At 37.1% G+C, this 144179-nt stretch overlaps 1 long non-coding RNA gene across 1 annotated transcript; it reads left to right on the forward strand.

Annotated features, from left to right (window-relative positions):
* Positions 1-106747: 106747 nt before the first annotated feature.
* LOC117064472 lies at positions 106748-107740 on the forward strand. Its single transcript, XR_004429479.1, has 2 exons — positions 106748-106876; positions 107362-107740. It is a non-coding gene; the product is annotated as an uncharacterized LOC117064472 (long non-coding RNA).
* The last annotated feature ends 36439 nt before the right edge of the window (positions 107741-144179 follow it).

Here is a 144179-nt window from a genome sequence, read left to right on the forward strand (position 1 = left end):
GTCTGATTTTGTAACTTTCTTATGTTTTTGTGTGTTTATTCGAGTCAACAAACCACTAAGGCAAATTCACAGGTATATTTCATGTGAGAAAGATTTATTATCACAGACCTAATGTCTTACAGAAAAATTTCTGGCTGAAAAATTGTATAACATTGGGGAGAAACACGAAAGGAATAACATATACAGACCTGATACAGGTTACCAACGAAAATCTTCCTAAAAATGAAAGTGAGTCATTCCCTATCTCATTTTACAGATACCTCATTTCACAGATAAGGAATCTGAGGCAAAAAAATAAAGAAAAGAATTAAGTTTACCAACGTCATGCAGGTAGTAAATACTCAGGCAACATGGTCCAATTTTTATGCTCTTGACTTAGCCTTTATAGTATTCTGTCTCAGAAATACATATTCTATGCTCACCTAGTACACACACACACACACACACGCACACAGACACTCCATACATACACATATAAATGGAACAAGGTTTTATAAAAGAATATTTATTTTTATTATGTCTGATAAAGTAAAAGCATAAAGTAAATATCAAATATAATTTTGTTACTATATATAGATATGGAAAAAGATCATAAAATGAACAACACAAATGCAAACAAACAGAAAATACTAGGTAAGGCCCCCAAAACTAGTTTTACTACTCACTAATGGGTAGCAAGATACAGTTTGAAAAGTATCATTGAATTTGAGCTTATTGGCTCCCAACTTTATTTTTTTTCTGCTGTCACTGTCATTGTTGTTTTCACATAAATTATTATTGATTGTTAAATAAACTATCAACTGTGAGCCTACCTCTTCATTTTTCCATGCCTCTCAAAATGCACACTTTCATTATGTGATTCCCTGCTGTAGAATCCTTCATTGTTTGGACCAAGATGGCCGACTAGAAACAACTCTGGTCAAAGGCTCCCATCGAGAAGAATAAAAACAGCAAGTGAATCCTGCACCAGCAACTAAGATATCCAAGTTCCCACAACGAGACTGATAGGCAGTTGGCACAACCACGGAGAGCAAGGAAAGCTGGGTGGTGTAATGGCCCACCTGGGAGCCACACAGGGCAAGAGAAGCTCCCACCCCCAGCCAAGGGAGGCACCTTCACTGGTGACACCTCCAGGTACAGGAGGAACCCAGAACAGGATCTGGAGTGGACCCCCAGCAAACTGCATCAGTCTTATGAAAAAGGGGCCTGACTGCTAAAAGAAAAACAAACAAACAGAAAGCAATATAACAACATCAACTAAAAAGACCCCACAAAAACCTCACCAAAGATCAGCAGCCTCAAAGATCAAAGCTAGACAAACTCATGAAGATGAGGAAAGAGTCAATGATAAAAATGCTGACAATGAAAAAAAAAAGCCAGAGTGCCTCTTCTCCTGTAAATGATTATAACAACTCTTCAGCAAGGATACAGGACTAGGCAAAGGCTGAGATGGATGAATTGACAAATGTAGGCTTCAGAAGGTGGATAATAATAAACTTTGCTGAACTAAAGGAGCATGTTCTAACCCAATGCAAAGAAGCAAAGAAACATGATAGAACATTACAGAAGCGTTAACCAGAATAACCAGTTTAGAGAGGAATATAAATTATTTGATGGAACTGAAAAATACAACATGAGAACTTCACAATGCATCTTCACAAGTATCAATAACCAAATAGACCAAGTGGAGGAAAGAATTCCAGAGCTTGACAACTATCTTGCTGAAATAAGACAGGCATACAAGATTAGAGAAAAAAAGAATTAAAAGGAACAAACAAAACTTCTAAGAACTATGGGATTATTTAAAAAGACCAAACCTATGACTGACTGGGGTATCAGAAAGAGATGGGGAGCACGGAATCAAGTTGGAAAATATACTTCAGGATATCATCAAGGAGAACTTCTCCAACCTAGCAAGACAGGCCAACATTCAAATTCAGGAAATCCAGAGAACCCCAGTAAGATACTCTGTGAGAAGATCAACTCCACGACACATAATTATCAAATTTTCCAAGATCAAAATGAAGAAAAAAATGTTAAGGGTAGCCAGAAAGAAAGGCAAAGAAAGGCCAGGCCACTTACAAAGGGAAGCCCATTGACTAACAGCAGTCCTCTCAGCAGAAATCCTACAATCCAGAAGAGACTGGGGGCCAATATTCAATATTATTAAAGAAAAGAATTTCCAACTCAGAATTTCATATTCAGTCAAACTAAGCTTCATAAGTGAGGGAGAAATAAAATCCTTCTTAGACAAGCAAATGCTGAGGGAATTCGTGACCACCAGGCCTGCCTTGCAAGAGCTCCTGAAAGAAGCACTAAATATGGAAAGGAAAAACCATTACTAGCCACTACAAAAACATACTGAAGTACAAAGATTAATGACACTATGAAGCAACGACATCAAGTCTGCAAAATAACCAGCTAGCGTCATGAGGCCATGATCAAATTCACACATAACAATATTAACCTTATATATAAATGGGCTAAATGCCCCAATTAAAAGACACAGAATGGCAAGCTCAATAGAGTCAAGACCCACTGGTGTGCTGTATTCAAGAGACCCATCTCATGTGCAAAGACACATATGGACTCAAAATAAAGGGTTGGAGGAAAATTTACCAAGCAAATGGAAAGCAGAAAAAAGCAAGGGCTGCAGTTCTAGTTTCTGACAAAAACAGACTTTAAACCAACAAAGATAAAAAAAGACAAAGAAGGGCATTACAAAATTGTACAGGGTTTAATTTAACAAGAAGAACTAACTATCCTAAATATATATTCATTTAGTACAGGAGCACCAAGATTCATAAAACAAGTTCTTAGAGATGTACAAAGAGACTTAGACCCCCCCTACAATAGTAGTGGGAGATATTAACACCCACTGTCAATATTAGAAAGATCATAGAGACAGAAAATTAACAAAGATATTCAAGATTGAACTCACCTCTGGATCAAGTGGACCTGATAGGTAACTACAGAACTCTTTACCCAAAAACAAGAGAACATACATTCTTCTTGGTACCACATGACACTTACTCTAAAATTGATCACATAACTCAAAGTAAATCACTCCTCAGCAAATGCAAAAGAACTGAATTTATAACAAACAGTCTCTTGGAACACAGTGCAATCAAATTAGAATTCAAGATTAAGAAACTCACTCAAATCCACACACCTACATAGAAATTGAACAACTTGCTGCTGCCTGACTCCTGGGTAAATAATGAAATTAAGGCAGAAGTCAAGAAGTTCTTTGAAACCAGTGAGAACAAAGACGCAGTGTACCAGAATGTCTTGGATGCAGCTAAAGCAGTGTGAAGAGGGAAATGTATAGCACTGAATGTTCATATTGAAAAGCTGGAAAGGTTTCAAATTGACACCCTAACATTGGAACTGAAAGAACTAGAGTACCAAGAACAAACAAACCCTAAAGCTAGCGGAAGATGAGAATTAAGTAAGGTCAGAGTGAAACTGAAAGAGATAGAGACATGAAAGACGCTTCAAAAAATCAATGAATCCAGGAGCTGGTTTTTTGGAAAAAAAAAATTAATAAAATAGACTGCTAGCTACGCAATAAAAAAGAAAAGAGAGAATAGTCAAATAGATACAATAAAAAATGATAAAGGGGATATTACCACTGACCTCACAGAAACACAAATGACCATTAAAGAATATTATACACACCTCTTTAAAAATAAACTAGAAAGTCTAGAATAAATGGATAAATTCCCTGATGTATATACCTTCCCAAGACTGAACCAGGAAGAAGTTGAATCCGTGAAAAGACCAGTAAGAAGTTCTGAAGTTGACGCAGTAATAGGTAACCTGCCAACCAAATAAAGTCCAGGGTCAGACAGATTTGCAGCTGAATTCTACCAGAGGTACAAAGAAGAGCTGGCATCATTTCTTTTGAAACTATTCCAAATAATTGAAAAGGAAGGACTCATCTTTAACTCATTTTATGAGGCCAGCATCATCCTGATACCAAAACCTGGCAGAGATACAACAAAAAAGGAAACTTTAGGCCAATATCCTTGATGAACATCAATGCAAAAATTCTCAAAAAAAAAAAAAAAAATACTGGCAAACTGAATCCAGCAGCATATCAAAAAGCTTGTCCACCACGATCAACTTGGCTTCATCCCCAGGACGCAAAGTTGGTTCAGCATACACAAATTAATAAATGTAATACATTACATCAACAGAGCTAAGGACAAAAACCACATGATTATCTCAGTAGATGCAGAAAAGGCTTTCGATATAATTCAACATTGTTTCATGTTAAAAACTCTCAGTAAACTAGGTATTGATGGAACATACTTCAAAATAATAAGAGGCAGTTATGACAAACCCACAGCCAATATGATACTGAATGGGCATATGCTGGAAGCATTCCCCTTGAAAACTGGCACAAGACAAGGATGCCCTCTCTCACCATTCTATTCAACATAGTATTGGGACTTCTGGCTATGGCAATCAGGCAAGAGAAAGAAATAAAGGATATTCAAGTAGAAAATGAGAAGTCAAACTATCTCTCTTTCCAAATGACACATGATCCTATATCTAGAAAACCACATTGTCTCAGCCCAAAAGCTTCTTAAACTGATAAGCAACTTCAGCAAAGTCTCAGGACACAAAATCAATGTACAAAAGTCACAAGCATTCCTATAGACCAACAATAGAAAAACAGAGAACCAAATTATGAATGAACTCCCATTCACAATCGCTACAAAGAGAATAAAATATCAAGGAATACAGGTAACAAGGGAAGTGAAGTACCTCTTCAAGGAGAACTACAAACCACTGCTCAAGCAAATCAAAGAGGACACAAACAAATGGAAAATGTTCCATGTTCATGGATAGGAAGAATCAATATCATGAAAATGGCCATACTTCCCAAAGTAATTTATAGATTCTGTGTTATTTCTATTAAACTACTATTAATATTCTTAACAGAATTACTTTAAAATTCATACGGAACCAAAAATAGAGCCCATATAGCCAAGACAATTTTAAGCAAAAGAACAAAGCTGGAGGCATCACGCTACTTAACTTCACACTATACTACAAGTTTACAGCAACCAAAACAGCATGGTAGTGGTATGAAAACAGACACAGAGACCAATGAAACAGAAATGAGAGCTAAGAAATAAGACCACATGTCTACAACCATCTGATCTTTGACAAACTTGACAAAAACAAGCAATGGGTAAAGGATTCCCTATTTAACAAACAGTGCTGGAAGAACTTGCTAGCCATATGCAGCAAATTGAAGCTGGAACACTTCCTTACTCCTTATACAAAAATTAACTCAAGATGGATTAAAGACTTAAATGTAAAACTCCAAACTATAAAAACCCTAGAAGAAAATCTAGGCAATACCATTCAGGACATAGGCATGGGCAAAGTCTTCATGATGAAAATGGCAAAAGCAATTGCTACAAAAACAAAAATTGACAAGTGGGATCTAATGAAACTAAAAAGCTTCTGCACAGCAAAGGAAATGATCATCAGAGTGAACAGACAACCTACAGAATAGGGGAAATTTTTCTGCAATCTGTTTATCTGACAATCTACAAGGAACTTAAACAAATTTACAAGAAATAAACAGCCCCATTAAAAAGTAGGCAAAAAACATGAATGAACATTTTCACAAGAAGACATTTATGCAGCCAACAAACATATGAAAAAAAACTGAACATTACTGATCATTAGAGAAATGCAAATCAAAACCACAATGAGATATTATGACTTCAGTCAAAATGACAATTATTAAAAAGTTGAGAAACACTAGATGCTGGCAAGGCTGTGGAGAAATAGGAATGCTTTTACACTGTTGATGGGGATGTAAATTAGTTCAAACATTGTGGAAGACAGTGTGGCTATTCCTGAAAGACCTAGGACCAGCAACACCATTTGACCCAGCAATCCCATTACTGGGTATATACTCAGAAGAATATAAATTATTCCATTATAAAGATACATGCACACATATGTTCATTGCAGCACTATTCACAATAGCGAAGACATGGAATCCACCCAAATGCCCATCAATCATAGACTGGATAAAGAAAATGTGGTACATATGCACCATGGAATACTATGCACCCATAAAAAGGAACAAGGTCATGTCCTTTGCAGAGATGTGAATGGAACTGGAAGTCATTATCCTCAGAAAACTAACACAGGAACAGAAAACCAAACACCACATGTTCTCACTTATAAGTAGGAGCTGAACAATGAGAACACATGGACATAGGGAGGGGAACATCACATACTGAGGTCTTGGGGGTGGGTGAATGGGGAGGGACAACATCAGGATAAATAGCTAATGCATAAGAGGCTTAATACCTAGGTGATGGATTAACAGGTGCAGCAAACCACCATGACACATGTTTACCTATGTAACAAACCTGCACGTCCTGTACATGTATCCTAGAACTTAAAATAAAATAAAATTTTAAAAAAAGAGGCCAGGTGCAGTGGTTAATGCCTGTAATCCCAGCACTTTGGGAGGCCGAGGCAGGCAGATCACTAGGTCAGGATATTGATACCATCCTGGCTAACACAGTGAAACCCCATCTCTACTAAAAATACAAAAAAAAATTAGCTGGGCATGGTGGCAGGTGTCTGTAGTCCCAGTTACTTGAGAGGCTGAGGCAGGAGAATGGCGTGAACCTGGGAGGTGGAGCTTGCAGTGAGCCGAAATCGTGCCACTACACTCCAGGCTGGGCGACACAGTAAGACTCTGTCTCAGGAAAAAAAAAAAAAAAAATCCTTCATTGTCCCAAAATAATTTTTATTCTCAGGAAGCCAAGCCCTAAACTAGAAGTTTATAGTTAAGAAAGTTGCCCATACAATACCTCATGTTCTGGCTCCCCTCTCTGTATCCTCCTCTCCAAATACTCATGCCTGCCTCATCACCTACCTCCCTTCATTCCAGCCATATGTGAGGGTCATAGGGAAAGAAAAGGAGGTAGGATGAGATAGAAGGATAATAAGACATTTCAAGACACACTAAAGTCTCCCTGGAGAGGTTAAAGCAGTGCACATATTCATATAATATAAGTGAAAATGCCTAAGAGATAAAAGAAGTAATACGTAAGTGTAAAGATAACAGTTTCTTCAAGTCAAAGGCTGATAAATGTGGGAACTTTGAAAAAGGCCACTGAGACACCTGTTAGAAGTTTTAATGTAGAGCATGATAAGCTAAGACATATTTTTAGATACTTTTATTCAGAGTCAGAGTTAATAAGAGACACAGCAAAATAGTCACAAAATTATTAGGAATTTCACCAAGGGAATGAGAATCAATGATACGGTTTGACTGGGTCCTCATCCAAATCTCTTGAATTGCAGCTCCCATAATCCCCAAGTGTTGTGGGAGGGACCTGGTGGGAGGTAATTGAATCACGGGGGCAGGTCTTTCCTGTGCTATTCTCATGATAGTGAATACGTCTCACGAGATCTGATGGTTTTATAAAGGGTAGTTCCCCTGCACATGCTCTCTTGTCTGCCACCAGTTAAGACTTATGTTTGCTTCTCCTTCACCTTCTGCCATGATTGTGAGGCCTTCCCAGCTATGTGGAACTGTGAGTCCATTAAACCTCTTTTTCTTTATAAATTGCCCAGTCTGAGGTATTTCTTCACGGTGATATGAAAATGGACTAATACAATCATAATTTTTTTTTTTTTTGCAACAGCAGCAGGTAGAAAAAGAAAAGACACACACATGCACACACACACATACAATATAAGATAGAAAGTAATATTTGATAGGAAAATGGAAAAGGATATGACGAAAGTAGGAACAATATAAAGAAAATTTAAAATTTCCACTTTAGTTTAAATAGTGGGGGGTGAGAGCAAGAGAAAGAGTATTGTTTCTTAAAATTATTGATTTGAATTTATATGTAGGTAGTAATGCAACCTCTGGCCTATCTTCAAGAAGATAACACTTTTCTCTGGATTTGCAGAGAGCTGTGCTATTGATAAAACAGTTTCAACTGGTAAAATATTTAGTAAAATATTTAGTTATTCCAGCTGAGCAACTTTTAGACAGTGTATTGGCAGTTGGCATTAGATTAACTGTATATTTGGGTTGAATTCAAATACACTGTGTACTGGTTAATATAAAACTACTGCAAATTTTAGTATCACATGAAAGTACTGAGCAAAATGGTGAAGGCATTCTGTATTTGATATCTAAGCTACTAGAGATAAAAGAAATGTGAAGTTCACTCAGTTTGGTTCCTCAATTTACAAGTTAAAAACAAGCTAATTGCAACTCTGAAATTTTACAAGTAAGATATATTCTATTATACCAAGTAAGAATAGAACACAGGCCTCCTGAATTCTCATCAAGTATTCATTCTGTCATTGCTTCCCTATTTCTTGTCTAAAGTAATCAGAATCTCTAACAAAAATCATTATGACTAAACTTAGTTCCCTGGAAGTGCATAATTTATCTCTACTCCACTTAAATGAAAATACAAATGTTCATGAATATGTAAGATATTTTTACTTTTCAAAAATAACTCATTTTGATATAGGAACAAAGTAAGGTTAAGTGATGATTAAACATTTATTATATTTCATTTGAGTCCAAAATGAAAGTTCATGTAAAAATGTTTAAACATATTCAACAATGATGAAAAAATCATAGAGATTGATCACCTTTTTAGAAAATAATATATTTTAGAATAGGATGAAAATTATTTTCTAAATTTGCATTGCTTTTAAAAAGTTATAATTACATTTATTGAAAAGATGTTTTTATGCAAAGAGGAACTAATTGAAAGACAATATAGAATTGGAGTTTATTTGTATTTATGTACAAGCACATGTTTATTTATATTTGTATTTATTTATTGACTTGACTGCCCATGATCTCAGACATAGAATAGTGTCAGGGAAAGCTATATAAAAGTTCAGGATAATGATCATAATGGACAAGCACAGTTCAATACATTTTGCTATTTTATATGTGTGTATGTATACACATACACATATATACACACACACAATAGTAATATATACATATACTACAGATATATATGTGTATGCATACACACACACTACCAAAATATATAGTATATATTTTGCTATTGCCACTTGTTCTAATAAATATTAGACTCAGGTATATAACGAAAGCCATTATATTCTTTTCAAGGGATTTTTCTATATATTACATTAAAATTTTATACATGTTCTGAAATAAAAGTAAGAAAGTTGTCCCAAATTAATCTTCATGTCTGTGATTTAACCCTCTCCCAATCAACTGTCAGTCCCTGTAGACTGTATCTTGACTCATGGGTCTGTTCTGTAGAGCAGGGTAATTGGTGGGGATAAGAATCAGATCAATGAGCTAGGTAGGCCTAGTCTGGAAAGAACTAGCAAGGGTCTGATGGGAGAAAATAAATTGATATTCAGAAGAACAGGGTACTAAAATGAGATAACAGTGCCTGAGACAGAGAATTTGGCGAGAACTGGTGTGTTCTGCATTTTGTAATGTAGCAAGGAAGGAAAGTAATTTTGAGAAAAGTTGCTTTATGTGTTGAGAGAAATGAAAAGGAGGATTTAAAATTTTTTTGACTGTGCGTTATCCCCTGTGAGATTTTTCTTGAGTGATTGCAGGAAATAAATTGATTTTTATTCAAATCGGAGGCCAGATTGTTTTGTCTAACTTATTCTATGTAATCTACATATTTTAGCATGTTCTACCATTTTCCAGATGACACATGTGCCTAAACACTTTCCTTTCATATAGATCTCAGTTATTATGTACTACAGCACTCTATTTTTTGGTAAGGAGTATTTCAAAACTTTTTTAAAAGGAGCTGTCAAACTGACATGAAATAAATATTTTTTTTTAAGGAATTACTTAGGAAATCCTTAAGGGAAGAGGTATAATAGGTTTTTGTATGAATAACACATTTTGATTGTGGAAGGGCTGCTTACCTATTCAAGTTGTCTATATGTATGACTGCAGAAGCAAATGTGTGACCAGGAACTGTTAAAACTTGAAGGCAAGTCATTTTGGAAAGTCATTATATTAGGCACTCAGCACTTTGAGATTTGTTAATCTTGAGCTATCTCCTTTTGGGTAAATAAATAACTAATACTTGTATGTTGTCAGAATGAGAAAAAAAGAGCTCCACCTAAATGAACTCTCTGAAGAAATCATTGCCTTAGATATAATTCTCCAGAGAAGATAATACCTTTTTAAAATTAAGTTTTAAAAGCTGTTGCTAGAAAATATAAAGCAACTACTACATACGTTTAAAAATACATAGTAAATTGTGTGCGCGTGTATGTGTGTGTTAAAACTCATCTAATATTTCAATTCTTGAGTCTAATCCAATGACATTATACAAAGAAATTTTAGGGACAGAAATGAGTACCTGTGGACTAATACAGGCAATACATTGATGTTGTAATAAGAAGGAAGCAGTGTATTTTGTGTGCATGTTTTAATACAGATTTCATTTACTTAGAAGCAAAGGTTTTCTGAAAAATAAGTAAAAAGAATGTAAGTTTCCTAATTTCTGATGGGAGTTCGTTTTTACTGAACACCGTTCCCCCTTGCTATCTAACTTTATATTGATCACTTGGCTTTTCTTGTAGTTTACCTCCCTAATTTTTCTCTGCAGGCATCGTGAAAAGTTAAATGTTCTCATTAGACTTCCACCCACAATCTTGCATCTCTTTCTCTGTAACCATAGCACTCAGCAGTTATACTTATTTTGTAGTTAACCCCAATAGTTACACTTCTTATTTTATAGTTAGCCCTATCTTTTTTGGGGGGAGAACAGAGATTCGCTGTGTCACCCAGACTGGTGAGCAGTGGCATGATTTTGGCTCACTGCAACCTCCACCTCCCAGGTTCAAGCAATTCTCCTGCCTCAGCCTCCAGAGTAGCTGGGACTACAGGCACGTGCCACCACGCCCGGCTATTTTTTTTTTTTTTTTTTTTTTTGTATTTTTAGTAGAGATGGAGTTTCACCATGTTGGCCAGGTTGGTCTCGAGCTCCTGACCTCAGGTGATCCACCCACCTTGGCCTCCCAAAGTGCTGGGATAACAAGTGTAAGCCACTGCGCCCGGCCATTAACCCCATCTTTTATGTGGCTGCAATGACTTTTGTGTTGCTGTTGTTTCTATTTCTTGTCTCCTAAACCAAACTGTACATTTATCAAAGATGAAAACTTTCCTTTTGGTACCTCCCAAAGCATCTAACACAAAACTTTATATTATTACCTGCAGTAATTTTGTTAATGTTTTTGAAAAAAAAATTAGAGAAGTTGCACTGAAAAATACGTGATATATAGTCCTTCACCAATAAGCTACCTATATCCTAATTTTTAAAAAACTTGATGAACAAAATTTTTATCAAGTGAGTCTTGTTTCTTTCTGGAATCATCTGGTAGTCTTAACTTGGATAATTAATTATAATAGCTATAGCAAGCAATTTCAAAATCTTAGTTATTCAACGCAAGAAACTGTTTATTTCCCACTCACTTTACAGTTTAATATAGATTATGCTATGATCTAGTGTGGTTCTTCTCCCATGACGCCTCAGAATTCCAGGTTACTCTCATAGTGTGGCCCCAGACATGTGAGGGAAGAGAGATCAAACTGCAGGTCTCCAAGGAGATTCGAAGTCGTGGGTTGGAGATAGTATTTATCACTTTCATTCACCTACCACTCATATGGTTCGGCTCTGTGTCCCTACCGAAAAATCATGTTGAATTGGAATCCCAAGTATTAGAGGTGGGGCCTGGTGGGAGGTAATTGGACCATGGAGGCAGTTTCTGAGGTTTTAGCACCATCCCCCTAGTGTTGTCTCAAGGCAAAATTCTCACATGATTTGCATGCCCCTGACTCTCCCGCCACCATGGGAAGAGGGACTTGCTTCCCCGTCATCCTTCTGCCATGATTGTAAGTTTCCTGAGGCCTCCCCAACGATGTTTCCTGTATAACCTGTGATTCTAATTCAATTAAACCTCTTTTCTTTATAAATTACCCAGTCTCAGGTAGTTCTTTCTAGCAGTGTGAGAATGAACTAATACAACCACTAGACAGCTTGCATCTCCTTAACCCAACCTAATTGCATCAGAAGCTGGGAAATATAGCCTTTCTCAGGTCCCAGAAGAAGGAAATTTGATTATTTATAAGATGTAGACAGTCTGTAACATATCTTGACATTGATTCTAGAAAGGGAGGATTAATCCTGAAGGGACAAGCTATAGAAGTCACTGAGAGCTGGAAGAATTCACAAGTGGGAATCAAGCTAAGGAAGAACACCTGGGCATCAGCAAAGCCGATAATCACCAGAAAATCTTCTGTTAATATGTTGGCAAATGCTTGATGGGAAAAGGTGTAAAAAGGAGTGCTCTGAAAGTCCTCAGAGAACACAGACTTACCAAATGGAAGCCTTCAAAAGTTGTTAGAGAAGCAAAATATTAAACCTTCTTATGATTAAATTTACTTTTATTCACCTGGACCTGGGCAATATGTGAAGGTCTCAATAATATTAACTATATGTTTAAAATTTTCTAACTTGATGTCCTATAACCTCCTTACTACTGAAATGTAATTATAAATATTTGTTTCTATTTACCCCCAATTCCATCCTAGTCCAAGCCAACTTCTATTGAGTAGTCTCCAATTTGTAGCCCTGGTTATTTCTCTGTACTTCTATAATCCATTGTTGACAGTAAAAACAGAATAATTTTTTACAAACAAACTTCAGACTATCTGTGTTCCTAACTAAACATACCCTTTTGTACTCTGTCTACCTGCCAAACTCCATACTGTGTGCACTACAAATTTTAACTTGTCTAATTCTTACAACAACCCTGTGAGGCAGATGCTATCGTCACGTACATTTTACAAGGAGGAAATTGAGGCGCAGAGCAGTTAAATAGCTTTTCTGTAACACATAGCTAGAAAACAGCAGAGCTGGGATCTGAACCCAGGTAGGCTGGCTCCAGAGGCCTTGAATTTAACACTAGCTCTATGCTTCCACATTCCCAGTTAAAGCCTTCAACAGCTTCTCTTAATGCCCAGAATTAATTTCTTACTGTGATCCTACATAATCTGACCTGTGAGGATCTTCTCAAGATCATCTCTGACCATATCCCTCTGCCTACAATGTTGTAACCACACTGGCCTTTCTTTTCCTGCTACAAGCTAAATACTTCCAGCCAGAAGGTTGTTGCATTGGCTATTTCTTCTGTTGTAATACCTACACTCTCAATACTGCATAAATGGCTTCTCCTTGGCCTTCAGAGCCCAGTTGAAATGTTACCTCCTAACAGAAGCCTTCCTGATCACCAATTGAAGGAAGCCACACTGCTACTGCTTAATAGAACAACTCATTTTACATTTCTCTGGAAAGTGCAACTCTCCCTGATATTTTACATATTTATAAATTAATTTACTATTTTCTTTCTCTCCTATGAGAATGAGAGCTACATGAGAACAGGGACTTTGTCTCATTTACTGCTATAGTACCAAGAATATTGCTTTTCTACCTTTCATATATCATAAAAAACATATGAATTATACTATTTATTTGGCACTTTGGGGTAAATTGGAGATTTAGTGCATTTATTTGGGACTTAACTGATAAAATTATATTTATTATATTATGTAATTTTAAGAAAATAGAATAAAAAGACTAATTTTCACATTAAATATTAAGCTTATATGAAGTTTTTAAATACAATCCTTATCAACTTTTAACATAAAATATGAGCTGGCTGTCCCAAACATAGTTTCTTATATTAGACTTTGTGCTTGAAATAGCTGAAAAATTTCTGATGACTTTTTAATGATTATATCTTTATATTCTTGATAATATCAATGAGAAACTTTCCCAAAAATAGATGCTAAAAAATTATCAACAGAGGAATATATTCATAGTAACTAACAGATATTTCTTATTTTCATGGATAGACATAGTGTGGGAATTTCTTGGTATAATGCAAATGTACTTAAGATTCAAATTTTTTCATTTCCAGTGTTTCAGAACAATGAAGAAGCTCTAGTTTACAAAACTTTTATGCATCATCATCCTCCTAAGCTAGCCAGGATGCTACTGGCAAGGCCATATATGCCTCAAACGAACATAAGCAGCAGATATATGTGAAGACAGACATTCAATGGGGCCACTTGGTGCTCTACTCTTCAGGAAGCCTCACCTACTTATTTTGCTTCCCTTTCCTTGATAAGCCTCAGGTAGGGCTGCACATTTTTCAACATGGCTCCCAGAAACACATATTCTTTATCATTTCAATGGGTCTTATCTTCATGATGAGTAGAGAAGAGTTTGGCAATGGAACATCCACATGGTAGATTCTGTCCTTGGCCATGCTCAGTAAGCAGAAAAAATTAATGAGTGCTGGATGCTACTGCTCATTCAGTCTTTATGAAATGACCATGGGATGCACCTCTGAGGAGTCACTGAGCAGGGTACTCAGCAACGACTACTGGCTACAGTGAGCTGTGACCTCTCAGAGGGCTAAGAGGAGGATTATTTTTGAGGCAGGCCATTTGCAACATGACAAACTATGTTTAGAAACTTGTACCTCAAAGTGTGCTCCACACCAGCATCATCCACATCACTTTGGAGTTTGTAAGAAATGCAGGATCTCAGTCCCTGTCCCAGCGGATCTGAATCTGCATTTTAATAAAATCCCCTCATGATAATATACACCTTAAAATTTGAGAAGCTCTGTTTTGGAGCACTACATAGACTAGAGTTCAGTTGGCAATTAATGTTTGTAGAATAAGAGTGTATGAATTATATAATGAAAGTACAGATAACTAAATGGATATTGCAATGTTTTATGTTATTTTTAAGAAATTTCACCATGATTCACACTTATATACATATATAAAGTTTATTTGAAAATGACATGCAAAATGCAAATGACTGAGTAGGGCAAATCTTGTCATGATAGTGCTACTTATAGTTTTTATGTGAGTTATGTAAATAACCAAGTCATTACAGTTTGCTTTGTCTACTCTTCTTTCTGAAAAAACACATGGCAGGCTGCCTCCTGTGCTTTTTGACATGTTTCTGCATATAACATGTATATGTATTAAATGAAGATAATACATATAACTGTAATATATAAATGCATCTCAGATTGGCTCAAAGTAATATCAATAATTTTTAAAAATCCCTGTTCAATTTGCTTACTTCCACAATTTGCTTATTTTATAAAACATCCATTTTTTTCAGCTTTTCCTGTCTTACCGCCTCCCCATTTACAAACTGGCATTAGAAATGAATATTCCAGTAACTGAGCTATCAAAAATTTGCAACTTCAGGCTGTTCCGGGACTTTCACAGTACTTCAAAGGTCAACCAGAGTTAAAGGAAATTGTTAAGCTTCGTTTTGGGTAAATCAGCACAAAAATCATCTTTTCACTGTTTTTACTTTCTCACTGGTATTCCAGATTATGTTTATTAGTTATCACTGGGGCTTTTCCAAAATGAATTATAAGTTTTAGTGTCTAGTTAATTCTGTTAACTTTTCGCAAGTATTTACTGGCCATCCACTGCAGGTACAACATTTATCTAGGATGCTTAACTTGGCAGGACGTTATAGGTTATGTTACAGAAACAAAGAATACTCAAATCTTACTAGTATATCAAAGAGATGGTTGATTTCTCACTAAGAGTACATATATGCATTACAGATTGACAGTAAAGTCTACCATTGTAGTCATTCAAGGAACCAAGCTGATAGAGGCTCTATCTTAATACTTGTATCTCATGTCAGGAGATGGGAATGAAGTGATCCATAAATTAGCTCTGAAAACTTATGCCTTTAAATGATGTATGTATATATCACTTCTTTTACATTTTATTGTCTAAAGCAAGTCATAAAGCTGTGCCTGATTTAAAAAGAAAACTGAGAAAGTGCAATCCTACCATGTGTCCAACAAAATAGAACCATGTATGCAAAGCCTTAAAGAGAAACTAAATTACACAAACACCAACTTGTTTTCCAAGACCTTAGAAGCCAGTTGCAGAATAGAACACATATATAAGAATTTATTTAAACAGAGTCGAATGTCAAGTAAAGTATGTTCTAAGACTCATCATATGGTACTGCAAAAAAAAAGTATTTAAGAAGTTCAGAGATAAAAGAGAGAGATGTGGATGGGTGAGTAAAGAAAGTAGGTGAGCAAGGTGAGATTATATATAAATTATTAGATTCAGAGAGGGAAGTGGAAGGAATAAGAATATTCATGATTGTATCCAATCATGGATGAAGCAGTGTTGGGGTGCAAGGCTACTAGAAAGTGGATCTGAGTTGACCTGAAAAAAACATTAAAAATACTTGTTCCACTAGGAGCAAAGTGTTCCTTTTACCTGACATAATGTAAACGTGGATTAACTGAGCAGGAACAGGTTATGAAGAGCCTTGAATGCCAGACTAAGATGTATGCACATGGCCTTTTATATGGCCTTCTTTGGACCTCTCACTTTTACCTCCTTTTTAGCCTTTTGGCGTGGGGCCACCACATTGCAATTTATTGATGATAAATATTACATACTTATTGAGAAATAGAGACCAGGGAACCATGTGTGGCTTTATTAGAGATGTGGGTTATATAAGCATTTGCAATGCTTTTCATGGAATGTAGGTGCTATAATGGAATTTAAGAAGAAAAAAGTGGCCACAAACTCAGTCTGACTTTGAACATGTTGGGGTCACTAGAAACAATGCAAAGGCCAAACAAAGCAAAAACTCTAGTGGTTTCAATGAAATATTTTACTGGCAGTGTTTCATCAGAGCTGCAGGGAATAGGCTTCTTGCACCAAATAACGGGGAGAAACAGGAATTCTGGGAAAAGTCAAGCTCTAGGTGGCAGAAGTCCTATAGTCTAGTGGCAGAGAGTCTATATTCGCAATGCGATTGTTGAAAATTCCTGTTTTTATGAATGTCAGTTTCCCTATTTGCGAAAATCAGACATGCTGGATTGATAATTCTCAAGGTTATAAGTTTAAAAAATTTTCATTTGGGTTCACCAATAAACAGGTATTAAAAATAAAATGGCATAAATTGGCTGGGCGTGGTGGCTCACGCCTGTAATCCCAGCACTTTGGGAGGCTGAGGCGGGCGGATTACAAGGTTAGGAAATCGACACCATCCTGGCTAACACGGTGAAACCCCGTCTCTACTAAAAATAGAAAAATTAGCTGGGCGTGATGGCGGGTGTTGGTAGTCCCAGCTAGTCGGGAGGCTGAGGCAGGAGAATGGCGTGAACCTGGGAGATGGAGCTTGCAGTGAGCCGAGATCACACCACTGCACTCCAGCCTGGGCGACAGAGCCAGACTCCATCTCATCATCATCATCATCATCATCATCATCATCATCAAACTGGCATAAATCAGTATCAGTACATTAAAAGATAAAGCTTTGGGGATTGGGAAACTTATTTACCAGTGAAGAAAATACACAACAAGATAACTACCTATGCCAGGTAACTAATCATGTCAAACTGCTATATATCACCGTTTAAAGCAGTATTAATGATAGTTTAGAGGATAGAACCTTGCTACGGGGCTTAAAACTGTCTGTGCCCATCATCACCAACGTCTTGCTTTGTGACTGGGTAAGTTACCAAAGGCAAACCACCTGTCTCATATATAGTTGGATAAGAGTCAGTTTTTAATTAGCTGCCCTTCAGAAAGACAGCATAAAATAAGCACACATTGAAGAATGCTGGATTTTCTCTTTTGCTGTTATTTTTGCCAGCTTCACCTTATTGTTACATATACCCCATGATTTTGTCTTCAGCTTCTTCAGTTAGATTTCCATGTGGTCCTTATACTTTTTATAACTTCTGGCTAGAGTTTACTGCTCTGTAGTTTTCTATGAATGTGACACTGAATATGACACTGAATGTGACATTGAAGTCCATTTTGGAGACAAAGACAAACTCAAATGAGATAAAAGATGGGGGAGCCTTCCTCTGTCATTTAAAAATAAACTCAGTGATCTTTCATGCATCCTGCTGCTTTGATAAGTGCATTCAGAGAAGGAATTTTACCAAATCTTGGCTTAAAATCTGCCCAGAATAGACCAAGCAATTCCCTAGTGAGATGTACTGATCTTAGATGTTCTGTTGGTTGCTGACAATTCTAACTTTAACCCTTTATCGTCTCAGTGAAAACTGAAGTCCCCTCTGGCAAAGATTAGCAAATTACGAAATTCTTTATTCCTGGTGTTCTAGGTAAGCCCAGATAGAAAAACTTCAATCAGGATTTTAATGTTATGCAAATCATTCCATCAACCATATTTTTTGCAACAGGAATTGTAAACTTCAAGGCCAGAAAAGACGTTGTTTTTTCTGGGCTTTCTATAATTAGCTAAATTTAAAAATTAACTTTGTTTCACCATCACCTTAGATACATTAACTTTGTACTATCTCTATGCCCCATCTCCCTGTGTCGTTTTTAAACAGATACAGAATTGTATCACTGTATAGACTGAATTTGTTTAATTCATTGTGTATATATTGAATTTGTTTAATTCATTGTAAGTAGGACTCTCTAAGGAACTTAGAGCCCTGACTGAGCTCAGCATTCTTGGGTCTATTTTTGGGAGCCAAAATGAAGGAATGCTTTCAATAGAGTTTGGAGTCATGTTCTGTCCATGCTACTCAGAAGTCTATATGGGAAACCTGACAGTCACCTTGCAACCTTCTAGATGATTCAGCCTCCCATTTCATGTCCCAGTGACCAAAGACTTCTCAATGGAATCCCACTTTTCTGCCCCTCGTCCAGTCAGTCCATACTCATTGATCTCCTAGATTCCTGCAGCACCCTCCTAACCATTCTGCCTTTCTCCCAACTTGCTTCTCTCCCTTTCACCTTTCTCTCACAACCACTCCTCCCAGCTTGCTTGAGATCATCTTCACCTATCCTGAGAAGTCTTTTCTGTACCCTCCAGCCTAAGTTTTGTTAGCTGCTGAGCATAACTCCTGGGAATCTTGTGCTTTCCATAGTCATAGCACTTTTAACATAGTACAGTAACCAAGATCTCTCTGTTCCTCACTGGGCCAGAAGCTACTGGAGGTCAGAGGTGTTATCTCCTTTGGATCTTTAGGATTGTTGGATGGATATCATAATAAATAAGTGATTAATAAATTAAGTAAACAAAGAAATGGAAATACAGGAAGTTGGTCATCTAAGTAATACTCTAAATCAAGAACTTTTAATAAATTTCTGTCAAATGCTTATCCAAGTTTCAATTATTTAAGATGCAGTTCCACATCATGGTTGGATAACATCAAATACACTATTATGAAGCATACCTACTACTATGATGTTTGACTCAGCTATTTTATGTACAATAGTAGCCAACAGTGCATTTGGTGATGTAGAAAACCCTGCAATAGGCATTGAATGGAAATCTCAAATGTGCAGATGTTGGGAAACAGGATAAGAAAGATCCCATACTCTATTACAAAATCCTAAGTCAATTTTTAGAATAGAAAAAAATATAAATTTCCTTCTTTACTGCACCACAATAGCAATAATTTTTTGGTTCATTCTCTTTCTTGACCATGAAATTTTGATGGATATGCTAACTCTGAAACTGGTGACCCAGGTAATTGGTAAAACTTTTCCTCTGGTGAAAACTCTGGTGAAATGTTTTTGGATCTTTCCTCTTAGAAACAAAAGAAAAACATCTTTCTTCTAGTGGACTTAAAAGTCTTGGTTCCAACTTCACTTTTGGCAGATCTCCAATACGCAAGCATATTTACAGGGTCTAAAATAGTAGTCATGTTGCTTATCTTTAAGGATGTACGCATACTAATATATACAGTCATAATTACGTGGATTCTGTTGTGAGTAAAGAAAGAGAATGACTATTGCAAATGAAAAACACCCTTATCTTTTTCCTAGTTATGCTCAAATAATACTCAGAATCCTTCGGAGCGGCAGGTTTACATATAGCATGTTTTGTATACAAAATGACCTTTGTCTTTGTCTTAATTTTTTTTTCTAAAGAGTTAGAGATGGGTGTAAGTTTAGTTCCCTTTAGGACATACTAGTCCTCCTCTTAATGATCAAATCGGCCCACTTATATTAATGTAGGATGTGGGCATATACATTAAGAGTAACTAAGTTTTATTTCCTAAAAGCCACACCAAAATCATGGTCAAAAAGTAAGAATGTATCAAAAGACATATGGCCCTCCAACTACATTAATGAATATTTGAGTCCTAGTATATCTCTTTTGAAACTACTGCTCTAAATATAATAGCTGACTCTAATCATACTTCCTGTGTATACAAAAGGATTTCTGTGAAAGAACATTATTCTAATCATTGCATTTTCAACAAATGGAAAGCAGGCAGGCAGTGTTTATGAAATCAGGTTCTCATTCATATTGAGGACAATATGAATGGGTTCTTATTGATAACAGCCATAAATGTGCAAATTCACATAGTTAGGTACCCTGTGCTACCAAATTAAACAAGATACCACCTCCTCAGGGTAATATCCCTACCCTGCTATTTGAACATTAGGCATAGGCTGGAACACTTCCATGTGTCAGTTCAAAAAATACAGCAGTAGAATGAATTTTAAACAAATTAAGTTATACAGAGTGATGGAAGGGTGATGAAAGCTAAGAGTAGAGTGATTCTATTTCCACATTTAAATCACAACATACAGCAGCTGATCCATGACTAAATACTTCTTACCTATAAGGACAACAGGCAAATGGAGAAAAGGTCAGCTGGTAATTCTCATTTCCCACTTATTACAGCAGAACATGATTTAAAAGATGTGCTCTGGGAAGTGTTCATAGATGTAACTGAAACAAAAAAAGAAAATGGGTGTGTTTGATGGATTAAAAAAAATTAAAAGCAATTCTTCTCTAAAAGGAACTCTTTAATTTTTCTTGAATACAAAAATATACATTATGTCTCTATAAATAGAAGATGCAAAATGATTTGTAACTACTTGATCACAGAGCTTTCTCTTTGTGAAAAATTTACATTTTGGAAATTTTGGAAATGGAAACATTGTAATGGAATTAGAAAACACTGATCTGTGTAGCTGTAAATTAAGAATAAAAGTTCAAGATTTTCCTGTAATCCCAGCACTTTGGGAGGCCGAGACGGGCGGATCACGAGGTCAGGAGATCGAGACCATCCTGGCTAACCCAGTGAAACCCCGTCTCTACTAAAAAATACAAAAAACTAGCCAGACGAGGTGGTGGGCGCCTGTAGTCCCAGCTACTCGGGAGGCTGAGCCAGGAGAACGGCGTGAACCTGGGAGGCGGAGCTTGCAGTGAGCTGAGATCCGGCCACTGCACTCCAGCCTGGGCGACAGAGGGAGACTCCGTCTCAAAAAAAAAAAAAAAAAAGTTCAAGATTTTCTTCCTGCCTTAGAGACTGATTTACCAGATTGTCACAAAAAAGTCTCAGATTTCTCTTTATGTTAACTCTAGATCTTAAAATTTTCCCTTCTTTTTTTCAAAATACAAAAGGAAAGATTAATAAAACAGTCCAGATAGAATCACTACAAGGGGCAATACAACCGCATTTTGTTTTCTTAAGAGAGTTCTTATTCTTAGAGAGTATCATTTTGTTACAGGTAGTTAGGCATGAGCAGGGCAGAAGAGGGCTCTCCCCCTACCCACTAGAAATGTCCAGTGATGGTTCAGCAATGATCACATTGACTCTCTAAAAATGATAATTGAGAAGCCAGGGAGAGGCAATCTCCTGATGGTCCATACCTGTTAACACTAAAAGTGTTAGTTGAAAGCAGACCCCAGGGAGAAGCAGCTTCTTGGGCATGCATGTTAATAGACAAAATGGCGAAGTATGACATTCCAGGGCACAGTCCACTGGAAAAAGGGGAAAAAAAGTATCAGATGGGCATGTGCGTCATTCCCTAAACACACCGCGCATGATCAATTCCAAAAGGTAAGGGAAGCACTGCGCATGCAGAAATCCCACACTAGGGGAAGTATCATGGAAAACGGGCCATCCTGTAAAGTCCCAGAATCAGGGTGAAAGGGGCTCTTTTCTCTCTTTGGCCTTCAGGTGCCCAGTTGGATCTCTTCCAAAGGTTCTGTCCTTTCTTTCCTGATCTATCGACTTTTTGGTAAACTTCCACTCCTGTTCTGAAACTTAACTCTGTCTCTTTATCTGCTTTATGCCCCTAAGTCGAATTATTGCTTCTGAGGAGGCAAGGAGTGCTATGGACTCATACGAATAGGCAACCAGTAACTAGGGGTAACTTGAATTTGAGCCACTGGTAACAGTTTCAAATTTATACTCTATATTTTTCCAATTTTAGATTGCTGGTAGTGCCTAGGCAAGTACTCTTAATGGGCCATTCTTCAATTTCCTTCATTATTTGAAGTGGATTATGAATAATCACTTCATTCAAGGAGAATTGGACACATACCGCAATCAGTACCATTAACCTCTACAATATTAATCTCATTTTTAGCTCAAAATAAACACTTGGTCCATTTCAATTATGACAGTAAATTGCTCATGAAGTTAAAGTTAACACTGTTCCAAACTACTCTTTTATTTTTAAATTATTGCTGCTACTAATTGACAAAATTTATGTGAATTACAACCAGTGAATAACTAAGCAACAGAAACAATATTTATCAAAGTCTTTGGCAACTGCTACTTTCAGTTTGCATCATTCTTTGAAACTTAGTCCATTGTGCTTGTATTGACCAGTCACTTAATCAGTAAGATGTGAGTGAAATCTTAAACAGGATGATTGCACCTGCCTCAGCTCCCAGGAACTGTTATATTTTAACAAGGAAGCGGTTAAGTATATTTTATTTAAAATCAGTTTTGATAACTAAAGAGCCCAACCTACCAAAACACCTATAAGGTTAAACTACTGAATATGTGTTACAAGAGATAACAAATAATCAAGCATTTTGAGGAAATGTATGCCAAGTCTGTAGAAAATTGCCATTATTTCTATTGGCCTTTTCAAGCATACTACACATAGGAATTAGCAAGGCCAAGTACATTTGTAAGAACACCAACGTCCTCTTATGGACAGAATGAATGTGCTTGGCATATACGCCACTGCATGAAGATATACAAATAAACACACACACACACAACTAGGACGATCCAACTTAATTTGAACCAAAAAGAAAAGATGTTGAACTGATTAAAAAGTGACAGATTTTATTAACCCAGTCAGTTTTAAATGAATGAAAAATAACCGGAAAAATAAATATTTACACTATTTTGTTTACTTATCTGATCATCCTTTGTAGATAAAATATATTAAAAGAGTTTCTAATTGAGTCTGTTCTGATTAGTTGATTGCCAAGTTTTCAACTTACTACGCCTTGTACATAAACAAAATAGTCATTCGGTCTCAAGAATGATGGCTTCAAATAGATATGTGGGATCAATTTCAGAGAAATAATTTAAATGCCACACACAAGGTCCTGTTGGTAGAGAAATTTACCCTTTGCCAAATATTCATGTGCTTCTCCTCACTTTCCGCCTTTAAGAGGTTAAGCAGTGTGTGTGATAAGTTCTGGTTTATGAATTATGGTATAAAAGTGGAATTGGTCTTTTTTTACTAAAACATTCAAGAGAAGCTCTCTAAGGAGTCTTGATACTTCATATTGAGATGTCCAAGCATCTGTCTGCCTGGGTTTTGGGTGGCAAAGCCCTCATATTTGTGTAATATGAGCAAAAAATAAACTTTTATTGTGATAAGCCATTGAAATTTGGGAGTTACTTTGGCATGGTCTAGTCTACCTCAACTAAAGTATGGCCTGTATACCTTTGCCTAAAGTACTCTACTGCACAAAGGTAGAAGGCAAGAGGACCCAACTTACAAACCAATTGTTTTCAATTTCACTTGATTTAGTGAGTGCCATTTAGTGAGTACCTGCCAGGTGAGTACCTGCCAGTACCTACTCACTCATTTAGTGAGTACCTGCCAGGCCCTGTGCTAGATGCCATTGACTTAAACATCCAAGAAATAGCCTCTAATGACCAAGATCTCATAGGCTAGGGTAGAAGCCAAAGACTTAAACAGACCAGATATTTCAAGATCAGTAGAAGCATGCACCCGATGCTATGAGAAGAAAGGCACCTAACCCAAATGAGACTAATCAGGAAATATACCCTGATGGAGGTACATATTAGTCACTGTTCTCTAGAGGGACATAATTAATTATATATAAATAATATATAAAAATTATATATATTTATATAATATATAAAAATATATATTATTTAATAATATAATATAATAATATATTATTATATATTTGCATTATATATTTATATTATATAAATATATATTTATTAAATAAAAATATTTATATATATATAATATAATATTTATTTATATATTATATATTTTATATTTATATATATATAATATATAATTATATTATATATTATATATTATATATATAATATATAATTATAATTATATATTATATATATATATATAATTATAATTATATATTTATATAATATATAAAAATTATATATATTTATATATATATATAATTATAATTATATATTATATTATATATTATATATTATATATATATATAATATATAAAAATATATATTTTAATATAATATAAAATATATATTTTAATATAATATAAAATATATTTTATATTTAATATAAAATATATTTTATATTTAATATAAAATATGTATAGGAGTTTATTATTAACTTACCCAGTCACAAGGTCCCACAATATGCTGTCTGCAAGCTTGTGGAACAAGGAGAGCCATGTTTCAAAACTGAACAACTTAGAGTCCAAAGTTTGAGGGCAGGAAGCGTCCAGCATGGGAGAAAGATGTAGGCTGGGAGGCTAGGCCAGTCTCATCTTTTCACGTTTTTCTGCCTGCTTTATATTCTCTATCAGCTGATTAGATGGTGCCCATCAGATTAAGGGTGGGTCTGCCTTCCTCAGGCCATGGACTCAAATGTTAATCTCCTTTGGCAACACTCTTATAGACACACCCAGGATCAATACTCTGTATCCTTCAATCCAATCAAGTTGACACTTGATATTAACCATCACAAGTCCACCCCTTGTCAACTTGAACCTACACATATCTTGTGAGATCATACATAATCTTCAAATAAAGACAATAACAAGGTCATAATTATACCTAACATAATACAACTATCCTTCAGACAACCAGAAACACACCAATACCCAACCCAAATCCTATCACATAAAGTTAACAGTATTTAAGTGCTGATATGAAGTCAATAAATCTTAAGTCACATACCAGAAAAAGAAATAAAATGAAGATATTTTCTTAGTACAAGTGTATACATGCACAAAACGTTATTAACAAAAGAAAGAGCAAATTCTCATAACAGTTACAGTCCTCATTTATGCAGCTGGTCATGTGGTCGTAGTTGGTATTGATGACTACCTTCTTCTACTACCCATTCTGTATTCCATTGCCTTCAGCAAGCACCTCAGCAGGTTGTGATTTTTTTTTTTTTTTTTCCTGGTGGAGTGATCCAAACCTTCATTCCTTAGGGGTCTGGGCCATTTGTAGTCCTGCCTGGATTAGGCTGTTGTAGTTTCTCATTGACCTTAATCACAGGGCATGGCAATACTAAGAGACGTCCTAATGGATCTCCTGTATTCCGTGCATACTCTTCCTTACTTCCACTGTGGAGTAGTAGACTGATTTCATCATGATAGTCCATATCAGTCACCCCAACCAACACTGTAACTCCCTTCTTAGCCTGTTGACATAAGGTAGGAGGAACCCAAGGGGTCCGGGGGCAATCTTAACTTCCAGTTTAATGGAATCACTGTTGTGTCCCCTGGTGGCTGCGTTCCTCACTCTGGACCTAAGACTTCTAGGCCAGCAGAACATAATGTTCCAGGAACAGGAAGCAAAAATTTTGCTAGTGGATCACTAGGGGTGATGGTGAGTGGTTCCACTCCCACTCTCACCCCTTGAATCCTGGACCCATGATTCCTGGCTATGGGAGAAACAATACCATATATTGGATGCTGATTCAGAGCATACATGGCCTTCTGTAGAACTTTGCTCCAGTCCTGAAAAATATTGTCACCTAGTTGGCATTGCAATTGTGACTTCAAAAGGCCATTCTGCTGTTCTATCAATCCGGCTGCTTCAGGATGAGGTGAAACATGGTAAAACCAATGAATTCCATGAGCATGAGCCCACTTCTGCACTTTTTAGCTGTAAGTTGAGTGCCTTTGTCAGAGACAATGCTGTGTGGAATACCATGACAGTGGATAAAGCATTCCATGAGTCCATGGATGGTAGTCTTGGCAGAAGCATTGCATGCGGGATAGGCAAACCCATATCCAGAGTGTCTGTTCCAGAGAGGACAAACCTCTGCCCTTTCCATGATGAAATAAGTCCAACCTAATCAACCTGCCACCAGGTAGCTTGCTGATCACCCTGAGGAATGATGCCATATCAAGGGCTCCGTGTTGGTCTTTGCTACTCAGCAGTGGCCGTAGCCAGGTCAGCCTTGGTGAGTGGAAGTTCATGTTGCTGAGCCAATGCATAACCTCCCTCCCTGCCACCATGGCCACTTTATTCATGGGCCCATTGGGTGATGACAGGTGTGGCTGGGGAAAGAGGCTGAATGGTGTTCACAGAATGGGTCATCCTATCCACTCGATTATTAAAATCTGCCTCTGCTGAGGTCACCTGTTGGTGAGCACTCATATGGGATATAAATATCTTCACAGTTTTTGACCATTCAGAGAGTTCCATCCACATACCTCTTCCCCAAATTTCTTTGTCATTAATTTTCCAATCATACTTCTTCCAAGTCCCTGACCATTCAGTCAAACCATTGGCTACAGCCCATGAATCAGTATATAATCATACATCTGGTCATTTCTCTTTCCATGCGAAGTGCATAACCAGGTGCACTACTCAAAGTTCTGCACACTGGGAAGATTTCCTTTCACTGCTGTCCTTCAGGGATGTCCTAGAAAGGGGCTGTAGTGATGCATCTGTCCAATTCTGGGTGGTGCCTTCATATCGTGCAGAACCATCTGTGAATCAGGCCCTAGTCTTCTCTTCCTCTGTCAACTGGTCATAGGAACCTCCCCATGATGCCATCAGTGCAGACTGGGGGAAAGAATGCAGGGTAGCAGGAGTGGAGACCATGGGCATTTGAGTCACTTTCTCATGTCATTTCCTTTTCCATTCAGGACCTGCTCAAGCCCGATCATGTATATACCACTTCCATTTGATGATGCAAAGCTTCTATGCATGGCCCACTTTCTGGCTAGATGGATCAGAAAGCACCCAGTTCATGATAGCCAGTTCAGGTTGCATGATGACTTGATGATCCATAGTCAGATATTCAGTTTCCACCAAAGCCCAGTTACAGGCCAAGAGCTGTCTCGAAAGGAGAGTAGTTATCTGAAGAAGATGGCAGGGCCTTGCTCCAAAATTCTAGAGACCCCCACTGTGATTCACCTATTGGGGCCTGTCAAAGGCTTCAAACAGCATCCCTATCTGGCACTGACACCTCAAGCACCATTGGATCTGCTGGGTCATATGGCCAAAGTTCCAGAGCAGCTTGCACAGCAGCCTGGGCCTGTTGCAGAGCCTTCTTATGTTCATGTGAGGACTGTGTTGCCTCCAAAATCCAAGTAGGCCCACTAGGCACTGTGCCTCTTTCCTGGCTGTAGGAGGGTCCAAATGCAGCAACTCATCCTTCACCTTAGAAGGAATATCTCACCAGGCCTCACACCACGAGACTCCTAGAAATTTTACTTAGGTAGAAGGTCCCTGAATTTTAGTCAGATTTACTTCCCATCTTCTGGCACACAAATGTCTCACCAATAAGTCCAGTGTCTTTGCTACTTCTTGTTCACTGGATCCAATCAGCATAATGTCATCAATGTAGTGGATTAGTATGATATATTGCGGAAGGAAAAAGTGATCAAAGTCTCTCTGAATAAGATTATGACAGGAAGCGGATATACCCCTGAGAGAGTGTATATACCCCTGAGGTATGATAGTAAAGGTATGTTGCTCGCCTTGCCAGCTGAAGACAAATTGCTTCTGGTGGGCTTTATGGACAGGAAAGAGAAAAAGGCATTTGCCAAGTCAATGGCTGCATACCAGCTACCAGGAGATGTGTTAATTTGCTCAAGCAATGAAACTACATTTGGTACAGCAGCTGCAATTGGAGTCACCACTTGGCTAAGGTAATGATAATCCACTGTCATTCTCCAAGATCCATCTGTCTTCCACACAGGCCAAATGGGAGATTTAAATGGGGATGTGGTGGGAATCACTACTCCTATGTCTTTCAAATCCTTGATAGTGGCACTAATCTCTGCAATCCCTCCAGGAAAGTGATACTGTTTTTGATTTACGATTTTTCTAGGTAGAGGCAGCTCTAACAGCTTCCATTTGGCCTTTTCTATCATAATTTCCCTCACCCTACCAGTCAGGGAGCCAATGTGGGGGTTCTGCAAACTGCTAAGTATGTCTATGCCAATGATGCATTCTGGCACTGGGGAAATGACCACAGAAGGAATCCAGGGACCCACTGGACCTACTGTCAGTCAGATCTGAACTAAAACTCCATTATTTACCTGACCTCCATAAGCCCCTACTTCAACTGGAGGACCACAATGATGTTTTGAGTCCCCTAGAATCAACATCAGCTCAGAGTCAGGGTCCAGTAGTCTCCAATATGTCTAACCATCCCTGTCCCCAGTGCACAGTTACCCTGGTAAAAGGCCAGAAGTCTCCTTGGAGTTATATATATATATATATAATTAATTTACATGATCACAAGGTCCCAAAATAGACTCTCTGCAAGTTTGAGAAGCAAGGAGAGGCAGTCTGAGTCTCAAAACTGAAGAACTTGAAGTCTGATGTTCAAGAACAGGAATCATCCAGCATGGGAGAAAGATGTACACTGGGAGCCTAGGCCAGTCTCACCTCTTCACATTTTTCTGCCTGCTTTATATTTACTGGTAGCTGATTAGACGTTGTCCACAAGATTAAGGGTGTGTCTGTCTTCCTTAGCCCACTGACTCAAATGTTAATCTCCTCTGGCAAAACCCTCACAGACACACCCAGGATCAATACTTTGTATCCTTCCATCCAATCATGTTGACACTCAGCATTAACCATCACAACGTAGTGCCCAATCTGAGCATTGAAGGAGGAGAAGGTGCTAGCCAGATTGAAAATATATAAATAAGAACACTATCTGTATTGAGAAACAAAAGTGGGCCTGGAAATATGGCAAAAGCTGCAGCAGAGAACCTTGAGCACCATGGTGAGAAGACAGACATTTATTCTGACTGCAATGAATTATTTTAGGCCAAAAGAATCAAATAAATGTTTTGGGATAAATGTAGTTATTCTTTGAACAAGAAATTCAATATTTCACAAAGTGGGGGTTAAAATCACTGGGGGAGCATCTCAAAAGATAAGAAACAAAGAGATTCCCAAGCCTCACCCAAAATGAACTGAATCACCATCAAACTGGTAGATGGAGCCCAGAAATCTATGTTTTAAAAATGTACTTCAAATTTTATTTATACACAGTAAAGTACTAGAACTCTGAGACTAGAAGCCTGGAGTCCAGCCCGGAGTTAAGAAAAATGAGTCCCTAAGGAGGACAGGGAGGATCGAGGGAAGGAGTAATATTCTGACGAAACTTGGAGGCAACGTTTTCTTGTTCAGCGACCAGACTGCCGGTGGGGCTGTTTTGGTGCTATGTTGGTGAACAGCGAGGAGGAAAGTTTTGAAGGAAGAAGTTGAGAATTGTTTGAATATTTGGGGTTTGAGTGCTATTTATCAATATGTGACTGTATTAGTCCTTTCTCATGCTGCTAATAAAGACATATCCCAGACTGGGTAATTTATAAAGGAAAGGGGCTTAACTGACTTACAATTCCACAGGGCTGAGGAGTCCTCAGGAAACTTACAATCATGGCAGAAGGGGAAACAAACACATCTTTCTTCACATGGGGACAGCAAGGAGAAGTCCTAAGCAAAAGAGGGAAACGCTCCTTAGAAAACCATCAGATTTCATGAGAACTCACTCACTATCATGAGAACAACATAGGGTAACCACTCCCATGATTAAATTACCTCCTGGATACCTCCCATGACAATTGGGGATCATAGGTACTACAATTTAAGATGAAATTTGTGTGGGGATGCAGACAAACCATATCAGTGACAGTCTCACCTTTTTGGAAATTATATTACACATTATAACAAAAGTCTAAAATGCACTCACTGTATAATAATCAGTTTGTGGCTATTGAAATAATGGACATCATTACCATATATTGTTTGGATTTTGAAGTTTTCTTTTTTGTACTTTTGTGACATGTTTTTCCAGTCTCAAACCTTCCCAAAGTTTGAGAAAAGCTGGGAGATTCTAGCCCTATGCCTAATGGACAAAAGTATGTTGCACATTCAAGTGAAGATGTAGAGGGTAAGTGGAATATGTGGTGCAAATTGGAGAGCACACAGATGGTTATGTGGATCAGAAGAGGCTGACACTTCTCAGAAGAGCAGTGCTCTCATTTTTGTGGCTATCAAATCTCTGCACAGTAAAATATACACTAAATTTATATGGCACTAGACCTTTCTCTAATTGGTCAATGTTCTTTCACATGAGTTAATCTAAATTATGAAATTAATATTTTTATATAGCAAGAAACTCATAAGCATATTAAAAGTTCAATCTCTCATTATATTAATTTTCCAATTCTGTTGGAAAATAGTGGAAACAGAGTACAAATGCAGCCTTCCTGAAATTGTCATTCATACTTCTGCCTGCCACATTATATTCTCTGTAGGTACATTTAGTCATATGTATGCACAATTAATTTCAGTAGCTACTTTCCATGAATATATTATTCAAACTTTGCACATATAAAGTCATAATACATAAAGAATTTTTAAGTAAGTGATTTTTGGCAAATTAAGCAACATTTTCATATTCTTAACCAAATTTTGAATAAATGAGATAATTCTTTAAATCATTTTTCTACATTTTTTATTATAGCTAAACCTAAATTGGTAACTCTGGGAGTACAATTTAATGAAGACATTCTGCCCTGCAATTTAAATCTTAATCTCAAAGGGTGATTCTGTGAGCTCAGATAACCACTATCAAGATATCACGACGTTTTCTATGACATTTCTAGCTTGATTTGTAACAACTAATGAGATTGTTTTAGTGCTAGTTCCTGAAAGCAGGACAATTCAATTCCTATCTGACTGAGCCATATGATACTTTTTCTTCAGCACCTAAAATGGTTTATTAACCTTTATTAATGTTCACAGTCTCCAAGTACTTGCTGGAATGGTTATTCTGTTATTCTCTGAGCACCAAGAAGGAAAGTGAAATACAGTCTGATTCCACTGACAGAGGAGTAAATTCTTCATGGAAGCAAAACTTTAACTATCTCAGCTCATTGCTTCCTTGCAGCAGCTGAGATATCAGGACGAATGGAAAGACACAGGTGTTGAGGCCGAAAGGCAGGCTTCTGGTCTCTGTACTCCTATTGTGTGGCCTGGTTTTCTTGGACCCAACTTCTTAGAAACTTGCAATAGATTTGTAACTACCTGGGTAGAGAGGGGTAAAGAAACTAGTTTTCATTCATTTTAATGTATATATGGGAAAACTTTTCTGTCTTAGGGAAAAGGTTTATCATTAGGTAGTTAGATAAATTGTATTGAATATAGATAAATAGAAAGATACTAAAAATCTGTAGAAAAATACTACATGTCCAACTTTAAGCAAAAATAAAAGCCTAACCCTTTATTACTGTTTTAAAAAGCATTTACATATAATATGGTTTGGATGTTTGTCCCTGCCAAATCTCACGTTGAATGTAATCCTCAGTGTTAGAGATGGGGCCTGGTAGGAGGTGTTTCGATCATGTGTGAGGATTCCTCATGAATGGCTTGGGCCATCCCTCTGGTGATGAGTGAGCTGTCGCTCTGGAGTTCATGCGAGATCTGGTTGTTTAAGAGAGTGTGATATTTTCCCCTTCATCCTCTCGGTACCTTTCTTGCCATGTGATGTACCTGCTCCCCCTTCATCTTCTGCTGTGATTGTAAGGTTCCTGAGGCCTCACCAGAAGCAGATAGAGCCATGCTAGTATAGCCTACAGAACCACGAGCCAATTAAACTCCTTTTCTTTATAAATTACCCAGCCTCAAGTATTTCTTTATAGCAATGGACAAATGGCCTAACACTGAAAATTGATAATGAGAAGTGGAGTATTGCTATAAAGATACCTGAAAATGTGGAAGAAGCTTTGGAACTGGATAATGGTCAGAGGTTGGAAGAGTTTGGAGGGCTCAGAAGACAAGAAGATGGGAGAAAGTTTGGAACTTCTTAGAGACTGGTTAAGTGATTGTGACCAAAATGCTGACAGAAATATGGACAGTGAAGTCCAGGCTGAGGATGATTCAGACGAAAATGAGAAAGTTATCGGGAAGTGGAGTAATGGTCACCTGTATTGCAACCTAGCAAAGAGCTTGACCACATTATGTTAATATCCTAGGAAGTCTATGGAAGGCTGAACTTAAGATCAATGACTCAGTGATGTCCAAGGGAGAGAATACAGTCATGGGTTCTTTGTTTCTGTTTCTGGTTGGGCCAGTAAAGTTCCCTTCTCATCCCTCTTTACCACTTATGACTAGAGACAGTAACTTAAAACCAGGGCTTCAGGCTGCTGAAAGCCTAAAACAAAACAAAACAAAACAGAACAACAACAACAAAATAAGGCGCATTGGAAAAGCTTAATAGGGCATCTGGTGGAAGAAATTTCTAAGCAGGAAAGCATTTAAAATGTGACCTGGCTCATGCTTGTAATTCTAGCACTTTGAGAGGCTGAGGAGGGTGGATCACCTGAGGTTAGCAGTTTAAGACCAGCCTGACCAACATGGTGAAACTCCATCTCTACTAAAAATACAAAACATTAACTGGACATGATGGCAGGCAACTGTAATCCCAGCTACTTAAGGGGCTGGGGCAGGAGAATCGCTTGAACCTGGGAGGCAGAGGTTGCAGTGAACCGAGATCATGCCATTACGCTCCACCATGGGCAACAAGAGTGAAACTTCATCTAAAAAAAAAAAAAAAAAAGATGTGACCTAGTTGCTTCTAACAGCCTATGAACAGATACAGAAGCAAAGAAGTGACTTAAAGTTGGAACTCATGTTTAAAAGAGAAGAAGAACATACAAATTTGGAAAATTTACAACCTAACCATGTGGCAGAAAACAAACAGAAAAACATTTTTAGGAGACTAATATAAGCAGGCTTCAAGCAACCTCTTGCTAGAGGGATTTGGATGACTAAAAGGGAGCCAAGTGCTAATATCTGAGACAATGGGAAAAAGGTTTAGAAGGCATTTCAGAAATTTTCTAAGCGGCCTCTCCCATCACAGGCCCAGAAGCCTAGGAGGAAAGTATGTTTTCAGGGGCCAGCCACACGGCACCGCTGCCATGCTCCACGTTGGGACACTGCTACTTGCATCCTGGCTGCTCTGGCTCCAACCTTGGCTCAAAGGGGCCCAGATACTGTTCGGCCTGCTGCTCCAGGATGCTCAAGTGATAAACCTTGGTGGCTTATACATGGCATTAAACCTACAGGTGCTCAGAATACAAGAGTGAAGGAGGCTTGACAGCCTTCACCTACATTTCAGATATTGTATGATGTAGTTCAGAAGCCTGCTACAAGGTGGAGCCCCCATAGACAGCGTATACTAGGGAAATGCTGAGGGCAATTGTGGGATTGCAGCCTCCACAAAGAATCCCTGCTAGAGCACTACCTAGTTGAGCTGTGGGAATAGGACTGCCACCCTCCAGACACCAGAATGGTACAGCCACCAGCTGCTTGCATCCTGAGCCTGAAAAAACCATAGGCACTCAATTCCAGCCTGTGAAAGCAGCCGCGGTGACCTTGCAAAGTCACAGAGTTAGAGCTGCCCAATGCTTTGGGAGCCCGTCCCTGGCACTAGTGTGCCCTGGATGCTAGATATGGAGTTTAAAAAGATTATTTTGTAGCTTTAAGATTTAATCACTGCCCTGCTGGGTTTCAGGCTTGCAAAGGGCCTATAGCCCTTTCCTTTTGGCTGATTTCTCCCTTTTGGAATAGAAATTTTTACCCAGTTCCTATGCCACCATTGTATCTTGGAAGTAAATAACTCATTGTTGATTTTATAGGCTCATAGGCAGAAGGAGATGAGTCTCAGATGATATTTTAGGCTTTGGACTTTTGATTGATTTGATGCTGGAATGAGTTAAGACTTTGGGGTACTATTGGGAAGGGATGATTGTATTTTGTAGTGTGAGAAGGACATGAGATTTAAAGGGCCAGGATTGAAATGATATAATTTGCATGTTTTTCTTCTTCAAATCTCATGTTGAAATGTGATCCCCAGTGTTGGAAGTGGGGCCTGATTGGAGGCATTTGGATCATGGATGTGGATTCCTCACGAATGGCCTAGCACCATCCCCTTGGCGATAAGTGAGTTCTTGCTCTGGTAGTTCACGTGAGATCAAGTTGTTTAAAAGGGCATGAAGCCTACCCTCTCACTTTTGCTCTCTCTCTTGCCATATGATATGCTGGCTCCCCCTTCACCTTCTGCAACGATTGTAATATTCCTGAGACGCTCACTGGAAGCAGATACCAGCACTATGCTTCATGTACAGCCTGCGGTACCATGAGACAAAATAGAAATTATTTTACTTATGAATTACCCAATTTCAGGTATTTCTTTACAGTAATGCAAAAAACAGCCTGATACAATATATGTATGGGAAATATAGTGGAGAAAAATCAATGGAATTCAATGCTATGTAGACACAGCATTAAAAAGAAAATATAACATAGATTGGACTAGGCGTGTGTGTGTTGAATGGAATAAGAAAATCTGCTGTAGATAGAATAGGCTAGAAAAAAGGGTTCAGGCTAAAAACAAAACAATGTTTTTCAGTAGAATAAGTAAGTTAGGTTGCAAGTGACTTTTCATAGCTGTTTTTTTATTTTCTTCAAAAACAAACCATGATTGTATTAGGTTTTACTCGATTTGTTTTTAGCTTACTTAAATTTCTGCCGGTTTATTGGTTTAGTCAATAAGCCTATAAGTAATGTTTAATTTTAGTGATAAACAGCATGTTTGATTTAGGAGAACAAAGGCCAAACAGCTAAATAGAGTTCTTTTGATTCACTGATGAGAGGGGAAACAAACTATTTTGATTCTTTCCATGGAAAAGAAATGATTTGTGTTCATTTAGATCCAAGGGGAGAGGAAGTGCAAGTGTTTAAAACTGCCAAGGTAATTTATTCTGAATTTGGATAAAACCCAATGAAAAACTGAACAAGAAAAGGGTAATGGAGGAGTGTTTTGGGGCCATGCCAGGATGTTAAAAAATGCAGGGACATTCAGATTACATGATACAAAAGTTTATCTGTGGAGATCTCTCCATTTTTGTGCTCTAGTTAATAATTTAGAAGAGTGAGTCTGAGTCACGTTTCAGATTCCTTGAAGACAACTGGGAAAAAAACTTCAATTGCATTTCCACTCAGAAAAAACACTGCTGACTTAGAAAGTAAAATGACTGTAGCCATTCTCCAGGAAAACTTATGCAGCAGGACACACATTTAGGTATTGTAAGCATAAAGAAAAGAGAGGCGTGATTTGAGAGACCATTTCTTTAGTTCGACTATTAATGATTAGATCTAAATATTCTGATGTCTTCCCTGTTCATTTTCAAAAACATTTTTTCTATCTTTCGATAGAAAATTCAGAATCTCCAAGTAAAGTAGATATGCAGGTTACGTGATGTCAAATCCCACTTCAATTTTCTGGGCTTTCACACTTTTCATTCTCATTCTGTTATATTGTACAGTTGACCCTTGAGAAACATGGATTTGAACTTCACTAGTCCAATTATATGTACATTTTTTAGTAAATATATTGAAAACTTTTCTGAAGATTTGTGACAATTTACAGAAATTTGCAGATGAACCACGTAGCCTGGAAATACTGGAAAAAATAAGAAAAAGTTAGATGTGCTATGAATGCATAAAATATATGTAAATACTAGTCTATTTTATTATTTACTACCACAAAATATACACAAATCTATTATAAAAATTTAAAATTTACCAAAACACACATAAACACTTACAGGCCACATATGGTACCATTGCATTCTAGAAAAATTTAAACAAATGCAAAGATGCAGTATGAAATCATAACTGCCTAAAATTAACTGTAGTATATACTGTACTACTGTTATAATTTTTTATTGACCTCTTGTTGCTATTGCAGTGATCTCAAGAGTTGCAAGCATTTGCTCAGAACACTGTGTGACACCAGTCATCTCCTTATGAGCAGTTTGTCTCTCCAGTACAACTTTTGCATATTGTAGCAAAAATGATCTCTTTCAGTTCTTGCATATTTTTATTGTGTTTAGTATAACACATTAAACCTTGAGTAATATTATGGTACCCATATGAAGTGCCACTAGTGATGCTGAAAATATTCCCAAGAAGCAAAGTAATGACACAAAAATGGTTTAATTGCTTGATGTGTACCATAGACTGACATCTGCAAGTGTGGATGCCCACCATTACCAGATAAATAAAGCTAGCGTAAGAACCATTATTTTAAAAGAAAATAAAATTTATGAAGCTTTCACTACAGCTACACCAGCAGGCATGAAGCCTTGCATTTTTTTTGTAAAATACAGTTTCTTTTAATTTCATATTGAAAACACAGCTTTTATGTGGGTGCAGAATTGCTGTAGAAAAAGCGTACCCATAGTCTCTAATATGATTTAAGGAAAAGTGAAGTCATTATATAATGACTCAAAGCAAAAACCACGTGAAGGATCTAAGGCTAGAGAATGTAATACTAGCAAAGGATGGTTTGATAATTTCAGAAAGAGATGTGGTTTTAAAATGTCAAGATAGTAGGAGTAGCATCTTCTGATAACCAAGAGACAGCAGTTGAGTTCTCAGATACCATTAGGAAAATCATTGAGAAGAAAGATTATCTGCCTCAACAGGTTTTTATTACACACAAAAGTACCCTATTCTTGGGAAAAAAAACACAACAAACTTCCACAAAGGACATTTATTAGGTTGATAATTGAACAACAAGATTTAAGGCAGAAAGGGATAAGCTAACTATACTGTCTTGTGCAAATGCAGTTGTGTTTATGACCAGGACGGCCCTTATCTGTAATGCCGCCGGCCCCTGAGATTTAAAAGGAAACGATAAACACAAACATCCAGTCTTTTAGTTTTACAATAAATAAATAAATAAATAAATAAAAGCCTGGAAAATAAGAATCCTTTTCTGGATTGGTTCCGTCAATGCTTTGTCCCTAAAGTCTGGAAGTACTTTGCCTGTAAATAACTGCTTTTTATTGGACAATGCCCCCAGCTACCAAAAACTCTATAAGTTTAACACCAAGGGTGTTAAAGTGGTCTACTTGCCTCCAAACACACCATTTCTAATTCAACCTCTAAATAAGGAGTCAGAAGGATCATTAAGGCTCATTACACACAGTATTCTATGGAAAGAAGCGTCAAGGCTGTGGCAAAGAATCCTAATAGAACATCATGAAAGAATAGAAATTCTTCATCTGGAAGAATTACACCATTGAGGATGACATTGTTATGAAAAAAGCCACAAAAGCCATCAAACAAGAAACAATGAATTCCTCCCGAAGAAACTGTCTAGATGTTGTGCATAACTTCAGAGGATTTATAACAGAGCCAATCAAGGAAATCATGAAAGAGATTGTGGATATGGCAAAAAGGGTAGAAGATGAAGCATTTCAAGATATGTATCTTGGAGAAATTCAAGAATTAATAGGCACCACACCAGAGGAATTAACAGAAGATGATGAGTTGATGAAGTTCAGTGATTCCAAACCAGTGTCAGATGGTAAGGAAGTCACAAAAGCAGTACCAAAATATAAACAAATAAATAAATTGACATTAGGTGATCAGGGAGAATGTTTCAGGTTATTCAAGAGTGCTTTTGGCTTATCTTATTACATGCACCCTTCTATATATGATACAGGTACTGAAATGATAGAAGAAGGATTGATATTAACATAGAAACATTTTTTAATGAAAAAGCAAAAAATATCAGGCAGAAATTATCATGTATTTCCATAAAGTTACACCAAGTATGCCTGCCTTTCCTGCTCCCTCTTCCATCTCCTCCACCTCTTTAGCTTCTGCCATCTCTGAAACAACACCAGTCCCTCCTCTTTCTCTGCCTTCTCAGCCACCACTCAACATGAAGACAATGAGGATGAAGACCTTTATAATGATCCACTTCCACTTAATAAATAGCAAATATATGTTCAGAGACTACAGCAATAGACCAAAGCTTCACTCATCGTTTGTTTGTTTCTAGCTTCTTAGTTTTGGCCTCAAGTTTACACACAAAAATATGTCATCATTATGGAAAATTTTAATGATTCCGGCAGTCATTCCCCCATTCATTTATTTTGAAGTTGAATCCAGTGAAATTCTAATGATCTGACTGCGCTTATAAACCTTGACAATTCTTCCTGCCTCGAGCCCAGTTTAAGCTCTTATTCATTGGTCCTCATTTTCATGTCACTATTTTTGCAGTTCTGATTTTTATGACTTTAATTTTTTTTTCAAGCATAGCGTTTGGGAATTCAGAAGCATTTGTATTAAGATACTCTCATATCTTTAAAGAGTCTCATGTACTTGAATATAATTCCAGAATGTCTTTACAAATACATCTCTCTGGAAATATGCCCTCTTGTAAACTCTTTCTGGATGGGTCTGTGAAAAGAGTGAAGAAGTAGTCACCAGCTTCTGTAACATTCACGTTTTTTGTTTTCCCAACACTTGCTCACAAATAGAATTTTGTTATGGCTTTCCCTAGTCCCACTTGTCCAGCAGAGATAGAAAGATACATGCACAATTTTAAAGTTGAAAAAGAGCAAAGGACATGAAAATCACATTCAAATGTTCGTTTTAGAACTTGTCTTAGTGCATAAGGGCTGCAATCATATACAGTGGGAAGTGATTGGTGGTGACCAACTTAGATGGAATTAGACTTTAAAAATAGTCTAAAGTAGAGCCCTGGAATAGATTTTTCAAAAACAGGGACAATCATCTCTAAATTTTATGCCTGACTGTCCGTGCCTCTAGAGGGAGTCATTCACAATTCATTAATTCTTGTCTTGAAGTGGTTTATTTTTACGGCCAAATTTTGAAACTGATGTTTTAAATGCCTTCAAATTTTTAATTGCATCAAATGTTATTGTCAAGCACAGAGATTCAACTTAGAGTGAAAAGCATTCTAACCACTTCAACAATCATTTTACTACGAAACCACATTTCATGGAATTGAAAATAGGCCATGTGTGAAAAATATTCCATTTTAATGTTTGAAAGATCAACCTTACACTGACTTTATTTCAAGAATGTGGCTACTGTTTTCTTAAGAATATATATATATATATTATATATATATATATATATATATATATAGTGTACTTGGATTTATTTCCTAAGAATCCAGAGTACTTACAGAATGAGGTGACACTGTGAAGTGCACAACCACAAAGCATTCTCAGGTTCCTGGTGTCGCTCTCAAATGTTTATTCCCAGATGCAGAGAGATGGCCTTCCTTCTCAGCCTGGGGCAAAGTAGCAATGCAGAAGCTTTGGCCTAACTGGAGCCAAAAATGATAGTGGCAGTGTATGGGTATGGGTCTAGCAAGGAAAGCAAAAAGTACCCCAAGTATTTAAAACAGAATGAATTTAACACAGGGAATTATCTACATAAGTTTTGGAAGGACAAGAAGAACAAAGAGAAGTAGGTGAAGTGGAGGGAGCTAAAGAAACAGAAAAGAATAAGAGGTGGCACTTCTTTGATACAAAGCAGTTAAAACCACTCATCTGGAGACCATTTGCCTGCACCTGCCACTGTGCTGTTGGTGACACTCATAATCAGTCCTAGATTGCTGAAGATGCATCAGGTCTGTCAAAGTTGGAACCTATCAGAAAGGGGTGGCCGTTACCCATTTTCTTAAAGTCAAGAATTTCCCCACTCCCAGTGCAACTACCTCAGTACTGAAGTCAGAAGCAGAAAGTTTTGCTCTCCCACTAACTTCTGTCTCAAGTGCCTCCTATTGGCAGAACCTAACAAGAATCCAGCAGACATGAGAGGCTGATAAATGCAATTTGTAGACTCCTGTTCCATAAATATAAACAACAGATTCCAGAAGAGAGAATATCCAGACACAGGAAGAAATATGCTATTCTACCTACAATGGCTTTCTTTTCTAGAGTTAGAAGTGACTGCTCCACGCATATATTTTCAATGTTTCCTTTTTGGTTCCTGCAGCACATAGGGACAAGTTAAATGGATAATCTGTCCCATCAGATTGACATGATCTAGTAGATCTACAGGGAAGAGAAAAGTAGTATGGGAATTTCACCAATTCCATCTTACTACCAACTTGTGTAAAGGAAAGGAAAAGCAGAGGTTAACATTAGGCAGGAAGCATTTGCTGCGGGACATTTCTTTGAAACCTAAAACACTTTATCAAGGAATTTGTCATCTCAGTGGAGGACAATCCAATTGTCATTCTTCTGATTTCTTGCCAGGGTAGCAAAACATCACCCTGGAGAATGGAAATGCAGAAAGGGAAAGAGACCACAATATCCACTAGGAAAATGTTCATTTATTTTTGGGAATATTTAGCTCAGGTTGGAAGCACCACATGCCCCAAATGGAGAAACTTGCATAAGGCTCAATGTAACATAAACGTGAATGTATAAGGCTACTTTTGAAGTGGCTTCCCTGCCTCACATTCTCTTCTTAGAAAATCTGTCCAGACCTAAGCCTCTATTGAGTATTCACTTTTGTGCTAGCCATACCTAATTGAATGAATGGCAGACAGTTGACTGATAGTCAGTACAAATGATGGCTGTGCAGTAACTAATCAGATTCTGTTTCCTGAGAATTATACTAAAAATACAAGAAAGATTGTTGACAACTGAAGGAGGTACATTTAAGAAAGGACATGTAATGATGGGACCTGAGTCAGTATACTCAGAAAGGAAACTGTAGATGAGCAGAGGAAGATGATCTGCAGGGGGTATAGCAGAAGAGGCAACCCAAGAGTGTGCACAGAAGACATGCAGGAGGGAGAAAAGGAGATAGAAGAGGAAGAAAGAGAAGGATATCTGCCGCATTCATAATGTGTTATGTCTCAGTTCTAGGCGCCATAAAGCCTGGCTGGACATAATTTGCCGGAGGCATCAGTATTTTTAGAATGTATCCTACCTCCTTTTGAGTTTGCTCAGTTGATTTCCAAAGGAGTCCTAACTAAAGCAACAAAATTACACAGCCAAGATGTACATTGAAAACAAGATTTTTTTTTCCCCAATAGTTAGTTCCTAAAATGTTGGGCAACTGAAAATTTATTTTTGTTAAATACTAAATAGACACAAAGTAAGATTTACAAATCATAGCCAAGGTATATAGTAAAAATACAATACACACCTGAATATCCACAACCACTTTTCTTTGTTCCACTCTTTCACTTCTTCCACTATTCCAAATTTTGTGTTTTATCTTCCTCTTGTTTATTGTTACAGTTTCACCAAGTACATTTATATCCCTAAACAGAATGCTTCTTGACTTGAATATTTTTAATATTTATACAAATGGAATCCTATTTCATGTAATCTTATAAAATCAGCACTTTAGTTCTACATCATGTCCTGATTTTTATTTTTAATGTTGCATGTAGGTATGTCACATTGATTTTCATTACTAGGTATTATTTCTACTTCTATATTGACTATATTGAAGCAAAAATTTTCTTTATTCTTTCAACTCTTTATGGACTTCACTTTTGGTTAATTTTTTTTATATTCAAACAATGGCTGTGAAATTTCTTACCTCATATGCTAGTGAAAATACACAGTTGTGGGTGAATCCCATGGATAGAATTTCTGAATAACAAGAAATGATGTACATCTTCAACTTTGTTTAATAATGAAAAACTATTTTCTAAAGTGGATGAACAATTTTTAAGTTCTTATACTTGCTTCACTGACTCATCAACATTTAAATTTTCTGTATTTCTTAAATTTTTTCCAGTGTTGTTTGTGATGTAGTTGTCTTCAAAGCTGTAAAATTTTCACTGGAATATCAATCACTATAGGCTTACAACCAAGTGTTTGTCCAGGGAAACCTTTTGAAAATTGTCACTAATTGTCATTACTTTTCAAATTTTAATATATGTTCTTCTGAGAGTGCTTTGGGATTTTGATATGGTTCCATCATAGAAAATAAAACGTGCAATGTCCTTCAAAAAGAAATTTTGAAAAGATTGTATAATCTTATTGAGACAAATATTATCATTTATTAAACAACTTTCAAGACTGATTTTGCACAATGAAATTTTTTATATATAAAAGATGATGAAATTGTGATGTTTAATTTGTTTTAAAAGGTTGTTTTCAGCTATCATGTCCAATATGTGACCAAACAAGTAAACAGTCAAATTTATTAGATGTCTTTAAAAGGTTGTTTCAACTATCATTTGCAATTATCCAACCAAACAAGTAAATAGTTGAATTTATTAGATGTGAAAAATGGATTACAAACTCCACAGATGCTACCATCAGCTGTTCAGATGGCTAAGCAAAGTTTCATGTTTTTATTAAGTTAATGTCTTTCAGGGTTATTAAAAAAATTTATCAAACACACTAACTGGGCCCAAGTAATCTGTGGGCTGACAGATACAATTGCTAATTATGTTTTGAAGCACAACAAACTAAAATATAAATTTGGTAAACCAATTTTGTATTTTAGCTTCTTGAGGAATTATAATATCAAATATACTTACAAGCTCATTAGCATTCATGCTACTGGATGAAGATGAATTAGTTATTCTTGTTGAATAAAGTAATTTACACTTTTCTAAAGCTATAACCTTAGGGCATATGCTGAAATATACAGGTTGCTAAGGATCTGAACATATGTAGGCAATCTTCCTTGGGTTGTGCTATTATTTTCAGAAATGGATAAAAGAAAAACACACATTCTTTGTAATTGTTTCTCAAGTATAAAAAATATTGTAATTATTGTCATTGTTTCTCAAGTATAAAAGAATAAAATTTGAAGTAAATCAAGGTATTTTAATGTAAAACTTAATTTAATTCCTATTAAAACTCTTTTTAAAACTATAATACATAATCACAGAACTTTTACCACACTACAAGAGAATAGATTTTTTATTAAGTCTTTCAACACATCAAGAATGTAGTGGAAATAAGACTTTTTGGTGAGAATATGCATTAATATCATCTTCATGAAAGTCAGGCTTGCAAAATTTATTAACGTTTAAACTCTGTATGTTTGACTCAACTATCCTAGTTACAAATTGAAGCCATAAAATAAAGAATGAAAGGTGCAAATTACAAAAGCTACTGAAGACATCTCTTCCAAGAAGTTTTCTGTTATGGGTTGCATAGATGCTGGCTTTAGCTGGGGACGTCATGAGAACAGAGGAGAGGAGATTATTGAGGATATTTTTCACGGAACTGATTCGATAGAAAAAGAGAAATTGACCCTGCAGAAGAGATGGGGTGGTGAAGAGGAGGAAGGAGTAATTGCTGGAGTAAAATCATTGAGTAGATGAAGGGATGAGATTCTGATCCCTGGTAGATCAAGGTCTTTATGGGAAGCAGGGATTCTTTGTCATATATAGAGAGAGCACAGAGGCAACATAGTTGCAAGGAGGTTATAGATTTTGTGGAAAGAAGATGAACCATTTGTATCCAATATGTCACGATGACTGAGATATCTGCTGAGATAATCAGCTCATAATGAGCAGAGAGGAGATGCTGAGACAAAGATTGGGAAATAAAATAATGAATTTTTACTTTTGGGAAGTAAAATAATGATTTTACCTCTCTTCCCAAGATTTGGGAAGGGAAATACAAATTCAGTGGGTTTTCCAGACATTGCTGAATGGTCAACTGAAATTTGAAGTCCATCTTTTTAAAGTGTAGCTGCTCAGAAGGGTAGTAAGATTATGTGCAGAAGTATCAACTACTCAGATGCAAGCATAGAGCTCGTGTCTATTAGGTTGAAAAAGGGTTGACAGTTTTTCTGATTAGTATAATAGAGGTCGAAGGGCAAGAGAGTGATGACAGCTTGAAAGGAGGAGATTTGATGATGTTCCATGAAATCTAATCTGGGAAGGAAGGAATGTGAATATATGAATATAAGTTGATGATAATTAGCAAAGAACCAATGGAAGTGCCAGTGGATAGGGTATTTCCATGGGATGGAACAGTCATTGCTGTGAGAGTTTCAGTAAGCAAGTTCAGAGATAGAAACAATCTTTTATTTATGTCAATGGAACAAGGACCATATAGCAAATTGTGGAATGATAAGAAAAAATAAACACTCACTAAAATGTGTCCTTTTATTTTTCAATTCTTTTTAGAGATGCAAAGGATGAAATGAACTTAGCTACAATAGGTTCAGTGAAGGAAGGCATTTTCCAAAAGAGTGCAGTCCTTGTGGTTTACCAGAAAAAGAAATGAATTCTCTATTTAGGCAAATTTAGGAGCAAGAAAGACCTGTTGTTGAGAGTCAGTGTATATCTGCCATGGTAAGTTAACTGACCTAGCTGAAAACCTTTAATTTCGTATCCAAGCAGTACTATATATATTTCCCTTTACAGACTCTGAAAATAAGAAAGCCAATTACTCAGCATGACTCATTATTCATCTTGTCCTGAATGTGGCATAGTTCTCAAAATTCAGAGCTCCTGTTGAAATCCCAAGGGCACTTCACTTTTGGCTCAGAGCATGAGCAAGGCTGTACATGGCCCATCATCTTTGATCATACAAATCCAAGTTAATAATGTCATTCCGAAACAGGGTGGATGTGTAAATTTCAAAAGGAAGATGACAGTATGCCTAGATAAATGCCATTTCAGCATTTGTCCTATTTCTCCTAAGTGGGAAGAATGGTGAATCCATGTAGACTTCTACTCAGTACAGGTCATAGTCTTCCCATGCAACCATTTTCCTTTCTAATGTATAAGAAAGGATTGAAGGTGAGCTCTTGGAGAGAAATTTTAGTAATGGTGAGTTCACTGTAAACTACCAGGACCAGAAAGGCATGTGGAGCTACTTATTTTAGGGTGAAGATTTTTGAAACTCACTTTTATTTTTCTAAAGTTGTATGAAATTAGTTCTAAGCACATATTCCTCCCTCTGCTGTTGATCCTCACCCTATCTCCCTACCATCTATTACATGCTTTGTTAGATTTATATTTTTTACTCTCTTATTTGGCTACCACTTCTTAACCCTACATGCACTTAAAAACTTTTAGTGGCTCTCATTGCTGCAGAAAATAAAATACAGTTCTTTCAGCCTGGTATTCAGTGTTCATTCATTGATTCATAATTTATGAAACACTCACAATATGCCAAGTTCTGTTCTGAGAAATGCAATGGTGAAAAAAATAAAATGTCTCTGTGTATAGAGTTTACTTTCTAATGGGGGATGGAAGGAGTGAAGTAGAGGCCGTTCAAACACATGAAAGTCACATAGAGCCATTAAAACAGTGTGATACACATGATTTCACTTCATCCTTTAAACAATCTTATGAAGAAGATAAATTATTATTTTACTTTGCAGTTAAGAATATTGGGCCTGGAGCAATGGCTCACTCCTTTAATCCAAGCACTCTGAGAGGTAGGGCCAGGAGGATCGCTTCAGGTCAGGAATTCAAGACCAGCCTGGACAACATAGCAAGACCTTGTCTTTATCTAAAATAAAAGTATTAGCTGCCATGGTGGCCCATACCTGTAGTTTCAGCTATTCAGGAGACTGAGGCAGGAGGATCGCTTGAGCCCAGAGCTGTGACCACATCACTGCACTTCACCCTGGGCAATAGCTTCTTTCCGAAAAAAAAATAGAAAAAGAAAAAAGAAAAGAAAGAAAAGAAAAAAGAAAATTTACATTCAGATTAAGTAATTTGTCCTTTGTCCTCTTTCAGAAACCGAGTCAGCAAGAGCTAGAGTCAACAATTGAATCCATCTCTGTCAGACTCCACAGAGATGGATTCAAACCTTAGTGTCTTAGCCACTAAGTTTATACCTTCCAAACACTGATTGTATCCAGATGTTTGCAAAATGTTACCTTTGCCACTCTGCAAAGCCAAGTACATCATGTTCAGAATAAAAAAAGTTAACGTACCATATGGCTTATTTTTGTACTTGAAATTAGAATAATTAAATATTAAAGAGTTTTTAGAAATAGTTTTCATTTTTTGTTGATTTTTATAATCTGATTCGTATTGTTTATTCCTCAAAAAAATGTGATTTTTCTTGCTTTGTTTTGTTTCTTCACTGACTGTTTTAAATCCTGGGAATCCTGAGGAACCAAGTGCATTTTCCACTTGAAATAAAACCACAGTGTGCTAAACTTACTAAAACAGTTGCTGGAAACCTGTACTAAATATAACTTTTGAAATTCATACATAATTCGGTCACTGTAGTTGTTTATGATATTTATTCAAGAGTCAAACATCATATCAAAGTTGCAACTAACTTTAGATTTAGAGAGAGGATTAGACTTTAGTCTACCAAAGAAATAACCAAATAAGAACTTGATATGGGTTGTTTAAAAGTGGTTCAATTTGAAAATTCCCAAGTTGGAAAAATGATTCATAGCTGGATGCTTTGGAGATCTAAATAAACGCACATTGTTATTTTGTTAAGTAATGAAGAAAACATAAGTTTACGTGTAAGGCATGTAAACTCAAAATCCTCTAGAAAGTCTTTCCAACCTGACAGGTACAGTTATTATTTGTAACATTTGTAACTAAAAGAATGCATAAGGACAGATTAATCAGGCCTGAAAACAAAATACAAAAGCGCTTCTCAGTACTTTTCCTTGCACATTAAACATACATACATAGCACAGCCGGAATGTATATCTCCATAGTACAAACTGTCACAAATACTTTCAGATAGTTTTATCAGAAATGCTCTTAAGGCAACATAAATATCCACGTGAAAAAAAGCAATTTTCCTTTGTCATAGAAAAGAAAAAAATGTTTTGTTTTGGTGGTTTTATTTTGTTTGGCTTGACTAGCTTTTAATTTAGATATATGAAGATAGATTTTACCTTAAGAAATAATTTATAGAAAGAGGCACATTATCCAACTGGCCAAGCTACAAAGACTTACATTAACATGATTGTATAGTTTGCGTTAGGATTTTATGTACTAATTCAAGGTAAGTGATTTTAGCAAGACAGGAATAGGCAAGAGTTTCCTCTACTCTTTTTGTGTCTGTTTTCCTATTCCTTGATTTTATGTCTGTTAATATGTGTAGATTGCTAGGAAGGACCTTGTAGATCATCTACCTCTGAGATGTTTATTTTGGCATTCATGAACAGACGTCAGAAAGGATACAGAGACACTTCTAAAGTTGTGCGGCATTCATTGACACATAGGTATGATTGTTTCTCTAGATAATCCAGGTCATCATTATTTTTACCTGGATGGATTACAGCAACAACATCCTTATTGATTATGTTTGTGCATTTGTTTTGTTTTTCACCTCTAGCCACGCTCCTCTTATCTTAATTAATATTCTCAAAGAGTTCTGTGCACCCCAATAATTAAGAACAAAATTCTAAACCAACATATACTCATTTTACAAATGAAGAAACTGAAGTCCAGAGAAGTAAACTAAGATTAAGCTGAAGTATTACATTATGCCAATCTGAAAGTTTGTACCTACATCTTTTAAATTCAGTGCTTAGTATCCAAAAAAATTAGATTTTACCGCAAACATCACATTTTGTTTGGGTGTTCTTTATGTTGAAAGAATGATGGAATTGAATTTTAAAGCAGAAGGAAAATCACTAATATGTCTGGGAGTAGATAGATGAAGTAAAGTGTCACTCAGATTTCTGAATGTGATATCTAATGATACATGTTTTCTTGGAAACTGCCTTAAGACACAATACTTTTTTTTTTTTTTTTCAAATTTTAGACACCAAACCAATTATGGAGTTACATAAATTAGAAAAAACCTAAAAGGTATTAAGGAACAGGTTGTGTCTTGAGTTGCCCAAGCCAGAAATCTGTGAGTCATCTTTTATCCAGTATACTTCCTCACATGCCAGTTGTAATTTCTCTCTACTTCCGCCCCTTGTTTGTATCCCATCTGCTACCACTTTAGTCCATGCCATCATCACTTTTTTTTACCTGGATTACGGTGGAAACATCCTTATTGCTTTTGTTTATTTTTTTCATTTATTTGTTTTGTTTTTCACCTCTGGCTATGCCTCTCTTATCTTTATTCATTCACTATCAGAATTATCTTGCCAAAGATCTGCCTTCAAAACAGAACCCATATCCTTTTATGTATTTCTTTACCTGGATGGTCCATTTTCTTACCACATCCAGAAAGCATCGCTGCCTACCAGTCATTCTGACACATACTCACTCCTGAATTTGCCAGACTTTTTCAGGTCTTTACACCTTGATTTCCCAGTTTCTTTGCATGGAAATCTTCCCCACTCCTTTCAACCACCGAGACTCAGCTCAAGCATCCTCTAATTTATGAGTATTTCTAACATATTAGTATTATGAGGATGGGACCCTTTCCCAACCCTATGATGACACTGATTCAAGTGTCTCTTCTCTGAAATTCTGTGACAGCACCATCGGAACAGTGGGTGCACTGGAAAGACATTGATTCTCATTCTATGTCCCCAACACACTGAACTTCATACAGTGACCATGTGCTACTCACCTTTGTAACCTGAAAGCATAGTGTTAAGTAGAAAGGATAAACAGAATAGGTAAACCTTAAATTTAAATACATACGTATCAAGTCTCTTTGTCTTTTGCACCAAAGCTATCATGCTGATTATATATATTTATGTTTTTATATTTTTTATTATACTTTAAGTTCTAGGGTACATGTGTACAACGTGCAGGTTTGTTACATATGTATACATGTGCCATGTTGGTGTGCTGTACCCATTAACTCGTCATTTACATTAGGTATATCTCCTAATGCAATCCCTCCCCTCTCTCCCCACCTCATGACTGCATATTTGGAAAGAATTTATCCGAATTATTTTAGGAATGGAAGTTATAAAATATGTCTGTTAGCCAGAATTGAATGTATTGAGCATTGAATGCTCTTCTAAAAATGTATTTGTAAGAAAATTTTAATATAACAGTAACTTAGTAGAGGGGCAAAATAATTAAAAGCAGGCTAGTCTGAGCCAGGCTACTGGGGGTTCAAATCCTAGCTCTGCCACTAACTTTGTGGCTTACATTAAATGTACTTAAACGTCCTGCCTTAGTTGCTCATCAGACTTATAAGTAATAAGCAATATTAACAGCTGACATTCTTGGTGTGCTTTCTATAAGCTGGGAACTATACTAAATATTTTCTATGCATCACGTCTTTTTAACTTCAAAACATACCCCTATTTCACAGATATGCAGACTGAGGTACAGAGTTCTTAATTACTTTCTCAATGTCACCCAACCACAAAATGCAAAACCAGAATTTAACCCTGATTTAGTTGATGTCCTAAAATCCTATACCCTATATGAAATAATCAGTGCATGATGTTCTGAGGAAGACTTTCCTTTACAAATATTGAACCTCTTTTTAATACAAAAAAATTCCATTTGAAATGTTTATTCTGTTATTTCCATGTATGAAAAATCAGGCCAGATAGAGTGCCTCAGCCCAGAACTTTGGGAGGCCAAGGGGGAGTGGATTGCTTGAGTCTAGAAGTTCCAGGTCAGTCTAGGAGTTCAAGACCAAGCCCTGTCTCTACAAAAAAATACAAAAATTAGCCAGGCATGGTAGCATGAACCTGTAGTCTGTGCTACTCAGGAGGCTGAGGCAGGAGGATCACTTGAGTCCTGGAGGTCAAGGCTGCAGTGAGCTGTGATCAGGCCACTGCACTCCAGCTGGGCAACAGAGTAAGACCTTGTCTCAAAGAAAGAAAGAAAAGCAAAAGGTAAAACAAAGCACAGGATGCATATACTCAAATTCAGTGATGATCTCAAACATTATCCCATCTTAGTAAAAATTTAAAATCAAAAGACAATTTAAGTAATATTTCAAAACATATATAACAATGGAATCAAGTAGATATTTATAGAGAATACAACTGCATCCCTGAAATATTCCAGAGGACCTTCAGAGTGACAAAACTTTCACAGTTTTATCTCATTCGTTTAATCATTAAAACTTTTGTGCTATAGGTAGGATAAGAATTACTACATTCATTTTGCATGTGGTAACACTGAGACCCAGAATGGTGAGTAAAAGCAAAGTCTACAACTCATGTTTCATAGCTCCCAACTCCCTACTGCTTAACATTGAAAGAATAGGAGATAAACCCTTCTTATTTAATAAAAATGATCCGTTAGGATGCCAAAGTCTTTTTTTTTTTTTTTTAGTAAAACAGAAGTGCTACCTCTTTGCACTACAACCTCTTTGCACTACAACCTCTTTGCCTTACATAGAGCAGGTCCATTCCTGTCAAATCACATCCCCACCTCCGTCCTTAGCTCTCTTTCCACTCTCCCACTCCGGAGTCCCAGGAATTCATTACTTAAACCTCATGTGTGAAGCTTTGGAAAGCAAAATAAGTAGAACACAGAGTTTCCAATGCAGCACATTAATATTTTCAAGTTTGACCAGATTTATTTGAAACCTGGCGCATGTTTATAAATCCAGCCTGGCATCTGGCATTTGTTACAAGGGTAACTCAGCTTTAAAAATGCCTCCCAACCCTGTGGCAAGCCAAGTCATATCCAGTTAATGAGAAGTCTAGCTGCTAGCTTCTCTCAAAGCCAACCAGATGAGGCACGCTGCTGGTTCATCTACCCCCAGAATATTAACAAAGTGTTGACACTGCCATGATTTCTATTTGGATCCAGATGACAAAATAGTGATGTAATACCAACAAGTTAAATGATGATCCCTAAGCCAGAACATCTGTTTTTGTGGGCCCCCTGACCTTCTGAGTAACATTTATTTTTAACATTGTGTGTATATCCAGTATCGGTGGTTTTATAGAGGGCATAGGATTCTGTTACAATGCCACATGGAAAGCTAACACACAGACCACACCATTTAGGCTCCAAAACAATTTTCATCCATGCTTGAATAGTAAAGCAGGAAGCATGAAATAAAAGTTATGTGAATGAAAACTGTATATTTAATTCTTGCTGCATGCTTGCAGTTGTTTGGGTTAGAAAAAATATTCTAACAGCTAGTCTAGATTGGCAGAGAAGGTCTATGCATGCGTACTTCAATTCTTCTCAATATGGGATGTTGATGCACTGTGTCTCTGCATATTTTGTGAGATCTCAGACTCTACCAAGGTGTTTTCAAACCTGATAATTACCTTCATATATCTTAATATTCCCCTAGACATAAACACTGTAACAGCTGCAATGTCCCCTAAGAAGAAGCATGATACATCCTTGGGGTGAGAAGTCTAATGAAATATTCAAGTCTTTTTATAGCAGAGATAGGAAACTAACACAACACAAAAGTCATATTTTTCATTTGCAATTACATTTTCCTTAAGATAGCAGAAGTTTCCCTAGGGATGGAAGTTTAATTTTAAGCTGACACTCTTTGGCCAGTAACATGGGGTTTGAAAGAAGGACAGAAATAAATATCAAAATTATCTCATCTCTCTAGCATTACACTTCATTTTTTCCCTTCCGGACTGGTGTTACATAATAAAATATAGATTTTGTCTCTGCTGTCACCTTCTTTTGTTCCATAGCAAAAACTAGTTGCCAGCTGACCCAAGCAAATGATTAAATGATTAGAACTTTCCCTCTCCCCACATCTCTTCACCCTGACCTCCAGAAAGGGGTGAGGGACTAGAGGTTGAGTTAATTATTAATGGCCAGTGACTTAATCAACCACAGCTAGTAATGAGCCCTCCATGAAAATCCTAACCAAAAGTGTTTGGTGAGCTTCCGGTTGCTGAACACATGGAGATGCTGGGAAGGTGGCCATCTGGAAGGGGCATGGAAGCTCCAAACTTTGCCCTCTGCTTCTGTTCCATCTGGCTGTTTTTGAGTTGTATTCTTTAATAATCAACTGATAGTCTGGTAAGTAAATTGTTTTCCTGAGTTCTGTGAGCCATTCTGACAAATTATTTTACATGAGAGGGAGATGAGAACCTTCCATTTCTAGCCAGAATCACAGGTAAGAACCTGGACTTGCAGTTGGTATCTGAAATGGAGGAAGTCTTGCAGGGCTGAATCTTTAGCCTGAAGGATCTGGCACTAACTCCAGGTGGACAGTGTCAGAACTGAGTTATATTCTATTAGGACACCTAGTCAGTGTTAGAGGAGAAGTGGAGAAATGCTTGGTATGGAGGAAAAAAAACCCCACATATTTACTATCAGAAGTGAAGTGATGAGAGTAGTAATAAAGTAGAAAAAAATCGTAAATTTTCTTTCAACCAGAATGTTTTAATTTTGTGATAATCTTGTAAATATCCTATTCCACAATTCTGTATGATTCCAGAAATTTCAGATTAAGTACATTTACATTCTTTAAAAAACTCTTTCAAAATAAGTATATCCTTTTCCAGTTCGAGTATTTACTTAACATAATTCATCTTATTTTATTTATAAGTATGAAGCACAAATGAGACCACAGTCCAATACAGAGATGCCATAAATAAGTTGTGTAAAAATTGCCTCTCTTATTCTTTAAGAGAAGAAGTGATGTTCCATGAAAAGAGTGCCTTAATCTGGTAGTCTTAGTCTGGTAGTCTGCTCTAACTACAACTGATCGGTAGGATCAGTCTTTCTGCCTCCTCACGAGGCCACAGACATTATTTTTTATACTATATGACACTTGCTTCTATTTAATTCAGGATTTTCTCCTTTATATATGGCTCTTTGTGATATGGGCATAAATCTTGACTCTTCCCAAATATTATAGAGGGACCACACCACATATTGCTTTTGCTTCCGTATTAAGGGATACCCAAGGGAATATTAGGGACATTGAGAATAAATTATGGTTAAGCCCAATTTTCCCTTAGTGCTCCTAAGTTCCTTTATGTACAGAGCAGTTTTCCTTTCTTCAAGGAAAGCAGGCAAGAGGAAAAAAAGAATGAGAGAAAAGAGAAGAAAGTGATTAGGAGGGAAATAGGAAGGAAGGAGGGAAAGGGAAGATCACATGCCAAGCCACTAGGCTGCGTACTTAGGTATCCAATCATCTCAGTAAACCTCATGATTGTATCTGTGCTTTGAAGAGAAGGCAGCTGAATTTCCAAGAGGTTAAGTAACCAACTGGGCCAGAATTTTATTTCAAATGCCATACTCTTTATCCAGTGGGGCCTCGGCTTTTATTGAAAGGCATAAAACCAAGAAAGTAACTTAATACTGCTTTGCATTTCATATGGCAGACACGTTCATGTAGAAAACACAAAAATTTTCATATATTAAAAGAAAAAACTCTGAGAAATTCTTCTTTTTAGAACTCTAAATGTGTTTCTTTCTATATCTTCAGTTTTCAGTACTTTTCATTGTTTATTTGCAAATACCTTGTTTCAGAAATCTCCTATAATTCTTCTATTGCTAACATTAGTTTTTCCTGTCCACATATGTTCTATCTCCTTCAGAAATTCCTTGCTATCTGTGGCCTACAGAGTAAATTTTTGCTCTTTTTCATTATAAAATTTGGATTTTCATATTTCTTTCTCACATGCCTCTTCCCACTCCATCTTCCACTTCTTTAGACATCAACAAAGAAAATCTCATGAAAGAACTGTTTTTCTACGCATCCCCCAATATCATTTATGAAATTGTCGATCCACAACATATTTGAGTCTATCAACCGTATTTTTTCTTTAGTACACAGAAGAGACTTTTAGTAACAATAACTTGTTCCAATTAACATCATAAAAACCAGACTTTATTTAATTAACAAGTATTCATTGAATCTTATTATCTGCTACATGATGGTCTAAGCTCTGCAGAATTCATGGCAAAGAAAGTTGAGAGACTGTTTTCTAGTTAAACAAAATAAACAAAAAGAAAACTTTTTGAAGATTGCACAAAATCATAAAATCATAGCAAAAGCATTTGCCATATTTTATCCAGACCTGACATCACTTTGCTATATTCAGGGAGTCTGGGGAATTAGTGTTTATGCCTGCAACTAAAAATTGCCCATGTTCCTTAAAATTCATTCCTCTAGTAGCCACAAGTGGACAACTGGCAGTAATCATGGTATGAAAGACGTATTTAATCACTGAAAAATGATAGATTTTTAACTTACTTTATACATAAACAGTGGAGATTGATGTAGGGGCAAGACTAAAATATAGTATAAAGAATATTCAAAAGACTTATGAAATATTATTCTAAAATTTTCCATTTCCAAGAGTTGGTTTGGGTGGGAACAGGTGGCATTTGGTCACATGAATAAGTTCTTTAGTGGTGATTTTCAAGATTTTAGTGCATCCATCATCTGAGCAGTGTACACTGTACCCAGTGTATATTCTCTTATCCTTGAGTCCCAAAAGTCCATTGTATCATTTTTATGCCTTCACATCCTCAGAGCTTAGCTCCCACTTAATGAGGGAAAACATACAATGTCTGGTTTTCCATTCCTGAGTTACTTCACTTAAAATAATGGTCTCCAAATTCCATCCAGGTTGCTGCAAATGCCATTCTTTCATTCCTTTTTATGGCTGAGTAGTATTTCATGGTATATACACACTGCATTTTCTTCATTCACTTGTTGATGAATGGGCATTTGGTTCCATATTTTTGCAATTGTACTTGTACTGCTATAAACATTGTACAAATTGTACTGCTTTGTACTTGTACTGCTATAAGCATGCATGTGCAAGTATCTTTTTCATATAGTGACTTCTTTTTCTCTGGGTAGATAGCCAGAAGTGGGATTGCTAGATCAAAATGTAGATCTACTTTTAGTTCTTTAAGGAATCTCCACAGTTTTCCATAGTGGTTGTATGAGTTTACATTTCCACTAATGGTTCCTTTGAATTAATACCCAGAAGTGGGGTTCCTGGATCATATGGTAGTTCTTTTTTAATTTTTTGAAGAATGTCCATACAGATATCCATAATATCTGTAACATATTCCCACCAAAAGGTATAATGGTACTCTTTTCTCCACATTCTCACCAAAAATTGTTACCTTGTTACTTTTTGAAAATAGCCATTCTAACAAGTGTAACATAATATCTCATTGTGTTTTTAATATGCATTTCTTATATTAGTGATGTTGAGCACTTTTTAATATACCTGCTGGCATTTATATCTCTTCTTCGTAAAATTTTTTTTAGGTCCTTTGCTCACTTCTAATCAGATGGTTTGTCTTCTGCTATTGAGTTATATGAGCTCCTTCTATATTTTGGATATTAACCAGGTATAGGATAATATATTAAATCTTTATAGGTTTGCAAATATTTTCTACATTCCATAGGTTCCCTTCTTATTTTGTTGATTGTTTCCTTTCCTGTGCAGAAACTTTTTACTTTTGATGACGTTTCCCTGGTTTATTTTTGATTTTGTTGCGTGTGCTTTTAGTGCCATATCTAAAAAATCATTGCCAAGTTCAATATCATGAACTTTTTCCACATATTTTCTTCTACGAATATAGAGTCAGATATAATGTTTTAATCTTTGATTCACAATGAGTTGATTTTTGCATGTCATATAAGACATGCATCCAATTTCATGATTTTTTTTGCATATGAATATCTAATCTTGCCAACATCATTTGTTCAATGATAGTGTTCAACACACTATCATTTTCTGATTATGCATTCTTGCCAGCTCGTTGAAGATTCACGGACTGTATATATAAACTCATATATATATATGAATTTATTTCTGGGCATTCGATTTTGATCCATTTGCCTTTCTATTTGCTTTTAGCTCAGTATCACATGTTTTCATTATTGTAGCTTTGTAATATAATTTTAAATCAGAAAGTTTGATACTTTCAGTTTTGTTCTTCTTATTCAAGATTGCTTTAGCTATTAGGGTTCTTCGTGGGTCCATATGAATTTCAGAAGTTTTTTCTATTTCTATAAGAAATGCCATTTGTATAGACATTTTGAAAATATTAATTTTTCCGAACCATGAACATGAGATATCTTTTCACTTATTTGCATTGTTTTCAATTTCATTCACCAATGTATTATAGTTTCAAGGGTAGACATCTTTTACCTCCTTGGTTAAATGCAATCCTGTGTGTTTTATTCCCATTGATGCTATTATAAACAAGATGATTTTCTTAATTTCTTTTTTGGACATTTTGTTATTTGTGTAGATAAATACAATTGGTTTTTGTATGTTGATTTAGATCCTGAAACTTCACTCATTTTATTTATTAGTTCTACCAGGTTTTTCAGGACAGGGGAGAGGGAGTCTTTAGGCTTTCTATAGACAAGATTGTGTCATCTGCAAACAGATAATTTTACTTCTTTTCTTATAGCGATGCTTTTATTTTTAACTAATTGCTCTGTCTAAGGTTTCTAGTACCATGTTGAATAGAAGTTGGTAAAGTGGGCATCCTTGTCTAGTTTCTGATATTAGAGGAAAATCTTTGCTTTCATTTGAGTATGATGTTAGCTATAGTCTTCCCATGTATAGCCTTTATTATAATGAGGTATATTCCCTGATACTTAATCTGTTGAAAATGAATTTTTATCATTAAAGGATGGTAAATTTTACAAAATGCCTTTTCTGTATCTATTGACAGGATCATATGATTTTGGTCCTTCATTCTGTTTATGCAAAGTATCATCTTTATTAATTTATGTATGTTGAACCATCCTTATAACCCAGATATAAATCTTGCTGGATGGTGGAGAATGATCTTTTTAATTTGCTGTTAAATATGGCTTGTTAGTATTTGGTTGAGGATTTTTGCACCTATATGAATAACAGCTGTTGGCTGTAATATTTTTTCTTATAGTATTTTTGTCTGGTTTTTGTATAAGCATAGTGATGGCCTCATAAAATGAGTTTGGAAGTGTTCCCTCCTCTTTAATTTTTTGTAAGAATTTAAGAAGGATTGGTATTATTATTATTATTATTATTATTATTATTATTATTATTTTGAGATGGAGTCTGGTTCTGTCACCCAGGCTGGAGTGCTGTGGTATTATCTCGGCTCACTGCAAGCTCTGCCTGCCGGGTTCATGCCATTCTCTTGCCTCAGCCTCCAGAGTAGCTGGGACTACAGGTGCCTGCCACCATGCCCGGCTAATTTTTTGTATTTTTTAGTAGAGACGGGGTTTCACCGTGTTAGCCAGGATGATCTCGATCTCCTGACCTCGTGATCCACTCACCTCAGCCTCCTAAAGTGCTGGGATTACAGGCAACAATTGGTATTCTTATTTAAATGTTTAGTAGAATTCATCAGTGAAATCATCAGGTACTGTTTTTCTTTATTGAGAGCTTTGTATTTACTGATTACTTCCTTGCTTCTTATTAGTCTGCATATTTTCTGTTTCTTGATTCAATTTTGGTAGGTTGTATATTTTTAGGTATTTATTGCTTTTAGGTTATCCACTTTTTTGGTTTTTAATTATTCATAGTCATCTCTTATGGCCCTTTGAATTTCTGTGTTATTTGGATTGTAATGTCTCCTCTTTCATTTTTAATTTTATTTGAGTCTTCTCTTTTTCTCTTAGTCTAGGTAAAGATTTTCAGCTTTGTTTACCATCTCAAAATGCAAATTATTACTTTCATCGATCATTTTTATTGCTTTTCTAGTCTTTATTTCACTTATTTCTACGCTGATCTTTGCTGTTTCTTTCCTTTTGCTAACTTTGAGTTTAGTTTGTTCTTGTCTTTCCAGTTTATTGAAGTATAATGTTAGGTTGTTTGAAATCTTTGCTTTTTCTCTTTATGTAAGACATTATTATCAAAAAAGACTCTTTATAACTGCTTTTGCCATATTTGACAAGTTTTGGTATACTATGTTCCTATTTAAATTTGTCTCAAGACATTTTTTATTTCCTTTATAATTTTTTGACCCAATGGATATTCAGGAGTATATTTTTAAATTTCTACATATTTATACATTTTTCAAATTTCCTCCTGTTATTTCTTTCTAGTTCCATATTATTGTAGCCAGAAAAAAATACCTGACATAATTTCAATCTTTAACTTGTAATGTGGCTTAACATATAATCTGTTCTAGAGAATGTTTTGTGTATGCTTGAGAAAAATATGCAACCACTTGCATAGAATGTTCTGTGCATGTTCATTAGTTCCATTTGGTCTAAAGTGTAATTTGTGTCTGGCTGGGAACAGTGGCTCATGCCTGTAATCCCAGCACTTTGGGAGGCCGAGGCAGGCAGATCATCTGAGGTCAGGAGTTTGAGACCAACCTGGCCAACATGGTGAAACTTCACCTCTACTGAAAATACAAAATTAGCTGGGCGCACTTGTAATCCCAGCTACTCAGGAGGATGAGGCAGGAAAATCACTTGAATCTGGAAGGTGGAGGCTGAAGTGAGCCGAGATCATGCCATAGCACTCCAGCCTGGGCAAAAAGAACAAAACTATGTTTCAAATAATAAATAAATAAATAAATATGTAGTTTGTGGCCAATATTTCCTTACTGATTTTCAGTCAGGATGATATATCCGTTGTTGAAAGTGAGTTATTCAAGTCATATTATAATTGTATTGCTGTCGATTTCTTTCATTAGGTCATTTAATAATTGCTCTATATATTTAGATGCTACAATGTAGATACACATATACTTACAATTGTTATATTCCCTCCTTTATCACTATGCAATGACCTTCTTTATCTCTTATTACACCTTTTGCCTGAAAGTCTTTCTTTGATAAAAATACAACGACCTCTGCTCTCCTGCAGTTTTCATTTGTATAGAATATCTTTTTTCTTTTATTCTTCATTTCTGGTCTATGTGTGTTCTTAAAGCTGAAGTGAATCTCTTGTAGGCATCAGATACTTGGCACTTGTTTTTTTTTCTTTTATGTGTTTCCTCATTCTGTGTCTTTGGTTGGAGAATGTAATTGATCTACATTTAAAGTAATTATTGATAGGTAGAGAATTAATATTGCCATTTTGTTATTTGTTGCTGGCCGTTTTGTAGATTCTTTGTTATTTTCTTCTTTTGTTGCTGACTTCCTTTGTTATTTGATGATTTTAGGTATTGGTATGCTTTGATTCCTTTCTCTTTATATTTTATATGTCTACTATAGGTTTTTGCTTCATGGTTACCATAGGGTCTGCATAAAACACCTTATAGCTATGATAGTCTATTTTAAGCTGGTAACAACTTAATTTTCATCACCTACAAAAACTCTACACTTTTATCCTTCACTCACATTTTATGATTTCGAAGTCACAATTTGTACCTTTTTGTATTATGTGTACACAACAAATTCTTAGAGCCATAGTTATTTTTAACACTTTGTCCTTTACCTCTATACTAGAATTATAAGTGACTTAAACACCACCATTATAGTAGGAATATTCTGAATTTGACTGTGTGCTTACCTTACCAGTGAGTTTTATGCTTTCATAAGATTTTATGTTACTAATTAGTATCCTTTTAGGTCAGCTTGAAGAATTCCCTTTGGTATTTCTTGTAAGTTAGCTTTAGTGGTAATGAACTCTCAGCTTTTGTTTGTTTGGAAAAGTCTTTATTGTACCTTCATTTCTGAAGGATAGTTTTACTGGCTGAAGCATTCTTGGTTGACAGTTGTTATCTCTTTCAGCATTTTAATTATATTATCCCACTCTCTTCTGGTCTACAAGGTCTCTGCTGAGAAATTACTGATATCCTTATGGGAGTTCACTTGTATATGATCACCCTCTTTACTTTTGCTGTTTTCAAACTTCTTTCTCTTTGATGTTTAGCAGTTTGATTATAATGTGGCTCAGTGAAGTCTTTTTTGGGTTGAATCTATTTGAAAATGTTTAAGCTTTATGTACGTGAATGTCAATATAGTTCTCAAGATTTAGAAAGATTTCAGCTATTATTAGTTACAGTAAGCTTTCTGGACCTCTCTATCTCCTCCTTGGTAAAATTCCTTAATTCAAAAGTTACCTCTCTTAATGCTGTTCCACACATTCCGTAGGCTTTCTTCATTACTTTTTGGGTTTTCTGTTCCATTTTATTCTCTGACTAGATATTTTCAAATTATCCATTTTTGAGTTCACAGATTTTTTCTGCTGTTGTTAATTGTGCTATTGATGCTCTCGAATGCATTTTTGTTTAATTTCATTGTTTTCTTCAGCTCCTGAATTTCCATTTGGTTCTTTTTTGATTATTTCTATCCCTTTGTTGAAATTCTCTTATTGATCATGTTGTGCTGTCTAATATTTTTGAATTGTCTATTTGTTCCCTTATAGATTGTTGAGCTTCCTTAATAACATTATTTTGAATCCCTTGCCAGGCAATTTGTAGATCTCCTTTTCTCTGGGGTTGGTACTGTAACATTGCTGTGTTCCTTTGGTGGTATCATGGTTCTTTGGTTTTTGTTTTATCATGTTTTGTATCTTTGTGTAGGTGTTTGAATATTTGAAGATGCAGTCACCTTTTCCAGTGCTTGTTAAGTGCTTTGGAAGCAAAATTCCTTCATTAGTTTTCCTAGCTAGGGATTGTGAGACTCTTTCAGACCTTTTCTATATATGTGCTCATTCCACACCTTTTGTTTTCTCCTGGAGGGAATTCTAAAAATTGTATGCCTTTTCTCAATTATTTGAAGCAAAGCTGTGTTGCAATAGCCTTAACCAGTTTTTCTCTTTAGAGATGTTCTCAGAAATGCTCAAGTTTGTGTGCCTTCTCCCAATCCCTCATAGTTGAGTTGTCTGCTTGTGTGAGATACTTGTATTTGTTGTCTACAGCAGTACACGCAGGGAGCTAGCGTGGGGAGAAAGGCTGAGGTACATAGGGCACTTGAAATGCTTCTGGTCCCGTTTTTGGGAATCCATAGATGAGACATCTCAAGCAGCTTATGAGTGAGCTTTCTAATGGATTCCATAGACAGTTAGGAGGGTCTATGACCCATCATCCCTGCTTTCAGCCTCTTCCAACCACATAGCTGTGCCAATCACCCAAGTATTCTGGGTGACATGCAAAAAAAGTGGGCCTCTTGGGCAATGTTCCACATGGCTAGTGGGAGCTGAATGGGCTGCTCTTAGCACAGAGTTGTGCCATCTTGGAAGAATGGTCATGTGAGTAAAGTAAAACTGTTGTTACTCTCTTATTGTGTCTATTGTTAAATTTTTGCTGCAACACTGTGCTGGAAAATTTCTGCTAAAACTCCAAATTCCCACAATGGTACTTTTATCCATGAGTAGTTGTCAAAATTGATGATTCTCATTGAGGATGATGGTAGAAATGTTCTATTCTGCCATTTTTTCTCACATTTTTTTTTTTCCTTGGATGACTAAAAAATAAAAGCTTTTGTTTCCTCATCCATAAAGAGAAAATTTGGAATAGATAATAACAACCCAAATCTATAGAATACTTCACTAATTACAGAATATTTTTTATGCCCATTATCTTCTTTGATTCTCACAATAACTGCTGAGTTTAGTAAGACAGTTATTGAATTTTCATTGAATACATGCAGAAAATGAAGCTTAAAGAAATTATTCTTAAGATCATATTGATTGGGAATTGGTGAAACCCCAGGACATGGATCTAAGTCTTCTGACTCTTTATTCAGTGTTTATTTCACTACTACAATGAGCTCCACCTTTGAGATATAAAACATTAATATTTGCAAGTTTCATGCTTTTATAGTTTTTAGAAATATGCCATTTTAACATAAAAGTTGATGAGTGAAATATCAAATATAAAACTCCCAGGTAATCCTCTTGTCACATTTTATTCACACTTGTAAGGATTACAGTTTGATGCACCTCAATGTAGAAAGGCTTTAGGGAGTCTAAAAACATATTACTTTGCATGAGGGGGTGAAGGAATGGGAAATGATAGAAAGTACTATTTTTATTACAGACATTGCAAATGATACAGTAAAAAATGGAATTGATTAAACGGACATTAATATTTTGAACTCATTCTGTGATACATTTCATAATGACACTGAAGCCTAAAATATCAATGCATTGGTATTTTATTGATATCTATTGTATCAATACCTTTTTATAATAGAGAAGTTAATTGCTCAGTTGCAATTCCTAATTTTCACTCAGATGTGAAAAGATTGCCACAGGAGAAAAAATTGGTAATTGGTTGCTTGTTCATTGGCCAGTTCAAGCACATGAATTAATGTCTGCAATTGTTGAAGTTGTAAACCATAAACTCGTATATTAATGAAATTCCCATTTCTTTACCTAAATCACTTTAAATCTGACACATAGTTCTCATTACAGTAGGCCAATAAAGGTTTTAATTATGTAAGAGGACTATTTGTTCTCCCCTTCATACCTATCCAAGACCTCATAGTCCACATAAACCGATGACTACTGCTTCCATATCACAGTAACAGGACTTGACATGAAATATATTTCACAAATATTTTCAAATATTTTGGAATATTTGACAATCAGACTAAGTTTCGGAGTTCCTAAGTGAACTTCAAAGCCATAGGCTCTGAAGAAAATACCTCTTTTTTAATCCCTGCTGCGTCAAATAATTCCATCCTCCTTTATTCTAGCTCATTCTCTTCAACTATATAGCTCAGGCTTTCACAAAACTTTGGGAAGTAGTTTTACTTCCAACAATTTCTATTTTCTTCCCTAAGGAATTTCTGAGGCCAAAAAATATAAAAGTACAAAAAGAGAGGGAGATAGGATGGAAACAGGATAAATACAAATGTGTTTTTCCATCACACAAGCAAAGAGAAGACAATTTTAAAAATTGATCTTTTCCTTTTGATCACTTCCTCTTCACTCCATTGATAAGAAAGAGATTTCTACCCTAGGGTTATAAACACACAACATCTAACATTGAACAGATGAGCCAAACTGCAGTTTATTAGTCACATATGCTGACAGCCTGGGGAAGAGAATATAGCATGTGAGGTAGAACCACCATGGAAATTTCATCTGGGAACAGGGTGAACAAACAAGGTCTATGGAAGGCAAACTTTGTAGCAACTAGATGGTGAGGTTGGTGAGGTAAGCACTCATTCTCATGGGAGGGTATTATTGGTTTGTTTGAATAATTCAAGGGGCAGGCAGAGAGCTGAAGCCTACTACTGAGGGATAAGCAGGCACTTTGCCTAGTCCCTTTGATAAAGAGTGTATTTTGACCAAAAGACCTCATCTGTGGGAGCATAAAGAGTGGAACTTGAGACGATTAGATCATCACAGTTTTTCCCAAACGTCAAGGCACACATAATATTGAACCTTTATTTAAAACCATATATTTCTGTCAACAGAGAAAATCTGAGATTCTCTGCTGTAATTTGCAACATTGTTTTGCTACCTAAATGAACACAGCACATAGGTAACTAAATTTCTAAAGGCCTAAGAAAAATAATAATTTTATTTTATAATTTTTTTGAAGAAGCGTTTTATAAAAATCTCTTTGGGCTGAGATCCCGAGCCATTTCCCAGGCAAAAAGTCTTATTGTTAAAAATAGTGTCCCATTCTAAAAGATGGAGTACCAACTTGAGATCTTCCCAGGAACTCAAAATAGTAAACATGAATCACTTTTTCTGACTGTGAATGTGTAAATTAAGCATATGAAAGACCTTACAGTAATTGATATAAATCAATATTTATTATTTCATTCAAATTATCTTTGCCTATAAAAGATATCAAACAATTACTGTATATTGATCAGGTGAAGGTGACTTTATTTATCCTTGAGCATGGAATTAATGATTGTATAATTTGCAAGGAGTAGGATTATTAAGATTATAACTAACAAATTTTATAAAAGATTGAAGGCCTTGAATAAAAGGTAAGATTAAAGTACGTCTTCTTTTTTGAAGAAATTAAACAGATAATTAAAATGTAAACACCCTGTTGTTTATATTATCAGAGAACTAAAATTGGGTTTGTGAAGAAAAACAATATAAAATGTATGATTTATCTGACAGTATAATTTTCTATATTTGCTAGAAAACTATTCTGAATTTCCTAGTTCGAGCTTGAGGTAGATAAAATTTAAATCAAATTGGCTCTGATCAATTACTTATTGAGATATTCCTGTGTCAGGATTAGCTTTAAGTTTAACTGTATATTTAAATTCGAATCTGTCATGGCACGCTTTCTCCTCATCTCTCACCTAATTATTAATTGTGTAGGTTGCCTTTACTCTTACCTTATGATTATATGTTTTCCAAATTTGATAAAAATTATGAACTCACTGATCAAAAACCGCTACAAACACCAAGCAGAAGACTTCACATGTGTGCATGCACACACACACACACACACACACACACAATTACTAAAAACCAAAAGTGATAAAGAGAATACCTTAAAATTACCAGAGGAAAAAAATGTCACATTACATACAGAAGAACAAAAATAAGAATAGCAGCTGGCTTCTTGTGAAATTTTATGTAATACAGAAGAAGAGAATACCACCTTTAAAGTACTGAAAGTATTAAAAAGATCACCCTAAATTTCTATAAACAGAAAAGTCATTTTTCAAAAATGGAAAAAAAATGAAAACTTTTTGCAAAAGCTTATTTGTGGCCAGGAGAGCTGAATTACAAGAAATATCAAAGAGAATTCTTCAGGAAAAAGGAAAATGATAACAGATGTTGGATCAATAGAAAGGAATAAAAACATTCTTCACAATGGAACTGTATAAGAAAATATATTTTTTTGGCCGGGCGCGGTGGCTCAAGCCTGTAATCCCAGCACTTTGGGAGCCGAGACGGGCGGATCACGAGGTCAGAGATCGAGACCATCCTGGCTAACATGGTGAAACCCCGTCTCTACTAAAAATACAAAAAACTAGCCGGGCGACATGGCGGGCGCCTGTAGTCCCAGCTGCTTGGGAGGCTGAGGCAGGAGAATGGCGTAAACCCGGGAGGCGGAGCTTGCAGTGAGCTGAGACCCGGCCACTGCACTCCAGCCTGGGCGGCAGAGCGAGACTCCGTCTCAAAAAAAAAAAAAAAAAAAAAAAAAAAAAAAAAAAGAAAATATATTTTTTCTACTTATTCTCTTTAAAAAATAATAACAACGCACTGGGAAGTTTATGGCATCTACAGAAGTAAAATATATGACAATGATTTCCCAAAGGACAGGGAAACAAAGTCTATTTTTATAAGTTTCTTACACCTTAAATGAAACAGGAGACTGCCATGAGTTAAATATCAATATTGTAAAAACCAGACTCATCTCCAAAATAAAAAAAAAAAAAAAACAAAGAATTATAGCTATAAGCCAATATTGGAAGTAAAATTGGATCATAAAAATATTCTATCTAAATGATGACAAGATGAGAGGGAAAAAAAGGAAAAGTTATGTCAAATACATAATGAAGAGCAATAGGGCAGATTTAAACCAAATGTACCAATAATTATGTTAAAAGTAAATGGTCCAATCAAATAGTTAAGTCAGCCGGGCATGGTGGCTCACGCCTGTAATCCCAGCACCTTGGGAGGCCAAGGCAGGTGGGTCATGAGGTCAAGAGATCGAGACCATCTGGCCAACATGGTGAAATCCCGTCTCTACTAAAAATACAAAAATTAGCTGGGTGTGGTGGCGCATGCCTGTAGTCCCAGTTACTTGGCAGGCTGAGGCAGGAGAATTGCTTGAACCGAGGAGGCAGAGGTTGTGGTGAGACAAGATTGCACCACTGCACTCCAGTCTGGGGTACAAGAGCAAGAATCTGCCTCAAAAAAAAAAAAAAAAAAGTTAAGTGAAATGATCCATTTTGTCAGAGGATTAAAAAAATAATAACACTAAACTCTAGGCTATCTACAAGAAACCTATTTCAAATATAGAGGATATAAAAGATACACCACGAAAATACTAATGAAATGAAAGAGTTGTTTCTTAGAATCAAACAAAATAGCCTTCAGAACAGGAAATGTTACTAGAGATGCAGAGTGGCGTTTCATAATTATAAAGAGGTCAATGAATTTTTAAAAACCTAAATGTATACGTACCCCAAAAACCAGAAGTCCAAAATACATGAAGCAAAACGTAATAGAAGTAAAACACATGCACACACACACACACACACACACACACACACAATTACAGTTGGAGATGTCATCAGTTTCCTCAGTAATCGATAGAAGAAGTAGACATAGAATCAATAAGTATATAAAAGACATAAACAACAAACGCTATCAACTTACCAGGCTGAATTGATGTTTGTAGAATGCTCTAACTGAAAACAGCAAAATATACATCCTTTCCAACTAAACATGGAACATTTACCAAGAAAGACTATATTCTAGATAATAAAAAAGAAGCTCAATAAATTTAAAAAGTTCAAATCATTTAAATATGCTCTATAGTAACAATGTAATTAACCAGAATTAAATGATTAAAGATACTGCAAATATTCTCACTATTTAAAATTAAACAAACACAGTTTTAAATAACATACAAATTAAGAAAGTTCACTAGAAAAACTAGAAATTATGTCAAACCGAATGAAAATAAAAACACACCAAAATATGTGAGGTACAGCTAAATCAATGTTTAAAAGAAAATATATAGCATTAAATGCTTATTTAAGGAAAAATAATTCAAATCAATGTCCCTAGTTTTTGCATAAGAAAGAAATAAAACAATGAGTAAATCAAACCCAAAGTAAGTTGAAGAAAGAAAATAACAAAATGATCAGAATAAAAATCAGTGGGATAGAAAACATAAAATCAATAAAGAAAAATCAATAAAATAAAAATCTGTTAATTTAAAACAAAAGGTAGAAATGATACAAATTAATATCAAAAATGAAAGGCCATCACTAAGGATTCTACTAACATTAAAAGGCTAATAAGGAATATAATAAGGAATATTAGGAACAACTGTATTCCTTCAAAATTAAAATATATACAAAAGCTGTATACTGAAAACTTTAAATCACTGATGAAAGAAATTAATGAATATCCACCAACTAGAAATGTAAATCATTGTTATGGATTGAATTGCATTCCCCTAGGATTCATATGTTTAAGTTCTAACCCCTAGCAAGACTGTATTTGAAGACAAGGACTTTAAGGTGGTAAATAAGGTTAAATTAGGTTATAAGGATGGAACTCTAATGCAATAGAACTGGTGCTGTCTAGGAAAAGAAAGAGACACCAGAGAGCTCCCTCATTTCCCATGCTTGCATGGAAAGGCCATGTGAGAACACAGCAAGAAGGTAATCATCTTCAAGCCAGGAAAATATTTCTCACCAGAAGCCCACTCTGATGGCACTGTGATCTTGGATATTGAGACTCCAGAACTAAGAGAAAATAAATTGTTTAAGCAACTTAGTCTTTGATATTGTGATGCCAGCCTGAGCTAACTAATACAGATTTTAGTACCAGGAAATAGAATGGTATTGTAACAAATACCTACAAATGTGGAAGTGGCGTTGCAACTGAGTGATGAGTAGAGGCTGGAAGAATTTTGAGGTGCATGTTAGAGAAAGCTTAGATTGCCTTGAAGGGACTCTTCAAGAAATGTGATCATAAAGGTGATTCTGGTGAGAACTCAGAAGGAAAATAGGACAGCTATAGAGAAAATGTATGTTATTTAGAGAATACATATATCAGCATGAACAGAATGGTGGTAGAAGTATGAACAATAAAGTAGATCTGGTGATGTCTCAGACAGAAATGAGGAAGATGTTATTGAAAATTGGAGGAAATGGTGGCAAAGACCTTGACTGAATGGTGTTCTAATATTTTGTGGAAGGTAGAATTTATTTGTGATGAACTTGGATATTTAGTTGAGGATATTTCTAGGCAAAGTGTTGGAGGAAAAGCCTGAGTTATCCTTACTGCTTATAGTAAAATTTGTGAGGATATGAATTAAAGAAGGAATTGTTACGTAAAAAGGAACCAGATTAGAAGATTTGGAAAATTTTCAGTATATCTATATTGAAAAAAAGAAGAAGAAGAAGAAGAGAAGAAAAAGAAGAAGAAGAAGAGAGAAGAAGAAGAAAGAAGAAGAAGAAGAAGAAGAAGAAGAAGAAGAAGAAGAAGAAAGAAGAAGAAAGAAGAAGAAGAGAAGAAGAAGAAGAAAGAAGAAGAAAGAAGAAGAAGAAGAGAAGAAGAAGAGAAGAAGAGAAGAAAAAGAAGAAGAAGAAGAAGAAGGAAGAAAAAGAAGAAGAAGAAGAAGAAGAAGAAGAAGAAGAAGAAAGAAGAAGAAGAAGAAGAAGAAGAAGAAGAAGAAGAAAGTGTGAGAGACCATCATGGGTTGTTCCTGGATAATTATTCCAAGAAGAAATTACCATGTATTTAATTAGCTACCTCTGCAAAAGCCAGGACTGAACAGTAGTGTTACCTGGCTGTGAACATACTTTATCCTTTAAAAAGTAAGAAAAGGTAACGCTAAGGACAATTCAGACATTGATAGGGCTGCCACTGCCACCAAAGGTTCATGACACACAGTCTCAGTGGTCAAGTCTGCCAACCCACCAGTTTCAGAAATCTGACCACCTCCTTGGTTTCAGAGGGTGTAGCGAATTCTTCAGTCAATCCAGTTGCACCAGCCCAGATCCTCAGGAGCAATGTTTCTGCCTGTGGTCAGGAAGGCAGGAGCACTGTGTAGTGACAAGAAGGTGCAATTACTGCTCCAGTGGGCCCAGAAGGTGGGACCATTGTCCCAACGGGCCCAGATGGCAGAACAGCCTGCCAAAGAAAAATTTTCTCGAGCCTTAGATCCAGTAAAATTTGCCTTGCTAGGTTTTAGATTTATTTAAGACCTGCTGCTCATTCTTCTTTCCCACTCGTCCCTTTTGGAATGGGAATATCCATCCTATGCCAGCCCCACCATTATGTTTTGGAAGCACAAAATCTTGGTTTTACCAGCTCACAGCCGGAGAGGAATTTTGCCTCAGGATAAATTTATTTCAGGTCTCTCTATAACTAATTTACTAGTGGGGCTGTTGAGATGGGGTGAATGTATTCTGCATATGAGAAGGAAATGATTTTGGGGAGGGCAGAAAGTGGAATGTTATGGACTGAATAGTGCCTCTTCTCAAATCATATGTTGAAGCCCTAACCCCCAATGTGTCTGTATTTTGAGATACAGCATTTAAGGAGGTAATTAGGTTAAATGAGGTCATAAGGGTGGGGGTTTAATTCAATAGGAAAGGTGTTTTTATAGAAAGAAGACAAGACACGAGAGAGTTATTTCTCTTCCCACGTGCACACAGATAAAAAAGCCACGTAAGGCCAAAGTGAGAAGCAGCTATCTGCAAGCTGTCTGCAAGTCAAGAGAAACCTTACCAAAATCCAATTCTACTAACGCCTTGTTCTTGGTGTTTCGCCTCCAAAAATGTGAGAAAATAAATCTCTGTTACTTAAACCACCTAGTCTGTTTCAGCAGCCCAGGATGACTAATACAATCGTATTTAAGAATAGAATGATTCAGTTGTGTGAAGATGTCAGTTTTCTCCAAACTGATCTAAAGATTCGACACTATCTCAATCAGCATCTCAACAGGACTTTTATGTTTTTAGAAACTGATAAGCTGATTCTAAACTTTGTATAAAAATACAAAATATCAAGAAGTACCAAAATAATTTTGAAAAGAAAAACAAAGCTGGAACAATCATGGTAAATGATTATATGATTTCAAGACAGTCAAAATTGGTAAAGATCAAGACAACTGTAATATTGGGGTCTTAATCCATTTGAGATGCCATAATAAAATACCTTATACTTGAGGTAATTTATAAACAACAGAAATCTATTGCTTATAGTTCTCGGGCCTGCAAAGTCCCAGATCAAGGTACCAATAGATTAGATGTCTGGTGAAGACTAAGTCGTCATAGACGGCACTTCCTAGGTGTGTCCTCAACATAGTGGAAGGGGCAAATTGCTCATTCAAGACTCTTTTATAAGGGCATTAATACCATTTATGAGGGCTCTGTCTCATGACCTAATTACCTCCCAAAGTCCCAGTTCTTAATACCTTAACCTTTGGGGTAAAGATTTTAACATAAGAATTTTGAGGGAACATAAACAGAAGATACAAAATGGCATAGTGATAATCACATATAGATAAATAGATCAGGAAAGAGAGTCCACAACTAGATGAACACATATATGGTCAAATAATTTTCAACAAAATGTCGGTAATTTTGTGGAGAAAAGATAATCTTTTAAACAAATGATGCTGAGACATTTGGATATCCATGTACAAAAAAATTAAAACAACAACAACAACAACAACAAAAGACAACAAGTCAAAAAAAATACTCAAAGCTAACTTTACATATAGAAACTGTGTCTAAGAATTTGTTATAGACCTACTATATGAGCTGAACCTGTATAACATAGAGAAGAAAAGTTGAAGAATATCCTTGTGACTGTGGGCTTGGCAAAGATTTCTTAGGGTACGCAAAAATCAACCATATAGTGAACAAATTGATAAATTAGGCTTTATCAAAGTGAAAAAAACTTTTGCTCTCTGAAATACATACCAAGAAATGAAAAAGAAAGAGTGCTGAGAGAAGATATTTGAAAAATGTATATCTTGTAAGTACTTGCTTGTACCCAGAATTTGTGTGGAATACATACAAACCACTTCTAAGACAAACAGCCCAAAGATGAACAAAAGACTTGAACCAATATTTTACATAAAGATCCCAAATAACAAACAAGCACATGAAAATATAATGAACACTATTAATCATTGGTAACAAGGAGATAACACTGCATACACACAAGAACATCTAACATTAAAATGAGTGACAATATGAAGTGTTAGCTTTAATATGGAGCAACTGAAGTGCTCACATATCACTTATGCAAATTCAAAATAAGAATTTGGAAAGCAGTTGGCAGGTTCTTAAAAAGTTAAACATCCAGTTCCCATAAAAACCATTAATTTAATTTCTAGGTTTTTACCTGAGAGAAATAAGAGCATCTCTACACACAAAGATCTGTACTTGTATATTCATAGTAGTTTTATTTATAATGGGATTGTAAATGCACCAATCAGCACCCTGTGTCTAGCTCAAGGTTTGTAAATACACCAATCAGTACTCTGTATCTAGCTAATCTATTGGGGGCTTGGAGAACTTTTCTGTCTAGTACTCTGTGTCTAGCTAAAGGGTAAATGCACCAATCAGCACTCTGTCAAAATGGACCAATCAGCTCTCTGTAAAATAGACCAATCAGGTCTCTGTAAACTGGACCAATCAGCAGGATGTGAATGGGGTCAGATAAGGGAATAAAAGCAGGCTGCCCAAGCCAACAGTGGTAACCCAGGTACCCTTCCACACTGTGGAAGCATTGTTCTTTCACTTTTTGCAATAAATCATGCTGCTGCTTACTCTTTGGGTCTGTACTGCCTTTATGAGCTGTAACACTTACTGCAAAGGTCTGCAACTTCACTCCTGAGGCCAGCCCTTGAGACTACGAACCTCCAGGGAGAAATGAACAACTTCCCACAGGAGGAAGGAACAACTCCAGACGCGCGGCCTTAACAGCTGTAACACTTACCACAAAGGTCTGCGGCTTCACTCCTGAGGCCAGTGAGACCATGAACCCATCAGAAGGAAGAAACTCCGAACAGGTCCAAACATCAGAAGGAACAATCTCCAGACACACCATCTTTAGGAACTGTAAGACTCACCACAAGGGTCCGTGGCTTCATTCTTGAAGTCAGTGAGACCAAGAACCCACCAATTCTGGATGCATTAAGACTTTTTATCATGAAAGGATCTTGGATTTATCAAAACCTTTTTTCATTTCAATTAAGATGTTCATATGGTTTTTTGAGATGGAGTCTCACTCTGTCGCCCAGGTTGGAGTGCAGTGCCCTGATCTCAGCTCACTGCAAGCTCTGCCTCTTGGGTTTACCCCATTCTCCTGCTTCAGCCTCCTGAGTAGCTGGGTCTACAGGCGCCTGCCACCATGCCCAGCTAATTTTTTGTATTTTTAGTAGAGACAGGGTTTCACCATGTTAGCCAGGATGGTCTCAATCTCCTGACCTGGTGATCTGCCCTCCTCGGCCTCCCAAAGTGCTGGGCTTACAGGTGTGAGCCACCATGCCCGGCCTTTTATTTTATGAAATACTTTCTGTAGAATCGGTAGCAGTTCTTCTTTGTATGTCTGGTAGAATTTCCTGAGGATCTATGTGGTCCAAGGCTTTTTGTGATTGATAGGTTTTTGTTATGCATTCAATTTTAGGACTTATTGGTTTGTGTTTTGGTTATCATGTTCTTCCTGATTCTATCTTGGGAGGCTGTGTGTTTCCAGGAATTTATCTGTTTCCTCTAGACTTTTTAATTTGTGTGCATAGAGTTGTTCGTAATAATCTGAGAATCTTTTGCATTTATGTGGGTTTGGTTGTAGTGTCATCTTTGTCATTTCTGATTGTATTTATTTAGACTTCTCTTTTTTGTTTCTTTGTTAATCTAGCTAGCCAATACCAATATTAATTCTTTCAAATAAGCAATTATTGGTTTCACTGATCCTTTGTATGAATCTTTGCATGCAATTTCTTTCAGTTCTTCTCCAATTTTATTCACTCAATAATTTGTTCTCTCTCAGTGAGCGCAGTCTTCCTGGCTTGTCTAGTTGGATATCTTGTGCCCCTTCCGTTCTTTCCATTTTTTTGCACCAACCTTCTCTAAGTACAGGCATTCGTTTGCTGAAAGGATGATAAATGTTGCTATGATAGAAATTCACAGATAAAGAGCTAATATTCACATTTGAGTTTTAAACCACACATTTTACATTTAAAGCAAAACAATAGGTTGGAAACGTTGATATTACTAAAACCAAAAATAAAACAGGTTTTCTAGATTTCACATACTATAACTTTTCAGGGTGCAGGCTTGATTGACTTGAAACCATAAGTAGAAAGAACTAGGGATATAGTATAGAGGAAGATATACAGAACCCTAAGGGAAGAAAATGGAAAAGATGAGGTACGGTGGAAAGCAAGAATGACCCTGAGAGAATCAGGAAAAGTAAGGAAAGTTAGAGGAAGAAGACAAACGCTAACATTCTTACTTTCCCCTTTTTGAAATCTGTTTGGGTGTGAGACACATAGTGGAAAATTCCCAGTAGGAATGGGGCACTCGAGAACACTGGGCTCACATTGTGACATAGTAGTCCCCTATTTAGTTTGGTGTCTTGTAAAACAGTACAATAGCATAGTGTATCAGTAGAAGAGGGAAATGTTTAGCTAGTGTGGTGATTTGAATGTGTCCCTCATGTATTGGAAACTTAGTCCCCAGTGCAAAAGTGTTGAGAGGTGAGATCTTTAAGAGGTGGTTATGAGGACTCTGCCCTCATTCATGGATTAATGTCCTTTTCACAGGAGTGGGTTCATTATTAAGAGTGGGTTATGGGCCGGGCATGGTGGCTCACACCTGTAATCCGAGCACTTTGGGAGGCCGATGTGGGTGGATCACAAGTTCAGGAGTTCAAGACCAGCCTGGGCAAGATGGTGAAACCCCGTTTCTACTATAAATAAAAAAATTAGCCGGGCGTGGTGGCAGGCACCTGTAATCCCACCTACTCAGGAGGCTGATGCAGGGAATTGCTTAAATCCTGGAGACGGAGATTGCAGTGAGCCAAGATCATGCCACTGTACTCCAGCCTGGGCAACAGAGGCAGACTCCACCTCAACAACAACAACAAAAAGAAACAAAAAAAAAGAAAGAAAGAAAGAAAAGAATGGGTTAAAAAGGCGACTTTGGCCTTCCTTCTCCTTCTCACCATGTGATGCCTTCTGCCATGTTATGACACAGTGCATAGGCCCATGCCCAACTATAGCCCCTTGATCTTGGACTTCCTAGCCTATAGAACTGTGAACCAAACAAATTTCTATTGTTTATAAATTACCCAGTCTTTGTTTGGTATTCTGTCATAACAGTATGGAAATGAACACAGACAGATGGTTAAAGATGTGGCAATACATTTATTTCCCTAAAGCCCATCAAAGAAATGCAAAAGTTCTAGAAGATGTCCTGGTTTTGGAGACTTAGAGGCTCAGAGAAGAATGAAGGACCTACAGAGACCCAAAACTGAGAAAACAAGGCTACAGGATGTAAGAGGTTTGACACTAGAAGGAATATTATAAGGCTAGAGTATCCACTTTAAAATGAGAAACTCTAGATGAAAGACATAAAATAAATTTTGTAGGTAGTAAAATAAAAACTTCATGTCCAGTATTGTCCACAAGCTCATACATCTTAATGCTACATTTTTATAACAATCTTCTTGGTTAGATAATCAGTCATGAAGATGGCACAAAATACCAGGTCACTTTTATCTCACACAATTTTTGTTTTGTTTTGTTTTGAATTTTTTTCAGCCTCCCACCACAGCAAGAATCTAAGAAGGCCTGAAAATAATTTTGGGCCTTATCTGAGAATGAAGTCAAATGCTCAGTAGCAAAAAGGCTAGGTTTAGCATATTAACCAAAACTTCTCAGCAAGTTTATCAGAGCAGCAGCCTGTTGAAAAGGTGATATAATCATCCAAGGTAAACCTTTGGTCCGTCCAAAATACAGTGTAATATAAGTGATACTGCAAATCTCTTGGCCTCACCAAGTCTTTTAATTACATTCCATTTTGCCTCATCTACTCAGGAGGTACTTCGGGTTAAGCACTGCTAATATGAAAATCTGAAATCTGAAATGCTCCCAAATTTGGAATTTTTGAGTTCTGGAATGATGCTCAAAGGAAATGCTCACTAGAACATTCTGGATTTCAGATTTTCACACCATGGATGCTCAATGCAAATATTCAAAAATCTAAGAAAATATTAAATTTGAAACACTTCTGGTCCCAAACATTTTTAGTAAGAAATATTCAATCTGTGAAGAAAGCATTACTCAGCCTCAAAAGCCAAAGGCATTCATACTTAGCTATGTTATATGAAAGTATAACTGTGCCAGGAAGTTTTAACTGTACATAGAAAAGAGCCAAAGCCATAAGCTTTTATTATGGCTAAGGATGTGATCCACCAAAGCTTCTCTAGGTTCAACAACCATTTGGGCTTAAAGTATGGAGTCAGAAACATTTCTCCCCAAAAGATGGGTTTTTCTTTTCTATCATATCATCAGGCTGCAAATTTTCCAAGCTTTTATGTTGTGCTTTCTCTTGAATACCTTGCTGCATAGAAATTTCTTCCACTGGATACCCTAAATTATCTCTCTCAAGTTCAAAGTTCCACAGATCTCTAGGGCACAGACAAAATGCTGCCAGTCTCTTTGCTAAAGCATAGCAAGAGTCACCTTTACTCCAGTTCTCAACAAATTCCTCACCTCCATCTGAGACCACCTCAACCTGGACTTATTGTCCATATCACTATCAGCATTTTAGTCAAAACCATTCAACAGGTGTCTAGGAAATTCCAAACTTTCCCACATACTCCTGTCTTCTGAGCCCTCCAAGCCTCTAGGAAGTTCCAAACTTTCCAACATTTTCCTGTCTTCTTCTGAGCCCTCCTAACTGTTCCAACCTTTGCCTGTTACCTAGTTCCAAAGTCACTTCTACATTTTCAGGTATCTGTATAGCAGCACCTCTACGAGTACAAATTTACTGTATTAGTCTGTTCTCATGCTGCTAACAAAGACAGACCCAAGACAGGGTAATTTATTTTTAACAAAGAGGTTTAATTGACTCACAGTGCCACATGGCTGGGGAGGCCTCACAATCATGGCAGAAGGTGAAGGAGAAGCAAGGCATGTCTTACATGGTGGCAGGCAAGAGAACATGTGCAGGAAAACTCCCCTTTATAACCATCAGATCTTGTGAGACTTACTCAGTATCACGAAAACAGCACAGGAATGACCTGCCTCCATGATTTAATTACTTCCCTCCCAGGTTCCTTTCATGACACATGAGGATTGTGGAAGCTACAATACAAAATGAGATTTAGGTGGGGACAGAGCCAAATCATATCAGTGTATCTAAAAGAAAAAGAGTTACTAACTCAGCTTTTGATTTCAGTTCTTTCTATTCAAGGAGAATTAGTATTAAAGTTTGCACAACAAAGGAAGTTGAGAGCTATAAATGGTGAACTAATTTAAGAATAATGTATAATTAACACACCTCATATATTTATTATTTGGTTGTGAGAATACTTAAAATCTACTCTCAGCAAGTTTTGATGCATATGTTAATTACTTGGATTTAGACATTCCACAATGTATAAACATCATCTTGTACACCATAAATATATAAAATTACTGTCCATTTAAAATAAGTCAATAAAATAAATAAAGAAAAAGAGCAGTAAGAGATAAATTTTTTTGCAAATATTTTAAATGTCTGATATAATTGAAAATATTTATATTCTCATACCAGATTCTATAGTTCATCTGTTGTGAGATTTTTTGGTAGGAGTGTATCACACTGATATGTGATGAGAAAAGGGAAAATAATTTTAATAGCCTTTTGAGATAATTATGATGTTCTTGGGTATTATACCAATACTGGACAGGTTTTAACTTCTTAAAGGTTTTTTGCAATACAGAGTCTGAAACCCCATCAATGAACAGTTTGTTCTCTAGTATGTTAAAATCCTTGGTCCAATTCTGCGAAACATACAGACACACACACACACAAAGAAAGAATAATAAATATATTTTGGGTGAAAAGTCTCCCACTTTAAAGTGTTTATGTGTATGTATGTTTATATAACATATATGTTATATATGTGTATGTATGTTTATAAGGACATAGAATAATGCAAAATATATTTCATACATGAAGTTATGGTTTCAAAATGTTCAATATCCACTGCACTAGGAAAATATTTGCCCATGTACATTGGGAGACAAAAGAATGTCCACAGCATCTCAATTTTAAAAAATTAAAAAATAATTTAAATTTTAATTGAAGTATTAAGGTATAGCAGAGACTATATCATGCATTTTCCAAACCATTTGCTTTTCATACTAGGCACATGTCATCTTCTCCATCTAGGTGGAGCCATGTAATTGTGTTCTGTTTAAAATGTGGGAAAACACAATGGTCAGAAATGCCTTATACAGTAATCTCCTTCACCTCCTCCTTCTCTTGTCTCCTTCTTCTTTCTCCTCTCCCCTCTCCTTCTCCTTTTCTCCTCTCTCCTCTCCAACTCTCTCTCATCTCTCTCTATCTTTCTGTCTCTCTGTTTCTCACTCTCCCTCTCCATTTCTGTCTCTCCTTCTCACTCACATGCAAACACATCACACCTCTGCCCTCATCCCTATTTCCATTTTGCAATCAAAGACTGCAAAATGTTGAACACACACAATGGAAAGAGCCTGCATCCCTAGGTTCTCTGCTTTGAGGATGGACAAGCAGGACAGTTGTCTAACAAGATTTTGTCTGCATCAGACATTGTGTGGGCAAAAAATAAGCCACTGAATGTTTTAGGATTATTTGTTACTGCGGTTAATCTATCTAGTTATACAAATAGATAAACTGTAGTTTAGTCCTACTATAGAATGCTACATAACAGTAAAAATCAATTATTTACAGCTACAATGAAAATAAATCTCAGATGAATCTAACCCTAAAAAGCAAGTTGAAGAATACATAGAATATAACTTCATTCATATATGGGTCAAAATATGCAAAACTAAGCTATGTGTTATTTAATAGTCTAAATATTGTGTTAGAACTATAAGGAAAAGCAAGAGAATCACAAATATGAAATTACGTATAGTGGCTACTTTTGAGTAGTAGTAATGGAAGAGGTTAGGATGCAAGGGCATACTCACAGGGAATTTGGGTTTAATAAAACATGTTCTTTTTTCTAAAATAATTGTGAGTTCATGGGCATTTTTTGGTATCTTCTGTCTTTAAACCTTAGCTATATTTGTAATTTTTAAAATTTGTCTACTTTTTATTTTATATTTTTAGATAAGAGTGACTGAAAAACAGTTCAATTATTGCAAAATAGAGAAAAACAAAGTAGTTTCCAGTTAGCAGTTTCTCCAAAAGTATTTGGCAAGAAGAAAGATCACTAGGCGGATGTTCAAAAAACTAGACTATGTAGCCAATAGAAATTGCAACAGAGTTATTCAGGAAAAAGAAAAACATATTAATCAAAGGCCAATTGAAATAATTAATTTAACTTACAGTTTGGCTAAAATTGAAAAATCCATAATCATCTGCGGAACTGATACATAATATTCAAATGGAAGAATTTAGAAGTGTAAGTTCATGGAGTTGGAAGTTCTGAACAATATCTGGCTAAAAAGACAATGGAGAATATTTTTCCATAGGCATTTTTAAAACTATAGATGAAATCATAATATGGTATAAGTGAATAAGCCCTTACAGATTCTACAGCAGTGACTCTCAATCTTTCCTGCACATTAGAATCATCTAGTGAGTTTGTTTTTGACAAAAAGTCCCATTGTTCAGTTTGCACCAGACATAAAATAAATCAGAATATCTGGGGACAGGCCCTAGGCAATGGTATTTTTAAAGATTTTATGTTCAACCAACATTAAGGACCACTGAGCTAGAGTGACTCCTTTATTTCACAGTTGAAAGGTCTGAAGTTGCAAGTTGTAGATTGTATCGCATAAGGTCACGCAGTTGGTTAATGATTTTCTGCTCGTTTCCCTGTCTTCTGTCTTCAACTTTTAAATGTTGCTGCTTCCTCTATATTTTGTACATTTATTCACAGCACTTCAGATTCTTTTGGTCTCAGCTCTCTCTTATTCTAACCACCCAGTTTAGCAGATATGAAATCTGACACCTCAGATCTAAACCATGTAGTGCCTACCCTCTTCCCAGGAGCTTCTTTAACGATATGGGGTAGCAGACCCTTTGGGAACGCCCTTGGCACTCGTAACTATGCAGCTTGAAAACGCTGAAGAATTATAATGCCATGGGGTGAACCTATGACTAATGAGTAATGAAAGCCAATGAATTTGCTTTTCACTTTCATTCCCATATACTGGTAGTCTTGAGATGCATTTCATATGCCTCATTAAGCAGACATGGGAGCTTGAATATCTAGTCACCTATAGCTGTGGGCAACAGCATAATGAATCTTTGTCCTGGCACTCCCTCCTCACCTGCTAACCTTGTCTCTTTTCCACCTCCTTGAGCCTCACTTTCCAATAAAACATTTGCACTTAATTCTTTGGTTCAGGTTCTACTTTCCGGAGAATCCAAGCTAAGACATTACCCTTCTTCTGTTATCTTAATATTAATCTTTCATGATTAATATACAATTTTCATTGCCTGGACCATGACTGGATATTTGAGATGCAATGATTATTAAAAACATCATCAACTTGTGGTCCTTTATATATATGTCCTTTGGTGCTTTAAGAACCTTCCATATTCATTTTCTGGAGAAAGTGAAGGAGAAAAATGTCAACAGAAAGTAAAACGTGCCAGGAAAAAAAATAGATCATACAGAAAAAAGCAAACTGATTAAAACATGAAACGAGATTGAGAAGGAGAACAAGACCAAAAGGAACCTGGAATTGGAAATGGAGAGGGTCCAATAAGTCCTCTCTATCCAAACTACAATCAGAGTAATTCTTCATTTCCCCATAAAGACTGTCATTTCAACTACCATCAATATATTAAATCATCCTCTTTATCTATGCCTCTATCTTTCTGCTAATAAGATTAACATAGATGGCATTTATTCATTGATTCTGTACTCATCCAATGTTAATTTGGTCCCATTATTATTCTAGAAACCCAAATAATAAAATTACTTTAGTGGGAAATACTGGTACTGAGTAATTATTGAATTTCCACCTAAGTTCCTAAGACAATAAGGAGACCCTTCCTAAATACATCTAACTATAAGTAAATGAGAAACGGAACATTTATTATTTCAAAGAGTATCATACCCATATATGACCACCATATCCTTACTTGTTCCTATTCTTGGATATATTCACACCAACACTTGGCTCTCTGGTCATCATAGAACACACAACCTTTCTTATTTACAAATATTATATGACTTGTTCCTTAGTAGGGTCTTTATTTTCTCATTCATAAGTCCCCAGGTGTCTTCTGAAATTCAAGGGCTTTTCTTCCCATATTTTTCATTTATTCCACAAATGATCTTTACTACATGAAATATATCTTGTGAGACAGTAGATAATATGACAACACATTCTGTCTCTTCACTGAGTTTACTTTTTAGTGGAGGTATCAAATAGAAAGGAGATAAAGAATACAGATTACCATAAATAGGATGGAATAAATAGTAAATGCATAACACACTATTAGAAAGAATAGCCAGGGAAAGCTTATCTGAGGAGAGAAATGGGACCTAATGGTCTCATGGGGACCTCAGAGGGAAGTTGAGACCTAAAGAATAAGACTGAGTCAGCCAGGCAAATATCTACCAAAAAAGCATTTTAGGCAGAGATAAGTAATTGCAAAGGTCCTGAGATGGAAAAAGGTTTGATAAATTCCAGGAACAGAAAGGGACCAGTATAACTAGAATATAATGTAAAATCAGGAGAACGGCATAAAATTAGGTTAGAGAAGGCTGGGCACAGTGGCTCATGCCTGTAATCCCAGCACTTTGGGAGACTGAGGCAGGTGGGTCACCTGAAGTCAGGAGATCGAGATCATCCTGGCCAACATGGCGAAACTCCATCTCTACTAAAAATACAAAAATTAGTCAGGAGTAGTGGTGGGCACCTAGGGACTACTAGGTGCTACTACAGTTACTAGGGAGGCTGAGACAGGAGAATCGCTTGAACCTGGGAGGCTGAGATTGTAATGAGCCAAGATCATACCACTGTACTCCAGCATGGGCAACAAGAGCGAAACTCAGTCTCAATACAAAAAAAATAGATTGGAGAGAATATAAGTACTAGACACTTTGGAATTTTGTAAACCGAGATATGGAGTTTGCGTTTTATTATAAGAACAATAAAAATCCTTGACGGATGTTTCAGCTAGGAAAAAAAAAAATAGCCTGATTTCCATTTTTGAAGAGATTTCTCAAGTTACTCTATGGAGAAACAAGTTAGGAGGCTGGTATAATCCAGGAAAGAACTGAAGAAGGTATTAAAGAATAAAAGGCACATAAAATAAATACATGTCAAAGATGGCATTTGATTCATTAATTAATGAAAAAAACAGTAAGATGTTACAACTAATTAAAAAGAGAATCAAACAACACATGTATATTAACAATCAAAAATGCTTAGATGAATTTAGAATACTGTAGATGCAAAACTAGTCAATTTCCACAGGGCAATAATCAACTGAATTTCTATGAACAAGAATCACTTGCATGACTGTAAGTTTTCTGCAATTTACAAGATCGCTAAAATAGCTCAAAGATGATGAAAGTCACAAGTAAACAGGAACAATGTGCTAGACAGGACATCCAGTAATTTTATTTTTTGTCTTTCAAAGTCTTTTACAATTTTTCCTGACAGGAGCCTGAATTAGAACAGTGATGGAGGACACAGAAAACAGTGCTGAATGAGAGATATGTTGCAAAACTTCATTACTGTTATCAAAATCATCCTAGTTTTGATGTAACCATCACAAACTAGAACAAAAAAAGATATTTAATCTACATGAGAGCTATTACTGAGGAACTGAGTGATGTAAGTCCCTTGGGAGAACAGGTGCTGGCTTTTCCTCCCCTTTGATGTCAGCTTTCTGGTGATGCAGTGAGGAGACCTGCAGTAGTATTTGCTTAGTCTTCACAGTCCAGTCAACCCTAGTCCTGTGACTGCTGTGCTAGTGCGATCAGTTCAAACTCTTCTGGTGTTTGCATGACTGGGCAGCAGATACCTTGACAGGGAAGCTCAAATCGGTTGCCCATCTTTTCACTTTCCCACCAAAGTCCTGAAAGTTGAATGAGCTGACAGCCCACTGATTGTCATCTTCTGCTACTTCTTGGCCAAAGAGCCTTATGAAACACATATTGATGTCCATCAGTGTTCCAAACCCTGCAAGACTTGAAGTGCATTTTTGGACCATAGTTCAAATGAATTTAGTAATAGCAGCCTGCACAGGTGTTTTTTTTTTTTTTTTTTTTTTTTTTTTTTTTTTTTTTCCTGAAATCTTTGTATTACTTTTTCCAAATGATCTTAACTAATTTTGGAGTCTAGACTAGGAAATGTCAATACTCTCTAATATGCTGCATCTCCACTATTCACAATAGCAAAGACATGGAATCAACCTAAATGCCCATCACTGACTGGATAAAGGAAATATAGTGCATATACACCCCAGAATATTATTCAGCCAGAAAAAATAATGAGATCATGTATTTTTCAGAAACGTGGGTGGAGCTGGAAGCTGTTATCCTTAGCAAACTAACACAGGAACAGAAAACCAAACACTGCATGTTCTCACTTACAAGTGGGAGCTAAATGATGAAAACTCATGGACATAATGAGGGAAACAACAGACACTTGGGCCTACTTGAGGATGGAAGGTGAGAGGAGAGAGGGGATCAGAAAGAAATAACTATTGGGTAATAGGCTTAGTACTTGGGTGATAAAATAATCTGTACAACAAACCCCCATGATATGAACTTACCTATACAACAAACCTGCACATGCATCTCTGAACCTAAAGTAAAAGTTAAAAAAAAATATGCTACATCTCTTCACGATGCCTGGGGACGTTTAGAGAAAACATTATTCAACAGTTAAGTAGATTAGCGATATGGTACCAAGTTCCCTCAGCTACTGCCATGGCGTTTCTTAACTTTTATCTAGTCTCCGTCCATGGGCACTTTCTTTCCTATCATTCTCTTGTTCTTTCTTATCCATTCCCTCCATATATCCTTGTCATTGTGGTCACTGACTCTTATTCTCTGCGTTCTGAGATAATGTATGTGAAAACACTCTATATTCTAAAATTCTACACCAATGTGAAGTATCAACATTACTATAACTCATATATTTCCAATCTAGTTTTGTGAGTAGGTGGGTGTGTGCAATGTGAATGAGTGTATGAGGACAGGAGAGCAATGCTCAGTTGTCGTGAACAGGCCCCCATCCTGGACTAACATCTCCATTGCCTCCCTACACAGAAAGAGCCTAAACTTAAGGAGATAGGCAAGACTCAGATACACTTAACTAATGACAAGTTTCAGATTTGAGGCTTTTTTAAAGAAGCACAGCAGAAGTCCTTTCCTAATCTAAGAAGCAGATACAATTTGTTTACAGTCTCTCATCTTTCGTATTCCTTGACATTTATTTTTATTTTTATTTTATTTTATTTTTTTTGAGATAGGGTCTGGCTCTGTCGCCCAGGCTAGAGTGTAGTGGCGCGATCTTGGCTCACTGCAAGCTCCGCCTCCTGGGTTCATGCCATTCTCCTGCCTCAGCCTCCCAAGTAGCTGGGACTACAGGTGCCTGCCACCACGCCCGGCTAATTTTTTACATTTTTAGTAGAGACGGGGTTTCACCTTCTTAGCCAGGATGGTCTCGATCTCCTGACCTCGTGATCCGCCCACCTCGGCCTCCCAAAGTGCTGGGATTACAGGCGTGAGGCCCCGCGCCCGGCCTTATTTTTCTTTATCATAGACCCCAATGCCCTTTACTATTCTCCAGCAAGTCCAATCTCCCTTATTGGTTGATGCCCCAGCACCATACTTAAGTAATGTTTGGTGCTTTCTAATTACCTTTCCCCAAACTCAAGCTCTCATGAATTTAGGCTATAGAAGAAAAATGTTCTATTAATCTGGTCCACCTGATAATATGACAAGATAATAACAACATCCATATGGGCAACTTCATGTTTAATAATTTGGTAATTGTTATAAATGGATGATGGCTTTTAAAGTCTCAGAAAAATATTTTAAGAAAGAATGCGTTCTAAAAATCGCTTAATTTTAGAAGTGATGCATTGACATTCATGAGGCAATACCTAACTAGGAAAAGGCAAGCAGCGAAATGAGGTGATAAACACTCTAAAAACCAGATGCAGTACTGGTCAAATGCTGTGTGGCGGCAAGAAGTGACCCACAGCGGCTCTCTGAGCTGCTCTAAGACATCCGCTAGAGTCTAGAATCAATCACTTTTCATACTGAATAGACCACAAAAAACAAACCTCATTGCTACCAGGGCCATATACTCACAGAAAACATTAATCTAGGACCATATAATATTTTAAAAGGTCTTTTTAGAAAAAAAAAAAATATTTTTAAAAGGTCTTTTTGGAGAAAAGATAAATCCAATGTCCCTGAAAATAGTAGAAAGTTAGGAATAGAGACCATAAAATATATGCACTAAGTGGATTTTTAAAAAGTCTTTAAAAACAGTTTAGTTTCTTAGTCATAAAACAGAAAAAGAGAGTGAAGCAATCAAACAGGCATGAGGTCAAGAGGTGAAAATACAGGAAAGAAAAGGTAGAGGGTCAAAGAAGAAAGAAAATAGGCCCAAAAGAAACAGTAACAGGGAGAGTCGCATTAAGAGACAAATGCAATTGTGTTTGAAAACACACACAAAGGGAAGAGAATGCCAAGAAAGGCTACACACACTTACCCATACTTAGCTGATGTATATATTCTCTCTGTGCACAGAGAGACTGATTGAAAGCATGGGAAAAAAACACACATGAAGACACACTGTGATGGCTTGGTATTGTGTCGGCTTGATTAGGTTGAACTTCATTTCCAAGATTTCCCTTCTATATATTTTCCACTTAGGGTGAGACACAGAGAGACTCTTGTGTAAGATTTGGAGGGTAGAAGTAAAGCAGCAGCTATTTTTGTGGCTCATGTAAATTGTCACTTATCCTCTGGCTTGCCTTGTTGGTCTAAGACAGGAGCTCAGCCTAAAATTGCTCCATCTTCCATTGAATTCTCCTTCTGATTCCCCACATTGTGTGTGTGTGTGGGGGGGGGGGGGGCGCTGTGTGTGTGTGTGTATCTTTAGCTCCTTGATGAAGAGCACTGGCTTCTGCAGGAACCCTATGCCATCAAGGTGAGAGACAGTAAAAACTGATACTTATGGGTTCCAGTTTGTTCCTACTGTCTCCCACTTTATATCTATTTTCCCTTCTTCTTGTGGACTTCAAGCCTTCACAGCAGATGCAAGGACACAGCTACACAGAGACTACTTAATTAGCTCCCACTTTCATATTGCATGACATCTAATGCCTGGGACAAATCCTCTAATACAAATACATGATTGTATGAATGAATGAGTGAATGAACAAATATGTTTCCTTGTGACTCTGATGTTCTGATTGCATTCTGACTGATACAGACACATAAATTAAAACCAGGTTTCTAAAAGTTCATAAAACAGTATCTCTAGTGTTTAACCTTTAAGAACTATCCCTACTAACATAATCTAATAAAATTCAGTTTAGAACTAGATTCTCATTCGTGTGAGTTTCTCCTAATTGACAAAATTGTTATTTTATCATTCAGAATGTGAAGGGAGAAATATCCTCAGCTAATTAGAATTTTCCAAAGACATGCTTAGACCTTGTTACTACTAACTTTAACTCTAGTTTAGCATTAAGAGAAAGTATATGAGAAGAGTATATAAAAAATACATGTTCTAACAGCTCATGTGACATTGCACATCTCTTAACATTTCTAATTTTCAGTCTTCTTTGAAGGGTTTGTGAGTCATCCAAATTATCATCTTGTTTGAGTCATTCTTATGTAAATATTGATATCATTTGAAACGTACAGAACTTAACTGCAATTTACATAGTCCCAGGTACTGCTGATCATAAATATTGTCTTTATGATTTTGATTAATAACAATAAAACTCCTAGAGTCATCTAGCGATCATCAAGATCCTTTATATAATTCGTCTTGTATTGACAAATTGTAATTTTACTATGACCATCTATGAAGTAAATGCCTGCCTACTTCTTGGAAATGTCTTCAACTTTACTGGGAGATAAACAGAATTGAAGTTTGAATCCCTACTCGACTCAGGCCCGTAGAAAGTATTGCAGTGCCATCCACCAGAAATATAATGTAGGTCACATCTGTACTTTTAAATTTCCTAGTAGCTATATATTTTAAAAAACTAAAAGTATATCACATTTTCACAATATATAACTCTATACATTTAAAACAGTATTTCAACATAATCAGTACAAAAAATAAAGCTAGTTATAGTTTCAAATTTTTCCATATAAGTCTTTGAGACTCAGTGTGCATTTAAAATTTCTGCACACCTCAATTAAGACTAGGCAGATTTAAAGAGCTCAGTAATCCCATTTGACTAGCGGCAAATACATTGAACAGTGCAGTTATAGTGAGTCTGTTGGGTGAAAGAAGTGATAAGCCTGAATATGCCTACTAAACTCAGGCAGCAAAAGCACAAATTAATTATCCCCCAAAAGAGATTGTGAAGTTATATAGGCCAGGAAACTTCCTTGCAACTCTAAGGTTAGGTTCCTCTTCACTGAGGAAGGCAGTATTCTAAGTAATCTGGATGAAACCCACTCCACCTTGTTACTGCATATGCAAGACAGAAAACACATTTGGTGTCAAAATAGAATTGTAAGCCCTGGCACAGATAGACTGTACTGTTCTCAGCACAAGCCTACTTTGGGATGTCTCTGACCCCAGAATTCCATGGGGTGATCAGGAGCTGACCCAGCCAAGTTTTTGGAGCTTTGCAAAAAGATCTCTTCTGTCACAAGCAGGTGCAATGCACACTTGGCAGAGAATTATGTGGCTTGCACTGGATATCTTTAGTACCATTGCAGAGGGGTTTCTGGAGGAGTAGGGGGGAGCAGCACTGGTGGAAATCAGGCTCCAAGGATGTGCAAGGGTCCTAGAAGGCTCACTGTAACCAAATCCAATATGCCACACAGCACACGTGACTAAAGTTCTGGGGAATGGTGTGAAGAGCAATCAGGTGGAGGTGCAGGAAAGCGAGAGTTTCTTCTTTGGATCTCATTCATGTCAGACTCTAGGTCTCAGATCCACTCCAATAATAATGACAGCAGCAACAGTGTTAGTGGTACTTGCCAATCAATGAGCATCTCCTGCCATTAAAATTTTTGAAAAACTCTATGATGACTACATTTACAATAGCACACAGTTACTAGATATATAGCATATGCCAATTACTCTTCAAAGTGCTTTCATGAACTGTTTATTATATTTTAGAGCTGTAAAAGATGAATAATTTTTATCTTCACTTTAAAAATGAGACAACTGAGATTCCAGAGTAACTTGTTTATTATCACACTGCTAGAAAGTAGATAATTGAAATAGGAACTTTGTACATATGATCCCAAAAATATACATTAGATGTTAGGAACAACATAGAAATTGCAAAAGCATAAAAGTGAAAGGGTTTTTTCTTTAGGTGGAAAAAAGGTTGACAGCAGACCTTTTTTGTCCAACAGATGGTAGGGTTGTCTTAGACCATTTGGGATGCTATAACAAAATATCATAATATTGGTAGTTTATAAAAAACATAAATTTATTTTTCAGTTATGGAAGCTGAGGAATCTAATATCAAGGTGTTGACAGAATCAGTGTCTAGTGAGGACCAACTTCTGGGTTTATAGAAGGCATCTTGCTGCACTCTCACATGGTGGAAGGGACAAATGAGCTTCCTTAGGCCTTATATTAATGCACTGGGGCTCTCATGACCTAATCACCTCTTTGAAAGCCCTATCTCCTAATAACATCACCTTGGGGATGAGGATTTCAACGCATATATTGGTGGGATGGGGATGTACAGGCACAAATACTCAAATCATAGCAAAGGTGTCAGAAAGTTTTATAGTGATAGAGTTGTAGCTGAGGACTTGACTACCTGACTAGAACTAATGTTTCCCAGGACCCTTTTGGGTAGATGTGCCCAAGTGACTATGTTCTCGACAATGATATGTCAACAGAAGTAGTATGTGTCACTTCCTTTCTGGAACCTTAGAAAAGTAGACATGTATCTGCTTTCTCTTACTCCTTCTGCTGGCTATAACCTAAGCATGCCAGACACTTAGTTTTAGCCATAGATACGATGAAAATGTCCTGTTTGCTGATGCAGTTATGCCTTAGAAGGAATTTTATTATACCAGTGACCATAAGGATCAGAGTTGTTCTCCCTTCCTGGACAGCTCACTTACTGTATTTTATGATTCTATAAGATGAGTATTTCAATCCTCATTTAGAAGATGAGACAATTGAAGTCATAACATAATAGAGAAATAAGCATCTATAATCCTTTTGTAGGTCTTTCTGTTATTGCAGCTTCTCTAGACCATACAAAACACAGAGGAAGCTTCTACTGTCAAGTTAGGACTATGCACACAAGAATTGCAGAAGGTAGTGTGCCCTCCTTGTTATCCCTATCAGCAACATAATGAACATATCTTGCAATGTACGTTCATATCTTGTAATGAGCGTTACCAATATGTAATGTGTCTTGCAATGAAGAGACATCTCAAGGACTTTGAGTGCTCAGAATTTTTAAAAACTTTTATCTAGCTTTATATAAGCTAATGTGACTTAAGAGGAAGAGTATGCTTGTCATAAGTAAGTTTTATAATTGCCATCACAAAGAACTATATACAAAATTAGCCAATCTGTATTTCATATTTATACTAATAAATATGGTGAAATATACCAAGCTATATGGGACTATACAGACACAAAGAAAACTATGCAGAGGCCCATAATCTAATGTTAAGAGACATTTAGCTTCTCGGTTCATGGATTTCCATAGGTGAACAGGGAGAATATTATAGCCATTACTTTTAAACATGTGAACAAACTAAATGCAAAATGATATGAACAGCTTCGGAAAGAAATAAACTCTGCACTCAGGATAGTTAAGTGGAGTCATATAGTAGTCAACTAGTACTAACTAGGGCCAGGTAACAAATGGCACTGAAGTTCTCACTAGTCAAAAACAAGTAGAATTCATTTATCATTCATTAGTCTAAAGACAAGCTGTGGTTCAGCTAGGATCAACCACTGGGGTCCAGTTTGCAGCCTGGGTTCAAGTTGACTCTATATGTCTCCTCATTGACTTTGGCACAGCCAGCTAGCTTGGGCATGCTCTCCTCATGCAAACACAAAAGCACAAGAGAGCAAGGAGAGCGAGTGGTAACGCATGCTGCCCCTGAAGATGTTGAAACTTCTGCTAATGCTCCCTTAGTTAAAGCAGCTCCTATGGCCAAAACCAACACCAAGGGACAAATAAACTCAATCCTGCTGTGGCTGCCAACTCACATGGCGAAGCCATGAAAAGATCATTATTGAAGACTGGAAGTGAAGACTTGAAACCAATAATAACCCAATTCCTCGCTGGTTAGAGTGGAAATTTAGTTCTAACTATAAAGTCTTACATACCTTCCACTAAGTCATATTGCCCTGACATTTTATTTTGTTTCTTCATATATGAATTCTCACTTAGTCTAAACAATATTCTTATGAAGTAGGTATCATTGATCCCATATTAGAGATGAGGAGCCTGAGGCTCGTGAACTTTGAATAACTCAGAAAATGTCAGACATTATGCAGTGATAGAACTGAAGTTCATATTAGGTCTTTTTGAATTCATACTCTTTAAAATATGAAGGAATTAAATAATTTTACACAACTTTATAATGCATGCCCAGAAGACTTTCATTGCATGAACTACTCAGAAAGCCTTAATTTAACATCTGCTGTGTGAGGGGCACCACAGCAAGCCCTCTACAAAACAAATTCACAAATACATAATCTTTAACTTGAGCTTCATGTCCAGGTTAACTAAATAACATGCTTAGTCAATTTGAATTACTCATGTCTTGCTTGATGAACAACAAGCTATTTTACAGCATTATAATAATTCCTAGTCACACACAACACAACTCCTTTTGGTCACTGGTATTTGTTTTGGCTTTACTTGCAGCTCTCATTTCAAAACATGTTTTTTCCTCAAGAATCAATTGTTTATTTATTTTTGCTCATAAGGACTCACACATATGTCAGAGAGGTATCCCTGTTACACATATTTACTAACTAGATTTTTCTTTAAGATACACATTTCCTTTAGGTGAGCAGGAATTCTACATTTGATCCAGCATGCTTGTTTGATTATACTTTCAATTGAAAAAAATAACCTGCCACAATCTTTTTTGCTATTTTGTTTATTTTAAATGATTCTTAGCTGAATTCACACAATTCATGCTATAAATGTCAGGTGAGTAAAATGGAATATTATCTGAAAATAGTTATCATAATTTTTGTGAATAGAGAAATGAACAGAGACCTTAGTATTAATAAAAATATTGTGATGCTCTGGATAAGGTAGATAAAGAGACAGGTTTGATATTTATTTGAATTATGCAACTCGAGGAAAATATGTCAAAACTTAATAAAAGTACTATTTAGACAAGCATAATGATAATTTGAATCACTTATAATTGTTCCATTATAATGGAGTACAAGGATGGAAGATTGCCATCCATATTTTGTGAATGTAGGGCACGTTAAACACCCTCTGACATGTTCTACCAACCAGTTGGATGCCACTAATTGATGTGGTGATATTTTATTTCTCCTAAACTTCCTTTTTTAAATTTTCAGTCAGGTGTAGTGGCTCACACCTGTAATCCCAGCACTTTGGGAGGCTGAAACAGGTGGATCACGAGGTCAGGAGTTCAAGACCAGCCTGTCCAAGATGGTGAGACCCTGTCTGTACTAAAAATACAAAAATTAGCTGGGTGTGATGGTGGGAGCCTGTAATCCCAGCTACTCGGGAGGCTGAGGCAGAGAATTGCTTGAATCCAGGAGGTGGAGGTTGCAGCCAGCTGAGATCACACCACTGCACTCCAGCCTAGGTGACAGAGTGAGATTCTGTTTCAAAAAAAGAAAAGAAAATTTTCTTTTTAAAACAATTTCTACAATATGTTCTCCTCTCATTAAAGACAATTTACCAAGTGCCTCTTCTACATCAACTACTCTACTAGGTCATTTCCACTCATTAGAATCATACATAAATCCGGGTGGGGGGAGCCCAAGATGGCCGAATAGGAAGAGCTCCAGCCTCCAGCTCCCAGCATGAGCAACACAGAGGATGGATGATTTCTGCATTTTCAACTGAGGTACGGGGTTCATCTCATTGGGGCATGTCGGACAGTTGGTGTTGGTCAGCGAGTGTAGCCTGACCAGCAAGAGTGAAGCAGGCGAGGCATTGCCTTACCTGGGAAGTGCAAGGGGGAAGGGAATTTCTTTTCCTAGCCAAGGGAAACTGAGACACACAACACCTGGAAAATCAGGTAACTCCCACCCTAATACTGCGCTTTACCAAGGGTCTCAGCAAATGGCACACTAGAAGATTATATCCCATACCTGGCCCTGAAAGTCCCATGTTCACAGAGCCTCCCTCTTTGCTAGCAGAGCAGTCTGAGATCTAACTGCAAGGCGGCAGTGAGGCTAGGGGAAGGGTGCGCACCATCGCTGAGGCTTAAGTAGGTAAACAAAGCCACCAGGAAGCTCAAGTTGGCTCAAGGATGCCTGCCTACCTCTGTAGACTCCACCTCTGGGGACAGGGCATAGCTAAACAAAAAGCAACAGAAACCTGTGCAGATGTAAATGTCCCTGTCTGACAGCTTTAAAGAGAGCAGTGGTTCTCCCAGCACAGAGGTTGAGATCAGAGAACAGACAGACTGCCTGCTCAAGTGGGTCCCTGACCCCTGTGTAGCCTAATGGGAGACATCCCCCACTAGGTGCAGACCGACATCTCACAACTCACACAGCTGGGTACACCTCTGAGATGAAGCTTCCAGAGGAACAATCAGACAGCAACACTCGCTGTTCAGCAATATTCTATCTTCTGCAGCCTCTGCTGCTGATACCCAGGCAAACAGGGTCTGGAGTGGACCTCAAGCAAACTCCAAGAGACCTGCAGCTAAGGGTCCTGACTGTTAGAAGGAAAACTAACAAGCAGAAAGGACACCCACACCAAAACCCCATGAGTGTGTCACCATCATCAAAGACCAAAGGTAGATAAAACCACAAAGATGAGGAAAAAGCAGTGCAGAAAAGCTGGAAATTCAAAAAATCAGAGCGCATCTCCCCCTCCAAAGGAACGCAGTTCATTGCCAGCAATGGAACAAAGCTGGATGGAGAATGACTTTGACGAGTTGAGAGAAGAAGGCTTCAGTTGATCAAACTTCTCAGAGCTAAAGGAGGAACTACGTACCCAGCGCAAAAGACTAAATACCTTGAAAAGAGAATAGAAGAATGGATAACTAAAATAATCAATGCAGAGAAGACCATAAACGAACTGATAGAGATGAAAACCATGACACGAGAACTATGTGACAAATGCACAAGCTTCAGTAACTGACTCGATCAACCGGAAGAAAGACTATCAGTGATTGAAGATCAAATGAATGAAATGAAGCGAGAAGATAAATGTAGAGAAAAAAGAGTAAAAAGAAATGAACAAAGCCTCCAAGAAATATGGAATTATGTGAAAAGACCAAATCTACGTCTGATTGGTGTGCCTGAAAGTGATGGGGAATATGGAATCAAATTGGAAAACACTCTGCAGGATATCATCCAGGAGAACTTCCCCAACCTAGTAAGGCAGGCCAACATTCAAATTCAGGAAATACAAAGAACACCACAGAGATATTCCTCGAGAAGAGTAACTCTGAGACACATAATTATCAGGTTCACCAAAGTTAAAATGAAGGAAAAAATGTTAAGGGCAGCCAGAGAGAAAGGTCAGGTTACCCACAAAGGGAACCCCATCAGACTAATAGCAGATCACTCAGCAGAAACTCTACAAGGCAGTAGAGAGTGGGGACCAATATTCAACATTCTTAAAGAAAGGAATTTTCAACCCAGAATTTCATATCCAGCCAAACTACATTTCATAACTGATAAATAAAATCCTTTACAGACAAGCAAAAGCTGACAGATTTTGTCACCGCCAGACCTGCCCTACAAGAGATACTGAAGGAAGCACTAAAAGTGGAAAGGAACAACTGGTCCCATCCATTGCAAAAACATGCCAAAATGTAAAGACTGCCGATGCTAGGAAGAAACTGCATCAACTAACCAGCAAAAAAATCAGCTAATATCATAATGACAGGATCAAGTTCACACATAACAATATTAACCTAAAATGTAAATGGACTAAATGCTCCAATTAAAAGACACAGATTGGCAAATTGGATAAAGAGTCAAGACCCATCAGTTTGCCGTATTCAGGAGACCCATCTCAAGTGCAGAGACACACATAGGCTCAAAATAAAGGCATGGAGGAAGATCTACCAAGCAAATGGAAAACAAAAAAAAGCAGGGGTTGCAATCCTAGTCTCTGATAAAGCAGACTTTAAACCATCAAAGATCAAAAGAAGCAAAGAAGGCCATTACATAATGGTAAAGGGATCAATTCATCAGGAAGAGCTAACTATCCTACATATATACACACCCAATACAGGAGCACCCAGATTCATAAAGCATGTCCATAGAGACTTACAAAGAGACTTAGACTCCCATACAATTATAATGGGAGACTTTACACCCCACTGTCAACATTAGACAGATCAACGAGACAGAAAGTTAACAAGGATATACAGGAATTGAACTCAGCTCTGCACCAAGGAGACCTAATAGACATCTACAGAACTCTCCACCCCAAATCAACAGAATATACATTCTTCTCAGCACCACATCACACTTATTTCAAAATTGACCACATAGTTGGAAGTAAAGCACTCCTCAGCAAATGTAAAAGAACAGAAATTATAACAAACTGTCTCTCAGACCACAGTACAATCAAACTAGAACTCAGGACTAAGAAACTCAATCAAAACTGCTCAACTACATGGAAACTGAACAACCTGTTCCTGAATGAATACTGGGTACGTGATGAAATGAAGGCAGAAATAAAGATGTTCTTTGAAACCAATGAGAACAAAGATACAACATACCAGAATCTCCTGGACACATTTAAAGCAGTGTGTAGAGGGAAATTTATAGCACTATATGCCCACAAAAGAAAGTAGGAAAGATCTAAAATTGACACCCTAACATCCCAGTTAAAAGGACTACAGAAGCAAGAGCAAACACATTCAAAAGCTAGCAGAAGGCAAGAAATAACTAAGATCAGAGCAGAACTGAAGGAGATGGAGACACAAAAACCTTCCAAAAAATCAATGAATCCAGGAGTTGGTTTTTTGAAAAGATCAACGAAATTCATAGACTGCTAGCAAGACTAATGAAGAAAAGAGAGAAGAATCAAATAGATGCAATAAAAAATGATAAAGGGGATATCACCACCGACCCCACAGAAATACAAACTACCATGATAGAATACTGTAAACACCTCTACGCAAATAAACTAGAAAACCTAGAAGAAGTGTATAAATTCCTGGACACATATACTCTCCCAAGACTAAACCAGGAAGGAGTTGAATCCCTGAATAGAACAATAGCAGGCTCTGAAATTGAGGCAATAATTAATAGCCTACCAATCAAAAAAAGTCCAGGACCAGACAGATTCACAGCCAAATTCTACGAGAGGTACAAGGAGGAGCTGGTAGTATTCCTTCTGAAACTATTCCAATGAATAGAAAAAGAGAGAATCCTCCCTAACTCATTTTATGATGCCAACATCATCCTGATACCAAAGCCTGGCAAAGACACAACAAAAAAAGAGAATTTTAGACCAATATCCCTGATGAACATCGATGCAAAAATCCTCAAAAAAATACTGGCAAACTGAATCCAGCAGCATATTAAAAAGCTTAAAAGCTTATCCACCTTGATCAAGTGGGCTTCATCCCTGGGATGCAAGGCTGGTTCAACATACGCAAATCAATAAACACGATCCAGCATATAAACAGAACCAAAGACAAAAACCACATGATTATCTCAATAGATGCAGAAAAGGCCTTTGACAAAATTCAGCAGCCCTTCACACTAAAAACTCTCAACAAATTCAGTATTGATGGAACATATCTCAAAATAATAAGAGCTGTTTATGACAAACTCACAGCCAATATCATACTGAATGGGCAAAAACTGGAAGCATTCCCTTTGAAAACTGGCACAAGACAGGGATGCCCTCCCTCACCCCTCCTATTCAACATACTGTTGGAAGTTCTGGCTAGGGCAATCAGGCAAGAGAAAGAAATAAAGGGTATTCAGTTAGGAAAAGAAGAAGTCAAATTGTCCCTGTTTGCAGATGACATGATTGTATATTTAGAAAACCCCATCGTCTCAGCTCAAAATCTCCTTAAGCTCATAAGCAACTTCAGTAAAGTCTCAGTATACAAAATCCATGTGCAAAAACCACAAGCATTCTTATACACCACTAAGAGACAGACAGAGAGCCAAATCATGAATGAACTCCCATTCACAATAGCTTCAAAGAGAATAAAATACCTAGGAATCCAACTTACAAGGGATGTCAAGGACCTCTTCAAGGAGAACTACAAACCACTGCTCAGTGAAATCCAAGAGGACACAAACAAATGGAAGAACATACCATGCTCATGGATAGAAGAATCAATATCGTGAAAATGGCCATACTGCCCAAGGTAATTTACAGATTCAATGCCATCCCCATTAAGCTACCAATGACTTTCTTCTCAGAATTGGAAAAAACTACTTTAAAGTTCATATGGAACCAAAAAAGACCTGCATTGCCAAGACAATCCTAAGCCAAAAGAACAAAGCCAGAGGCATCACACTACCTGACTTCAAAGTATACTGCTAGACTACAGTAACCAAAACAACATGATACTGGTACCAAAACAGAAATACAGAGCAATGGAACAGAACAGAGTCCTCAGAAATAATACCACACATATGCAGTCATCTGATCTTTGACAAACCTGACTAAAACAAGAAATGGGGAAAGGATTCCCTATTTAATAAATGGTGCTGGGAAAATTGGCTAGCCATAAGTAGAAAGCTGAAACTGGATCCTTTCCTTACTCCTTATACGAAAATAAATTCAAGATGGATTAAAGACTTAAATGGTAGACCTAAAACCATAAAAACCCTAGAAGAAAACCTAGGGAATACCATTCAGAACAAGGACTTCATGTCTAAAACACCAAAAACAATGGAAACAAAAGCCAAAATTGACAAATGGATCTAATTAAACTAAAGAGCTTCTGCACAGCAAAAGAAACTATCATCAGAGTGAACAGGCAACCAACAGAATGGGAGAAAATTTTTGCAATCTACTCATCTGACAAAGGGCTAATATCCAGAACCTAGAAAGAACTCAAACAAATTTACAAGAAAAAAAAAAAAAAAAAACCCCATCAAAAAGTGGGCAAAGGATATGAACAGACACTTCTCAAAAGAAGACATTCATACAGCCAACAGACACATGAAAAAATGCTCATCATCACTCACCATCAGAGAAAGGCAAATCAAAACCACAATGAGATACCATCTCACACCAGTTAGAATGGCAATCATTAAAAAGTCAGGAAACAACAGGTGCTGGAGAGGATGTGGAGAAATAGAACACGTTTACACTGTTGGTGGGACTGTAAACTAGTTCAACCATTATGGAAAACAGTGTGATGATTCCTCAGGGATCTAGAACTAGAAATACCATTTGACCCAGCCGTCCCATTACTGGGGATATACCCAGAGGATTATAAATCATGCTGCTATAAAGACACATGCACACGTATGTTTACTGCAACACTATTCACAATAGCAAAGACTTGGAATCAACCCAAATGTTCATCAGTGGCAGACTGAATGTGGCACATATACACCATGTGGCACATATACACCATGGACTATGACACATATACACCATGGAATATATGGCACATATATATATATGGCACATGGAATATATGGCACCATGGAATATATGGCACATATATACCATGGAATATGGCACATATACACCATGGAATGTGGCACATATACACCATGGAATACTATGCCGCCATGAAAAAGGGTGAGTTTGTGTCCTTTGTAGGGACATGGATGCAGCTGGAAACCATCATTCTCAGCAAACTACTGCAAGAACAGAAAACCAAACACCACATGTTCTCACTCATAGGTGGGAATTGAACAATGAGATCACTTGGACACAGGAAGGGGAACATCACACACCAGGTCCTATTGTGGGGATGGGGGAGGGGGAGGGATTTCATTAGGAGATATACCTAATGTAAATGACGAGTTAATGGATGCAGCACACCAACATGGCACATGCATACATATGTAACAAACCTGCACATTGTGCACATGTACCCTAGAACTTAAAGTATAATAAAAATATTTTTAAAAAAAGAATCATACAAAAATCCACTCAGTGATTCCCATTTTTAATAAAGTAACCAGCTTTGAGTGTTTATGAATTTCTAATGCTACCACACTTTTAAAACAAACTATATATAACATAAACAGATATGCAAAGTTGATTATTTATATGTAACAATATTTAAAGCTCTTTAGAGGGTAAGCAAAACGGTACAAGTGACAACATTAACAGAAAGGTAACCTTAAAACAAATATTTTATATTAAATTTTCTTTTGCCTGGTATATTTCAGACGTATTAAATAATTGACATTAAATCCTTTAGGAAATGGATAATTTTTTCTTTTTCTTTTTTTTCTTTCTTTTTTTTTTTTTTTGAGACGGAGTCTCGCTCTGTCGCCCAGGCTGGAGTGCTGTGGGGCCCCATCTGGGCTCACTGCAAGCTCCGCCTCCCGGGTTTTCGCCATTCTCCTGCCTCAGCCTCCCGAGTAGCTGGGACTACAAGCGCCTGCCACCTCGCCCAGCTAATTTTTTGTATTTTTAGTAGAGACGGGGTTTCACCGTGTTAGCCAGGATGGTCTCGATCTCCTGACCTCGTGATCCGCCCGTCTCGGCCTCCCAAAGTGCTGAGATTACAGGCTTGAGCCACCGCGCGCGGCGGAAATGGATAATTTTGAATGGTGATAATGCTACCTGCACTTATGGAATTCTAATTGCTTTATTTGTTAATATTTATTTACTTAATTTATGGATTTATTTACTGTAGTTAGTTGTTTACTTTATCAATTTGTGTATTGTAATTTACCTAGTCACTGGCGTCCTTGGCTGACAACAAATAAACAGATGTATTTTAGTAGCAGTATTAGCATCATTAAAAATTTAGGTAACTGATTTGCTTGTGAATTTAACTTGCTAGGTAAGTTTCCTATTAAGTGAAATGACAACATATTTTGTTATCTTTAGAAATAATCTATAGAATGTGTTCACGAAAGGACATGGATAATTTTGTAAAACAAATCAATACAAGTAGATAGTTTTGCTAAAATTGAAGTGAAACCCAATTATTTGTGAGTTATTATGCTCTCAAAGTATAATAAGTACATTTCCCACCACAATGTTGAAAAGCTAATTGGATATGATACGGCTCCAACGGAAGCCAATCCTAATTCTTTTTTCTTGTCATCACTGTTCGTACTTAGCAGTTGTTCAATAAATTCTAAGAACAATGTAGTGGAAGATTTCTGCCATAGCAGGAAAGAAAACACTTACTTCAGGGATGAATCACCCAAGGCCAATAGATACATGAGATACATTGCATAGAATGTTAGTATTATATTTTACTGCCCTTAATATACCTTGGCATAGCATGGCAATAATGCTAAATGAAAAAGTATTGGGCAGGCATGGTTGCATACACCTGTAATCCCAGCACTTTGGGAGACCAAGGTGGATGTATCACCTGAGGTCAGGAGTCTGCAACCAGCCTGACTAACAAGATGAAACCCTGTCTCTACTAAATACAAAAAAAACTAGCTGGGCATGGTAGCCCATGTCTGTAATCCAAGCTACTTGGGAGGCTGAGACAGGAGAATTGCTTATACCGGGAGGCGGAGGTTGCAGTGAGCCTAGATCGTGCCGTTGCACTCCAGCCTGGGCAACAAAAGCAAAACTCCAAAAAAAAAAAAAAAAAAGGAAGGAAGGAAGGAAGGGAGGGTAGGAAGACATATGATTATAATTTGTGAAATGTTTGTGTTGTGTGTGTGTGTGAGACACAGAGAGAGAGTGAGTGTGTGTGAGTGTGTGTGTGTGTGTGTGTAGAGAGAGAGAGAGTACAGAGGAGGGAAAAGAGCAGAGGAGAAGATAGGGAGGGAAGAGGAGAGGGAAGAGAAAGACGGGGAGGGAGTCATGGAAAAATACTGATAGAAAATAAAAATTTATCAGTTTTCTCTATGAAGGAAATTTTTCTTCTTTTTTCTTTCCTTTTTTTATTTTAACAACTAAGTACTTTTATAATCATTTAAAAAAAATCTTAATGCCTTTATCTTGAGACATGACGGAAAAATGTTACAGGTACAAAATGTAGAAATTTAACCAGTGTTTAGAATTCTCACCTCAGCAACCTGTGTATGACCTATTTTTAAAACCATAGCATTTTTTCTTGATATGTTTCCGTGATTGGAATTAATTTTGTAAGTGCATGCTACAAAGTGACAAGAATCACTCAATTTTTGTTGTTGTAGTAAATGATTATCAACAATATTCCAGTGGGAGGTACTATAACTGACATTACTCTGTAAAACAGAATTATCCATATAACACATTTGTGAAACCTACTGCATATCCAGCCCAACAAAGATGTACTTGGTACAGACTATTGTTAAGCATATGTTTTGCTTCAGAAGATAAAGCTAAAAGAATAATAAAAAAGATAATTTCAGGAAAAAACATTTTTCAAACAGAATATAGAACTAAATTCTAAGATTTTAGTATAATTTATATGTTAAGTTTCAAACACAGCTAAATATTTATGAACTAGCATAGTCAGATAAAAATTCATGAGGAAGACAGAATGTGTTTTAGCCTTGAAAATGAATAAGAAAAATAAAAAAATGAAGAAGAAGAAAAGAAAATGAAGAAGAAAATGAAGAAGAGTAGGAGGAAGAAGAAAAGAAGAAGGAGGAGTAGGAAGAAGAAACTGGTATAAATAAAGCATATGCTTAAGTGAAGCATTGTGTTTTGCACGGGTTGTCTCACTTAGTCTTCAAAGAACTTTATAAGAAATATAATTTTCTTAATTTTACAGATAAGTAAAGTTACCTGTAAGAAAGATAGGATTCCAACCCTGTCACACTGTTTTCAGATATATTTTATTCTCATTTTCTGCCCTGATCCTAATAATCACATAATTTTGGGTAAGATCAAATACACACACACACACACACACACACACATACAAAACGAAACAAAACAAAACAAAACAAAACAAAAAAAAACAACCCACCAGATTGCCCAGAATTCCCTTCCCTAATTGACTGTACTGCTATCTATCCATTTGTCAAGACTTAGCTGGTTCATCTTGGACACCCTAATACCAAACATTTGTCTAATTATGAGTAAGACTGCAAGAATTTTTAAATTGCCAAAAAATTTAAACATATATCAGAATAAACTGGGAGCTTCTGAAAACTACAGATTCATAGATCTTCAGGCTCCAAGTATCTTTATTTTATTTGTCAAGGTTCTTAAAATCTGTGGTTTACAGAAATTCTCACTAATGCAGCCTTGCTAGAAGAGCACTTGAGATTAATAGTTTGTACCTTACCCATGGATCAGTTGTCCCAAATCTTAGCTAACTCTAGTAACATTATCTCTCTCAAATCCCATCTCTGAGGCCATTCTGCTATTCACTTCACAGGCAAACTTTTAATAATGACCACCTATGAGTCAGCCACTGTGCCAAATCCTGAAATTTAAAAAAAGTGTCTTCTTTTACAATGTTCATTACTGACAGAGAGAGAGATAGTGAGCCAAAAAGCACAGTCCAGTAGGTATCAGAATTGCTTTATGCCTAAGGATTAGAAAGATCATATAAGAGGGACATTGCAATTTCCTGGCTTCCATCACTTTTTCTGGCTCTTCCTTTTGGTGCTTCTTCCCATGCAGTCTTCTGGAGGGTTTATTTACATCATTTCATTTAATCTTTACAACACTATCAAAAAGATAAACAGTGGTAATTTCTTAGGATAAGGAAACTAGGACTAAGAGGAATTTAAACAATCATCCAAATGTATACACCTAAATAATAGAGACAGCAGGCAAAACAACAGCTGTCCAAAAGTGCAAAAGTATACCCTTTACACTTTGCAAATTGCCAACAATGTTGAAGAGGTTTATCTCAGAAAGTGAATAGTACAGCCAATCCTTTGTCCAAGGAAATAGCTTGAATTTTAAGCTCTTCTCCTAGTTTGAATAAGTAACACATCCAGTCAATTTGAGCAGTGTATGTCTTGCTTGGTGAGCAATGAGTTATTTTACAATGACTTTAACAATTCAAAATCAGACACAGCCTCCTTCATTGTTGGCTCATATTTGCTTTGGCCTCTGGTATGAGTCACACCACAACTCCTGTTCCTTTCCCAGGAAGCCATTTCATTTCCTCTCATTAGAACCTGTACCCATATTGTTTGCACACTGCTGTCTATAAAAGATTTTGTGGTGTATCAAGAAAATAAAATTGCAGATTAAAAGACTGAACTTAAACTATAGCGTATGCCAGCAAATCCTTCTTTCATAAGGTAAAATATTTGCTGTAGTACCAGTGAATCTTATTTGTCAATGTTAAGGTTAAAAATATTAAGACTTGAATTTTAAATCTCACAGCTAGGGTCTACTCTGAAAGAATTAAAAGTCCAATGAGAGGATCTCATTCTTTTTTTATGGCTGAATAGTACTCCATTGTGTGTAAGTACTACATTTTCTTTCTAAATTCATCTGTTAACGGATACTTAGTGTGGTTTCCATATCTTGGCTATTGTGAATAGTGCTGCAATACACATGGAAGTACAGACATTTCTTTGATATAGTGATTTCCTTAGGTGACACATATATTTAAATGTAGCATGAGATCAAGATGACATAGCTTTAACAGAGCAAAGTTTAAAGCCACCATTCAGAGCTACCATTTAATCATGGGTATTTGAGTGAAGATGGTGAATCAAGGGAGCATGATCTCGGGGATTACATTTGAAATTCAAACATTTACTACTACTACTTGAAGATGGGTGGAGGAAAGACAGTGAAATTCAAACATTTACTACTACTACTTGAAGATGGGTGGAGGAAAGACAGTCATAAGGGTTGAAATACAAGTGTTGAGGTATATGAGAACCATGGATTGCATGTGTGCATTTGATTTCCAATTCTTCACCTGCTGTTTTTCATTTTTGTCTCCCAATAATAAACTTTTCCTGCTTGAGATACTGCCACCGGGAATCAAGTAGTAAAAACACACACTACTGGCATCCAGTATCAAAATCACATAAATAAGAAATATATGTGAACTTTCAGCTAATTAGAAAACACTTGGCCAAGCACAGCAGCTCAAGTCTGTAATCTCAGCACTTTGGGAGGCTGACATGGGATGATCGCTTGAGCCCACGAGCTCAAGACCAGCCTGGGCAACATAGGGGAGATCCTGTGTCAACAAATAATTTAAAAAATTAGCTGGGCCTGGTGGCATGTACCTGTGGTCCCAGCTACTTGGGAGGCTGTGGTAGAAGGACCCTCTGAGCCCCGAGCCCGGGATGTTAAGGCTGCAGTGAGCCACCATCATGCCACTGCACTCTAGCCTGGGCAACACAGCAAAATTCTGTCTCAAAAAAAAAAAAGAAAAAGAAAAAGAAAAGAAGAAGAAGAAAAAAGAAAGAACGGTGGTGTATGTTTAGTTTTTTTAATGTACTCCCAACATAGAAAAATTTCCCAGATATTTGGAGCATTCTGAAGTCTTACCAAATATCCCAAAAGAAATGCTAAAATAAAATTTGTACCTAATAAATCCCTGCTATTTCCCAGAATTAATTTGATGGGTCACAGCAAAAAATGTTTTAACATTTTATGTAAGAAACAATTTTTTTTTTTCATTTTCCTGGTAGATTAATTCAGCCTGACCTCACTACTAACAAATTCTGCTTCAAATAATTTTTGTTTGTCTTTGTTCTTGAAGTTTAGGTATGAATTTTTGTCACTCATTTTATTCAATTTCTTCAATAGTTTTATTCATATTATCTGATAATAAAATAACATAATTCCATTTTTATCTTGAGCAACCATACCAATAATTTATTTTAAGGAATTTGTAATACAAAAACTTTTGAATACAAATAATTATGGCTACAGCTGTCAGTGAATAAAATATGAGCAATTACATTGAAAGCCTATTCTGAGGACTATAAGATTTGGGATAGAGATAAGCCCAGAACATGGAAAACATCTATCAGACAATGAATAATTCACAAAAATTGTTCAAAGTGTTATGGGAAAGTTTCTATCAGATTTTGAGAAATCAGAAAGGTCTCATGGAGAAGCTGACATTTCATTTTTAAAAAATTATTTGAGAGAGAAATAGAATGTATCAAAACAATAAGAGGTGAGAGTTATGGTCTAGAAGGAAATAGTATCAGCAAAGGTTCAAAGAAAAAGGAAAAGAAAATGTTCATTTAGGGAGATCAAGGCATTCATTTCCTCCATGGTATTCTCTACTTACTACTATTTGGAATTTGTAACAATATGTAGTGGTCTTTTATTTACGTCTTTCTCCTCCTAAGACTATGTATTGTTCAAAAATGAAGACCTTGTGTTATTATCTTTATATCTTTATAATTTATGTCTATATAATTTCCAGTATATAGAAAGTTGTTTATGTTATTGAATAAAAAATGAATGAATGAATGTTTCAGTACAAAAGAAATGCAAGGGAATTGTTAGTGACAAGGATAAAAAATATTGAAGTAATAATATTGTAAAAAGGAAGAGGTGAATAATCACTGAAGGATTTTGAGTAAAAATTTGGCATAAGTGAACAATGCTTTAGAAAAATAGTCTGACTGCATCAAGAAGACTATACTGAAATGGATATAAACTGAAGGAAGGAAGAAGTCCAGTTCCAGAGTATAAGTAATAATTTAAGTCAGAATCAACTTAGTAGCCATGGACTTGTGGGAGGCAACGCTCTAGCAGAGTTGTAGAAATGGTTCTGCTGCCTGCCTGCTTTGCCCCACAGAAATGAGAGATATGCCTCTAAGGGCCTACACCAATAAGAGCATGGCCTGGTCATGAGTTAGATGTTTCCCTCACAACAATGTGAGGGTTGAAAATAGTCCCTAGGCCTGGGGTAGACTCAGTCCTTTGGACATAACCATCTATTTATGTCCACAGTTGTCTCCTTCTGCAGCCTGGCTGTCCAATTGCCTACTTCCTAGGTCCCTGATGCTCACTTCAGCTTCTTCACAAAAGTAGATTTTGGCTCTATACCCTACCCTGGGCAGTCAGCACTCTACTTCCATACTCTGTATTCTGCCAGACTAATTCTCCAGAAAGCGTTGGTGCTCACAGTCTGATAACATCCTTCCTGATATAGGACTCAGGTACCCATATGATATTGATGAATGATGCCACTACAAAACATTCAAATTGAATTCCTGCTTTATTCTAGAACAGACAATAGATCATTGTTGGCCTTGACCTAATGATTCGAAGAACTGGTTGCCCTGGCTTTTTGCTTATCTTTCATTAAAAACTTCCCTATACCACATAGACAAGCCATACCTTATAAGAGGTATAATTAATAGAGTTCAGCAATGGATTAAATACAACACATCAGAGTTTCTGGAATAAAAAAATATCATGTGAGATTTTTAGCTTGCTTAGTTGAGAAAACGACAGTTTCCTCAAAAGAATAGAGGTAAGAAAGGGAAAATATGAGGATGGCAGATGGGAGGAGAGCAATAAGTTTGATTTCAGATGTCATAAACTTGAGATGTTAAGTTACAACTAGACCAAGTTGCCAAAGAATGGTTGGAGCTTAGAGGTAAAGTCAAGTCTAAATATTCATATTTTTAATTAAATAATAAAGATGCAGAGACTTAATTAAATCATACTTATAGTAATTGAATGGTTAATAATACAAGGAAAATGAGTTCACAAAGAAAATGGGTTCACAAAGAAATAAAGCAGATAGAGGAAAATCTTAGTAAATGATTAGGGAAAGTTGGGAGAAGAGAGACTGAACAGAAGCTAAGAAAAAAAGATTTCAGAAAAAATACATAAACTATATCAAATTTCTCAAATAAGTCAAGGATAAAGATTTGTTGTTGATGCCAGAGCTTGGAGTTGCTCTTTTGTGGGAACATTTTCAGGAATGTGCCAAGAATGAAAGCCAGGTTGAGAGAGACAAAGCAGTGAGAGTCAACAAGATGGAGTCAAAAGTCTGCCCAAGTTTCAAGAACTTTGGTATTGAATGAAAGAGGAAAAGAGGGTAAATTTGAAGGGGAATTGGATTGGGATGAAGTTTTCTCTTCTTTAGAATAGGAAAAGCTTTGAACCCTTTTGTCAGCAGTGGAGAAACAGTGACAGAGAAACAGCAGCAGAGAAAAAGTGACAGAAGACACTGAAAAAAAATCAGGAAAATGGATGAACAAAGTTCCAGAGAAACCGGGAAGCAGGGATTTGTAATTGTCTTTTCAAAGACAGCAACAAATTAAAGAAGGGAGACCAAGATTTATAGAGGCTTTAGGAAATTAGAAGTAAAGCAGAGAGCTCAGGTAAGATGATAATAAACTAGTCGAATATAAAAAGAGCACTCAGTTTTACTAGCCTGAGACAATCAGGAATAACTAGGGTCATCTTCCGAAACGACATTTCAAGTATGTTGTAATTTCAAATAATAAAATAACAGCCTTCATTAATCTAAAATTCAACTGAGGTGTGTATTGCCTTAATATATGGATTTGAAAAGTTAGATTGATTTAATGCAAGATCATGCTTTCACGTTTACATGTGCCAGGAGCCCAGCATACAAAAAATACTTAATATGTATTTGTTCCTAAGTAAATCGGTAAAACAAAAACACAAATAGCTTATTTTTTTAATAGACGGTTAGCCTTAACTACCCACATACTTATTATATAAACACACAAAGAACTATATGTATACTTGGTGGGTGACTGCATAGCTCATGGAGGGGGGCCTCTCTCATCACCTAATTCACAGAACCCCAAATTCTCAACACTTGAAGTAGGGTAAGTTGTGATCCTAAAGTAGCCTGTAACACTTGCATGAATCACCTTCACAACGGACTGCATCTGGTTTTTATCCATAGGTACATCATTCCCCAAACAGCACCACATTCCAAGTTAACTAAATATCTGGATCGAATAGGCGAGAATATAAGAGTTCCTTCCCTGTTATTATAGTTTGAATGTATTCTCCAAATTTTCACATGTTGAAAACATAATCTCTCCATCCTCATAAATAAATTAATGTCATTATCAGGGGAGTGTTTGTTATTACAGGAGTGGTTTTGTTATAAAAGCAAGATCTCTCTGACTCTCTTGCTCTTGCCTTCTAACCATGTGATGCTCTCCACCCTGTTATGGAGCAACAAGAAAGTCTTCACTGGATATAGCCCCTCGACTTTGGACTTTCCAGACTCCGGAACAGTGAACTTACTAAACCTATTTTCTTTATAAATTACCCACTTTGTGGCATTTTGTTCACCAACAGAAAATGAACCGACACTTCTCATTGTCTTCTCCACAGTTACTACATGAGAAATTCAATTCTAAATCACAGCTCTTAGTCCTAAGTGGTGTGGAGCTCTTCAGGTCAGCTTACCCAGGTACAACTGTATGAATTGATTGTATGAAACATGACTCTCTCACCCAGACAGCAAGGTAAGTATTACATCACTTCACAGAGGAAAAAACTGAGTTTCAAAAGGAGAAGCAATTTGTTCAAGCTTTAGATGCCTGTTAAGTGGCTACAAATGCATTTGGTTCTCCAACTACCCCACACTGCTAAAGTAGCACAGGGGCATCATTTTGTTTGTTTGTTTGTTTGTTTGTTTGTTTGTTTTTGAGACGGGGTCTCACTCTGTTGCCATGCTGGAGTGCAGTGGTGTGATCTTGGCTCACTGCAACCTCTGCCTCCTGGGTTCAAGTGATTCTCATGCCTTAGCCTCTCGAGACAGGTAGGCACCACCACATCCATCAAATTTTTGTATTTTTGTGGAGACAGGGCTTCACCATTTCATTGAATGGGAGTTTACTAGGTAAAGTTTTATGGAAGAAAAAGTCAAGATAGTTCAGAAATATTAATTCTTTTATCCTCTGTGCAGCATTCCCTCTCTAAATAGATTCTGATTCTCTGTTTTGTGTAGATCACACTCTGACACAAATTCCTGCCCTTTTGGGAAGTATGATAAGCCTCAAGGCAAACAATTCTTCCTTCACAACTGCAGTTCTGGGCACCTGATGACATAGAATGACTCACTGGCCTCCTGCCTCTTCTACTTCATTCTTACCATGAGCTGCCCTAGGAGATATAGTCATCCACCATTACCAAAATCTGGAACCAGAAAGATCAAGCTCTAGGAAGCAGCACACACTATACTCCTGTGTGGAAACAAAGTAATCCTCATCAGATCATCTAACTTGCTGTTGCTGTAAAGACTGTGAATTGGTAGCAATAAATAAGGCATGGGAAATAGGAGGGAAAGCACCATCAATGATAGTAAAAACTACACCTGAGTTTAATTTCTAGTTCTGTCTCTTTCTAGCTGTGTGACCATAAATTAGTTACTTCTCTCCACATCTGAAACTCTTCAGGATTGTGTGCTTTCAAAAGAAACAATGGCATTATAATATATATGAAGTACTGACAAAAAACACCTGGGACACAGTAGGTGGTCAAAAATAATATCCATTAATACCAAGAGGAGCCTACCTTCTGGCAGGAAAGTTAAGACATCTATGAACTGCATATATAAATAAAGTGCCATATAAATAAAACAAAATTTCTGTAATGGGGAGGGCCTGGGAGTAAGCTTTCTGTCACTCTGCAGAGAACTCTTGAACATGGAAAACACCTTCTTACTTTTTACCAAAAACCCAGAACTTTGTGAGGGGATGAAAAACAAGAGCCCTTCTTATTTGTTCCCGTGAATTTAGCTTGAGTTTCTATTTGACCCCCTGCCATAGATTCAATCTGTTTCCATTTAGATCTGTCCATCTGTCCTGAATCTCTTGACACTGATCTGCCCAACCTACTTGCTGTCTTCATCCTCCAGGTTGGCAAGCATCTATATTCTTTAGAGTGTCTAGTGTTTATACACTACTTCTTTCCAGGCCATCTTCTGCGTGTGACTTCCTGTCTGAGTGCCTCATAGCTGATTTTGCACCTTTTGGTAAGTCCAGTTTCCATTCCTGGTTTCTTCTATTCTGCCCTGCCCATGACCTAATCATTGTCCACTTTTATAACCAGACTTTTTTTGTGCCACTTAAACCTCCTGAGTTTCTTCCCAAACGTGTTCATTGTAATCCTCATATTCTTTAGCATCAACAAAGGAGCCATCCACGCTGGATTCCCTCTCATTCCCTAGAAGCCTGTATCACATTATTCCAGGCACCTGACCCAGAATGTGCAGACTCATTCCTTGCATTGCCTGGTCTTCCAATATCATAATCTCCTCTCCCATAAGCACAGCAGCCCTGTTGTGGTGAGAAATCACCAAAGCCATCCCTATTTGACTATCTCCCAGGTTACAGGCTTTGACAAAGTAGCAATGACCATCTTGAAGGAGCAGTTACTTTCCTGATGGAAAGAATTCCTCTTGGAATTGAGATCAAAAAGCACATGTGGTCAATTAGCATAAATTTTGGAATAATTTTTTTCACCAGATCACCTAATTGCTATAACTCTATTGTTTAGTGAACTTGATTAACAGACAGTGGACTGAGCACAAGTTTTAGTCAGGTTATGTTGTAAAAAAAATTTAAAAGAGAAACTGACACCTACCTTGAGGATTAATGTGAATTGTATTAGTTTCCTAGAGCAGAGGTAACAAACTACTGCAAACTGGGTTGTTTACAAAAATAAAAATTTATTTTCACATAGTTCTAGAGGCCAGAGCCTGAAATCAAGACGTCAGCAGGGTTGGTACCTTCTGGAGGTTCTGGGAGAGAAATCATCCCATGCCTCTCTGCTGGCTTCTGGTGGCGGTTGGCAACCCTTGGCTCATGGGTCACCACTACACTCTCTGCCTCTGTCATCATGTGGCATTCATCCTAGGTGTGTCTCTGTGTCTTTGTTTTCTCTTCATATAAGGACACCAGTTATTGGTTTAGGACCAACCCTAATCCAGTATGTCCTCATCTTAACCTAATTATATCTGCAAAGATTCCATTTTCAAATAAGGTCACAGGGTGAATTTCTAGGTAGACACAATTTGGGAGACACAGTATTCAACCCAGAATATGAATATTAGTGAAAAGGAATGTAAAACACCTGGCAAAATGTCTGGCACACAATTAGGGTTTAATAACTAGTAATTATTGGTACTTGTGGCTTACTAAATTGGCTATTCTGCACTGAGTAATGCTAGAGTGCTGACCATGTAATGAAGGTTAGAGCAATTTACAGCCATGTCAGTATATCTTTCTCACTGTTTTTTTCTCCCAACCCCAGACAATTTAAACTCGGTGCCTAAAGCAAGTAAATTTAAGCCTGAAATCAGTTTGCTCTGGTTTCTTGTAAGCCACTTTAGTACTCCTGAAATATAAGGAGGGAATTAGCAGAGCCTTCTAATGCCTTGAATTAAATTTTGTGCCAAACTTCACTGAATGCTAAAAATAGATTGCCTCATTGTTCACTAGTAAAGGGAGGATCCCTAACTGCTTCAAGTTAAGTTGTGAGCTTTTCGTTTAATTGCATACTTTTCTCTGCTCAGTCTTTGTGGAGTCCATGACTGCTACTTCTCTACTGTTTATATAAATTTTATCTTGCTAAAGTGAAAATTGTGGCATTTCTTAGATGTAGGGTTTTGTAAGGAAAAAAAAAATTACACCTGTTTTCCCAAGATTTAATTGTGATTATGCTGGAAAATAGGAAACTGAACTGGAAGAATCTAGAGAATCCCTCTAGCAAGGATCTTCTCTTTCTCCTCTTGGACTTGCTGCCATTATCTTTCCCAAGCCAATTCCCAGTTGTTCCTCAATTATTTCAAATCAGCCACTACTTCTTCAAACTTTAACATCTCATTACTGGATATTTCGGTTCAAAACTCCAGGCTACACTACTTTAGTGCCCAAGCTAAATACTATTTAGTTTGAAAGAAAAAAAGAAAATTCTGCCATACATGACAATATAGATGAACCTCAAGGACATTATGCTGTATAAGAGGACATTAAGTTACATAGGCCTTATTGTTTTCACTTTTTAAAAATGTATATACTTTGGAATAAACAGATAATTAAAACTTTTTCTCACTACTTCCTTACCTTGATATCAGATTTTTGCTATGTGTACAGCATTGTACCATAAGGCATTTTGAGGTCAGGTGGCGACTACAAAGGTACATTTTTTTTTTTTCTCTAAATACACTATTCTGTCCATGAATCAAGAAAAAAACCTGCATTATTCTGTCCATTAGAAAAAAACTTGCATACCTGAATCATGTTTTACCATCTTATACGTTTTTTTTTTACTTTTTCTTTTTTTTCTTCTGAATTATTATATAATGCGGTGTTTCGAATACACTTTGAGGAACATTATAAGAAACAGCTTTGTAGAGCACACTTTTGTATTTACCAAAATAATGTTGTGGAAAACGTGGTTTCACACATGGCACCATATTTCTCTCTGAGGACAAACAACAAAATAATTCTCCAGAATCAACACTGAGGAATGTTTTACTCTTCTGAGCAATTGCTTTTGTTTTATTGTATAGAACCTTTGAGATGGTTAATCAGCCATAATTCTGTTATTTTTGTGGTCTGCCAGAAACTTAATGTTTCCTATCACTAGAAAAGGGCAGCATAGTGGTGTGCTAATCACGCTAGCGGTTTTATCTTATTTTTCTCACCTTCATTCCCCCATTCCTCTGTTATGGTTCACATGCTTCCAAATCTCATGTTAAAATATATCCCCAATGTTGGAGGTGGGGCTTAACAGGAGGTGTTTGGGTCACAGAGGCAGTTTCTTTATGCATAAATTAATACCCTCCCTTAGGGGTGAGTGAATTCTTGCTCTATTAGTTCCCAAAGGAGCTAGTTGTTTGAACAAACCTGGTGTCTCCCTCTCTCTCTTTCTTCCTCTCTTGCCATGTGATCTTTACGCAAGCAGCTCCCCTTTGCTTTCTGCCAGAAGTGGAAGGAGCCCGAGACCCTCACCATATGCAATATCCCAAACTTGAACTTTCCAATCATGGGAATCATGAGCCAAATAACTTTTTTCTTCATAAATCAGTGAGTTGCAGGGATTCATTTGTGGCAACATTAAATGAACTAATACCCTTTTTAAATCTCATTTGTGTACATCTTGCTACCTGCCTTAAATCTTTCTAGAACACGGTGAAGTAAAAGGAAAAATATTTAAATTAATAAAATTTAGTTTACACATTAAGCTAAACTTGATTAAAGAAAACTGGTTGGATTAGACCTAGTTAAATTTAAATTATCTGTGGTTTCTAAGATGGCCATTAAGAAGGGAGTTCAGTTTTTCACATTTCCAACCTACTTGTGAATTCTTTAGAATGTAGTTTAGACATCTTATAATTTGAAAGTAGTAATGAGACTGAAAAATAGAAATTGCTGTCATTAAAGCGTTACTGAGACCTAATTTTACAAAGGCCTTGTAGTCATTCTGTAGGTAAAATTGCATAAACCCACCATCTTTCCCTGGGAATCTAGAATCACTAATAAAAGGTTTACTACATTCAAATCAAGGAGCTTTGAATCCAAAAAGATTCAAACTAAGAAGTGGTTGTATCATTCTAAGAAGTGAAGGATATATTCAGTTGTGGTTGAAAGAAGGTGCTGTAAAACACATTCATAAAAGAGCTTGTGCCTCTTTGAGGTAAACGAATGACAGTTCCCAGGGGCCACCAGGATTTAAACAACTTCTGAGTTATTTCAAATAACATAAGACAGACATCCCAGGAATGACCTTATAAAACATTTTTCTATTTGCCCTATTAATTTCTTCAGATACTCGTTCACTAGGAGAAAGTAAAAACCTGTAAAATATAATGCTAAATCTATAAGTCTGCAAGCTTAAATTTAAATATTTCAAGTAAATACATCCAAGTTGTAAAAATGTCAAAACATTCCCAGTACTTGACTTATTAAAAACAAAATTTCCCAGGCTAAAGCGCAGTAGGAAAGGAATGTTTGCTCCATCATTCTTTCCTCAACCCGAATTCCAAAAGTACTCCTCCCATTGCATAAAAAAAGACAGCAATCATCTCAACTTGTCAGCATATATAATGCCATGTAATTTTCATGACATGCCACAAAATGTAGACAAATGTTTTTGAATTTTTTTTTCAACTGCCAGACCTATTACAATGTAACCACATAAGTTGTTGGTATTATATTGATATTCCAGCTTTTGTGTTACTGTAACTTATCACACCCATCATGTCAGAACCAACAGTCTTTAATCATTATCATCCTCATTTCTGAAGGGTTGGGGTAAGGAGACAAATTTTGTCAGTCTTATAGAATTGGCAATTACAGATATCATAACTTCAAATTTAGAAATTCAGTATGAAAATTCTATGTTATGTTAACAGATAATTGGCTCCACAGAGGAGGCAATTAAACATTGAAACAGTGCAGATGCATTCTGGTTGGCTAAATATAATGACTAAAATGCATTAAATCTCATTCTCAGGAACTTATACATGATTTTAGGATCAAGTAGATATGTTTTTAAATGGTCAACCCCCACTTTCAAGTGATTTCAATTATTTAAATAATTCAATAATGTATCTGCAAAAATGGATTTGACATCCAAGTCTGTAATAATTTACAGAAGTATTAAGAGAGCACTTGCCATTAATTTTAGGAAAATATTTTATATTCTGATGAGAATTCCTACTATAAAATTTTACTGGCTAATCAACATGAAAAAATAATAACCTTACTTCTAAATTAAGATAATTTTTTCTTAAAGTAAATGTAAAATATTCACCCAACTGCAAACTTGGTCAAGTGGAGACACACAGACAGAATACTGTATTAAGAAAAATAGATTTCATATGCCTGAATTATGTTCCATAGACTATGACTCTAACATAACAATACTTACTCTTGGAGCCAACTCATCATCTTCCTTTTGGATGTTCATAAAATTGTACTTAAAATATGTTTTTGATTGATTAATTTACTTTTACCTAATCAGAACCATTTAACAGTGAAGCTCACAACTGCATGTATATTCACTAAAAAATAAACCTTAGTTATTGTAAGATTATATGAGCATTTTAAAATCAGCCAAACTATTTTTTCCAAAAGGTATTGCCAAATTTCACACTGATCACACCATTAAAAAAAATTAACAGCACACTAGATTACATGGTGGTCAAAAATATTTATACATTTTGACTTGTATGTTTACAAATTTCACTAAGTTATGATCAGTTTTTCCTCAGCAGAAATTCTCTTTGATTAATTGGTTTAAATTGGTATTGACTTTCAAATGCTTTACGAAAAATGTGATTAGGTAGGTTTCTTAAATCAAGAGTTAGCAGGCTGGAACTTACAGGAACCAGAAGCTAAGTGACTTTCTTGTTGTCAACAAATTCCCTCAACCATGTTTCTTCAGTGACTTCTGGTTTTCCTAAGGAAAGGTGAAGCCAGCTGGGCTTCTGCCTTGTGTGGGGACTTGGAGCACTTTTGTGTCTAGCTAAAGGATTGGAAACACACCAATCAGTGCTCTGTGTCTAGCTAACGGTTTGTAAATGCGCCAATCAACACTCTGTAAAAACGGACCAATCAGCACTCTGTAAAATGGACCAATCAGCGCTCTGTAAAATGGACCAATCAGCGCTCTGTAAAATGGACCAATCAGCAGGATGTGGGCGGGGCCAAATAAGGGACTAAAAGCTGGCCACCTAAACCGGCAGCGCTTGAGTCCTTTTCCATGCTATGGAAAGTTTGTTCCTTTGCTCTTGGTGATAAATCTTGCTACTGCTCACTGTTTGGGCCCACGCTATGTTTATAAGCTAAAGCACTCACCAGGAGGTCTGCAGCTTCACATCTTAAGTCACCAAGACTGCGAACCCACCCGGATGCGCCACCTTTAAGAGCTGTTAACACTGCAAAGGTCTGCAGCTTCACTTCTGAAGTCAGCAGGACCACAAATCCACCAGAAGGAAAAATCTCTGAACACATCGGAACATCTGAAGGAACAAACTCCGGATACACCATCTTTAAGAACTGTAGCACTCACCACGAGGGTCCCTGGCTTCATTCTTTAAGTCAGGGAGGCCAAGAAATCACTGAAAGTGAGAGGTGACAGCGTGCTGGCAGCCTTTGCTCACTCTTGGCACCTCCTTGGCCTTCGTGCCCACTTTGGTTGTGCTTGAGGAACTCTTCAGCTGCTGCACTGTGAGAGCCCCTCCCTGGGCTGGCTGAGGCCAGAGCTGGCACCCTCTGCTTGGGGGGAGTTGTGGAGGGAGAGGCATGGGTGGGAACTGTGGCGGCACATGGCGCTAATGGACCAGTGCTAGTTCCAGGTGGGCATGGGCTCGGTGGGGTCCCACACTGGGAGGGGCTGGCTGGTGCCACCAGCCCCAGGAAGGAAGGGACTTAGCCACCCAGGCCAGCAGCCGCGGAAGGTGTGCCACGCCCCTCCCCCCGGCAGTGCCGGCCTACTGGCACTGCACTCGAATTCTGACTGGGCCTCAGCTGCCTCTCCGCGGGGCAGGGCTCAGGACCTGCAACCTGCCACGTGCGAGCCTCACCCCATGCCATGGGCTCCTGCGAGGCCTGAGCCCTTCTTATGGGTGCCACCCCATGCTTCATGGGGCCTCGTGCCATCGACAGCCAAAGGGCTGAGGAGTGCAGGCCTGGTGCAGTATTGGTGGGCAGCTCCGCCCACGGCCCTGGCTCCTGATCCACTAGGTGAAGCCAGCTGGGCTCCTGAGTCTAGTGGGGACTTGGAGAACTTTTCTGTCTAGCATGCTGTGTCTAGCTAAAGGATTGTAAATGCACCAATCAGCACTCTGTGTCTAGCTCTAGGTTTGTAAATACACCAATCAATGTGTATCTAGCTAATCTAATGGAGACTTGGAGAACTTTAATGTCTAGCACTCTGTGTCTAGGTAAAGGATTGTAAACGCACCAATCAGCACTCTGTGTCTAGCTCAGGGATTGTAAAGGCACCAAGGACCACTCTGTTATCTGTAAAATAGACCAATCACCTCTCTGTAAAATGGACCAATCAGCAGGATGTGGGTGGGGTCACATATTTCACTGTGTACATATACCACATGTTCTTTATCCAATCATCCATTGGTGGACACTTAAATTGTTTTCATGTCTTTGGTACTGTGATAGTGCTGCAATAAACATATGAGTGCAGGTAATTTTTGGTATAACGATCGTTTTTTCCTCTGGGTAGGTACCCAAGGATGGGATTGCTGGATCTCATGGTAGTTGTATGTTTAGTTCTTTGAGAAATCTCATAGTGTTTTGCCTGTTATAAGATGATATTTCATGGTGGTTTTAATTTGCATTTCTCTGATGATTAGCTTTGTTGAGCTTTTCTTGTATGTTTGTTGGCCATTTGTATGTTTTCTTTTAAAATATATCTATTCATGTACTTCATCTAATTCTAATGGAATTATTTGTGGGTTTTAAAAAATTGGGTAGCTTGTAAATTCTAGGTATTAATCTTCTGTTGGATGATAGTTTGCAAATATTTTCTTCCATTCTGCAACTTCTTTGCTCATTCTATTGACGATTTCTTTGGCTGTGCAGAAGCCTTTCAGTTTCATTAAGTCTCATTCATTTGTTTTTGTTGCTTGTACTTTTGAGGTCTTAGTCGTAAATTCTTTTTGGAATGGGAATATCTATTCTAGATCTGTCTCATTATTATATTTTGGAAGCACATAACGTATCTGGCTTTGTATATTGAAGAGTTGAATTGGAATTTGACTTCAGGATAAATTGCACTTTGAGTTTTACCCATATCTGATTAAGATGATATTTAGATGAGATTTTGGACTTTAGAGTTGATGTTGACACTAACTAAGACTTTTGGAGCTATTGTGATTAGATGAATGCATTTTGCATGTGAGGACACAAATTCTGATGAGCGAATGCCATGTGCTAAGTGGCACACAGTACATGAATGGGACACAATCATGTCCCATTAAAATTTATATGTTGAAGCCCTACTCCCCAGTGTTATGGTATCTGGAGATGGGGCCTTCAAGAGGTAATTAGGTTATGAGCATGGAGCTATAATAAGTGGAATCATTGTCCTTATAAGAAGAGATATGAGAGAGATAATCTTTCTTTTCATCATGAGAGGATACAGCAAAAAGGTGTCACTTTGAAAGCCAGGAGGAAGGCCTTCACCAGAAACCTAATTGACCAGCACTTTGAGCTTGAATTTCCCCTACTCTAGGACTATAAGAAATAACATTTTTGTTATAGCAGCCCAAACTGACTAAGAAAGTCTCTAAAGTTCATCCCAGACTTTTTGTATCTAAATATCCATAGTTGGGACTGGAAAACTATATACACTTTTCAAAGTTCTTTAAGTGATTCTGAGGCACAAAGCAGTTCAGAAGTTCCAGTCTAAGCAATGGCAACCACTAAAATATGAGTTGCACAAGGAGATTGTTTTGAAAGATCTATTACTAAGTACAGATGTAGCAAGTAACAAAAAGTAATTTAGTTATAAGGCATAAATGAAACATGTAAATTTATTTTTTTCAACTAGACCTCTGCATGTAATAGTATTAAACACATATTACATGCAGATGTAATATGAAGGGATAATAGAAAACAATGGAAGAGGAAGAATTAATATAGAAGAAAGTTCAAAATGTAAAAGATAAGAGCTAGAAGAGAAAATGCCATTTTAATGGGGTTGTTCATATTACCTATATCTATTATCCAAGTGAAAAGTGAAATTATACTTTTTATATCATTCTACATTATTTTTACTTAATAATATGGTATAATAACCTTACATTTTAATCAGATGATTTCCCCATCATTCTCAATGCTAGAATAGTATTATTTTATTACACAGAAGTATCATAACTTATTTAACTAATTCCAACAACCAACAGAAAAACAGGAAAATCACAATAACAAGAAAACCATCCATAGAGTTTTTATGGCCAAAATGCATATGAAAAAAGTATTCAGCCTCCTTAGGAATTTAAAATGAGCATCAAAACAACAATGAGATACAATTTTTATTAAGCAGGTTAATCAAATATCTAAATTACTTAATTTGGGCCAGGGTTTGGGGAAATATAAGTACTCAAATAATATTGGTTGAAATCTAAATTAAAACCTTTTTAAAAAGGTAACTGTGGAGTTTCTATAAGAATTGCAATTTCAGTTCTAGGAATTAATCTTGTTTGTACAGATGTACAAAGATGTCTATGTATTCATTGTAGCAGTGGACTCAAGCTATATATAGATGCACTTAACTTTATTTGAAACATTCAAGCACAGGTTTGAAAAACATTAAAGAGCTATTGTATTAACAGTAAGTCTTTCATCCATCTTACCTATCTCACTCCCACCTGTCTCACTCTCAGGGAAAATCTTTTTCCAGCGTTTCTAATTGTAGTTTATATGATGGTTATGAACATAATATAAAAGGCTTTTACATCAATTTCTTGATTTATGGTTTTTAAATAGTATCCATTAGCTTCTCACTTTAAAAGATAAGACTTGAGTTACTTACAAACTTCCCACCTAATCTTCCATGGTCTATTAAAACATGTTTTCTTCTATTGATTATTTTAATAAATCTAAATAGTATACTTAAAGCCTTGCTTGCTATTCCATCAATCTCAGATACTACCTTCTAAATTCCTATTATGAATGATGAGAAAAATTGGGCCCATGAGCTATTTTCCACTCCCTGCTATTACACCCTGATCTATGAAAATACGTTTTAGTTGGCAAAGTCTGAGCCCTGTGCTCTCGCTTTCTTCCCCAGACAGCAGGAGCTTCACCATTCCTCCACCTTCTCCACCAACTACCGGTCTCTGGGCTCCATCCAGCCACGCAGCTACTGCGCCTGGCCGGTCACCAGCGCCGCCAGCTTCTAGGCAAGCGCCGGGGGCTCTGCTTCCCCTATCTCAGTGTCCTGCTCCAACAGCTTCTGGGGCAACTTGGGGTCCGGGGACCTGGCCGAGGGGATGGCCGGGGTCTGGCAGGAATGGAAGGCATCCAGAACGAAAAGGAGATCATGCAACGCCTGAACGACAGCCTGGGCTTCTACCTGGAAAGAGTGAGGATCCTGGAGGCGGAGAACTGGAAGCTGGAGAGCAAAATCCGGGAGCACCCGTAGAAGAAAGGACCCCAGGTCAGAGACGGGGCCTTTTACTTCAAGACCATCGAGGACCTGAGGACTCAGATCTTCGCAAATACTGTGGGAAATGACCGCATCGTTCTGTAGATCGACAATGCCCGTCTTGCTGCTGATGAGTTTAGAGTCAAGTATGAGACAGAGCTGGTCATGCGCTAGTCTGTGGAGTGGGACATCCCTGGGGTTCATTCAGGATTTCTTCATTACTTTACATTGCTTTATGTTTGGACTCTAATTTTTTGAACAGATTCTCACGTTTGTTTTGCCACCTTGTTAATTTCATGTATATTTAATGTACTAGAGTTGAAAGAACTCAGTTAAATGCACATACACAGAAAGTGTGTATATAACTATATTTGAGAGTCCCAAGGCTAAGAAGCAGCATATTATTTTTAACTTATAAGCTAGTTATGCTTGAATAGTTTTATGGATTAATAAGCAAAAGAAACAGAAAATCAGAAGTCATCTATTCTTTACATAACTCTCCTTCACAATGTCTATATAATATAGCAAAACTTAATTTTTAACATCTTTGGTTCTTTGCATTCACAGATAAGATCATGAAAGGAGAATCATAAATAATTTAAAGTAAATAATTGGAAGATACTTTAAAAAGTTTTAACATTTGAATTAATCTAAGGCTATTATTGAAACTATTTCACCAAGATCTGTTAATTTGTGAATAAGCCCCACCAAACTCTCCATTTTCTTCTGTGCCAGCTGCATTCTGGTGTGATGAAAATGACTCTTTTCATTCTGACCAAAGTTCCCTTAATTTTACTTTTGCTTCATTATTCCATATAGCTACATAGCAATTTGCTTTAATAGTTTACATTCATTTTTATAAAATACATTTTATGTGATTTTTAATAAAATATTGTATAATTTTAATAAAGTGATATTAAGCCTTAAAAAATAGTAAATCATTCTTTAAAAAATTAAAAGATCTATGTGCATTCAAGAGAAGTACACTCCTCATTATTTTCTCTGTCTCTGGATTCCAGACCTCTAACGACATTTAGAAACCCTAAAGTAGTCCATTTCCTGCTGACTTAGCTCCAAATTTAGGGGACAATTTAAATGAGGAAAATTCTTAACAATAGTGGTATGACAAATAGTCACCAAAAAGTTTTGGGGCATCTAACTTGTAATGAGCCCTCAGAGATATGGAAAGCAAATGAGAATATGTCTCATGCAAAGAAACAGAACAGTCTCTTGGACAACCCATTATTTTTCATCTGTGAAAAAGATAAGAGAGCTACAGATAATTCACAATAAGAACCCTCTCTACTTTTACCTGGTGTTAATCAACATTGAGAACATCTAGGATACTCAGCTCTCTCCAGTGCCCAGAAAAGAAAGTGCTTTAACACAGTGCCGGTGACCTTGTAGGCAAATTCCTACACAAAAGGCCCTTGTGTATAGTACACAAGATCATAAGTTATTACTAACACTCTCTTCTCTTTACCTTATGTTTTTCACTAGTCCCAGGGACTATGGGCACAGAACATTTTTTAAAGCTAATAGTGAAGATTACTTATAGGTCAAACACATGAATGTATAAGCCCATATAATTCTTTTCTTGGTAACAAAACACATAGCAAAAGTTAAATAGTATGAATTATAAAAATTCCTATAACTGAAGACAGTATTTTGTTGAGATTTAAAAAATTACCAGCTCATGGTGAAACCCCGTCTCTGCTAAAAATACAAAAAATTAGCTGGGCATGGTGGCGGGTGCCTGTAGTCCCAGCTACTCAGGAGGCTGAGGCAGGAGAATGGTGTGAATCCTAGAGTCAGAGCTTGCAGTGAGCCGAGATCCTGCCACTGCATTTCAGCCTGGGCGACAACTGCACTCCATCCAACCTGGGCGACAGAGCGAGACTTCGTCTCAAAAAACAAAAACAAGACAAAAACAAACAAACAAAAAATTATCAGCCCACTAGTAGTTCAAAGTGCCACTGTATCTTTTTAAAAAATGTTTCAATCATGAAGTAGTCATTCACAAAAGATTCAAGCTTTGGATGGTAGCAGATGCTGCTGCTATGTCTATCCCCTGAAATGACTGGCTAGGTTGCTATATATCCACAAAAATGAATGGAGGATAACCAGAGTTATATTCACAGCTTTATTGCAGAGCCCTACCTGTGCACAGCAGAGTCTAGACTTTCATGCATGATGTGACAGTGGCGCTGTCTTTCCTGAAGCCAGGAGAAAAATCCACATCAAGCTTCTGTGCTGTGTCGGTATCAGGCACCCAAGTGCTGGTGAAACAAAGGTAGCTATCTCTACAACCAGGAAAAAGAGGAGTCTGGCTTTAAATTTAAATCCCCTGCTCAACTGGACCTTATGTAAACAGACAACAACCCTCTACTCCTAAGCAAGATCTTAGTGCTATACTCCTTAACAAACTTGTATTTTTAATCACATATAAAATAGCAAAAGTTGATATTGTAAACAAGGCATAGTACTTATTTGTGTATCATCTGCTTAAATCCTTCTAATAGTTTCCCATTCTATAGGAATATGCGACTTCCTCATCCTAGCTCACAGAGCACCACATAATATGGCCCATTTTTCTTTCTTTAGCCTCGTCTCTTATATTCCTTACTTTACTCTCTCTTTTCCAGCCCCTTGGCCTTCTTTGTTTCCTACAAACCACCAAGTTGATTGCTCCATAACAGCCTTTGCTCTAGCCATGCTCTCTGATGGTAGAGATGCCTGTCCCCAGGCTTTTTCCCAGTTGGTTGCTGCTTGCTAGCCAGATCTCGGGTCGCTGTCACCTTCAACAGTAAGGTTCTCTCAACCATCCAACTAATGTAGATGTCTTGACACTGATTATCATATTGCCTATTTTAATTATTAGTATTATTTTTTCCTTGAGATGGAGTCTCGCTCTTTCGTCCAGGCTGGAGTGCAGTGGTACAATCTCGGCTCACTGCAAGCTCCGCCTCCCGGGTTCACGCCATTCTCCTGCCTCAGCCTCCCGAGTTGCTGGGACTACAGGCGCCCATCACCACGTCCGGCTAATTTTTTGTATTGTTAGTAGAGACGGGGTTTCACCGTGCTAGCCAGGATGGTCTCAATCTCCTGACCTCGTGATCTGCCCGTCTTGGCCTCCCAAAGTGCTGGGATTACAGGCATGAGCCACTGCGCCCGGCTATTTCAATCATTTTCATTGCACATATCACTGATGATTTTGTCACTTGATTATTTATTTTTATCTATTTGTTATCCATCAGTGCTCCCCCGCAAAAAAACAACAACAAAAAAAGCAAGTTATATGACAGTAAAAAACGATCACAGTCACTGACATAAGCCCAGTGCTTACCTGATACGAAGGTCTCAATGTGGTTTCAATATGTCCCCTCCAAAATTCAGGTGTTGCCAACATGATAGTACTAAGAGGTGGGACCTATAAGCCATGACATTTTAAAAATTTGTTATGTTTTTAAAATCTTTTAAATCTCAAAGTATTCATTCACAAAAAAGCATTTAGAAGGCAGCAGATTATGCTGCTACATCTATACCCTAAAACAGTTGGCTAGGTTGCTAGATAGCTACAAGAATGAATCGAGGATAACAAACCAGAGGGCAAAGTCAATGCATGAGGCCATGAGGGATCTACCCTTGTACATAGGATTAGGTGTCCCTTAAGGGGCTTCATGGAGGGACTTGATTCTCTCTCACTTTTCTGCCTTCTGAGAACAAGGCAAAACAGTCCTCACCAGATGTGAACACATTGATTTTGTTCTTCCCAGCCCCCAGAACTGTGAGAAATGAATTTCCCTTTTTAATAAATTGCCCAGTCTGTGGTACTCTGTTACAGCAGCACAAAGAACTAAGATGAAAATTAGTATTAAGGAGCTAAGTGTTGCTCTAACAAGCACCTGAAAATGTAGAAGAGGCTTTGGGACTGGATAATTGGTAGAGGCTGAAACAGTTGTGAAGTGAATGATGTAAAAAGCCTATATGGCCATAAACAAACTAAGGATGATTCTCGTCAAGGCTCAGAAGAAGAGCAGTAGGGCAAAGCTCAGTCTTTTTAGATACACTTCTTCACTGGTTGTGGCAGTGGAGATTATTCTGATGAGGTCTCAGATGGAAATTAGGAACAATGTACTGGAGACTGGAAGAAAGGTCATCCTTGTTATAAAGTGGAAAGGAACTTGACTGAATTGTGTCTATATTCTAGGACTTTGTAGAAGACAGAACTTAAGAATGATGAACTAGAATATTTCACAGAAGAAATCACTAAGCCGAAAGTGTTCAGGATGCTGCATGACTTCTCTTAACAAGTTATAGTAAAATGCAAAAAGAGAGAAAGGATTTAAAGACAGGATATATACTTAAAAGGAAAGCAGAATGTACAGATTTCGAATATTCTCAGCCTGGGAGTGTAAATAATTAAAAGGCAATTTTAGGAGAGAAAAATCAAAGGCATGGCAAAGCAACCATTTGATAAGATTAGTACGGCTAGAAGGAAGCCAGGTGCTATTCAACAAGACAATGGTAGCATGACCTCAAAGGGGTTTTGGAGATCTTCAAGGCTGCCATTCCTATCACAAGCCCAGAATGCTAGGATCTTGGGGTCAGAATGGTTTCAGGGATGGGTCCAGTGTCTGTGGGACTTAGCTGCCCAGGGCCTCCTTAGGTCTCTGTTCCCTGCATCCTGGCACAGCATTCTTTGGCCACCCTAGACATGGCTCAAGCTGGCCCAGGTGCAGCCTGAACCACCACTCCAGAAGATGCAAAAAATGAGCCTTGGCAATGATCATGTGGTGTTAAATCTGTAGGTGTGTAAGTTTGGAGCCATGGAGACATAACTGTCTCTACCTATATTTCAAAGGATGTCTCAGACAGCCTTAAGTCCCAGGCGGGTACCTGCCCCAGGGATGGTGTATGGCAGAGAATTCTCACTAGGGCAATGCTGAGTGGCTATGTAGGGGCAGGGCCATCTTTGAGAAAGACATCTTTAACTGTAAAGCTACCATCACATAGTGTCAGGCTAAGATAACCATAGGCATATGCCTTCAATGCATGACAGTTGAAGCCAGGGTTGCACCCAGCAAAGCCATGGGATGGGGCTGCCTGAGGCCTTGGGGGCCTAACTCTCTCTCTAGTGTATCCAGGAGGTGGGACGTGGAGTGAAAGAAGATTATTTTCAAGCTTTAAGATTTAATGCTGTTAGCCCTGTTGGGTATTCAACTTACTTGGGATCTATTACTCTTTTCGTCTTTTGTTGTATCTTTCCCTTTGGAATAGGAATGTTTACCCTATGCCTGTCTCAGCATTGTGTTTTGGAAACATGTAATGTTTGATCTCACAGGCTCACAGCTGGAGGGATATTTTCCTCAAGATGAATCATGCCTTGAGTCTTATTCATATCTGATTTACATGAGACTTTGGACTTAGATTTTCAAGTTGAAGCTGGAATGAATTAAGAACTCTGGGGCTATTGAAATAAAATAAATGCATTTTATATGTGAGAAGGACATGAATTTTGGGGGACTATGAGTGGAATGCTATAGTTTGAATCTATCCCCTTGGTGCACTTCAAGAGGTCATTAGACCAGAGGACTCCTCCCTCATGGATGAGATTAGGTGCCTTTATAAAGGTGCTTGATTAAGGGAGTTGCTTCTATCTTGCCCTTCCATCTTCCACCATGTAAAGACATAGCAAGAAAGGTCTCAGCAGATACCGGCAACTTAATCTTCAACTTCCCAGCCTCGAGAACTGTGAGAAATAAATTTCTTTCCCTTATAAATGATCTGTTCTGTGCTATTCTGTTATGGGGCAGAAATAGACTAGTATAGTAGTTAATAAATGTATATTTGTTAAATAAAAGAATGGAGACATGAAAGAATAAATGTTTTAGTTTCTCTTCTGACAGCATGACATAGAAACCCAGCACATTTTATGTTTGTTTTTATCAGCTCCACTACTTTTCACTGGATCTTTTACAAACCCCATTTCAGGGTGATCTCTGGAGTCTTTTCTCATCTACTCCAATTCACTCATGTCCTCCTCTTCTTTGGAGTCCATAATCCAAAAGATTCGTGCAATTCAGCTGCAATGATAAATACTCCAAATGCCATGTTCCTACCTAAAGCAGCTCAGAAAGGAGGCAGCACAAAATCTAGAGGGCAAAAGGAAGGTTTGGTTCTGGAATACTCTTCTCTGCTTAGAGCCTTACTTAAGATGACTGTAAACAAAAGAGGACCCAGTTACTGAATATCTCACACATTTGTATTCTGTAGAAGAAACTGAAGAGTCACCCGTTCCATATCATTTTACTATCAGAGTAATCCAAAAGGATCACTTAAGTTTATCTGTATCCAGAGTCAAATACTGTGTTCATGATCAATTATGCTGCTTTGAGTTCTTGATGGGTATTCAAAACCAGGAGAAACTAAATAGAATATGGTATCTGTTCTATTACCTCATCCAAGATCAAGCCCTGGGTGAGGTAATATTAACACAAGGACTTCTAAATAGAAAGGCAGTAGAGGAGACAATTATGGGTCCTAATGCAATGTAGATGATTTCCTTGGTAATGAATACTTAATTTATTGCAGTTTCATTGGGTTTCCAAGTACTGCACAATATTAATATAGATAACTCTTTTTTTAAATTTTTTTATTTTTTTATTATACTTTAAGTTCTAGGGTACATGTGCATAACGTGCAGGTTTGTTACATATGTATACTTGTGCCATGTTGGTGTGCTGCACCCATCAACTCGTCAGCACCCATCAATTCATCATTTATATCAGGTATAACTCCTAATGTAATCCCTCCCCCCTCTCCCTTCCCCATGATATGCCCCGATGTGTGCTGTTCCCCTTCCCAAGTCCAGGTGATGTCATTGTTCAGTCATCACCTATGAGTGAGAACATGCGGTGTTTGGTTTTCTGTTCTTGTGATAGTTTGCTAAGAATGATGGTTTCCAGCTGCATCCATGTCCCTACAAAGGACGCAAACTCATCAATTTTTATGGCTGCATAATATTCCATGGTGTATATGTGCCACATTTTCTTAATCCAGTCTGTCACTGATGGACATTTGGGTTGATTCCAAGTCTTTGCTATTGTGAATAGTGCCGCAATAAACATATGTGTGCATGTGTCTTTATAGCAGCATGATTTATAATCCTTTGGGTATATACTCAGTAGTGGGATGGCTGGATCATATGGTACATCTAGTTCTAGATCCTTGAGGAATCGCCATACTGTTTTCCATAATGGTTGAACTAGTTTGCAATCCCACCAACAGTGTAAAAGTGTTCCTATTTCTCCACATCCTCTCCAGCACCTGTTGTTTCCTGACTTTTTAATGATTGCCATTCTAACTGGTGTGAGATGGTATCTCATTGTGGTTTTGATTTTCATTTCTCTGATGGCCAGTGATGATGAGCATTTTTTCATGTGTCTGTTGGCTGTATGGATGTCTTCTTTTGAGAAATGTTTGTTCATATCCTTTGCCCACTTTTTGATGGGGTTATTTGTTTTTTTCTTGTAAATTTGTTTGAGTTATTTGTAGATTCTGGATATTAGCCCTTTATCTGATGAGTAGATTGCAAAAATGTTCTCCCATTCTGTAGGTTGCCTGTTCACTCTGATGGTACTTTCTTTTGCTGTGCAGAAGTTCTTTAGTTTAATTAGATCCCATTTGTCAATTTTGGCTTTTGCTGCCATTGCTTTTGGTGTTTTAGACATGAAGTCCTTGCCCATGCCTATGTCCTGAATGGTACTACCTAGATTTTCTTCTAGGGTTTTTATGGTATTAGGTCTAACATTTAAGTCTCTAATCCATCTTGAATTAACCTTCACATAAGGAGTAAGGAAAGGATCCAGTTTCAGCTTTCTCCTTATGGCTAGCCAATTTTCCCAGCACCATTTATTAAATAGGGAATCCTTTCCCCATTTCTTGTTTCTCTCAGGTTTGTCAAAGATCAGATGGCTGTAGATGTGTGGTATTATTTCTGAGGACTCTGTTCTGTTCCATTGGTCTGTATCTCTGTTTTGGTACCAGTCCCATGCTGTAGTATAGTTTGAAGTCAGGTAGCGTGATGCCTCCAGCTTTGTCCTTTTGACTTAGGATTGTCTTGGCAATGCGGGCTCTTTTTTGGTTCCATATGAACTTTAAAGCAGTTTTTTCCAGTTCTGTGAAGAAACTCATTGGTAGCTTGATGGGGATGGCATTGAATCCATAAATAACCTTGGGGAGTATGGCCATTTTCACGATATTGATTCTTCCTATCCATGAGCATGGTATGTTCTTCCATTTGTTTGTGTCCTCTTTTATTTCACTGAGCAGTGGTTTGTAGTTCTCCTTGAAGAGGTCCTTGACATCCCTTGTAAGTTGGATTCCTAGGTATTTTATTCTCTTTGAAGCAATTGTGAATGGAAGTTCATTCCTGATTTGGCTCTCTGTTTGTCTGTTACTGGTGTATAAGAATGCTTGTGATTTTTGCACATTAATTTTGTATCCTGAGACTTTGCTGAAGTTGCTTATCAGCTTAAGGAGATTTTGAGCTGAGACAATGGGGTTTTCTAAATATACAATTATGTCATTTGCAAACAGGGACAATTGGACTTCTTCTTTTCCTAACTGGATACCCTTGATTTCTTTCTCTTGCCTGATTGCCCTAGACAGAACTTCCAACACTATGTTGAATAGGAGTGGTGAGAGAGGGCATCCCTGTCTTGTGCCAGTTTTCAAAGGGAATTTTTCCAGTTTTTGCCCATTCAGTATGATATTGGCTGTGGGTTTGTCATAAATAGCTCTTATTATTTTGAGGTGTGTTCCATCAATTCCGAATTTATTGAGCGTTTTTAGCATGAAGGGCTGTTGAATTTTGTCAAAAGCCTTTTCTGCATCTATTGAGATAATCATGTGGTTCTTGTCTTTGGTTCTGTTTATATGCTGGATTACGTTTATTGATTTGTGAGTGTTGAACCAGCCTTGCATCCCAGGGATGAAGCCCACTTGATCATGGTGGATAAGCTTTTTGATGTGCTGCTGAATCCGGTTTGCCAGTATTTTATTGAGGATTTTTGCATCAATGTTCATCAGTGATATTGGTCTAAAATATTATTTTTTTTGTTGTGTCTCTGCCAGGCTTTGGTATCAGGATGATGTTGGCCTCATAAAATGAGTTAGGGAGGATTCCCTCTTTTTCTATTGATGGAATAGTTTCAGAAGGAATGGTACCAGCTCCTCCTTGTACCTCTGGTAAAATTCAGCTATGAATCCATCTGGTCCTGGACTTTTTTTGGTGGGTAGGCTATTAATTATTGCCTCAATTTCAGAGCCTGCTATTGGTCTATTCAGGGATTCAACTTCTTCCTGGTTTAGTCTTGGAAGAGTGTAAGTGTCCAGGAAATTATCCATTTCTTCTAGATTTTCTAGTTGATTTGCATAGAGGTGTTTATAGTATTCTCTGATGGTAGTTTGTATTTCTGTGGGGTCGGTGGTGATATCCTCTTTATCTTTTTTTATTGCGTCTATTTGATTCTTCTCTCTTTTCTTCTTTATTAGTCTTGCTAGCGGTCTGTCAATTTTGTTGATTTTTTCAAAAAACCAACTCCTGGATTCATTGATTTTTTGGAAGGTTTTTTTTTGTGTCTCTATCTTCTTCAGTTCTGCTCTGATCTTAGTTATTTCTTGCATTCTGCTAGCTTTCGAATGTGTTTGCTCTTGCTTCTCCAGTTCTTTTAATTGTGATGTTAGAGTGTCAATTTTAGATCTTTCCAGCTTTCTCTTGTGGACATTTAGTGCTATAAATTTCCCTCTACACACTGCTTTAAATGTGTCCCAGAGATTCTGGTATGTTGTATCTTTGTTCTCATTGGTTTCAAAGAACATCTTTATTTATGCCTTCATTTCGTTATGGACCCAGTAGTCATTCAGGAGTAGGTTGTTCAGTTTCCATGTAGTTGAGTGGTTTTGATTGAGTTTCTTAGTCCTGAGTTCTAGTTTTATTGCACTGTGGTCTGAGAGACAGTTTGTTATAATTTCTGTTCTTTTGCATTTGCTAAGGAGTGCTTTCCTTCCAATTATGTGGTCAATTTTGGAATAAGTGCAATGTGGTGCTGAGAAGAATGTATATTCTATTGATTTGGGGTTGAGAGTTGTATAGATGTCTATTAGGTCCACTTGGTGCAGAGCTGAGTTCAATTCCTGGATATCCTTGTTAACTTTCTGTCTCGTTGATCTGTCTAATGTTGACAGTGCAGTGTTGAAGTCTCCCATTATTATTGTATGGGAGTCTAAGTCTCCTTGTAAGTCTCTAAGGACTTGCTTTATGAATTTGGGTGCTCTTGTATTGGGTGCGTATATATTTAAGATAGTTAGCTCTTCCTGTTGAATTGATCCCTTTACCATTATGTAATGGCCTTCTTTGTCTCTTTTGATCTTTGATGGTTTAAAGTCTGCTTTATCAGAGATTAGGATTGCAACCCCTGCTTTTTTTTGTTTTCCATTTGCTTGGTAGACCTTCCTCCATCCCTTTATTTTGAGCCTATGTGTGTCTCTGCAGTTGAGATGGGTCTCCTGAATATGGCAAACTGATGGGTCTAGACTCTTTATCCAGTTTGCCAGTCTGTGTCTTTTAATTGGACCATTTAGTCCATTAACATTTAAAGTTAATATTGTTTTGTGTGAACTTGATCCTGCCATTATGATATTAACTGGTTATTTTGTTCGTTAGTTGATGCAGTTTCTTCCTAGCCTCAATGGTCTTTACATTTTGGCATGTTTTTGCAATGGCTGGTACCGGTTGTTCCTTTCCATGTTTAGGGCTTCGTTCAGGGTCTCTTGTAAGGCAGGCCTGATGGTGACAAAATCTCTCAGCATTTGCTTATCTGTGAAGGATTTTATTTCTCCTTCACTTATGAAACTTAGTTTGGCTGGATATGAAATTCTAGGTTTAAAATTCTTTTCTTTAAGAATGTTGAATATTGGCCCCCACTCTCTTCTGGCTTGTAGAGTTTCTGACGAGAGGTCTGCTGTTAGTCTGATGGGCTTCCCTTTGTGAGTAACCTGACCTTTCTCTCTGGCTGTCCTTAAGATTTTTTCCTTCATTTCAACTTTGTTGAATCTGGTTATTATGTGTCTTGGAGTTGCTCTTCTCGAGGAGTATCTTTGTGGCGTTCTCTGTATTTCCTGAATTTGAATGTTGGCCTGCCCTACTAGGTTGGGGAAGTTCTCCTGGATGATATCCTGAAGAGTGTTTTCCACCTTGGTTCCATTTTCCCCCTCACTTTCAGGCACCCCAATCAGACGTAGATTTGGTCTTTTTACATAATCCCATACTTCTTGCAGGCTTTGTTCATTTCTTTTTCTTCTTTTTTCTTTTGGTTTCTCTTCTCGCTTCATTTCATTCATTTGATCCTCAGTCGCTGATACTCTTTCTTCCAGTTGATTCAGTTGGTTACTGAAGCTTGTGGATTTGTCACGTATTTCTCGTGTCATGGTTTTCGTCTCTGTCATTTCATTTATGACCTTCTCTGCATTAATTATTCTAGCTATCAATTATTCCACTCTTTTTTCAAGACTTTTAGTTTCTTTGTGCTGGGTATGTAATTCCTCCTTTAGCTCTGAGAAGTTTGATGGACTGAAGCCTTCTTCTCTCATTTCGTCAAAGTCATTATCTGACCAGCTTTGATCTGTTGCTGGTGATGAGCTGTGCTCCTTTGCAGGGGGAGATGCGCTCTTATTTTTTGAATTTCCAGCTTTTCTGCCCTGCTTCTTCCCCATCTTTGTGGTTTTATCTGCCTCTGGTCTTTGATGATGGTGATGTACTGATGGGGTTTTGGTATAGGTGTTCTTCCTGTTTGATAGTTTTCCTTCCAATAGGACCCTCAGTTGTAGGTCTGTTGGAGATTGATTGGGGTCCATTCCAGAGCCTGTTTGCCTGGGTATCAGCAGCAGAGGTTGCAGAAGATAGAATATTGCTGAACAGCGAGTGTACCTGTCTGATTCTTACTTTGGAAGCTTCCTCTCAGGGGTGTACTCCACCCTGTGAGGTGTGGGGTGTCAGACTGCCCCTAGTGGGGGATGTCTCCCAGTTAGGCTACTCAGGGGTCAGGAACCCACTTGAGCAGGCAGTCTGTCCCTTCTCAGATCTCAATCTCCGTGTTGGGAGATCCACTGCTCTCTTCAAAGCTGTCAGACAGAGTCGTTCGCATCTGCACATGCCTCTGCTGCTTCCCCTTTTGTTGTTTAGCTGTGTCCTTTCCCTAGAGGTGCAGTCTACAGAGACAGGCAGGTTTCTTTGAGCTGCTGTGAGCTCCACCGAGTTCGAGCTTCCCAGCGGCTTTTTTTACCTACTAAGCCTCAGCAATGGTGGGCGCCCCTCCCCCAGCCTCGCTGCTGCCTTGCGGTTAGATTGCAGACTGCTGTGCTAGCAATGAGGGAAGCTCCGTGGCCGTGGGAGCCTCCCGGCCAGGTGTGGGTGTAATCTCCTGGTGTGCCCGTTTGCTTAAAGCGTAGTATTGGCGTGGGAATTACCCTATTTTCCAGGTGTTGTGTGTCTCAGTTCCCCTGGCTAGGAAAAGGGATTCTCTTCCCCCTTGCACTTCCCAGGTGAGGCATTGCCTCACCCTGCTTCAGCTCTCACTGGTCGGGCTGCAGCAGCTGACCAGCACTGATTGTCCAGCACTCCCTAGTGAGATGACCCCAGTACCTCAGTTGAAAATGCAGAAATCATCGGTGTTCTGTGTCGCTCGCACTGGGAGTTGGAGACTGGAGCTGTTCCTAATCGGCCATCTTGCTCTGCCCTCTATAGATAACTCTTAAACAAAGTCTTCCAGGAAATAAACTGGACTGAACTTAAATGGATCCATGTTTCTTAATATATTTAGATATGATGATATTAATTTTTAGATGACTGTATCTATGACAAGGAAGGCCTGTTTCACATTGTCCCATAGTCATTTACATATAAGATAAATGACAAAAACTCTTGGATAGATGTATAAATTTAATATTTAAAGATGAAATCAAGAATCCAGGAGACATGGTAGACTAGAAGACAAATTGAAAAGCTTGACTTATTACATATTAACATCAGTCTTTTCTGAAACCAATTTTATTATACTTTATAGTTTATAAAAGTTAACTCACCTTCTTCATACTAGTTTATTTAACACTTACTAAACTCTAATGAAGGTTTTATTACATATAGTTTATAAATCACCAAAAATCTGACTGTAATAGAGTTGAGGTTGAAGTGTGGAAGTTTAATCATATACTTCCCAGGTGCGTCCAGTGTGCCAATCAGCATGCTAGAAGAGAGAGAATCAAAGATGAATGTGACTAGATCCTGCTTGAGTCTGATAAAGGAGACAGATGGTTATGTAATTTCAATTAAATGTAATAAGTGCTGGGTGGAGGTTATCATACCTATTAATAGGCAAAGCAAAGGATTAAGTACATATCTGTGTGTGAAAGTCTTATGTCATTGTGTAAACACACTGTATTGTATAGTGTGTTATATACTGTTTTCATTCGAAGTCTGATACAATATATACCGTGAAAAACAAATGGACTCATATGGCAAAGACATTTTAGCTAAAGGAAAATTTTATATTAACAGTAAGAGAGGATGAAAACCTTTCTCTGTTCAGGATTCTTGCAATCAAGAATATTTAAGATGGTTTTGCTTGGGACGGAGTTTCAGTGCTAGAACTCAAAAAATCCTTGGAAAACTATGACAGCTGGCCAATCTATCAAGGTTTTCAAGGTTAAGAAATATATAACACGTTTTTTAATCTTAAGAACCATATCAGTTAGGCTTAATCCCACTGGTTTAGATCTTAATTTCTCCAGATGGAACTGGATTACAGAGACCAATGAGAAAGAGAAACTTAAATAAGAGCATTACCTTACAATTGTAGAGCATTTAAGATTTATGAAACTTGATCTCAATCCTTGTAAATTGCCCATGTGAGTTTCATAACACTGACAAGGACAGGTATCTTTATCCCCATTTAACAAAGAAGCAGATTCAAAGGGATAAGAAATTTGGTCAAAGTGACACAATTCTTACATATTGGAAAAATCCTAGAACCCCAAACTAGTCAAAGATTCTAGATGATTTCAACCTCTGGTGGTGAAAAGTAGTTAGATTATATAATAGCCTATCTCACCCAGTCAAAAATATTATTCATAAGTATTAATATGTTAGGGTTGTACTTAAAGGGCAATCAATCAATAGGAGAACAAGAAGCAACATAACCTCAAAGTCAAGTGGAAGTTTTTAAGTGTTAGGAACACTCTTAACTGCTGAAGAGCTATTTAACCAAAGGATTTTGTACATACCTAACATCTCTGTAGCACTTAACTTTATAACTATCTGACTATCTTTACTGCTGTGTTGCAACTGTGTTAAACATCAACTCCAGATGGTGCTTTGGAAGGCACAAAGCACTATATAGATACAATGATTTCTGGTTATTTTAAGTTTTATGTATATCAGATCAGAATTCCCAGCACCTGGTGCCTTATCACTCTTAGGCTGAAATAAAAATTCTGGTTATTTTTCCACCCGTGAATGGATGAATCAGACATTATTTCCACTCCCATTGTGTCTGAGGCTAACACTATATTGGCCACTCAGTCCAGTGCTAGGACAGTACTGTGTGGAATCGTTTCTCCTACATTAGTAGTTCTCTCACCTCCTGATCTGATTTCTTTTTATTTTTCTTTTTTTCACCCAGGCTAGAGTACAGTGGCGCGATCTCGGCTCACTGCAACCTCCACCTCCCAGATTCAAGCGATTCTCCTGCCTCAGTCTCTTGAGTAGCTGGGATTACAGGCACCTGCCACGCCACCAAGCCTGGCTAATTTTTAATTTTTAATTCTTATTTTTTATTTTTAGTAGAGACAGGGTTTCACCATGTTGGCCAGGCTGGTCTTGAACTCCTGATCTCAGGTGATTCACCTGCCTCAGCCTCCCAAAGTGCTGGGATTACCGGCGTGACCCACTGTGCCCAGCCTAACCTGATCTGATTTCTAAAACTCATTTTAGGCATTTTAGCACACTTCTGTGGTATTTCCTGCTATAAAGTTTGACCATGAAAAACATTATAAAATGTACCATAAAAAAGCTCACATTAGCCAATGAGTTTTTCAAAATGATAAGAATGAAATACCTCAAACTGAGCCTTTCATACATACAAATTCTCTTTAATGTTTTGTTACAACCAAATAGGGGTTTGCAGTTAGAAAGGAAACTGTCAAGATTTATTTAAGAAGGTTCACTGCATTCACTTCTATTGGATTTAGGATTCATCTATATAATTAGTTTCTCAGTACTTAAAAAAAATTACCAAAGACCTGTCCCCAAGCAGGAAAAGCTATCCTAACTAATTTCTCTCCTCCTGCCAGGGGATATTTTTTTCTCTTATGAAAATCACATCAATAGAATATCTATAATTACAAAGATCCCCACATCTCAAAAATGTAAATGGCATGTTTATTTTTAAGTTAAAAATCAATATGCTGTTTTGAAAATTTCACATTATTGCCTAGAGGATGATTAAATTCAAGGTTGAGAGTGTGTTTGACAAATCAGCAGTTTGCATTTATTCAGTAAGTGTGGCAAAGATGTAACTTTTTTCCAAAAGTATTAAAAATATATATCCCTCTTCTTTAATATTGTAGTTATTGCTGGAGCCACCTTCCCAGGCAATGAGTACATTCCACAGCAACCTGTTGCATAAAGGTGCAGCCACATGACTAGTTCACACCCAAGAAAATATGAGTAGCATGATGTGTGTTACTTCTAAGCCTGGATTTTCAAAGAAGTAGGTGTGTTTTCTTCACTCCATCTCTTTCCACCTATTGGGCCTTACTGAATGGTGGAGACATAAGATGAAAAAATTCTGAGTCCCTGAAACACTTTGTGGAAGGTCACCACTAAACAGCAATACCCTCAATGGACTAGTTTAATTCTATCACCAAGAAATAAACTTCTATTGTGTTAAGCAACTGAAAATTTTTGTTTCATTTTTTTCAATAGCCGGCACTGAAATATTCTAGAAAATAAATTTCCATTACTGGAGTAAGTTTCTTTTTCTTTTTCTGTCCAAAAAATAAAATTTTTGGAAAAGCCAAATCAACCCTCAAACTAGTTCTTAATTAGGTTTAGACACAACTAGGTCTTATCTACCCCTCATGATTAACCACATCACACTGCCTCATTCAAGGTGGCATTCACCCAAGCTACCTCCTTATGCTGGAACACCTTGTCCCTATCTAGACCTTTCTAACTTTCCTACTTGCCTTTCAGATTTTGATTGAATTGACCTAAGTAATTTCCCTTTTTAGTGGGTATCACAGTGGAAATGCAATTTTATACTTATTTGTTATAATCATTTGATTGATGTGTGTTGCTCTCACTATAAACTTTGCAATGGCAGAATTTATGTTTTTTATTTTGCTAAGCATTGCATCCATTATGCCTAGCAACAGTCCAACACATAGTAGTCCCTGAATAAACATTTGTCAAATGAATATAATGAATTAACAGTACAGTGTGGTACTATGACAGATGAAAGCAGAATGTAAAGAACCTGATGAAGGTATAATTATGGAATTCACACTTTTCTCTTTTCCTTCAAGTTAATTACTATGCTTTTAGTGTCTCAACAAAAGAAAACAGAATTGACCAAAGATAAATTAGCTTTAAATAGAAGAGTCACAGAAATAAATTTAGCACTTCATTCCTGACAAAGGAGCATGCTCATAATCTTATCAAAGGTTTTCTTTTACTCTCTCCTCAGAGTCATACTCACTGGCACCCAAAATATTGTAGTGCTATGGTCTGAACATTTGCATTCCCCTAAAATTCGTATGTTGAAACCTAATTCCCAATGCTATAGTAGAGATGAGGAATAGAAAGTATTAGGTTATGAAGGTGAATTTCTCATAGATAAGACTAGTTTCTTAGAAAAGAGGCCCAAAGAAACTGCTCTGCTCCTTCCACCATGGAGGGCACAGCAAGAAGGGGCCATCTATGAAGAGCTCACCCTCACCAGACCCAGAATCTGCCAGTGTCTTGCCCTTGAATTTCCCAGCCTCCAGAACTGTGAGAAATAAATGTTTGTGGTTCATAAACCATTCAGCTTTTGGTATTTTTTTCTAGCAGCCTGAATGGACAAAGACACATAGGAACATTGCTGATATCATAAGCTGCAAATTTTCCCCAGGATGTTGACTATTGTAGCAACATGTGGAAAAAAAATTCACTGGAACCCTGTTCCAACCACTTTTTGTGGTGATTTATCTTCCCTTTATCTGCTACCTCTTGGAAAAATGAATGACTTTCCTGAGGGTGATATTGAGAGAAGAACTTGAGCATATACAATTGAGCCTTTTCCCCTCTCTCCTTGGAATCTTCTTACAAGAAGTAGGATGTATCATGCAGGCCCCGCTTCCAAAAAAATAAGGTAATCCGGGTCAGCCTTCTAAAGACATATGCTTGGCTCACTTTGCTTTCCTTGTCTTATGTAAGCTTTGTAGCTGTGAGGGAGGAATTCTGGAGAAGCACGTGTTACTTCCCTTAGGCTGGGACAACTCTGACCTAGCCACATCTTTCCTACTTCATTTAGTTAGCTAGTAGTATCTTTTCAGTCTGAGTTAAATTATTACTTCCTTAGAGAAACCTTTCTAATACCTTCCTAAGTCATTTTCTTACCAGACCTCTCACTGGGTATATTAGTTATATATTTCCGCATACCAAATTACCCCATAACTTAGTAGCTTGAAACAACAAACGTTTATTATCTCACATGACATTTTAGGGTCCAAAATCTGAGCTTGGCCCAACTGGGTGGTTCTGGCTCAAGGTTTCTCAATGATATTATAGTCAAGATGCTGGTCAGGCCTGCAGTCATTTGCAGGACTGACTTGGGCTGGAGATTGTCAGGAGCTCAGTTCAGCTGGAGAGAAAAATTGCTAAGTTATGAGGTGTTGGAGTAGCCAATTGATGCAACAAAATAAAAATGATAGTGAAGTATTTAAAACCTTTTGTGTTGGTATAATCAAATGTAAACACATGGAGAAAGTACTAACTTGCCCCTTATAATTTACCCCCCTGAAATGACATACTGGTCAAGGGTCAGGTGAATTACCACAGAAATGGGGGTTGTCTCACTGTTGAGGGAGCCCCAAACAAAAGGATCTCGCAGTTATATAGACCCTGGGGTTGTTGAGGAAGGAGGGCTAAGAGTGGATAAATTCCAAGTACCATGTCAGAGTAGGGGAATGTTTCTTCAATGTTTCCTTCTCCTTCCCTAATAGGAAGGCCTCTGCAGAGCCACCTGAAGAGGACCTCTGCCTAAGGACTCAGATCTCATGTCCTAGGAATGAATGTTGCACCACTATTAGCAATGCAAATAGGTGAAGAGCTTCACCCACCAGCAGGCCTGAGTCCTTGACTGAAACCTGCTTCAGAGACTGCAATTCACTGCCTGTGCACCAAGTTTGGTGTGGGGAGGACAACTTTTCCCTGTGAGGCTTGCTCAGTAAACCTTTGTTATTTCTTATGGTCAGTCCTGTAAAATTACACATAGATTTGTAATCAAGAACCAGACTTCTCAGAGGTTCTGCTTCTAAGCTGGTTCCTTGTATAGCTATTGGCAGAAAGCCTGCATTCCTCACCATGTGGAATTCTCCAAAGTTGGTTGAGTATCCTCAGGATATGGCAACTGCCTTCCCTAAGAGTGTGCAGTCTATGACAAAGAGCAAGGAGGAAGTCACAATGACTTTTATGCCTGAATGTCAAAAATCATATACCACTTCTGCCACATTTTCCTTTTTAAAAGGAAGTCATTGAATTTATTCACACTCAAGAAGAGCAGAATTAGATTTCATTTTTTGAAGGAAAGAGTGTCAAATAATCTGTGTACCTATTTTAAAGCGACCACACTTGAGTAGACCATCTTAATATTTGATTGAAAGAATTCTGCTTGTGGTCATATATTTCAGCCACATAGCTGAGTTGACTCTTTGACCTCCATTTCTCTAACTCTGGTGCCAAACTTAAAATGAGGAAGAAGAAATGAGTGAATATTATCCTTAAATCCAATAATCCTGGTTTCAAATACAAATTTTTATACTATTTACTGATTTATTTTAACCTGTAAATTTGCACAACCTATCAACTCAAATGGCAGAAAGAAATCAAATTGTTCATGTATTAAAGTAATGGATTGACTGAGATTGTAGCAGATTAAGAGATTTTTTTTTTTTTTTTTTTTTTTTTTGAGACGGAGTCTTGCTCTGCCACCCAGGCTGGAGTGCAGTGGCCGGATCTCAGCTCACTGCAAGCTCCGTCTCCCGGGTTTATGCCATTCTCCTGCCTCAGCCTCCAGAGTAGCTGGGACTACAGGCGCCCGCCTCGTCGCCCGGCTAGTTTTTTGTATTTTTAAGTAGAGACAGGGTTTCACCGTATTAGCCAGGATGGTCTCGATCTCCTGACCTCGTGATCCGCCCGTCTCGGCCTCCCAAAGTGCTGGGATTACAGGCTTGAGCCACCGCGCCCGGCCAAGAGATTTGTTTTAATAGTCCTAAATTGTATCATTTTCCCTTTAAAACAACCAATATGAAATATTCTTCCCAGTTAACATCGTAATGATTTTAACAAAAGTAAAAAGGCTGCAATCTGAAATATCAATATAAAAAAGCACACTGAGCATCTTTCAAGCACTTTTTCAGATGTCAAGACCAAGAAAGTGAAGTGTTAGAATTCACTCTTCTCACTAGAATGCTGGCAAACAAGTGAACCAAAGTTAATTTATTACTGAAATTATTACCAAAAGAACCATGGTAGAAAACAATCCTTAAGGATCTGGAGTTTTGTTTTATTTAATGTTAGCAAATGCTAGGAAACTATCACTGTAAGTTCCTATTTACAACTACGGTTGCAGTGAATTTACTGGAACAAAAATCCAGTTTATAAACTGCTAAGGAAATAAAAGCAATTTTACATTGGTGATGGCATTACATTTTACATGTGATTTCCTGAATAACATTATGCAATTCATTGTGAATTGAAATCCTCTTCCTGTATTATTAAAGCTACTAATCCAAACAGAATGCACTAAATCCCCTACAGATTAGGAAAAGTCACTGCCTCTGAAATTCTCAACACTGTGCTTCTAACATGCTGCCTTTCTCTTAACTCTGTTGTTCATTGTTCAAAAAACTTTATTTTCTCTCTCTCAGCTATGTAAAAATTAGAAATAGTAGAAAATAAAATAAATTTTCAAGTAAGAAATACCATAGCTGTTGATCTACAGGATTTCTCCATGCAGATACTCTCTATATTTTCCAACCATAAGTTTCACCAAAGAAGGAGTGTGTCCACCGTGTTCACCAGTGTTTGTCCAGCATCTTGTTCTGTGTCTGGTTGATTATAATAAATTACTGTGAAAAATATTAATGAATGCCTCTCTTTAGAACTAAATCATTGACTTGCCAAGAAAACAGAAAGAGAAGGATTCTTACTCTTACCTCTCCCTGTGAGTGAGAGGAATTTTCACAAACTGACCATCCCAAAGGTGAAATCCTCAGACCAAGGATTGAAAAGAGGTTTGAAAAGAGGACAACTGTGTCCTAACTACTATGTAACTTTTTATTTCTTGAACTTTTAGAATGGTTTTTATAATTATTTAATTAATTACTGCAAGCCTTTCTGAAAATATAAAATCCTAGATGTTTATCAGATTTTAAAAATTTAAGTACTAAAATATCTTTATATATTCAGATATTTAGTATGCACTGGGAGTACAGATAAATCCAGGCCCTGCCCTCTAGGAATTTACATTCTAGTAATGAATAGAGATAGTAAACAACTGATCACACAATTCATTTGTTTAATTTTATTTGTGATGGATGAAAATGGAGAACTGAGTAATTGTGAGAGTGTATAACAGGGTGAGGGGATCTGGTGTGGAGCATTAGAGATGTCCTTGAGGAAATGATATTTGAGCAGAGCACTGTAAAATGTATAGGAATTAACGGATAGGTAAGAGACTGCTGAGAAAACAAGATGGGGGATTGTGAAGGGAGAAGAAAAATGGCCCAAACACAAAGAAGAGAAACAGAGAAGCATGTGAATAGAATTCAGAAAGCCTGTGAATAGCCTACAGTGATGCTAATAGGGAATAAAGCAGTATGAATAGCTTTCTTTTCTTTTCTTTTCCTTTTTTTTTTTTTTTTTTTTTTTAAGAAATAGGGTATTGCTCTGTCACTCTGGCTGGAGTGCAGTGGCCTGATCATAGGTCACTGAAACCTTGAATTCCTGGGTTCAAGTGATCCTCCAGCCTTAGCCTCCTGAATAGCTGGTACTACAGGCATGAGCTACTGTGCCCAGCTAGAATCATTTTCTTAAAATATTATTCTGGTTCCTATGCTAGAGCAAGATGGTATAAAATCATTTATCTCGTTTCTTCCCTATGAATGTAACTAAATACCCATGAGACAATGATAAAATTATTCATGAGACAATGATAAAAGACTGAAGCAAACTGAAGGAGTGGCAATAACTGGCTAGGGAGGAAAAACAAAGGTGGGCTGCAAGGAAACTCGCAGGACATGAGGAATGTCCCCATGAATTTCTTAGGTTTTCTTTTGATCTTGCATATGCTCCCAGATTGATCTTCCAAATACTCTCAGGCCTGGGAGAGGTCAACAACTCAGAACCACCAAGAGGCATAGGCAGAATAAAACCAAAACACATACACAAAAAGAAAAGCCTGCCCTCTCTGGCCAAGGAGTGGGAAAAGCAAAGGACAATGCAGACCTTGTAGAGAGCCCAGGCCTTGCTCCACAACCTGGAACTGGCAGTCAGTCAATTCTCTGGCAACAGGAAGAGGAGGGAACTCTAACTATTCAGTCCTCACTCCACAACTCAGCTCCCAATTCCCATCGTCAGTCCTATCCACGACAGGAGCAGCATAAGCAGAGGCCTGTGTCTCTCAATCTTCTACTTAAGAGCATAAGGAGATCAAGCTTATGCTCTTGATCTCCTTATGCTGTTAGGTAGAAGGCTTTTTACCTCATATCACCCTTCAGAAAATGGTCCAGAGGTACAAAGTAGCCAAAGGAATGAACCTTGCATACCTGTAGATTGCACCTTCGGGAACTGAGTGGGAGCCTGTATTAGTCAGCTCAGGCTGCTATTACAAAATACCATAGATAGAGTGGCTTAAGTAATAGACTTTTATTTCTCACAGTTCTGGAGGCTGGGAAATCCCAGATCAAGGCACCAGTCAATTTGATTTCTAGGGAGGGCTCTCTCTAGCTTGTAGGCAGCTGCATTCTCTCTGTGTCCTCATATGGTGGAGACAGAATGTTTCCTCTTTCTTTCCCTTCTTATAAAACCACTAATTCCATCATAAGAGCTCCAACCTCATAAACTTTTCTAACTCTAATTGCACCCCAAAGACCTTATCTGGAAATGCCATCATTTTGGGGGTTAGGAACCCACCGTATGAATTTGGGGTAGGGGGACAGAATTCAGTGCATAACAGAGCCCCAACAGCACCCGAAAAAATGAAACAGACCACAATAGCATTGCAAAGGCTCTGAAAGATAAACTTAGTGAAACTAAATCCCACAAAAATAAGCCAGAACTTAAACACTACATCTAAACAAGCTATTTGCTAAAATAGATTGGATCAAAAGTTCACTAATGTAATCATTTAAAATAATATCCATTATACAATTGAAAATCTTTAGTCATATCCAAGACCAAGAATGGATATCTCATATGGATGAGAAAAGAAAATCAGCTGACAAGACAAGGTAATCACCTCAATGCTGAAGTAAATTAGATATTGAGATTACCTGACAAGAATTTTTTTTTTAAATTGTTATCAAAATGCTGTGGTAATCAAATACAAGTTCTTCTTAAAACTTTACCTTAGGCCGGGCGCGGTGGCTCAAGCCTGTAATCCTAGCACTTTGGGAGGCCGAGACGGGCGGATCATGAGGTCAGAAGATCGAGACCCTCCTGGCTAACACGGTGAAACCCCGTTTCTACTAAAAAATACAAAAAACTAGCCGGGCGAGGTGGCGGGCGCCTGTAGCCCCAGCTACTCGGGAGGCTGAGGCAGGAGAATGGCTTAAACCCGGGAGGCGGAGCTTGCAGTGAGCTGAGATCCGGCCACTGCACTCCAGCCTGGGCGACAGAGCGAGACTCCGTCTCAAAAAAAAAAAAAACTTTACCTTATACATGTATAATTTAAGGGAAGAAATAGAAGTGGTAAGAAAGAACAAAGAAGAAATTGTAGAACTGAAAATAAAATAATCAAAATAAAAACTTGCCAGATGATCTCAATAGCAGATTGGTTAGCACAGAATTACAATATGATTCAGCAATTCCTATTGTGGGTACACATCCAAAACAATTGAAATCAGGAAATCAAATAGATATTTGCATACCTATGTTAATTGTAGCACTATTTGGGATAGCCAAAAGATAACACAATCCTGGTATCTATTGATGACTGGATAAACAAATGTGGAATATTCCTCAGCCTTAAAAGGAAGGAAATTCTGAGCTATACTACAACATGGATGAACCTTGAGCTCATTATGCCAAATGAAATAAGACAGTCACAAAAGGACAACTATTGTATTATTTTACTTATATTAGGTGCCTAGAGTAATCAAATTCATAAAAATAGAAATTAGAACGGTGGTTTCTAGGAACTGCTGGGAGGTTGGAATGATGAGTTATTGATTATTGGATATGGAGTTTCAGTTTGAGAAGATGAAAAGTTCTAGAGATGAATGGTGGGGATAATTGCATAGCAATACAAATGTATTTAATGCCACTGAACTATACACTTAAAAGTGGTTAAATTTGTACATTTATGTTATGCATATTTTACTACATAAAATATGTAAAACTTTAAAACTTCAAAATTTGCCAAAATACATAAACCTACAGATGTGAGAAGCTTAGCTAATCCTGTATAGACAAACCCGAAGAAATGCACACCAACACATCATAAACAAGCCTCTGAGAAACAAAACCTAGGAAGTAATCTTCAAAATAGCCAGAGAGAAATGGTGCACTACATATAGAAGGATACCAAGTTGAATGACAGATCTATCATCTGAAACCATGGATGGCAAAAGGAAATGGCACAATACTTTTATGTGTTGAAAGAAAAGAACTGTCAGTACTGAATCATATATCCAGCAAAACTATTCTCCTGGAATAAAATGAAAATATATACAACCTCAGATGAAAGGAAGCTAAGATAACCTGTTTCTATCAGATGTACTTAAAGGCCAAGGAAAACTCTCTAAACAAAAAGAAAATGACAACAGAAGACAGCTGACCACTTCAAAGAAAATGAGAACAACAGAATGAGTAAAAATAGAGATAAAAATAATAAGCTGTTTTGCCTCATGAGATTCCTCACTTACATCTTCTGTTTGAAGCAAAAGATATAACATCATTTGACATGTTGCTTAATATATATGGATGTTATATTTAAGACAATTACACATAGAAAGTAGGGAGGATAAAAGGACCTAAATGAAAGTAACCTCAAAATAATTCTCCATTTTGGAAGACCCAAGATTCAGAGTAGCCTATGCTCAGAGCTCAGAGATCCATTTACAAGGTAAGCAGTCTCTATCTAAATGAAATTGGTCTCCTACAATCCTATGATAGATTTCTACAAATTTATGCTTGATTTGGCATCCAATTTTAATCTCCCTCTAGCACCACTAGACTGTTTCTCTGTACATTATAATGTACATTTTGCTGTTTGATTTTCACCTCAGTTGTTTCCTTTAATATGAAATTTTGAGGCTATTTAGCTGAAAACTGCCTAGGATTGTGAAACAGGTTATCAGGAATCTGAAAGTCTAAGATAGGAAAGACAAAAAGAGGGTCTTTAGGAATCTATAAGATGTATTTCTGTTGGCATGGCTAATACATCTATGTAGTTATGTGTTGCCTACACAATATTTCATTAGTGAAAATATATAAAAGAACTCAAATTAATTGGATTACAGAAAAATAAAAGTGCTTAAATAAAATACTTTATCAAAACAAAGGAAAGACTAGTCAAATGCTTTTTCAAGTTTATGTGACTTAAGTAAAATCTTTAATAAATAAGTTAGCTTTAAAATTATAATATTTAGTATAATAAAAAGTAATATTAGGAATTTCTTAAGAATTGCCAAAATACATTTTGTTTACATTTATTTTTATCTATTTTTGAGATGAAGTTTCATTCGTGTTGCCCATGCTGGAGTGCAATGGTGCAAACTCTACTCACTGCAACCTCTACCTCACTGGTTCAAACTATTCTCCGGCCACAGTCCATGAAGTAGCTGGGATTACAGGTATTCACCAGCATGTCTGGCTACTTTTTTTGTATTTTTAGTAGAGATAGGGTTTCACCATGTCGGTAAGGCTGGTCTTGAACTCCTGACCTCAGGTGATCCACCTGCCTTGGCCTCCCAAAGTGCTGGGATTATAGGCATGAGCTATCATGCCTGGCAATATTTTGGTTTATATTTATTAATCAAGTAATTTCATCCTTATCCCTGCCAAATACTATAACGTGTCAAAATTTGACAAAGGGG

Source organism: Trachypithecus francoisi, unplaced genomic scaffold (assembly GCF_009764315.1).
Source record: "Trachypithecus francoisi isolate TF-2019V2 unplaced genomic scaffold, Tfra_2.0 Lachesis_group2, whole genome shotgun sequence".
Lineage (NCBI taxonomy): Eukaryota > Metazoa > Chordata > Mammalia > Primates > Cercopithecidae > Trachypithecus > Trachypithecus francoisi.